Raw genomic sequence first — 144,179 nt, 5'->3', positions numbered from 1 at the left:
TTCTAACATATAGATAGTAACATATGCAATATTAACAATGTAAAATATCTTAAAGAATGAGATTAAGGGGAAAAACTTAAGAAAAATAAACAAAAATACCCTGACTTCTTGTCATTTCTTTGTATAAATTTAAACTAGAAAATAAAAATATGTAAGTTCTACCTTTAATCTAAAATGCTTTATTATTTTCTAGTATCCAGTACTTCTATCACATGCTGCCTCATATTAAATCATTCCAAACCAGACTCCACCCTTCTTATGACCTTGGGCAGAATTTCTAGCCCTGTGGGCATGGGAATAGTCTGTAAACCATGCTAACATTGAACTTGGCACACAATGTCAGGGATTCTCTTTGCATAAACAGTGTTTAACAGTTTCTTAAAGGTGTTAGACAATATATACAGCAAGCTAAACAAAAGGCATGCGGGGCCTCCTAGTTTGGCAATGTTTTTTGCAGAGCTTGAATTAACAGATAGGTGGTAGATAAGCCCAGTATAAGATTCTTGCTGGTAGTTCTCACTTGTGCAACACATGGTGTTGAAATTATTTCAAACTAACACACATACTAGTCACTAATGACTTCTATCACAACACATACAAGTAAATTTCCACCAGTTCCTGTTGTTAAGTTTGTTCTTAATAGCTCTTGTCTGACACAGAGTTTCAGCAGGACAGGAGCCTTGTGCACTGAAAATGGTGGGTTAATATTAAACACTCTGGTTTCCTCTGAACATGCACTGTACTTCCCCCCTGTGCAGAACAGTCAATGGTTTAAGGACATTCCTTGGCCTGCATATTCTTCTCTCCACAGTCTGCCCCTGAGAATCTCATTTATTTCCTCTTAAGACAACTACCATCACTCTTCTGTTATGGCATTAGGCTATAACAATAGGAATAAACCGTTTCAAAAGGACAGCACATAGCAGGACTGAAGGACATGACTACCTGAAAACCTGTGTTGAAAGCAGACTGTGTTCTGCAGAGCTTACAGATACACAGGGGAAAATTGTCTCAAAGTCATATTTCTGAAAGAGACCATTAAAAAGGATTTCTTAGCCCCCACAAAAGAAAATCACAAAAGGAACATGGAGGCTTTCTATTAAGAGTTACCAGTAATTTTGAACGCTCCGGGCCTTTGGTAAATTTTGTAACTGTGCATTTTGCCTCAGGGAAAACAAAAGTCAGGCAATGCAGAATAAAAAATGAAAATGTGCAGAGAACATTACAAGAAAGACCTACACAGAGAGACAGAAGCCTATCATTCACATGGAATAGAAAACCAGAAAAATAATGAAGCAACCTTCAATGTTGATGAATTTGATTTCATTTGGGTACCTATATGCCAAAAATACGGAAGTACCATTGAATTATTTAAGAATCCTATCCCATGTATGTTTTCATTCCTTATTATTAAAATATGGGTAACACTTATTCTGTAACATACTCCAGAAGGAAATGATTCTATAATTATCTTTTCATTTCTAGAGAAAAGCACAAGACAAATGAAAGAGAGTGCCTGCATTTTATGTATTGGATATACAAACATAGTTTTGTAGTTTTACATCCTTTTTTGTCATCTTTCTGGTTACACATTTCAACATGACCTCCAACCACAAACTTTGCACAGAGTACAATACTTGGCAGATGAGTTTACACTCTATGGAAAAGAAACAAAAGATAAAAAGAGATGACCATGTGTGCTTAGGTATTTAATAAAAATACTTCTGGATATCTTTTAATTAAAAGTGAAGAGTAAGTCTTATAACAGGTGCCCAGGAATTTCTGCAAAAGACATTGATATGAAAGATTGGCCAGCTTTCAATATGGAATCTGGTTCTGTTTTGTCAATGTTTTTAAGATGGCATTATGATTTATTTAGCAGCAGCTGGAGCTATCATTACTAACATGTGTGCCCCTCCCAGGGTAAGTGTCGGAAACGCTCAGCAGGCACCTCAGACACAATATTGATGTTTATGGATGTTGCTACAATAGACAGAGAAAGTCCATACGTGTACAGCCAAAGAAAAAACCATGCACCTGTATGGATAGAAAATATGACAAAGCAGCAGGACTCAAGTTTGTAATCAGATTTGTAGAATGATGCATAAGCATTTTTCATTCAAAAACTCAGGAATTTCAGACTATGTAGGATCAGGAGTTTTCCTTTGAAAGGCTGAGTTAGAAATATGCTTTATCTCATTTTAAAGGAGGAGTTGCAGCATCACAAAAGGAACACGAAAGTGTGAAATTTTTTTCTTCCCTTGTCTTGCAGCTGATGAACTTGAATCAGTGAACTTGCCTATGATTAAGGGACGATAAGAAAAGGATTTTTTTAACCCAACTAACACATTAGTGACCATCAAGAGTTTTTATCCTTTCTTGTTTGAATAACATACAAGACTTTCTATTATTTTTAAAAAAATTATCTTATGCAGTGTTCTTTAACTTGAAACACAAATGTGTGCACAAACACTAGAACAAAATATGGAGTCTATCTGTTTATGCTACATGAATTTACTAACTATTCAGAAATTACTTAGCAGTGATTTGTATTTTATTGAAAGAACAACATATGTGCAAAATCAAATTGCATACCTGTTAAACAAAGGGAACATGTACACAGCTGAGACAAAAACTGTTACAGCTGTATATCTGTAAGAAGTAATTTGGTGTTTGATTTTTTTTAAATTTCTGATTTTGACTACAAAAATCAATACAAAATTAATATGAGGTACTATTTTACTAGAGGTGCTACCAAAAACAAAAGTATATTCAATTTTTCCATGTTTTTGCCCATATCCCCATAATTGCTGGCAACTACACTAATTTTGAATCCACTCAAGTGAACTCAGCCCATTATGGAACAAGCTTATATAGGTGCACTTATTGTGTGATTGCTGAACATGATGTGTACGTAAGAGTTTATCTGAAGTTTTTTTCTGTGATTTCATTTCATATATCTATTACAGATGCAGTTGCTTCATGCTTTGAAAACACTTGCAGGAAAAAATACTTTGTAAGATTTGAAGAGATTAAGAGGACAGTGGCTCAGACTGAGCTTCTAGAAATCACTGAGAAACTATTTCCCTAACAAATTTTGATATTAAATGCTTGCATTGTAAAACATGCTAATGACTGGTTTTGGATGATTTATGTGTCACATTCAGCAACATGTAACGGGAAAAGACCAAGTTTCCTGTAACAAATGCCTAGGAAGAAAGCTAAGGCTTGGTCACTCTTCATATTGATTTTGTAGTTAATTCATTAGGAATTATAGAAAAAGATAACTATTCCTGCAGTACATGCAGGTATTAAAGATTAATAGTAAACAAGATACTGTTGTACAAATACTTATTTTCTCAAGCAAGGCAAATGTTTAACAGTGCTATTACAGCATTGACATCCTACATGATTTCTTCTCCCTCCTTTCTGGAGAGAACATGCAGACTGAACAAACCAGCCCAGAAGGCCTCGGCTGCTTTTTAAAAGATTTGCATTCAGATTGACTGTGTTATTAAATATACTGCCTCCTGGAGATAGTGGGGCTGGGTCAGGCAGATCTAAAACCTCACAATTGCTGTTTCATAGGCTTGGTCTCAAATGTCCCTGAGTTTCAGAAGCAGGACATTTAAAGAGAACCCACTCATTCACTCCATACTAAAGGCGTAAGACTAATATTTTGAAAACCTCTAATTCAATGACCTGTTATCTTTGCTTGACCTTATTTCCTGTCATTGGGAAGAAGTGAGCTGCTTCTATTCACTCTAATAGCCATATAGTATAACCCTTGCTGTGAACAACTGCTATTTATGCATCCCTTTGTAGAGAGCTCCAGCCTTGGGAAGTCACACCCTGCCTCAGCAGGGTCGTACACAAACAGCCTCTTGTTTGACTTCAGGGATACATCACATTGCCTCGCCCTGTATTTTCACCTTGTGTACTGTACTTCCTTCCTCTCCTCTTTAACTCTGCACAGGTGGTTCTGTGCTGCAAAACCAGGTGTCTGAGTCTGAAGTCATCTGCAAAAATGTTTACCTTCTTATAATTTTTAGCTGGGTTTCAGTAGTTATAAATATGCTGATGGGGGGTTTTGGTTCTTTGGGCTTTTTTGTGGTTTGATTTTAATTTTTTGGTTGGTTAATTTTTTGAGGAGGAGAAAAAGCCTATTTATCATAAGTTCTTTCCATCCAAGAAAAGATTTTGGTGCCTTGCTACATGTATTTGTCACCTGACCAAATATGATTCCAAATCACCTACTTATTCCTTTAAAAAAAAAATTAATAAAAAATTGATTAAAAAATATATGAGAACAAACAAGAACCCAGGACTTATATCTGATAATTATAAATCTTTTCCACTATTAAAAAAATGACTAATATAAAAATTACAGAACATATTTTACAAGAGATTCCAAGGATGAAAACTTCTTGAAGGTTCTCTATATTTAATTTCTATTTTTTAATAGTATATGAATAGCTTTATATGGGTAACTAAATCTACTTGAAGTTGTCCATACCACAAAAAGACAAAATCCCTCTTCTTCTTTGTCTATTCCATTGTGCTTCACAAAAATCTAGATCTCAACAGAATATAAAGTTATGAAATGGTATTGAATTGAAGGCATTAGTTTATACTTTAAGAAGTTAGTATGCACATCATCTTTGTGTAATTAGGAGAATATTAATATTTCTTGAATCATGTTTTTCTATTATGATGGATCAACTATGCCAGGTCTTTATTCTAAAGATTTAATCAATCAATAAATAAAGTTGATTTTTAGCACAACCATAGTCACAGAAATGTTGTTCATCCACTTTGAAAGAATTTAATAATTTTGCTTCTCAGTGGAGGAAAAAACAGACAAAAAAAAGCAAGTCAGACAAGCATTTAAAAAGTATTATCCTGCTTCTTCTGCATTCTATCCCCTCTGTTATGGGAGGAATTAGCTATTGAATATTGCACTCATGTATCACAAAGCTGCAGCTGTTAACAATACCATCTCCATATTTTAAATGCATACATTTTAAATTTTTCCTGACAAGTTAAGGATTGTTTCATAGGATGTTGTACAGAACTAACATATGAAGCTCAGTTCTACCAGTGAGAATTCATGGTAAATATATCAGATTGGATGAGGCATTTCATGGTGGTTTGTTTTGAAGAAATAACAGAATTTCTGTGTACAGAAAAAGCCTGCAGTGGAGCACTTGGTGTTTTGTAGGTGTCACTAGTTATGACAGAGAAGGTAGGAATTGAGAGCTGAGAGGAGGATAAGGATTTTGCTAGAGGAGAGGTTCTAAAAGAAGTAATATTTAGTCAGAGGTGGTTGGGTGAGAAATTACTACTGTAATTTCACAGTGATCAGTTTTGTGATCATCTCATTTCATAGATGGCAAAAAGTCAAGAGGGTGGTAGTGTCCAAAAGAGAATGGCACTAGAGAGTGTGGCATTTTTCTGAGTGTGCTAGTGGCATGAAAAGTAATGTATAAAGGGAATGTTTAGCTACTAATAGCAAGAATTAAAATTAGACTAAGATGAGACCAATAATTCTCATCAGCTGGAAAGCACTGAAGGAAAAATAAAAGGTCAGGAGGTATTACCTGATCATGGAAAGACTGAGTTGCCAACATGATATGGCTGTGAAAAGCCAAAAGTGATCCTGGAATATATGAGGTGAGGCACTTCCAGTGGAAATAGGCAAACATTCATAACACTGGAGAAGGTGTTGTTCAAGCCTCATCTGGAATACTGTTCACATTAGCCCATATTTTAAATTCATCTTTGTTCACAATTGAATGACTAAAGAGAAAACTTGCTGTACTGACAGGACCTTGGAGAAGAGAATGAAAAGGTTTGTGTGGTGCAATACAGTGAATTCTGCTAGAATGGTTCTCTATACTCAAAATGGAAAAACCTTTCTTAATTTTAAAACCAAATTAGTGCAAGAATAAATGGTTATAATCTAGCTCTGAGTAATTTTTTTCCAGATTTCAAAGAAGGTTTTAACTATTAGAAAGGGGACATTGAAGGAGAGTTTTCCTTTAAGAATAGTAGAAGCAAGTACCTGTTTTGACAGCCAAGTTTAATACATTTTGAGAATGAGTTTTGTGACTAGATAGCAGTTACCTGTGACAGCAGTGTCAAAGAAAGTCTTTTATGGAGCAGTGCCATGATAACATATATTGCTTTTGAAAAAAGTTACTAGCTCTGATATAAAAATTACCATGCTGTTGCCAAAGTAAAGCTATCTGTAAAATGATTCCTGCAAGATATTGACATATTAATATAGTTTCTCTCAAAATTAAAATTACAAACAAGCTCTTTCTCCCTCCACTTCCTCCCCCCACCTTGCTTCAGCAGACAGTAAAATTTGCAAGAGCCACTTCACCAAGCAATAGTAATGGTAGGAATATATTATACATTACTTCCAAAAGAAAACATACCTTAGGATGTGGTGAAGTGTAGAAAGATATTTTTATGGTCAGTGTGAATATTTTAGTTTCTAGTTTTTGTGGCACATGATGGTATTATGTTAAGAAGTTATTATTCTGCAGTGTATGACTTACTGCCTGGTCCTGCTGCTTTAACTCAGACCTTTCACAACTTGTTTTCAGACAAGGGGATTCTTTTACATTAATTGTGCATTTGAGCAAGGAATGCAAAACTGGATCCCCATTTACTACATTGAAATAAAATGAACAAACCAAATAGGGTATGAGAGAACAAGGAATTTGTATTTTGCATTGATTCAGTTCATAACACAGCTGTTTTCCAGATTTAACCCTCATATTGAGAATTCTCCTACTACTTGATAAATCACTCAGAAAGGTTCAGGTCTGTGACTATCTTGTATTCAATTCCTCTTTCCAGACAGAGATAATAAAGTGGACAATGTTCACATTCAGGCACAAAAAAGGTGATAGTCCATTAGGAAATATGAGCATTCTGCAGTAAGTCAGTGTTGCTGTTTCTTGCCTCGCTCTTGTCGGTTTTAACCACTATTCCCAGGCCTGCAATGGGCAAATAGACTCCTGAGTGCACTGGCCTGTACTGTCATCCCAAGAAACAATTGAACTAAATCACAGAGGGTTAAACCTGAGCCTTTGGCATTAGGGTTCCTAGGAGCTTAACTTTGATCTTTTAAAGTATTCTTCTCTCAAAAATCAAGCATAATCATCATTAGAAAGAATGGGTTATGCAGAGCTAAGGTTGCACTGTGAAAAGCAGAGTTGAACACACCAGCTCCATGCTCAAGCAGCCATCTCACCAACATGGTAACGAAACTGACACCAAACCCATCCTAATCAACTTTCTTGATGTACATCTTCATTAAAGGTGCAGCCAAGCCTCTCACTTTCAGAGAAGCACTCCAGCTCCTGTGGTAGCATCCTGCTTCCTGACTAGAGCAGTGAATATTTCTGATCATGGTCTGGCACAGTTCCAGGTAAGGTCAAACTTGTGCCCTGAGCCGAACCCTCCACGGTGCTGCTGATGGCTCTGTGGTTGGGAATACCTTCCCAGCAAGAGGCTGCAGCGTGTCACCCAGCCAAGGTGTGACTCGTGTTTCCTATGTCTTGGAGGGCAACTTGCATTAGTAGGCAATTAGATGAAAGGGAAACATCACTGCTATTTCCCCTCTTCTAAGCTTATCTAGTAAAAAATTAATGCATCTAGGGCCCTCAAGGTTTGTAGCTTGTTGAGAACAAATATGTGTTGAAAAATGCTCTTTTAGACTCCTAGTTCATGCTACAGGTTCCTAGATGCTATGACATTTTAAATAAAAATAAAATAAATAAGAGAGCCTCCTTATAGGACTCCTGCATAAAGATTGGGTTGCTAGAGAAGTCTGCAAGACGTTTTGGCTAGATACAGCCTGGTTGTTCAAATTCAAGTGGAATTTTTTTTATCAACTCAAATGATGTCTTCCGAATTATATCCTGCTTTTGTACATAACATTGCATGATCCCTGGGTTAGACAATGGTCTCTGGATATCATACCACTATCATTATTTTCATTTTGGTCTGAAAAAGCCTTCTGCATGGTGTGGACACTGTGCAAGGACAGGCTAACATGCAAAATCTGCTCAGAAGAAAGATCCAACACCCTTTGTGTTCCTCTGCAATGTGTTTGTGTGAAAGACCTTGGCTTCTTGTAGAAAGTGTCAGCTTGGGGAATAGAAGCTATACAATTCCAAAAATGTAGAAAATAACCACCCTCTCTGTGGGGGAAAGGGTCTGATGATCAAAATGCTTCCTAAGAATTTAACATTTTTAAGTTGTCAGGATTCTCAGTAGATACCACTGTCACATAAAACTAGAGGGAGTATTTGTACTTAATGTACACCTAATATATCCTAAATTAAAAGCTATCCTTAACCAGCCTTTCACATGCTTATAGGTGCAGATAGAACACACCATTTCTTTCATAAAAACACGCAATTCTTCTATTGAGTGCTCAGTCACTCATAATTCTGAACATATCAGCCTACATCATGATTGGCACGTACAAGACAGAAAGTCCATCTGGAAAAAATGTATGCCACAACTTACCCATAGCATGCTGACATTTTCCTAACTGTTCCATGCACTTTGAATTGAAAACAATTAGCCAGCTATACTACTAGTAATAATGTTGCCTAAATACTGGTTGTACAGGAGGTCTGAGAAACCATTCAGCCTTTTGTCTGAAAAAACTGACCCACTGACTTTTTCACTTTCTGCTACCATAAAATGCTTCTGTTCTGGAATTGCCAGCCAAAGTCAGACCCTCCATAGTTAGCAGGCAGAACAAAACCTCCCTCCAGGTGCATAAAGGGATATATGGGATATAAAATACTTCTTGCACAGCTCTGCTTACAACAGGCTGATTGTTTGTGCAAGCCTAGGCACCTCCCCTTCAATGAATTCCATGTATTACTCTTCTGACAATTTAATGGGCAGCTGATATTGCCACCATAATTTTACACCCAAATTAAAGTACAACATGTGTAAACACATATTTTTTTGTGATGACATGTGTAAAGGACTAACAGGAACAAAAGTTTCACCCTAGGCTTCACCATCCCCAAGACAATTCAATGGCTCCATTCCTTTGCCTGGTGAGAGGAAAAGCTATATGAATCCAAGATGGGTGCTAGTGTCATTGTTCAGTGCACTTTTGGAAGGTGTTTAAAGTAGTTAGCACAGCAAGGGAACCTACAACAACATAACAGATGATAACCTAGCACAGAAAATAAACAGAGCTCTGGACTCAAGCAGCTAATGTGCTGGTGCAAGTTTGCTGACAACAGTATTTTGGTCATTGGCTTGGCCTGTACACACCAATCCCTTCTTCCTCGTGTCAGAACAGTCTGATAGCAACATTGAAAAGAGAAGTGTCAATGGTCAGGGACATTTGAGCAGTGTTTAAGATCTTGTTTTAGTCATATTGCTGCATTTTACACCAATGATAATAATGCCCACCATCCTGTTACTTGTCTCCATAGTTCTCATGCTTTCCAAGGAGAAAAACATTTTCTGCCAGGGCACAGAGAGCTGAAGAGCCACACTCAAGGTGACAAAGAAGGAATCCACAATCCCAGGAAGGAAACTCAAACCCCAGCTGAGCAGTCTGGGACCTACTCAGAATATGTGGAAACCTCCTTTTTTCTGCAGTAAAGAATGGTGAAAAGGATACACACATTTGTCAATAGATAGTGCTGCACTCCATGTCATAATGGTGCTATAATTGGCATCCAGCAGCCTCTGCATAAGGCCACATGGTTAGAAGAAATTGCTAAATTATTTGACTTGTAAACCCAGTTTGAAATGCTAACTGCAGAGTTGTCTGAGTGATAAACTCTTTAAGGAGAAACCTTTGATCTCCAGTCAAGTAAAGACCTTTAAAAGTCCTGAAGTCTGGAGTAGCCAGCCCTAAAGACCTTTGTTTGCAGCCATCACTGGAAGAGGGGGAGGGAAAAAGCATTTTGCAGTGATTGCCCAGAAATTTAGCTTTGCTTGTAAAGCTGGAAGGTGAAAGGCCGTGCAGCTCCCTTCCCCCAAACAAACAAGAAAAAAAGGTTATCCAGCTTTATGGTATAAGGCAGTCCTTAAGTTTAAACTAATGAATTTGGCTTAACAAAGAAGATTGCAATAATCTGAAAAAAAAAGGTTTATAGACAGTGAATTTTCATGGTCTTGAAAAAACACTTTAAAGATCAAATTTGAAGTGGCCTGTGGCAGCCTTTAAGCACACCACGTTGCAGCGGTTTTGGTTTCTGGCACTGAAATGGGAAAGAGTTCAGTCTGCACACAATTTCAGCTGGAGGCACTTCCTCACTCCATCACCCAGCTGAGCTCAGGGCCGGGGCTGCACGTGTGCTGCCCTCCATCCCTCAGCATCACTCCTGCTAAAAGCAGCAGGGTGTCGGGCCGCCACCGAGGCAGGGACAGCTGCACCAGATGTGAACTCTCTCCTGCCACTACACAGGCAGCCTCTAGGATAGGCAGGAGGGGTTACTAACCTTTCCTTCCTCACCAGTTTATTCATGGGTAATATCCTTCTTTGCCAACATTTCTTCTGACAGAAGGAACTAGAGTTTAAAAAACCTGGCGATAAATTGGTAAGGCCCAAGTGTCACTCCTCCTACTTCCTCCTGTGTCCTTTCACCACCATCACCCCCTGGATGAAAGTTCACAGCTCACTAGCAGTGTCTGTAAATGGCAGATCTTTTACTGCTAGCTTTAGCCTGTGCTGAGCTCCGAAATGGGATGGTGTTGCTTGATGGGGTCATCTGTTTACTTAAAACAGGACTGGGATCAAAAGTTCATTTTCATGGACCATTAAAGGACAACGATAACTGCGCCAGCCACTGCTGAGTTGAGCTGGATGTGACTGGAAGGGGAATAACACCATATGCCAGCCACCCTGCTCCTAATAGAATTTATTTCCAGTGCCTTCCCTGCACCTATTGGGGAATATCAAAACAGCCATCTTCCATACCAGTCTACAAGACATATCTGTAGGCAATATCTGACACATTATCTTCCCCTCAGAGGTCACTAGTGATTCATTACAGCATATTTACAGACATTCCAAGAGCCACTTGGATCTGTTTCAATGAATCAGTAACAGTCAATTTCTGACCTGGAGAATCTTACTCATCTTTCAGTTCTTTTGGTCACAGGAAAACTCTGAGAGACTGACTGCTCATGTTGAGCATTAAAGTCAACACTTGTGATTCAGGGAGGGGGTGAGGCAGAAAGAGAAACAACATGGGAAAGGTGAACATTTAAATAACTTTCAAGTCTCCACACAGCAGAACTGAAAAACTGAGCCAATACTCGCATTGCCTCTAACGGGCAGGCCCATGAAAAGTAGTAGTACTATGAAATGAATGATTTTTGGTGTAAAAACCCAAGTTATTTAAGATGGTGGTTTTGCCTAATAACCATAAGAGCTCCAGTCCAATCATGACTTAAGCCTAATTTCTACAGGAACACAAAGGAAGACTTCCTTATTTAAATAAGGACACCCAGACCCTGCAGCTGACCTACATATCTGCTGAAGGCTGAGCATCTGCTGTAAAAAAAATATTTTCTCCAGGAAAATTGTGGGTTGTTTTTTTTTTTTCTAATGGCATGTTTAAATGCTCAGGAGAAAGTAATGGCTTGGGCCACAGAATGCCACCCTGTCTCCACAAAGCTGGCCAATGGCCAGGTGCTCCAGCAGAGCCGGAGGGAGCTTTGTGTGTGGACGGAGATTTGTGTGTGGATGGAGATTTGTGTGTGGATGGAGATTTGTGTGTGGATGGAGCCTTGTGTGTGGATGGAGCCTTGTGTGTGGATGGAGCCTTGTGTGTGGATGGAGATTTGTGTGTGGATGGAGCCTTGTGTGTGGATGGAGCTTTGTGTGTGGATGGAGCCTTGTGTGTGGATGGAGCCTTGTATGTGGATGGAGATTTGTGTGTGGATGGAGATTTGTGTGTGGATGGAGCTTTGTGTGCAGCTCCATCCCCAGTCCTTCCCATCCACGGAGGGACTGCCAGCTCTCCAAATCAAAGCCTCAGGCCTTTGATAGCAGCCATATCATAAGGCCTTTCCTCAACTCCAGGGTGTTTCTCCCTCTGTAGTGTGGTGTGTTTTGACTGCTCCATCAGACTCATTAGAAAATGCCAAGGAATGGTACCAGACCAGCAGGACAAAAATTTGCAAACTGAGGAGGGAGAAGTGGGAAACCCTGGTGGGCCTGGGCAGTACCAGCGCTGCTTAATGGACTTCTGCTACGGTCTGTAGATCGCACAAGTGTCTGGTGGCACCCATTAACTGCTCTCAGCATAACAATGGCCCTTTCTCATCCCTGCCCATCCTCCCTGTCCCAGTTAAATGAGCCATTTCCCAGACAAATAAAGACTGGAGAGTCTGCCTTCACTAGGGGTAGGAGACTGAGGAAGGCAATTCAGACGGGAATGGAGGGAGACAGGGCCACCGTGAGCGCTGCTGAGGGACACGGGGAGAAAGGGAAAGCTGGAACAGGGGAGAGAGGCGCAGGGAGCCCGAGGGGAGGAGAACTGCATTTACCCTCTTACAGGGCCTGCAGCAGGGAAGGGAAGTTTCGGATAGAAGGGATCAGAGACTGCAGGAGATGAAAGGAAGATGGGAAAGGAGGAGGCTGGCAGGGAGGTGACCCGGGTGCCTGCACCAGCTCAGCTTGCAGGAGCTGCAAGGTGCGCCAGTGTTGAGTAGAACCAGCAGCAAAGGGCTGCGTTTTGTGCTCCCCACTTGTTGTTTCCTCAGCACACTTATGTCCCTCCATCTGAGCAGGATGAGCAGGCACGAAGGCACCTACTCTGACCTTGCCACAAGCTGGTGCCTGACTGCACTCCTGCCCTTTTCTGCTGTGGCTGCAAGGACAGTGTGTCTGATCAAGAATCTGCTGCTGAAATTCTTGTCTTTCCTCCAGCTTTCAGCAAACAAGAAGTACAACAGAAGTAGAAGCCAGGTGGATCACACAGTGTACTTTAAAGGTGACAGGTTAAGCTTCAAGTCCACAGTGCATCTGTATTTCTTTGCCTAGTATAGGTAATATGAAATTTAAAACATTTTTTTCATATTTCTACCTGACTTTGTATAGCTAGATGTATAACTATATGCATTTGCCCACGTGTAGTGTGAATAAATATTTCTATGCCTAACCTGACTGCAGGTTTCATGCTGCCAGATAAAGCAATCATTTTTAAGGAATTCAGGAATACAAGATGGGTTTATCATATCTCAATTGTATTTTTGCCACTTGTGCTAAGAAGAACAACTGTTGCAAGACCACAGGCAGCCGTGCTAACAGAGCAGAGCCCAGAAGTTGAGCTTAGAGTGAATGAAGTTCAGTATATGAAGAAAAAAATAGCAAGACGTATAATTTGCTAAATGACATTAAGCCAAATCTTCCTCTACAGCAATGTTAATGATGAGAAGCCATTACAAAATAATTTTTTACAAAACATACAAAAAAAAAAAAAAAAAAACAACAACAAAAAAAAACCTAAACTAACTTCAAATCTGCAACACTCACAACGCAGAGAGAACACAGAGCCTTGCACAAAATTGGGGAAACCTATTTGGGAGCATTTTATGTTAGACCTTCTAAGCATAATTCTCTGCTGATTAGGATGAAGGATGAAGCTGATCAGCACTGCAATCAGGTCACTATTGGCAAGTGCTGACTTAGCCTTCCCTGGATATTTCCTTCCCAGCCCAGCCACTCCTTAACTCCCCGTTACACAGGTACTGGTGCTTCTGTACACACTTCCCCGCCTTTCTGCAGGCTGCAGGAGCAAGGAACTCAGCTGAGGGCACACTCAGAGGAAGAACACTCAGGAGGGTGTGTGGCACAGTTTCCCCCTCTTCCAAGTGCACTCTCTTCAAAATACCCGTTGCTAACATTGCTGTGACTTTCTTTTCCCCCATGCTGTAACACTGGTGCTGAATTTTGACGAGACAAACCAGGTGTAGCCCATGACATTTATTTATTTAGAGGCAAATCCAAAATTTTGGTAACTATTTTGGAGTTATAAGGAAGAACTATAGGCCAGCTGCTTCTCTCAATCCAGAATGGGCTCTTATATTTTAATCAGTCAATTAAAGGAAATACTTGCCTTGAATCCACAAACGTATTTTTCCTTTTAGATATTCCAGACACTTTTGGTCTTACATTAAAGTTAGTGTAGGCTCTTTATATAATTCATACAAGTAGCCACAGGCACTAAAAAAAAAAAGTTAATTTCTTAACTGTAGCTTTCCTCTCTTTATGGTTGCAATTTCAATTAACTGTTCTAAATAACTGACAACATGGAATATAAAACATTCCTGCAACAATGTAGGTCTAACAGCAATTACGTTGATTTACTCTGGACCATGTTAAGTTCAGGGAGTAGGATAAAGAGACAAGAGTTTAAAACTTCTTTCACACTGATGTAATAAATTCAGTACATTGCTTTAAAGTTAGGGCAAAATAGCTGGTAACTGAAAGTCAAAAAAAACCCCTTGTTTTGTTTTCCACTGTGATAGAAAACAATAGATTATGGGAAAGTTCTTCAGAAGGTGATCAGAGGAAAAGTTCACCAGCATCTATCATGGACTGTGTCTCTGCGGCCTGCTGGGATAGGAGGGAGGGACATAAAGGTGTCAGCAGTTGAACTGATACGGTAAATCACAGTAGGGCTAGTAAAGCGCGATGGCAGCCTCGTGTAAATGCCTTCAGACTTCTATTTCTTCTCCGAGGTTGTACTCGGGACACGTCCCCTCTTTGTGACCTTATCTCTGGGGCAGTGGGTTGTGCACTGGTCTCTTCTCTTTAGTTTACGAGGGCTAATCCATTTGCAGGTTAATAAAAGGTGAAAAGGACAATCACCAAGGAGCCACCAAAACAAACAAGTACCTTTGACTGCTTAAGGACTCTTGGTTTTCCACATCAGCATGCTCAGCCTGTCTCCTTTCTCTCCTCCTGAATACTTTGATAATAAGTACGTCTGCAAACTGTTGATTAAAAAAATTACTACCAGTATGCAAAGGAGGAGAAAAATCAGACAATTCCATAAAAAGTGGATGGTTCTACTCTGCAGGCAAGTAACCAATCCCTGTAAAATATACTCTGCTGTGCATGTCCGTGTGGTTGAAATTTGAGATTTTTTTCCTGGAAATACCGACTGACAATTAGTGAATTTCAGAGACCAACACGCTCTTCGTCCCAGTTAAAAGGAAAAGTTCCCTCAGAAATGTCACAGATCTGTGACATTTCATGTCATACAATGAGCAAAAAGATCACAACATGCTAACACTTCAAGCAAAACTAATTATTTTTCTCTTTACTGCTAGATTTGTAATGCACGTGCTAGCTTGCTGCAGTGCTGCAGGCAGCATCATTAACACCAATAATATATATTTAATATAACGCCACCGAGAGCCAGAGACAGTAGGACAAGGAGGATGACAAGTGTGACAAGGAGGATGACGCCAGGGTGAAAATCACCTGTGTGTCCGGCAGCCAGGGCAGCAGTGGTGCCGGAGCAGTGCCGCTCTTGGTCTCGCTGCTGTTCCCTTTGTCCCCACCCTATCTCCTTCCATTCTTGTCAAAGTTAAGGACAATTCACAACAGAGGAGGCTATTGCCGGGACAATTCACAGAAGAGGAGGCTGTTGCCAGGTCAGGGAGCAGTTTCCGATTACTCTGCTGTTTCCTGGGCTTCTAAGGGACGTTTGGAGAGAAGCAGCGTGCTCGGTGAGAAGGTGCACGATGTAGATTTTAGGGGGGAGAAAACCCCAACTCTATTCACATAGGCAGGCAGTGCTCTTGCTAGCAGAGCAATATGCAGTTCCTTCCATGCTTTCCCACAGGATACAAGCAGTGAGCTCATTCAGGAGGGCTCAGATATAAAATAAAGGCTCTTAGGTAAAGCCCACCACAGCCTCTTGCTTCTTTCCATCAAGTAAGTCAGCAAGCCAAGGAAACCAAGACCTGCTATAATTCCATGGAAAATTCAGGTTCAATATTGAAAACATGTTTGTTCTGGTGATATTTATAAAAGCAGTATATTTCTGAGATACAGATATAGCAAATTGACCCTATAGAGCTCAAGCAGAAAAAAATCCCAAACCTAAGTTGTTGCTTTTACCCTCAAAATAGCAATTCCTGGAGGAAACTATTTCACTTCAAGCAGCATTAACAAAGATGACCTAACAAGTCTTGGTAGGTGTGTGCCTATGTGAATCTCCTCCTTAAACTGTGCTTGGAGCACTGCTCAGGACCCACATCTCTGTAGTGACACCAATATTTTCAGCTTCTCACCACCCCAGGAAGTTATGGGCCTGCCTCCTCCTCAAGAGTGCAAACGGTACTGACTGCATTTTGGTCACTTTTATCTCTAGAGAGATCCTGTGAGAGGCCCTCAGCTCTGGAATTTATTCCCCCTTTTGCTCGAAAACAGCCTCCAACAATCTTTGACCTTCTGCGTAAGCTGTGAGGCCCAAATCCAAGGATTTGCTTTGGGAGAAGCCTAAGAAAGGTTGGCATTTGTGGATGTGGTAGGAGAACATGTTGTCTATGCCTGATTTAGTCCTGAGTTTGTCATTTTCTCATGTTGTGACTGTTATCCTGCACAGCAGCATAGCCTGAACCCATGAATTCTAAGGCTTTCCTAAATGGTCATAAATTGGGGAAAAGAAAAGCATTGAAATCTAGCAACATATGAATGATTGTGTATTTGTGAACAAAATGACCTGGCAAACAAGTACATCATAAGTCACTTTTGCTGAAATGATTCCTCCAGCCTTGCAAATCACACAAGCCCTGCACGTCTCCGGGGCACTAACGGCATACAAGGAAACTGCAATTCTGGGGCTGCTGATAAAGGCACAAATAACATTTCATTAACTGAGAACACCTAATATCTTGCCCTGCCTATGTTGCAACTGAGAGGCAAGCTGTAAACACCTATTAAAACAGCACTATTATGTCTTAATAGGAAAGTTCTGTCTGTCACCTTTTAAATATTTAAATCTCAGATTCTTTAAAAGCTGTTTCCGCTGCTTTTACTCTTTGGATATAAACAGATTTGTTAAATATTTTATTTCTAACCCACCCACGAAGCTACATTCATTTACATAACTTAATGAAGGCTGCATTATTCATTGAACTTCTCATATAACATTTTTTGTAAGACATTATTAAACAAGTGAAGCAAGCCAGTCTAGTAATGAGTCTTCTCTAAACTTGCTGCCAGTTACATTTCCTTTCTCCTAATCTATCACTCTAATGGTTGCAACTAATAAACTTTTTGAATTTTTGCTGCTAATCTGTATATGTTTTGCATTGCATGCTGGATGTATAACTTGACACAGAAATTACAATACACCACCTGGCAAACAAAACTATCTCAATTAAATGCTATCCAAACCCACCCCACTCTTTTTTTGTTACAATAGAGGACAACTACATGTAACATAGTACCTTTAAGCCATAAATAAATTCACTAATTTGGGTCTGGAACATACCAGCAGTATATCTCAAACTCAGGATTTGTGTCTGCATTTTAAAATTTCTAAATCTTTGCACAAGTCAGTAAATTAAAGTTTGGTTTATGTAAATGTCCTGCCTAGCCTTGTGAAAGATCCAGGAGCCTTGCATACAATCCTGTTAGACTGTTCTAGGAAAGATGATATGCAGTAATTTTCAGGTAAAGAAATTCAGCAATAGGTTACTTACACATGGGCTATTTCATCTATTTAATTGGTGTTTAAGATTATATCAAAAGTAATATTGGACTTTCAGGTAGTCAAGGCAGTGCAGCTCCCTTTGAGATTGCAAATTTTTAGAATTTATACCTCATGAAATCAATTCCAATGACAAAAAAATAGAACAAGGGTTCTAATTTTATGCACATTAATTTCTAAAAGACAGACATATTATTTTATCAGCATCCACCCTGAAAACCTCTGCAGATGCATAGAATTAACAAAAAACAGCAGTGTTCTGTTCTCAAAGATGCCTACATGCAGATTTGTAAAAACATTTTTTAAAACTTCCTGTAGCACGTAGGAAAATGCAACTTGAAAGTCAAAGATTAAGTATTTTACATATTATTAAGTATTTCTCTTAGTACCACTCCAAAGGTTAATTCTAAATCACTGAACAGAATAAAATAAGAAAACAAACAATAGATTGAAATGAGTAGAAAGAAGGAAAACCTTTTTGTCAGCCTCTCATCTTGCAAGGTCCAGGAAAAGACTCCTGTAAGGAAATAAAATAAAATAAAATAAAATAAAATTCAAACTTTAAACATACAAGACTTCAAACTATATTGTCCCTTAAATAGGTGCTTCTATGAACCATAACAAAGGAAAATATTTCCCAGCTCAACTGCTGAAAGCAACATGCAAGTAACATATCTTTGTTTCACAAGGACAAAATAAATAAACCTCATCAAGTTATTTTTAATAATTTCCAATAAGTCTTCAGCATTTTTTTTCTTAGTCATATAACCACTATCAAAATTCACTTTTACTTGTTTTGACCTTATCTGGAAATACTCTTACCTTTCAATCAAGTATTGATTCATCAAGTAGCATTCCTCAATGCCAATTTCCATCAGTGTAATTCATAAATGTCCTTTTGATTAAAGAGTAGATCCAACTGTGTGTTGTTAAGAACAACACATTCAGAACTTAACAGATAGTTTAGAAATTCTAAGCTTTAGAGATGCTGCTGGCTGGCAGGAGCTGTTACTCACATGATTTTGGGAGAAGTGTGGGTTCTATTAGCTCACCTTGCCCTCGGGGAAGAACCAGCATGCTACATATAAATCATGGCTTTTTACTCCAGGACCAAAGCACAGCACCTTCTAAATTGTGTGTGATTTTTTGAAGGGAGACCTGGTCAAATATTTTTCTTTTAAATAACAGGCTAACCAAGAGGAGGAATATGAAATCCCCTTCCTCCTGCCTCGGCGCAGCTCCCCAGCACAAACTATGCTCATGTGGGCAGCCGGAATGAGGACCTGGTCTGGCCAAAAAGCAATTCGTTTTTTGGTAGGCAATTTTTCAACAACATCAGCTCCTGGACCCGGCGTAACAAGAGGGGTGGGGGCTCGGGCTGCAGCGCCTAAACAGCAACCACAGCTCAGCATTGCCCGCGCCAGCCCCGCCGAGCTGCGCTCGCAGCAGAGCTCACCTGAAACCCGCCTGCAGCCGGCGTCCAAGCTGTCAAAATACAGCTGCACGCAGGAGATTAGCAGCGGCTGTAACACCCGCTCAAGAAGTTGGGCAAATATTTCAGCAATTAACCCACACTGAGCTCCGTTTTACTGTAGCTGCACTGCTACCATTTCTCAGGATAGCTGCGTTAAAGCTGGCTCCAGGACGCCTAAATTGCACAGCAGTGACAGAGCGCTTAGCTACAGACATAAATTATTACAGGGGCAGTACCTAACATAGGTTATGTTGTCATGATTTACAGCAGCTGAGGATGTGCCCCCAGATGTCCAGACAAAATCAAATTAAGTATAAGATTTTTTTTTTCTTCCTCAAACATAAAAGCCATGCAAACTTGACTCAAAACCAAAAATTAAAGACTTGCATGTATGACCTTAGACTTACACTGTAAAAGTGTTTGTATTCTTCAGACAGCACTTGGGTGCCCATTCTTTATAAAAATAAAATATAAACTAAAATAATATGAAGACCATGCAAAAAGTTCCCATATATAAAATATTTTAATTAAAACCAAGCAAAACATTTAGAGAATATCAGCATCTATTTGGATTTGGAGAACATTTTGATGTTACAGAATAAAATGTTAGTAAAGAATACCAGGACAAGGGTCCTGTTGTTTTCCAGACTCCAGATCACCTCCAAATCAGGATCAAGGCTTGCAATTTTCCATTACTATATTGGCAATAAAGGGGTTTAAACTAAGGTTATTCATCAAGTCCCTGAGAAACATAATGGTACAAGAAGTTTGCACAGGAGAAAATATTTAAGATTTTAAACACTGTCAGGATGACTCAGGTGCAATTTAAAAAGAATGCTTTCTGGGGCTACAAAAAATTGAGTACAAAAAATGATTGATAGTTACATGTAGGCTGTGTCTAAAGCCATGTGTTAGACGCCCCCGTGTTTAAAATGCTAGCTGGAAACATATCAAATGCATTACAGAAATGCCCCTTTAAAAAATTCCAAACCTCATAGATGCTATTTTGGGCAACTGGTACCTGCAGCTATTTTGGGCAACTTAGCTTTGTCCTTAATTTTGATCTTGGGAGAACATAATAAAAAAGTGACTGTTTTCCAGAAGTAAACAAAAAATTTAACTATTCTATATGGTGCTACAAGTGCTCATGACACTGAATTACATTGGTTTACTTTGTAGATGTTTATAGAGCCACCCTATGTTGTTTGACTTTTGAGGGAAGACTAATAGGTGTAGTAAGCTGGGGTGGCCACAAAACCCCTTTTGGTTAAGCCAAAATAGAGGTCATGCCTAGGGCATTTTATCTGCCCTGCTTACACACCCCCGGGGAATTGCATCTCAACAGTTGATTCTCTGTTAATCAATTCACATTAGTGCCTGCCTTTTAGTTTTCACTTTGCTGAATTCCAGGAAAGAAGTTCTTCAACCAAATGCATGCTCTATCTCTCACCTAGTCAGAGCTGTTGCATTTCAAGGAGAAATAAGCAGATTTTATTTGCTCTACCAGCTGATAAGAGAACCTTCGTAAGTAAAGATTCATAGCCAGCAAGCTCAACACAGAACAAGATTCAGTGGTGTGTTTACACAGGTCAGCACTAATATGGGAGGAGAGGACATTTGTGGATTTTTTTCCTCAACTAGCTCCAGAGAAAAACTTATGTGACATTATTCTGCTTTCCTTTTCTTTCCGATTTACTGTGGCTCAACATGATGTGCTTGATAAGGAGACCTGTAGCACTTGCTATCACTCCATGCAGTTTTCAGTGAGCATGCAGTTTTGTACTGCTCTTGCATTTACAGCTAAAATTTATAACAATTAACTACTCACAATAAGCAACTACATGTGAAGGAGGGAGGAGTTAGGAATAAAAAAATAGCAAATACCTCTTTCACAGAAGCAGATCTGGCTTTACATCCAAACCCTGGAGTCACATCCATTAAGTTACTCTCTAGCATACACACAGATCTTCATACAGAGGATCATCAAAAATAAACTTTATTGTCAAACTTAAAATTCACACATTAAACATACAATCTAGACACAAATAATACTGAAAACATTCTCAAACAATAACCATTTCAGGTATTTTGGATGAGTAGCTAGTTACCATTGTTTTGAATGCTTTTTGGATATTCCTTATACATACACCATCCTGAAATGTCTTCAAATGCTTAGCTGGCCAGCTCTCAGTGATAGTTTTAAATAGGGGAAAATTTATTTCTATAGAAATAACATTATCTAATTATGAATCAGAGACCCATAATTGTAGTGCTTGGGGGAAAAAATATCATAGCCTCTTGAAATACTTAGAAGACATAAATAACTATTGTACATTTAAAAGTTTTAAATATTTAAAGGCCTTTGTTACTATAAAAAGTTACTATGTACATATTAAATGCTGTATAGGAATCCATTTGGAGGGTTGAGCTCTCAGATTTGGCCACTGAAACCGATGAATTTGGTAGGCAGATTGTCCACAGGGTACACTATGGGGCCTGTTTTCATTGTAGGAGGTCCATTCAGCAGCTGCCAGTCACAGCTCCGAGCCAACTCCACTGTAAATATTTTTAGAAGGACTTTTGCAAACTCTTTGCCCACACAGCTCCTCAAGCCCCCACCAAAAGGAATGAAACTGAACCTAGAGGAATCCTCTGGAGATGGAGACATGAAGCGATCTGGGTTAAATTCTTCCTTGTTGGTAAAGAGGTCTGCCACATCATGTGTATCACAGATACTGTAAATAACATTCCAACCTTTAGGGATTTGGTAACCCTATAAAAAAAGAAGAGAAAGGAGATGTGGAGCACCTTGCTGTGTTAAATAATGTGAAGTGACAGAACAGGACACATCAGTGCACCCCACCTCCCCTCCTGGCTTCCTGCAGGTCACTCTGAGGCAGACAGGCTACATGAACACAAAATACTTTGCAGCTGCTCTGAGGAGTCCTGCCCAAACCTTGCTTACATTTAGCTCAAGGGTCTTGAGTGCAATCCGAAATCCTCCGGGAACAGGCGGGCTCAGCCTGAGGGTCTCTTTGATGACACAGCCTGTGTACTTCAGCTGCTCCAAGACCTCCATGTCCAGCTGCTTCTCTTGGTTGGAACTGCACAGTAACCCCTAGAAAGGAAAATGCTGCCATGACATTCATGAGCCACACAGCCAGGGCTCCTGGCACTGCAAAGCAGCTGCCCCTCAGCTACAAGCAGTATTTTCCTGCCACCCCCAAAACAGAGCACCACCTGGATCAAAGGGAGCCCTGTCTGGATATCTGTCCTGGAGGTACCTTCCTCCCACTGCCCCCTCCTGTGAAATGCCTCTGGGGAAGACACAAACCTTGACCTGCAGCTCTTTCCTCACTTTCTGCAGGACTTCATGGTGGAGCCCGAGGAAGGCGATCAGTGACGTGGCAGCACTAGCAGTGGTTTCATGGCCCCCGAACAGCAGCTCTGTGGCAGACTCCTTCAGCTCCTTACACAAAGGATAGAAGAGGCTTAAACCAAGCCTTGAACACAGTACCAGGCCCACTCAACCACTGCAATGCTGTACATCATTCCCAAACTGGAACAGACACCCAGGGGTCTGGATGGAGGTGGTTGGTGGTGCTCATGCTCCCTGTAGACATGTCTCCCCATCCAACAGCCTGACTGCAGCCTCTGCATCCTAGTGCTCAACACTAGCAGGTTTATTTCATGGAGAAAGAGAACATCTCCTGCTCTCCCTTTTGTCCCCACAAGGTAAGTGTGACATTCTTAGGGGGCATGAGGGAAAGAGATTAATCTGGGGGAACCTTACCTGCATGTTGAGCTGCTCGCCGTTACCCTGTGTGTGTTCCATCAGCAGCTGCAGCGCGTCCTTGTAGCCCCCCTCAGGCTCCTTGCGGGCCATCTTGGCACGGATGTTCTCCTCGATCTTGGCATGGATGATGTTGCGTGCCCGCAAGCCCTGACCGAGCAGGAGGGAGAGCAGGTTGGGCCTCAGACAGTACCGCCATCCCGGCCCCCGATTCCCGTGCCCTGGCCGCCTTTCCTGCTGGCCCGCCGTGAGCCTTACCCGGTAGAGCCCACTGAAGGGCACGTCAATGGGCAGGGAGAAGAGGTTGCGGATCATCTCCTCGAAGGCCTCGACCAGCTGCTGCTCGCCGTCGGGGCTGGCCTGGCGGGGCTGGAAGCCCAGCAGGATTCTCATGGCAATGCGAAACATGAGGCGTTTCACCTCGGGGTACACGAGCAGGCAGGGCCCGGCGGCGCCCAGCCACCGCGCCAGGCAGGCGCTCACCTCCTCCTGGATGACGGGCACGTAGTGCTGCAGGGCGTCCCGGGAGAAGGCCCGCATGATCACCTGCCCGAGGGGACGAGGAGCAACGGGACAGAGGCTCAGCCGCCGCCCCGAGGTGCCGCGCCCGCTCCCCGCCCGCCGTCGGCCCGTACCTTTTTGCGGTGCTTGTGCTGCCCGTTGTGGAGGTTGGAGAGGCAGCCCGAGCCCAGGATGGTCCGCACCGAGGCGGGCCACTGCACGGACACGAGCCGGTGCTCGCCCAGCAGGATGTGCCGCACGTTCTCGGCGCCCATCACCCGTACCGTGGGCCGCCCAAAGAGGTGAGTCTTGTAGATGAAGCCGTATTTCCTGCGTTTCATCTGCAGGAATTTCCGCCTCTAGACAGGAGATGAGAAGGGGGAAACGATAAAATAAATTTTAGAAAGCATGAGAGGAAGAGGCAGGGAGGGCAGCTCTTTCCCACCTGGGCACGGGAGCCTGTCAAAGTTGCCGCTCCTCTCCCTCCCCTGCAGCCCGAGGAGCTCTGGCTCCAGAGGGGCGCCTCTCCACTCCCCGCGCCATCGCCTGGCCTTACCTGCAGCACCAGCTGCAGCGTCTCCCCGAAGAAGGGGAGCCCCATTGTGCCGGGGGGCAGCGGGAGCGGGCAGCTGGGGTCGCGGCTGCTCACGCAGTACAGGTCCCAGAGCTTGACGGCAGCCAGAAAGAGTAGCAGGGGCAGCAGAAAGGTGCACAGGGCGCTGGCGACCAGGGCGGAGAAGCCCATGACTGGGGAGCGACTCCCGCCCAGCCCCCCGGGAGCTCCGAGTGCGCGGGCTGGGCTCGCCGCGGGCCGCCTTTTATACCCTTCCCAGGTTGCTGCCCACCCCTACCTTGGTCCGATAAATTAGTTCACCCAAAGTTCATCTTTAATTGCGGATTGCGGCCTGGCTCCTCCCCTCGAAATCTTTAACTATTTGCTTTGCGTAGCGCATCCTACCCGCCGCAGACCGCTGCCGGGGAAGGAAAGGTGCTGTCGGGGGCCGGGCTCGCTGACCCTGCACCGCGCTCGGTGAGTGGGCTGCGGGACGCCGCCGACAGCTGACAGCCGGTGGTCGGCCACCACCGCCTCCTCGTCTCGGATTTATCGCCGATGCTCGTTCGAGACCAGCGGCTGCACCCAGAAATTCCCGCGCCGGCACCCGGCGGCCCGGCTGTCCGGTCCTACCCCGCGGCGCTGCCGCCCGGCGCCGATGCGCTCTGCGGAGCTCCTTCGTCCGCCCGCCTCCGCTGTCGGCTGGGAACGGCGATGTAGCGGCCGGACCCGGGAGACACCGGGCCGGGACCGTGGGGCGGCCGGAGCGGACGGTGCCCCTTGCCGGGGCAGCCCGGAGACCCCCTGAGCAGAGCCGCCGGGGCATCGGCGGAGGAGCCTCCGCTGTCCCCTGGTTCACCTCGAAAGGCATGGCTTGTATTTCTGCCGGCCGTGGAGGAAGGAGCCGCCGGCAGCAGTCCGTCTCAGACTCCCGATGCAGGTTCAAGCGCGGGTCACCGAGGGAAAAGGAGGTGAGCGCGGAAAGGAAACACCAAACTCGCCGTTCCCAGCTCCTCTCCCCGGGATCCAGTGCCCACCCTCGCCTGAGGCTCTCCGGCATCCCGTCGGGGCTGCCGCGGCCGGGAAGAGGCGCTCGGCACGGCCGGGCACCCCGCCTGCAGCGCGGCGCGGAGGGGCGGGCGGGCACCGGCGCTGCTCTCCGGACGGCAGCGGCGGCTCCGGGCGGGAGGAGCGGGGCAGCGGGAGGGCAGCGCTGGCTGGGGCTGCTGCTGCTGCTGCTGCTGCCGGCGCAGGAGCCGCTGGGGAAGGGGCGCCCGGCGCGGACGGCGGCTGCGGAGCGCGGAGCTCTCCGCCGACCACGGCTGCGGCCAATACACTTTTTTTTCTTTACCGTTTTTATCTTTTCCCTCCCTGTTACTTTTGCTTTCTTGTTCCAGACAAGCTCAATAAACGCTGGAAGTTTTGTATGTCTGTCTGTGTAGGGGAGAGGGAGATGTCGCTTTTAATTATTATTTTTCTAACAATCAACGCATCACACGAGACCCGCCCTCCTCTTACGATGCCTTGTTGGAGCGGGGCTGCCCGCCTCCGCAGCCCCTTGCCCAGGAGGGAGCCCCCCGGAGGGTGCTGACTGCCGGTAGCCCCTCGGGGTTCGCCGCGGGCCCGGCCGGCGCTGGCCGGGAGCGGCGGCCGCGCCCTGACCCGGCGCTCTCCCCTTGCCGGGCGCTGACCTGCTTGTGACCTACAACACGGACCGTGACATCTGCGTGAACCCGGCCGGCAACCGCGCCAAGTTCACTGTCTATCAAAATAACGAGATACGGTGGCCTGAGCACCGATAATTGCCACAGGAAGGCTTTATTATCTTCCCAGCTGTGTATTCCCCAGCCATCGGTTTGAAAAGAATCAAATGGTAAAGAGTGAAAGGGATAATTAAAAACATCTTGGAAGGGGGTCAAGAAATTAACAGCCTAATATGAACAAACTTTGATTACAAGTAACAATTATTACACTTCATTTGTTAAATGCTCGTGTTTATCTGCAAACAAAATCAGTTTATCAGTTTCTTTTTGTTTCTTTTTTTTTTTTTTTTTTAACTAGATTCATGTTACATTTTTCAGCGGGCTTGCTGGCGCTCAGGGTAATTTTTAAGTGCGCTGCTGGAGGAGCCCTGACCTTCCTGCCCGGGGTGCCGGACGCTGCGGGCCCAGCCCTGCCCAAGTCCTGCCGGCACTGAGACCCTGAGTCGCCTGCGGTCTCAGCCAGCCAGTAGCTCCTGCTAATTAACGTTAGTCATTGCCACTTGCAGCCACCATCTACTGATTTCACCTCTGATAGGCAAAAAGATTCACCTTTCAGGACAAGGTCAGGAGGGCCAGAGGCTCTGGTTCACTACACGGTCGACTTGCCAATAGCACTTAACTCAGCCCTGCAGTTCAACCTCTTCCAGATTTGACCTGTCACGTTTGGGAGCCAGGTTTCTGTCCGAGGTAGCGTGGTGGTCGCTGCAGTGCTCCAGCATGGCCAGGCAAGGGGGATTGGCCAGGGCAAGGCCATCTCTAGCACCCAAGCAGAATGATGATAGAGTTTCAGGAGCCTGGAGAGCTCCCCAGAGCCTTTCCAAAGGGACACTGTCTTTGTGCCATGTTTTGGCCCTCACAGGTCAAGCTGGTTCTTCACACAGAGCACACGGACACCACCAGGCATGGGGTGCTCTGGAGGGACAAGGAGGATTATTTTCCCACTGCATTCACACAGAATGCATGACAGTGGGGAGTAGAAGTGAAGATGAAAGAAATTTATACATGTGTTGTTGTGGATCAAGGACCTGTGCCCAGCTCTGTTCTCAGTACACAAACAACAGGACTCAGTTCATTTTATTTTACATGGGAGAGAAATACCCTGTAGGGGTACTCAAAAGCCATCTACAAGGGTGCCCTCAGCACCCACGTTTAGCCTTGGGTATCACCTCTGGATAGATGCATGGAACTGCTGTCCTGACACTTTTCCTGGCAGAGCTGGGCTGACAGAGGTGACAGTCAGTCTGGCCAGTCAGCCAGCTACCACAGGGCCCTGTGGCACCTTGCAAATGTCCCCTCTGCAATGTGAACAGCATCATCAGGAACAAGGGACTTTGTACCACAAATCAGACACATTCAGAAATGTCTGTTTTCTAAACATTTGTTCCCCAAAGCCCCCTCCCCCTGCGTCAGTCCAATCCCATGGCAGGCTGTGGCTGGGGAGGATATCCTGGCGGGACCTCAGAGATAGTTTAATGGCAGACCCCAAGCAGCAGCTATGATGCAAAAGCACAACATACACAGCTGCTACCAGTGGGTGAATGAGACATATCCTCCTTGTGCCAGCTCTAATGGGAAGTGCATGAATGAGATTAAATATTTACAATAAAAACCACTTTACACCCTATTATTCTAGCTAGAGTTGATGCTGGGGATTGGGCAACTCTGGCTTGTGTTTTCCTGCAGAGCCCTCCACCTCCCTCTTTTTTCATCTAAAAAGCTACAGTGTGCAGGATGTTTCTCCTGCCTCTCCGATAACACACCTACAGGAGATAACCCTGGGAGTCTTAGCTGTGGGTCTGGGAGTTTTGCTCTCCATCCCTGGTAACTGGAGGCCTGTATGGGGCAGGGGCTGACTGAGCCCCCATGGCATAGGCACCCTGCCAGCATCCTCAGCAGGTTTTGCCCCAGTGCTCAGGAGTGCTCTGCAGGACACCCTGCTGCAGCACCTGCACACCCCACCAGCCTGTACACCGGGAGAGGAAAATAGAAAGACCTTTAAGGTTTTGTTCAGCAGTAACCCAGCAGCATTCCCAGCCTGGGGCAGCAGGGACCTGCTCCTGGCAGCTGTGGAGGGGCATCGGCCCCAGGGCTGAGGGGAGCAGTGCACCCCTCACCGGCTCAGGCCTCGTGGCCTTGGCTGGGCTGCAGGGGGTGGAAGTAGAGCTGCAGCCCATCATTGACAGGGTGCACGATGGGCACGGTCTGCATGCGGGGGTAGCCAGGGCTGGCCAGCTCCCAGCGGGCCGTGCTGACCAGCTCGATGGCCAGCAGCTTGAGGATGGCCTGGGCCAGCTCCTTCCCGATGCAGCTGCGGGCCCCTCCGCCGAAGGGGATGTAGTGGAAGCGGCCCGCAGCCTCCGGCCGGCCGGCGCTGAAGCGCTCGGGGTCAAAGCTGCCGGGGGGGCTCTGGTACACAACTGCTGTCTCATGGGTGTCACGGATGCTGTACATGACGCTCCAGCCCTTGGGGATCTGGTAGCCCTGGGGAAGGCAGAGAAGAGAGAGGAGAGGGCTGTTACATACCTGTGCTACTGGAGGGTTAGCAGAGGGTGCCTGCAGACAGCCCCACTGCACTGCCCACCTGCTCTACAGTTCCTTTTCTCCCCAGCCCAGCTGGGACTCACAGAGGCTGCTGGGTGACATTTCCCCTTGAGCTACACTGCCAAGCGCCACCACTGCGCGGGACACAGGGTGCTTGCTCACAAGGCAGGCAGCAGCTCTTTAGCAGCCTGCTGGAGTGCGGGACACTTACATCGAGCTCAAAAGTCTGCAGTGCCGTCCTGTAGCCTCCGGAGACTGGGGGCAGCACTCGCAGCACCTCCTTAATCACACAGTCCAGGTAGCGCAGGCGGCTCAGCTTCTCCAGGCTGATGTCTGCGGGGCAGTGACAGCTTTGCCCCGGCGGTGCCGGGAGCTGGGGGCCGGGGCTGCTCCGGGGCACAGTGGGCTCCAGCACGGCACTGGGCTGGAGGGAATCTTCCTCCACTGGGGCTGGGGGCTGGCTCTGCTCCTTCTGAATGTCGTTGGCCATGGGGCGGGAAAGTGGTTTCTCTCTGTCCCTGCTCTGGATGGTCAGGGTGTCCAGGCAGGGTCCTGCAGGGCAGCACTCACTCTGCTGGTACCACTCATGGGACATCAGCTCCTGCCTTATTTTTTCAATCACTGAGGGGTGCTTCAATAGCAGGAGGATCAGAGAGGTGCTAGCACTAGCCGTGGTGAAAAAAGCAGCAAATATGAGCTCAATTGCTGATTCCTGGGAGAGGAGTGAAAATTACAAGTTTGAATAACATTTCAAAGAGATTGTGTCTCAGACTGTTCTCACCTTTTGCAGGTTTCGCCCCTGTGCAGGGGGTCCTGGCCCCCACTCTGCTCTCCCCAAACCCACACTCATCCTGGGTTGGCAGGGACCAAAGCATTTCTGTATGAACTGGACATCCACTTGCTAAGGCACTGCTGCAGAACCACAGCTGGAATGAGTACACATTACCTCCAATCCAGCTCTTCTGAGCTTTCCTCAAAAGATTTACCAATTTTAAGGCAGCACTTTACCATGTACTATAGCACATTGAGTGAAATACATTTCAAGTATTATGCTTTTTATCATCATCTGCCAATTCCCCTCTGCACCCAACTTTTACTTTTCTGTCCAGGCAGTGGATATAGGCAGTGGTTTATGCACAGATTTTAGATGTGCTGGCAGCTAAATGGGTTGTATTTGATCCATCTCCAGTTGTGACTGATCTTACCTGGGAGGGGACTCAAGGCAAGAGTCAAAAGCATGAAGGCCTCTGCTAGAGCAGGTCAGCCTGGGAAGTGCTGTAGCCAGCAGGGAGCACACACCAGGCAAAGGACTTTCTTGCTTTTCAAGCTGTACAGCCTGAAGCACAGCAGAGTTCCCAAAAGCTCCACAGCAGAGGTATCCATAACAAGTTAGGAAGTTACTCAGCTCAGATACATGGACCATAGCACAGCCAAATCTGCAATGTGTGCCTTGTCCAAGGTCAGGAGTCCCCTCGCAGCCCCCCAGCCCAGCCTTTGTGGGGCTGTCTGCAGGGTCTGTATGGAGCAGCACATGCCAGGCTGCTGGGGGCTGTTTGCAGCACCCTCTGACCAACTTTTGCAAATGGTTTCCCAAAAGTTAAGGGTTGCCCATGGCATGATACATCTCTGACAGCAAACATAATGCTCAAACCTACAGCACCATCTGAAGGTGCCAGTGGCTCCACAGCACAGGGCTGGGAGTGCTGAGGCCAGAGACAAAAGCCAAGGAGAAGCCAAAGGGAGGAGTACCAGGAACTGTCCCCCTGGAAGGCCTGGGACCTGACTGGTATTACAGAGCACTAATGGCTCCAGCCCAGGGGCAAAATCCCACAGGGACACAGAGCAGTTCCCTTCCACATGACTGTGTCTGGACTTCAAATTGCTCTGACACAATCGGTTCTAAAGAGGTGAAGCCACAAACACAGAGAAGAACACTTGAAGGCTGAAGATACTTGGATTCAAATCTGATAAAGTTAAGGATAATGTAACAAAGATGACTCTCTGCTACCATCCCTAGTGCCATATATTGGCTGGTCTAGATGCTTTGCAAAAGTGCAGCTCTCAAGGGCATCTTTCAGCTGAAATAAAACCCCTGGAACAACAGATCCCTGTCAGCCCCTATCACACCTCCTGCGGACATTAGCAGGAATTTTTACATTTACAAGTAACAGACACAGATGAAAAGAAACCTCTCAGTTCCACCACATGCAATTAAACCCCAAGACATTTCAATAGCATGCAAGGAATTTAGGGCAAGCTCTTAGGTTTGAAACAACAGCCCTTATGCTCTTTGCATCAACCTCTGACAGTGCTGCTGAACATGTGTCAAAGCTGCTGTCACAGCTTTCCCTCCCTGCCTCTGCAAGCAAGGCCAGCAGAACCAGTGACTGGAAGGCAGGATATTCCCAAGCTGCTTCATCAGTACTGTGCCTGTCCTGAGAGGCAGAATGGGCAGCACTACACCCAGCCAGTGACAGCATTATTATACAGGATGGGTTTTTTAAATCTTCGCAAGGTTTAAAATATTTTAAAACAGTATTGTTGGCAAAGCAACATCTTTTTAATGACCTTTACATTTCAAGGGCCCTGGTGAGTTCATAGCAGCAGTACAAATCACAGTGTATTTAACAAAATTTCTGGGAAAACTCTCTTTCCAGATCATTTGAACAAAAAGCAGATTAGTGACTAGTTTGTGCCAGTGTCTGAAGTGTTTGTCAAAGACAGATATATCCACAACTCTGAGACAGCTTTGGACTTTTTATCCAATTACACTGTTTCATTAAATGAGACCTCTACTACTGTTTTATTAGGGTGGAGAATATTGCCATAATTGCAAGCATAGGCAGTTCAGTCTGAAATTAATTTTGTTAAATACAGAAATTTTCTAACCATGAAGGTACATTTCAACAAATGAATATGTTATAATTTGAATCAGCTGGCCCAAGGTTGCTGCCATGTCACTCAATCTATGTTACATTTAATATCTTCTTATTCCATTTGTGGTCAGAGTCAGGGATATGATGAGAGATTGTGGAATTATTCTTGCATAATATTAATGTGAATAACAGAGATTAATTCATCTTAATCAATCACATTTTGAATCTGTCAATTATTTTTTAAAATCACATTATAATAAAACATTGTTAGATTAAATAATGTAATAAATAATTGTAATAAAATTTATTTAGTAATGTATACTGGTTCTAATTATATCTAATAGTTGCTCAAAGTTTTTCAAATATTTTAGATTTAGCGATTGCATTTTTACAAAATATTTATAAAACATTAGTCTTTGGATAGTTATCCTGAAATACTTAAACAAATAGTAAAACTACCTTTAAACTATACTCAAATACTTTAAAATCATATCCAGCTGCTGTACCCATGCAAAACTGCTTCAAAACTTCTTATATAAATGCAATGCTATCTATCATTCACTGATACCATGTGATCTGGAACTATGAATGATGCAGTACTAAAGACAAATTTTTTTCCCAAGATCTTTGGCAAAACACTCACTTGGTGGTTTTGGCTCATTAAGGACTACTGGGCTCATCCCTATGTCACAGCCATACATCACATTCTTCACAGCAATCCACAAGCTACATGATCGGATGAATGAGGAGGTGATAGGGAATGACCTGGAATCCAGGCTGCATCCCTAGACCTATTCTGGTTAATCACCTCAGAAATTTCTGGGCTCACAGCCCTGAGGAGTCCAGTGATGTGATCTACACCCTGCCCTAGGCTGGGTGCTGGGCTGTGTTTGAGAAGCACACTAGTAGCTCTGAATACTTCCAAGAGAGTGTCCTGGAGGTTACTGAGTGCACAGACATGCAGAGCCTTAACACAGCCACATAATCCTACCAGCACCCCACATCAGGCTAAGGCTGGTGGCCCTGAAGAGGAAAGGTAGAAGGGCATTCATTCCCTTTTAAAAGGTCCCTTCTATGGCAGAGACATAAGACTACAAGGGCATAAGAGTGTGCTGAGTGCAGGAGCTGGTGTCCTCAGCAGCTGGGGGTGGTCCTCAGCTCCCCACAAGCCTCCTCCCGGCCCTCAGCCCACATCTCTCAAACAGCCACTGAGTCAGGAGTGGCACTGCAAGGCAGAGGCTCTCCTTACCTTTAGCTCCTGCATGGTGAATTCTTTGCCATGCTCCTTGGCACTGTTCATTATGAAATCCAGAGCATCGCTGTGGTCTTCTGGGTTGTTTCTCTGCAGTTTTTCCTGTATAGCCTTCTCCATAAACTTATGTAGTATGTCCCGTGCTTTGATTCCCTGTGAGAGGCACACACAGTTCAGAAGAACCTTAGGAACTGTCCCACTCTCTAGAGAGACCAGGGGAACCCAAGTGTAGCAATCCTTAATCCCAGGACCTGTAACAGCAAGAACTGTTTAATCTGCTGCCCAGCCCCAGAGCTTTGCAAGAGGCAGCAGTCTGGGGGAAATGCTGCACCTTCTGTTGCCTTGCTGTTGTGAATCAAATGCAACAAGTCCCAAGAAACTCTCTGGGAGGAAAAGACAACAGTAAACCCATGCTACAAAGTTCAGAGGCATCTGCACTGGGCAAATCTACAGTTGTGTCAGGTGCAAAGGAAGCTTATTCCAAGGGAAAAGAAAAGGTAACAAGAAAACTGAGTCCAGACAGCAAGGCACAAATGGTTTTACATGGGAATAGTGGATAGACACATTAATCACAGTCAGCTCAGTTATGTTGCACTCCAGTGCAGCAAAACATTCCTGTAAGATCTCAGCAAGTCAAGTGATCAGCAATGCCTTTGCAACGTGGGATGATGGAGTCACACTGTATAACTCTCTATAAAAACGTCTCCTGCAAAAGCCACAAGGACCAGAAATTTGAAGTTAAAAATGGCCATGGCCAGATATTGGGAAGAAGATACAAAAGCTTAGATTTGAGGTGGGAAGGATTGGACAAAGTAAACAGGGCAGGGAGCAAGGTGAATGACAAGGGGACCTAAAGGCAAGTTGAAGATGTTGGTCTGGGGCCAGACAGGCTTTGGCTGACCTGAGAGAGGGCAGGGGGATGAAAGCTCCTACTGGTGACAACCTGCAAAGGGAAACTGGACAGGGAAAACAAGAGCTTTGATGAAGAGTAGCAGGGAGGATGGGGGAGAACTGAGATTGTTTGGGTAAGGTGATCCAAAAGGACAGAGCTCACAGTGGAAATAAGAGATGAGGGAAGACCTGTCTAAAGCAGACAGGAGACTTCAGCTGTGGTAAGAATGGAAAACCCAAAGCTAGAGGAGGGAGGAATGTGAGAGGAAGAATGGTACACAGGACCTATACCTAGAGCAGGAGTGTGGAGAGGCAGGCAGAGGGACAGAGCAAAGACAGGCAAAGAGGGACAGAGCAGCAGGGAAGAAACTGCAGGTTGAAAGAGGTGGAGGAGACTGTCCGTCTCCCTGGGCTGCCTCTGGGCTGCTGGACTACAAGGGACCGAGGACTATAAGTGGGCCTTAAGTTCTCAGCCTGCCTGACTTTCAGAGGAAGTGCTAAGCTGAGGTGTGCTGTGCCCACCTGTCTTTGTGCTTATGCCCACAGACGCCTCTGCCGTGGGCTGACATGAGTTCAGATCGGATAGGGTCAGACATGATGGACTCACCAGAGGCAATATGTGGGATGAGGGAGAAGAGGAGCCCTATGCTGAATAATGAGCTGGAGCCAGTGCCCAGAGGTGTTGGAAGCCAGCCAAAAGCAGGTGAGAAGTGCAGAGAGAAGGGGATATGGCTGGGGTAGGTAAGACACCAAGCCCTCAGACCTAGAATGGGGTGTTGCAGATGTCCTGGCCCATCAGAAATGTCCCTTGGTGGACCTAAGGACAGGGGGTCTGTGCCGCCAGGGCCCAGGCGCTGCCCCGGGCAGAGGGAGCAGTGCAGGCGGCAGTACCTTGCGCAGCCCACTGAAGGGTATGTTCAGGGGCAGGGAGAAGAGGTTCTCCACCAGCTGCTCAAAAGTTTTGGCCAGATCCTTGAACTGCTTTTCTTCCAGGCGGAGCCCCAGAAGAATCCGAGCTGCAATGCGGAAAGTTAAGGTTTTAGCGGAGGAATAAACTGCGATAGAGCCTGGCTCCATGCACCAGCCCCGCAGCTCCCAGCTCACAACCTTCTGGATCCGCGGCAGGTAGCTCTCCAGGGCGGCACGGCTGAACACTCTGGCCAGGATCTAGGAGGAGAAGGGGGAAGAGAGGCAGGTAGTTAAAGCAGGGGGGGCACACACGCCACCGAGGCCAGGCGTGGGCGCTGCCTGGGCTGGGTGCCCTGTCAGGGTGGCTGTGAGGCTCACCTTGCGGCGCTGGCGGTGCAGGTCACCCGTGGAGCTGAGCAGAGTGTGGGAGCCCAGGATGATATGGGTGCTTTGGGGCCACTGTGCGCTGACCAACGTGTGCTCACCCAGCAGGATCTTGCGGATGTTCTCAGCGCCTGTCACCCGCACCACAGGCCGGCCCAGGAGGTGGGTCTTGAAGACATTTCCGTACCGCTCCCGCCGAGAGCTGTGGAAGCGGGAGCCCTGGGGACGAGCTGCGGGTCAGCCCGTGGCTCCCGCCAGCCCCTTCCACCCCGCCCCGTCCCCCGGCGCCTCACCTGGAGCAGCCAGTGCAGAGTCTCCCCGAAGAAAGGCCAGCCCATGGAGCCCTTGGGCAAGGGCAAGGCGCTGGCGCGGTCCCGGCTGAGGCTCCAGCGCAGCGCCCACAGGTGCCGGCACAGGGTGATCAGCAGAGCCAGGGCCAGCAGCACCAGCGCCGCCGCCTCGGGCCAGGAGGGCCCGGCCGGCATCCTGCTCCGGCGGCGGGGACGGGCCGGGTGCGGCTGTCAGGCACGGGGGGCCGGCGCCCCGCGACTCGGCTACGGGCGCTGCGCGACGGGCCCTGCCGGCTGCTGCCCGCCCGGCCCCGCTCGCCTCCTGCTGCCGGTTCGCCCCTCGGCCACATTTATATAGATATTGGCCACTTACGCCCGATCCACCTTCGGAGATGACGTATCCGCTGCATATTTAAGCAGCGCGGCCAAGTGCGGTGATTGGCGCGGGAGGGCCGGGGACAGCGGCCGAGGGGCTCGGGGCAGCCCCCGGGGCTGGGGGCCGGCGCCCCTCCCGCCCCCGCCCGGCCCCTCGGGGCGCCCCGAGCCGGAGGCGGGACGGCCGCTCCTGGTGCGGGGCACCCTCTCCGCCCCGCCGGCAGCTCCCGGCGCCCCCTCGGGCCGGCCTGCCCAGGTAGCGAGTCCCGTCCCGGGCTCCCCCGACCAGGGAGCGCCCCAGCCCTGCTCCGCAGCCCCACCGCCCCCGGCTCCCCGGCCTGCAGCGGCATCGGGGCGGCCCTGCAGCGCTCCCGGCCCGCACCCCGCCGTCAGGGCCGCGCGGATCCCCCCGGCCGCCTTCCCCGGGGGAAAATCACCAGTGAGTCGGGACCTGCACAGGTCCCGCGAAACCGGCTCCGAGGTGTGCTCCCGTGTGTGAAATTAAACAGGAATACGGGTGAGGTTTATATTACTGTATTTAGACCGTCAATAACTTAAAAATACAGCGAAATGTACATTATTTTTACACGTTCCATTTGGTTTGTATTTGTTAGACATTCTCTTAAGTGTCTAAAATAGCCAGGAGGGGACAGTGCAAAGAGACCGGTAGTGGGACAAAATGCCAATTGCTGGGATGGGGCTGGCAGGAGAAAGCGCAAACTAACAAACAGATGCGGCACGAAAACAACAGCGGCAAACCTATTCCTTACTGCAACCTGGGATAAAGAACCCGAGATCTTACAAAAGTACAGTTAGAAATAGTAACCCTGAGGAACAAAACCAAAACGAAACAACATGTCACATTATAAAGAAATCAAATGGTTATTTACATTCACAACCTCAAGATTAAACTCTTTTGGAGAACAAAGCCTGTAAGTCCTAATGCTAAATGGATATCAAGTCTAGTTCTCCGGTAGTTTTCAAAGGTACTAAAAATCAGAAGACCTTTTCATACCTCCAGACTACAAAACCTGGTATACAAAATTATGTCCAATCACTTTAGGGCTAATATACATTTAATGCAGGAAAACAGTAAGCGGCATCTGAAACACAAGTATCTCAAGCTTAAAAACTTTAAATTAGGATTCAACTAGAAAACGGCAACTAAGGGATCATTTCTCAAATAATTCCTACTCGGAGCAAAATTTTGGACACCATATCTGCAGATATTTAAATAACATATTTACAGCTGAGCACTTCCATGTACAATACGACTGTGCTGGTTTTTATTGTACAACCTCATTTTTCACCATTTGTTTACAATATACAAAATAGTATTCGACCCATTAAAAATACGTACAAAGAATTGTTTGTTGAAGACTACATGTACAATCTATCTACTGCATTCTTCCTTTTCTCGGTCAAACAAAAGTCCTAACTGGTATCACCATTTGCTTAGTAGAAATAGTGGATAAGAAACACCTCTTGGTGTGATGAGATACTGTCGACTTAAGAGGCCTATGTGTGCTGGGACATACCATTCACTAAACTCCTAAGCTGTTTTACTACAGTCTCTATTAGCTTCTGCTTGTCACGGTCATTCTTCCTGAACTGAGCAAAAATGTTGTTCTTTTTGCTGGAGTCCTTCATTCTAGAGAAATAAAAAAGCAAATGACAAACACATCAGAAACATAAATTGAAAAGGAAAAATCTGAGTATTTAGACTGGTTTACTAATGTTCTTCTTTTGATCTTTCTGCTAATAAGAACTGAAAGATTACAAAACCTGTTCACTATGTGTTCTTAAATTAAACTTCTGCAATGCAGAAGCACAGAATGTGTTTGTTTCAACAAATACTACTTCACAAATAACCTGTAAGTATTAAGCAAATACCCCTTCAGCAGGACCCTGATTCTACCAATTGCCTTAGGAGAGAAGCAAGTCAAAAAGCCCGTTAGTATCATCTGCTTCCATGGTAAATTCAGACTCAGCGAATGGGTGAATTTTGTTCACCGTCAATAACGGGCATCTATATTGCTGATTTCCCGTACCAACGAATACAAAAACGAAATTCGGGAAATTAGGCAAGTTACAGAAACAGTATTTTGTAACAATATAGGCAATACATACCCTCTGTGAACTCTGCAAAAGACATTTTCATCGCAGGCAGGAGAGAAGAGAAAACAATGTTAGAAAGCGTATTTAAACCACAACATGTTTTGTTTGATGCGGTTTTTACAGCAGGTTGGTACCGCGCTGCCGGTAACGCGCCCTGCCCTCCCTGCCCGCCCGCCAGACCGGCCGAGACGCCCGCACCGGCTTCACCACGGCCAAAGCTCAGCGTCTCCCCTGCCCCGAGAGGCAATCCGGGAGCCGCCGGCTGCTCCCGCGGCCCGGCCCGGCCCCGCCGCTCCCGGCAGGGCGGCTCCGGCCCCGGCCCCGCTCCGCAACCCCGCGCCGGCAGCTCCGGCCCCCGCACTTACTTCTCCAGGAGCGTGAGGGCCGTGCTGGGGTTGACCCGCAGGTACTTGGAGGTGGCCTGCCCGTAGTCCGCCAGGTAGGTGGACCAGTCCCACACCATGAAGAGGTCCAGGAGCTGCGGGGGGAGAGGCGGGTGACGGAGTGCGGGAGGCTCTGCGGAGAGAGGCCGGGTGCAGCCCCCGCCGAGCCCAGCCACCACCCCCCTTCACCTGCCCATTTTTTCTTTAACGTCTCTCACCTCCTTCAATGTGCAGGGAGGCGGCCGTGCAGGTTTGGCCCTAGGAGGGGATGCTGATGGCTTCACGATTTAGTATTTAGGAACTTGCTTTACCGTGGGGAGCAAGACAGGGATGCTAGTATCTGCTGCTTCTCACACTAATTTAAACGAGGTTCAGGTAGTCCAATTAAAGTGAATTAAACACCTCCTGGCTGCAGTCTCCATTATAACTGATCCCTGAAACTCAGAGCCAAGCCCTGGGCACACTTCTGGCCCAAACAAACCCAAACACTTCAGTGGAGGAACAAAAAGTCTCCAACCACAATACTACGCTTGGCTGCAGTTTCAAATCATGTCTTGGACTCATGATCTGAGAGCTGCTGTTCAACAATAAACCAGCCTGCTTTTACAATCAGACGCGATACTGAACCTCCAGCACCCTCACGGCCCTCAAAGCCTGATTGCCCCTCCACCATCACAGGGTGCAGGCCAGGCACCGCTGGGCACCCTGCCCAGGCTGCCAGGGGCCAGGGCACAGGCAGCCCTGCTCGGGGATGCCTTTCCCACGGCTACCTGCGCACCAGTGGGCCCCACTGCCATTGACGTCAATGGCGGGGCACCCCAGCTTCCCCCTGCGTCTGGGGCCTGGCCTTGTCCTGCTGCTGAGGGCTAACAAGGGCTTGTTCTCAGGCTGTCCCGTGTTAGCCAAACCTACTGTTAAAAAAAGCCTTGGGAACCATTAACAACACTTCGCCCCAGCGCGCAGGGCCCGAGGCTGCTCTGCTGAGCTGGGTCCTCAGTGTAACCTAGAGCCCTGCTTGCCCTCAATCAGTAATGCTGGAAAGGTGGGCTGGAACAGGATTTTGTGTAACAAAACTACTTGAAAAAAATGTAACAGACTACTGCAAGTCACATCATTTTGCTATTTCAAGGAAGAACTGTTCATTTCAAACATTTGTTTCTGCTACACCTGATCAGAGCTGTTAGAGCTGGGACACAACAGTGGCAGTCCCTGCTCCCACAGGCAGAGGTGCAGCAGGTGCTCACCCCTCTGACTTCTCAGGCTACACTAAGAGGAGGGCTGCACCCCAGAGAACCTTACCTTGCCTTAAACTTCTCAGCGTGACAAACCGTCAGAAGAGTCCAGCAATGCTCATGCCCAAAATCATAAAACCAATTCATTTACAGAAAAGTATACATACAGTCTTCCCAGATTCAAATTTCAATGCCTCTCTTTTGCAAAGTTTTCCACTTCCAAACCACTTTCTTATGTTACTTTCAAATATAGCGTCTAATTTAAATACATATTTTTCTAATTAATTACTTCTTCCTTATTTGTAGTATAATTTTTTGGGACTAGGTAGCAACATTTCCTGGCATTATAACGGGCCTCTGACACACCTACTCACATTTTACATTTAACTATTTCATAGAGGTGAAAGGATCTAAAACCCAAGGAGGCAATTTCACCTCTCTGCTGACTAGATATCCATAATAAGCACCAAGATCAAATTCAAACAGTTCTTTCCCATAATGCCCTTTCTCAAGATGGTGTCCACAACTCAATTTTATTGAGTTGCTGAGAACATGCCTTCACTCACCATGCAAACAGACTTGGGAAGGCTTGATAACTCAGTTGTGAAACTCACAGCCTCAGCTGCATGTTACTCATCACTTGTGTTACACAGTTCAGGTGCCAGTCCTCACAGAGGTAATTTAAAACACAACCAAAAGAGTGGAAAGATAGGACAGGCAGATGCACAAGGCAAGGTGAGGATAAAGCTGACAGGAACCCAAACGATATAATCTGGTGATTAATAACTTATTGCTACTTACAGTGCTACTTGTCATGGGCTTCACATGGGACATGGTCCTTAAGGATGGACCCATGTTCCTGCAGTTGTATTCAATGAGTAAGAAGTGAAAGATTTCATTTCTTATCCCTATTGTACCACTGAAATAGAGGATTCTGGGTAAATCTTAAACAACCCTGAAGCTCATATGGGTGAAAGGTACCTAAAGTATCCTGCTAGCAATGTGCAGCCAAAGCCATTGATGACTGACACAATTACAGTGCTGACAAGTTCAAAGAAACTTCCCTGACAATATTGCATGAGTGAGTTACATACAATGCTTTCAAGGGTTGACTCAACTGATTGTGCCATGGCTCTGGGAAATCTCAGTGATAGCGATGACTGGAAGATTACACCTCATTTGTCACCTGGCCAAACACAAGTAAGCATGTAGGGCTCTAAACAAACCATGAAGCCTGTTGTTTTTTAACACGAGGTAAAAAAATGTCACACAGAACATGAAGCATATTCTGTGCACTCCAACACAGTCCTGGACCTCAAGAATGAACACCTAAAGAGACACTATTGGCAAGGGTGATGTACCCAGAGCTCCTTCCCTGCTCCATGCATGGTCAAAGAGCTGCACACAACCAACCTCACGCTAATAAATCTCTTAAGTTCAAGCAGCTGTCATGACACGTGGCAGGTAGCTCAAAGGCCCAGACATGCAATCAAATGACACATGCCAGTCAGTCACAGCCCCCTTCCCTCCTTCTGTGCATCTCTTCAGGGGCTGTAGTGTGACAATCATGTCCTGGATCAGGATTAAATGTGGCAGGGAGCTGCAGACACTGCTGGAGCCCAGACTGCTGCTGTGCACAATTATGCACTGTGCATTTTGTCCCACCACAGCTGCAGTTCTGCACTGTGGCACACTGCTGTACGCAGTGGGCTTGGACAGCAAATACTGCATGCTGTGGGGTGGGAAGAGCTGTCTGGTGTGCAGCTCTTGGGATCTGTGTCCTGGCCATTCCTATCACTTACATCTGCCCTGGCAGCCAGGCTCAGTGGTTGCACAGCCCAATGCTGGTTGTGTGACAGTAGTTTTTACTGCGGCATCTAGGATCAAATCAAGGCCAAGTTAAAGCCAACATTTCCCTACTACTGTTTTATTTATTAAAGCTTTCACTATTACTGAGACAATAACTGAAAATGAAATGTATTGTCTAACAAGGAATGCCCCACACTGGCATACACGGTCAAATATGGGCAAACAGTAGGTCCTGGCAATAAGCATTTCCCAGCCTCAAAAATCAGCCAAAGGCAAGAGAGTTTTATCACATCATACTCGTGCTACTGGCTGCAACTTCTTTAAGGTTACACTGTGCACAACTTGCCTTGAAATTACAATACGAAAAATGTTTATTTTGCACATCCATCTTTCCTAAGTTAACATGTGTGGAAAAAACCTGACAGAAAGGCAGTCTCAGCCCCACATAAGGAGCCACCCAAGGGTGTTTAGTCAGAACCAGCTTATCATGCAGCAAAAACACTGTGAAGCACCAAATAAACTAAATATATGTACTCTGCTACCCAAGAACAATGGCACTGCTGTGCTCTTCATCCCATAATAACCATGAAAAATAAGAATAAGCTCAGACAGGCAATACTATACCCAAGTATTTTATAATGAAGAAGAATATGCTTTTCTAGTAGCAATTATTCCCTTCTGACTAGGAACAATTTGCAGAGATGTGTGTCTGAGTCATTGTGGAAAAAAAAAGGAACAAGGGAAAAAAAAAAGAACAAGCTTCAGCCTTTCCTGTACACCGCCAAGAACATCCTATGTATTGTCCACTTACTTACATTTACAAGATACAGTTCACACTTCCACCTTATTTAGAAGATTTTGCTTTTTCTAAAGGTGATATAAGGGGAACCTTCATCCAACATCTTGGAACCATCAGGGCTGATGATCAGAGAGCAGCACTTTTCTTCTACTGTACGTGCAACAGTGTTGCTTTCCCAAACCATTACATTATTAGTCACATATATACTTCTAACATTATAGGTAACTTAAGCCTCTGGTTGCTGTACTGCACTTTTATTTTGAATTATACTCTACATTGCTTTGATTCTGTAATTTTCCCTTCATGTGTAGGTATTTTCTAGATGCCTTTTATGTATAAACATTAGGTGTCTTTGTAGAAATAAACATCACTAGGAAAAGAAAAGGTGTTTATGTGTATTTACGTAAAAGTTTATAGTAATTTCTGACATTACACAGGTAACACTGCTATTTTTAATTGGAAGACTTATTTCAAAAGATACTAAACTATGTTTTGGTTAAAAGGTTTGGTTACTCCTACTGTAAGACCTTGTTAGCTAACAGGATCAGTTAAGACAAAACATTATAATACTGATGCTATGAGAGAAAGATCTTAAACTTTTAGGGACAGAATTCTGATTTCAAATAGGGCACTTGCACCTATTCCTCAAAGTTAGTTCTCTAGCGTTTTCCCAGTATCTAGGTGATATGGCCGTGTTTGAATAGAAATTACTCTTTATCATTGCTCACTAAAGCTTTGCATTGTATTACCTAAAGTTCAGAGCAGCTCAGCCATAGTCCTGTATTTAGGCCATCTTGTAATTACGTGAGAATTTTGTGCACTGGGAACTGCTGGAATCGACCATCCGGCCCTTTCAATGACATCTGAGCCTCTTGTCACATCCTCAGATATCATACAGATGCCCTTTCCTTTTTACTTTTGGGCAACTGTCAGGAATAATCTTGGAAGAGAATGCAACTTTGGGAAATAGCTATGCACAGAGTGAGCACAGCAACAGACAGAAGGAGGAGACATGAGCTTTGCAGATGGAAATGGGGGCAGTGTCCATTACACCCTGTGCTGGTTATACTACAAAAATCCTAATTGTAAATTATAAAGGTAGCTTAATGCAAGATGGAATGGTGCAAGTTGCAATCTCTTCTGAAGCAGCATGAGCATCAGCAAATAGCTTTGGTTGTACAAATGGCACCAGTGATTCAGGAGCTGGAGATAAAACTGAGTTGTACACTTAATTTCCTACTTACCTTTCAGTAAAGTCAAATATTCCATCCAATGAAAAGTAATTCTTTTAATATATCACTGTCAGTTATGTCAGTTCTGGCCCACTCTCCTTGCTCACAGTATTTCTTATGCTAAACAGTTTATTAACCCCTAATCACCCAGTTACTTCTGGACTTGATTGCATGTGTAATTACCTTTTGTCAGGTACAATTTGCCTGATAAACATGTCAGAACACTTGCTGCTTAGTCTGTTGAAACAGATAAATGCTGTCTTTCCACAGCCTTGGGGCATAATTAACAGGGAAAAAAAAGGCAGTTATAAAAACACACAGAAGCTGATTCAGAGAGGCAGGAGCTCACAGCGTGCAGCCCGCCAAGGCCCATTGCCCGGCCCGCTACGCTTGCCTGAGCTCTTATTGAGTTCCAGCCTGCTGTGACAGGGCAAAGGGGGCAGCTCTCAAAAACTGAGATTTAAAGTAGGTTTCCACGTGAACTTCAAAAAAGAGCGGGATGATGCCTGTTTGGGGAAAAAAAAAAAAAAAAGAAGAAGAAGAAGAAAAAACCACACAGTGAAGCAGATAATGAAATTGGTAGAGTCCCTGTTATCATTGTGTGTTATACACTCAGATTCTCGGGGATGGGACCAAGAACGGAAAAACTAAAAGAAAGCAGAAGAAAAAAAAATCAGGAAAAGCAAACAGGTCAGGATTAACTAAAAATGCTTTGTGGCATCCTTAGGCTCGATTGCTTCTGATTTCTGCCCTGTAGTGTTTGCAGGTTATGTACCCGTGCGCTACGGGGAGTGCGAAAAAAGAAATCCTTACCTGACCTCTGGATAACCCAAACAGGAGATTAGCCCATTTCCAAGCAAAGCAGGTTGTCACACTGTTAGGCCAATTGCTTCTATTGACACTTTGCATAAACATCTTACACAGGGTGATCAGAAAGGACTGTTACGCCATTAATGCTCTTTTTATTTTTTTATACCTAAGTCTTACAGAATAAAGGCCTTTCTGAGTAAGGGATAACAAAAGGGTCAAAAGGTCACAAACATTCTTTTAAGTAGGCAAAAATAAGGGAAGTTTAGATTCATTCAAAAGTGCAAATTGGAATTTTTTTGCATCCTAAACATTCCAGCACGCTCAGCTTTGTCTAATTTCACTTCTAGTAAATTCATTATCTACTTAATTGTGCGTTTTTACTTTTACTTTTAAATAAGGAAAATGCTAAAGTCTTCATTTTAGGAAATAGCAAGCTGTCTAACCTTCTCAGCTAATCAGTAATCTAAACAGACTTAGACATTACCACTGAAATCCTCGCAAGGATCAGTGTGAAAATATACAGAACCTTTTCTTGAAGTGGGATGACTGAACAGTCTCTCATGTACAGTTTTCACATAATTTACACAGCATGTGGTTTGCACTGCGTACAGCAAAATATTCTATATTTTCTTTTGTTTTGCTTTCGCTTTGATCAGAGATGGAAACAATCTCCCTTTAATAGTATAAAAGCCACCTGCTGGGCATCACAGACTACAGCTAATTGGCAAATTCTTTGAAATTTTGATATAATGGATTTTGACCTCTTTAATTAAAAAAAACCAAAGCCTAGAATACAGTGAACTCTTCTGGGAAACGAATAGTGCCAGGCATATACAACTGCAAGCTACACCCAATCTTTTCTTACGAAAAAACACAGAAGTAACGTTACAATTTTTTCCTTGAGGATGCATGGCTTTTGGCCTAGGGAAAAAAAAGACTATTGCTAGCTATGTATCATTTCGGCCCATAAGACAGAGCAAACACATTAATATTTCAATTATTTATACTTTTATTGGGCTTTGGAGCAAGCAAAGCACCAAACATGAAGGCGACTTTTAAATTTTAAACATAGTAAACTCTCAAAAGCCACTCACAAATGTTCCAGTCCAAAACATTTCCTACTCCAAGGAGCTCACACTGTACCAACCCACCCTGCCTTGTTTTAAGGACAAATGGGTTTCAGGACCCAAAAGGAAGCCTGTCAACCAGAACTGTTGCTGTTTCATAATCTCTGACATAACGTTAACCTTTCAGTGGAGCTATAATCTCATTGCTTTGGGAACTCTGAGGCAGCACTGTCTTTCTTTTGTTAAAACACTTATTTATATTCTGCCCTGCATAATGGGGCCATGGTCCATGACTGGGACTCATAGGCACTGCAGTAACACAGCTACACAACAACAACAACACTGTTTTAATCTTTGCTTAGGTTTTGTGCACAAGTATACATGAACATATGTTACACAGGTATACACTTATTTCCAACAAAAACCATCTGCAAGACCATGAAGATAACACCTTCATTTTTCACCAAGTTATGTTCCTGTTAATTAAAGCTCCATGAGAACACTTACTAAATTGGAAAACAAAACATAAAGGACCAGGATCAGAATCAAAACTGGACAAAGACAAGTCTTGTTTACTCTGAACATTTCTTGTTGCAAAGGAACAACAGAACTACTTAAAATGTAGATACCTAAGTCCAGCTTGAAAGAAAAAAAGAGTTTGCTAACTGTAGAATAACACCATACCAACCAAACACAATTATCACTTAATCAGTAGGTGTTCATTACTGCTGACAAACATCTTGTTAGCCTGGTTAGCAAGTCTGCCTGCCACTTGCCAAAATATTTTGTTTTATTTAGACCTGGTGACTTATTTTGTGAACGTGGTGAATTTCAGAATCCCTTCTACTGATCACATAACTGGAATAACACAAATTGGTCTTGTATTTCAAAGTGTACATTGCTCTCTTGATCTGTGAATGTCTCCCCGTAGTTTATGTCATTTTTCTGAATTGGTACAACAAATGGATTTTCAAAGTGATGTTATGGGGACTTAGCTATGCAATTCCCATTAGTGTCAATGGGGGTCGCACGCTAAATTCCTAGACAATGCTTTGAAAACTGAGCCCTGGATTTTCAAAGGAAGGATAGTCTGTGTTAGAAAGGCAGTGTCTTTCAGTTTTTAAGCCACTGCATTAAAACCTGCCTTTTTCTTTTAAGCACCATACATTTAAAAATTGTGTCCAAATTTGGGACGTTGAAATGTTCACAAGAATGAAATAATTTTGTATTTAAATGCTACCATCTGTTTCAAATTTATAGGTGAAATTGTATCTGTCACTATCTTGAATGTTGGGATACAATCTTCAACACATTCATAAATGTACAATGTATAATGTTATGACAGATGAACCATTGGGATTTGTTGCTATGCTAGGAGAAAACAGAAGTTATTTGTGTTCATATACTTTTATAAGAAAAAATCCTTGCAAGGGACAGAATTCTTTCCTAAAATCTGGATCGTGAGTTATGTTTTAAGAAATGCCTGGTCTTGTTACATTCATGATTTTTTTTTTATTCTTTGGCACTTCAAATGAACTTAGGCCTGCCTATAAAATAGAATACTTGCTGCTGAAGCCACGTGAACAAGCTTGTTGCTGTTACCACAACCAGAAAAACACTCACAACATATAATTTTTACAAATCCCATTAAAACTTCAAGCAGCCCAAGATATAACATCAGAAGACACAGAAAAATAGTTTCTGAGACAAATATAAACAGCTAGGCCCTATGAAACACGCAGTACAGCAACAAGTAATACCTCTTCAAAGAAGATTTGTTTAATTACAGTGAAAATGTTTATTATGTAGTGTGGTGTTCTTCATCATTAAAGAATAAGCTGGACTAGTAGCAAAAGAACCATTTTTTGAGTCTAGAAGCAGAGAAGAGTTTGAAAAGCAGGAGCCTGGCAGACAGTCAGGCTCCAGAGGGCACAGGCTCCGGCCAAATTGCTCCTGTCAAGCGTGTTAGTCCGTACACAAAGTCCCTTCAGACAAAGCATAAAACTATGTCAATGGCAAAATCTGTGTGGATTAAAAATTGTGTATTATGCAATGGTCAGGTCATTCACCATTTTTTCTGGTTTTGAGCTCCTGATGCAGAGGTGTACACATTCAAACAGCACACAGGGGTGACAAGTGCAGCCCCCCCAAACAGGCCATCTGCCTCTCACCTGGACAAGACTTTGAAAAGACAATTTCAACTGTTCAAATTATGAAGGATTTAATACAGCAGAGGTAAATCTCAGCTGGCATTTCCGCTTGGCGTCTGGTTGTTTTTCCAAACACAGGTTTGCCAGTAGTACTTAAATATTGACATCTACTAAAAAGAAATTTTATAGTTTAGTTTATTTGATCTTTAATTTTCTATAGGCACTAGACTCACAACAGGTTTGCTTTAAACTATTCACTTGTCTATGAAATAATGCCATAAATAGCATATGATGAGGAACACTGTCCTAAAGTAAACTTCTCAGAGATTAAAACTGTACCATTTGTCTCAATCCTTCCCATAAAAATCCATCTGAGATGATTCACTATAAAAATGTTGTCAAAAAGTTAAAAATCTAAAGTTAAAATTTAACTACCTTCTCTGGTTTAGAGGTGGATCTAATTAAAATTAATTTAATTTGGTGTAACTAGAATAAAATTCAAATACAAAACACACTCACTTCCACTTCCATACTGTGTTCCGGAATTGAACACTCTTGTCCCATCTGCCACATTTAACATTTAGCACTATCCATAAGAGTAACTCCAGATGCCTACAGTCTTACAAGTGTGCATATACACCATACCACAGGAAGTCATTATCTGACAAATGCTGGTTCTAATGACTCCAAAACTGTCCTTGTATACCCACTAACCTAGACAGGCTGCTGTACCCTAGAACTAATCATCTGCAGAGGTCTGCCCAAGTATGCATCTCCAAGTTTAAACTTCAGTCCAGTTACTTCTAGAATTAAAGGAAGGAGCTTTAGATACACAGCCCTGGCATGCAAATGCAAACTGATGCCTATGGGAAGGCAAGTGAGCATGGCACAGCTCCATGGCATCAGCTTTGTGCTTACAGAGGAAGAGAAGACTTCAGCTCTTTGTGTGAAGCTGCAGCTCAAGAACAGACCCAGGACACCACCAGTGCAGGCACTGCTGGGAACTAGGGATTCAGTGAACAGGGCATTTCCCTCTCCCAACTTTCCAGCCATTTCTTGTCATATTCTGACTTGGAAAAAACACGAGAGAAAACTACATCCATGAAATATGCTGAAATTACACTGCTACAGAGATTGATTCAACTTAACAGGAGGATATACAACAGGTCTACAAGGTTTATGAGCCCTCTTGAATCTGCAGCACTTAAATCTCCACAGAAGTCCATGATCTACAGTGTGTACTATGAATCACATCACTTCCACTGAGATAACCTGAGGTTCTACAGCAGGTAAGGGGAAATAGTTTGGTTCAACACAACAGAGTAATTATTTTTTAATTAACAACTTTCTTTTGGTTTAGTTTCTTTTAGCATCTGTGCATTTCTCAAAAGCTGCACATCTAAAGTAAAAAATTACAGCCACAGTGTGCTAGATTCCTGTCTTAGGCAGCCATTAAAACACTTATAATTTTATATACAAAGTGTCTGTTTGAAATGCTTCTTCAGAAAGCAGATACAAATACAGCAACTGCTCAATAAAGCATCTCAGCTGATCTTGGGTGCTGAGCTAGAATACGTGAAAAGCCACTGAAATTCAAGACATAACAGGCCACAAACCAGCATAATTTTGTTTGCATCCAGAAACAAAAATCTAGTGCAATCCATAAGGCACAGATACTTAGAGATGTGGCCATCGTAAGTTTACTGTAAACAGATAGTTATTTCTTCCAAAGAAGTTCACTCAGGGTATGGCTGCATAACCACCCCTTATAGCAGATGAAGTTACATCCCTTAGGGAAAGCTATGCTAGACCTGAGAACCTCTGGACAAGGAATTCAGCAGTCAGTAGCTCAGGAATGTAAATACAGACGAGTTAAAAGGAAAGCCAAAATCACTAGGAAAAAATTCTCGTATTCTTTCATGGACAATCTTCACTTTCCTCTTCAGCTACAAGAAAACATTTACTTCCCTATTTATATCTATCAAATGACTCTCAAAACACTTTAGCAAATACTATAGCCCATATAAAATCCTGGTTTTGTCTTGCTAACTTGTCTAGATAACTTGGTTTAACAAAGGCTTCCAAGTCCAGCAAGCTGCAACCTGGATACCTCGAAATTTCCTTTTCTAAATTGGGTTTTTGCAAAAAATCTTCTCCTCGGGCTGTGGTTTGCAAACACATTAGGGAAAAACCCCATTTTGCTTAAAGGCAATAATCCAATACAATTTCTTTTCTAAGAAATACACCTTCAAGAAATTATTCTCTTTAGAAAATGCTTTTTTTCCCCTTTAGGTTATGCATTTTCTCCTCAATCCTATGGACAGTATTTTCTTTAAATGTTTTATCTAAAAAATGATTTCTTATGATTTCCCTGGAAGACCAAATAATTATAAATTATTTTATATGTAATTTGCAATAATTACTCTTAATATTTTAGCTCCAACAGATCCCAGTACACATGGAACTTCTGCTGAGTAATGATGGCAAAATTCAGCCTCTAATGCCTCCTGCAATTTGAAAACATCTTCCCCTGATTTTACTTGCCACTTTGAAATGTTATCCCTTTCTAGGGAGTAATCCTGTGCTAGATTCTTTTGCTTCTTAAACGAACATTATTCTCACCCTTTATTGACTGACCAGATCTATTATCACATGTAAGCAGTGTTAATCCTCTAGTAATTAACACCCTTATTAAAGTAATTTTAACTCAAAGAAGTTTAAATCGCATTATTGGTTTTATTTAATTAAGCTATGAGGGCCGTTTTACAGTGTCACTTGAGTTTTCAGCTTGTGCCTTTCTATATCAGTTACACAGGTCCCCCCGGCAGCCACCTCATCCTGACACACACAAACCACCCCCACCATCCCACCCAGTTACCAGGGCATTTCTGTCTAAGAGTTATTCAACATTATTCCATTTCACTGTGAACTCTCTCAACTACTCTGCATGTTAATGGATGCAAGATGTAGACACTATACTGAGCATTTTACCACTCCCAGAACTATCATTTGGATGTGCACTGGAATGACAGTATCACATTCACCCTTCCAGGAGACTCAGTATCTTGTTGCTGCCTAAAGTGAAAGAGCCACTTCTCTCCTTTTCATACATCCTAAGCAAGGGCAAACATATTTCTTTAAACTTCAGACTGGCGAAAAGAAACAGAATCTCAATGCATTGGGTTGTGCCACTTACAATGGCCACTTTTTCTGTTACTTTGAAAATAAGTAAGTTTTAAACGTTTAATAAATAAGTTTTAAAATTGTGAGTTTGTGTGTGTCCTACTGCATGTTCCTTTCTATGGGAAAATATCTGATGGCCTATGTTGTCTTACAGATCTCAGGTAAGCTACTCAACTGACACATTTGACACAGGATCAAAAGATAAAAACTGTCTTCTGGTTTAACTGCATCAAGTTACACTTTGCACTCTGGAAAGTGTGGGCTAATTATGTGTCCTTCTGAATGATTTCCTGGAGGCACACTACTAAAACTGGGAAAGCTTGAGTGCTCCTGGGAATAAGGCAAGCCCATGGTTTTAGGGGCTTTAAATATCATTAACTGTGTACTGAAAGTCCTTTCTTTTTTTGGGTAAAAACATCTCTTCAAATTTCTACTGTTTAAAAACAGACGTTCTTACTGGGTCTCAGCATAAACCATGAAAAATTATAAACATAGAAAGAGAAAGGTAAGAATAACAAAGTACATTTACAGACACAAATTGACTTTTAATCTTTTTATCACCTCATCCCATATTTTTAAGTTTTTTCCCCATCATTTAGTGCTTCCATCTACTCATATTTTGATTTATTTCTGCATTTCTGTTATTATTCACTCTTTATTCACACTTTCTGTAACTGCAGGGTCTTTAAGTTGCACTGTTCCTTTGCTACTAATGCTCTAGATAAAGTCCTCTGCAAGGAGGACACAATCTATATGTGAACCTTCCATGTGAACTTTGTTATTCCACTCTTCTTTAAAATAGCACAATTTGTGAAAGTATAAATTTCTCCAAACCTGACACACCCATAAGAGCCATAAATGGTAACATATATGACAAGCTGTGCCTGAGAACATGCTGGTTCAGTCATACTGCTTACAGTACAACTAGTGCACTTCATTCAGAAACCAGTTATAACAAACCAGGATGAAATTCAATGATTCTTTTGCCAGCTATTGGTATCTTTGTAATAACTTCATCTCCCAAATTTCACTGACTGACTGAAGGCAGTTTAGCTAGACAGAGTAATACTTTTTAATTTGTATTTCTGCAGTTCTAAGACAGCCAATTGCAAATCAGTGTCTCATTATGGTACACCCTATATAAACACTTTTGAACATACGATCTTTTTTCTTAAGATACTATGATCCAAATGAATAAACATTCATTAACTACATTTCACCAATTCAAGTCACTGCCTTACTATGTCCATGCAATTCCTTCATTGTGTTGTTATTGTTCTGAAGCTGAGAAAAAGTCTTGTTTTCCTGATGTAAAACACTCCTTTGACTTTACTGGATTTTATATTTTCACCACAGTGACTCACAAAGATGAGATGGACTTTCTTTTTCACAGAAGAAACTAGCAAAAGGAAAAAAATGGGGTATTCTGTCTGCTGCATGTGATTGACAGATAATTTAGAAAAGGAATGAAACCTAAGTATGTTGATTGATGCAACTGAAAAAAATACTGAAGGCAAATCTGTAGGGTTAAAGGGTTAGTAGGGCTGCTCAGTACATACTACATACCAGTGGTACCTCCAGTTTATATAAGGCTGGAGAATGTAAGATTTTGGGGCAGAAATTACCTAATACACTAACACAGCTGCCAGTTCTGTGGCTCCCCAATGGGAGAGCAGGACTTAGAAACATTAAGAGAATTCAAATAACATGTAACTTGAAGGAAACCAATAATTTTCTTCTCTTGTCTTGCTCAATTAACAATGTTTCTTCATTACTCATAGGAACCACATATTGCTCACAGAATTCAGAGGAAGTACTGGGGAGATGGGGCTCCAAAACTGAACTCCATCCATAATTCAGGGCTACAGAAGGGCCCAGACACAAAAGTGGAGATCTTGCAGCAACTGGCTGTCAGCAGGAAGACAACAGCTTGATATAATGTATTCACAAACTTTGGAAAGTTGTGCACCCAAATCTTTCTTCCTTGCACGTACATAATTTATTACATGACAAAGGCAAGGACCGGATGAGAGCAAAACTGCTAAAGAATAACTAAAGAGAATCTTCATTTCATTTAATAACTTCCACTGAATAGAATGCATGTCAGTGATTCAAAGTGTAAGCAGGATTTTGCAAACATAACAGGCACACAGATCAGCTTCTAATTGAAGGAAGATATTTGTTAATTGAGAAATTATCTGGAAGTGAACCTTCTGAAACTTTCCAACCAACAGGTCCTTCAGCAAAAGAATAAAACCTTCTCCAGACAAAGTTTATTTAGTGCCTTCTCTCATAATGTCATTGGAAATGGCTACCTCACAAAGTGTTCCACAGCATGCCAGTTATTAAAGAAATTAAGTGTCATGCCCAAGGAAACAGAAGCCTTTGCGTTCTAACATTACATGCAGAGTATTCTAGGGATCACTTCAACTACCAAGGATAAAATTTAGGTCCCAGTCTTATATGAATTTCCTCTGTAACTATGGGATGAGCTTTCTTGAATGGAAAGGTTTTCCAGATATATGAAGTTTTCATCATAACAACAGCTCTGTAGGTTTTGAATTAATTGATTAACTATTTCTAAACTGTGACTTGCAAAAGTGATGATGACCAAGAAGAGCCTAAAGCTGATTAAATGTGACAGTTGGTAGTATTCAGAGATTCAGATATGTCCATCTACATAGTCTTGACAGCAGCTTTTGCCAAATTTTTCTTTTCTTCTTTTTTTTTTTTTCCTTCATATCTGCTTTGATCAACCTTTCCAGTGAAACTTTTAGTGATTTCCATGATGGTACCATTTAGAAGATGAAACTGCTCTGCACAGTTCTAAGTTAAATGTTTCACCCACACAAACCAGATCAATAAATGTGATTTCCTGTCTCAGTTCCAAAATTATAAAATCACCAAACAACAAAATAAAATGCCTTAAGTGAGGCTTATTCAAAGGGCATTCATCTTATTCAAAGACTGGTATCTGCAGGTCTCCAAGTCAAGCTGAGTCAATGCTTCCCAAGTTCTGTGTAGTTTCTAAATATATAGTACAGATTTCTTGTTGGCTCATTTAGTTCTTGTGTGTATCTCATTAAGTAAGAGGAGAACTCAAAAAATTGTATCCCTTAAATTAACTAAAAGAAACAATAAGGAACTGTCTTATTTTTTATAATTTCCATGATTTAGGTACCTATGCCATTCCTTACTGTTGATGAAGAGATGGCATTCTGCTTACACATTAATACCTCACAGCCTTTTGTGCAATATCCTATACTTTCCTTTGGAGAAACTACTAAGTAGGTTTTTGTCATAGATGGAATGGGGTATCTTGTAGTTAAACACCCATATGTGTATCATTTTTGTTAAGTGAGGTATTGATAGAGCTAGTGAAGTAACAGCATTTGTACATCGAGGTTTTCAAACCTGTTTTCAAGTATGGCCCCTCATTGTTAGTACACCATGATCTAGAGCAAAAACCTGGTACATGATCAGCATGTTATTGACACTTCTCTGCTGAAAAAAGGAGTATTTACATGAACTGGATACAATCTGTTTCACACTGAATTTGATGAATGATTTAATGTCCCAAAGAATACACAGGCACCTAATACCCAGCATGTGTGCTTTTAGTTTCTGGCACTTACAGGGTAGGAATACTTACTACCAGGAAATTACTAACTTGCCATTCTGCTTTGATTCTGCAAATCCTTATCAAGATAGTGAATCCAAAGCCATGCTTGTTTTTGACCCCCTGCTGCTAATTTCTGTGCATTTGTTTCCCAAGCTTCCTAATTCTTACCAGCTGGCAGGTATAAATCCCATCCCAGTGATGAGCCAGCTTGTTTCTGTGTACAGAGCACTGATTGAGATCATCCTCACAAATATCTATACACACAGCTTGTGATCTGAGCCTACTGTGATTAACTACAGGCTTTGCAGAACACAGCTGAGAAGGAGAAATCAAAAGAGATTCCACCGGAGAATATAAGTACTTACAAACAAGTTGTCACATTTGTGTGAAGAATTCCTGTTTACTTGGAAGAATATAGTACTCTGAAGAAATATTGTGTCTTCCCTGCAAGGCAGGTAATGCACATTTTGCCTGCAGTCATACTCAAATAACTTTTGTCATTTTAAACCCAGAGATGCATATGCATGCTACCACTGTATGATGCAAATACATGAGATATTGAACGTCAACTTGTGCCTGTTCTGCTCAGTGTGCCTCAAGCCCTCCTGCCTTAGTAACAAGTCAATTTATGGAGAAAGGAAAGTCCAGGAAGAATTGCCTTCCTCTTCCAGCAAAGTGAGGGTCCATACTCTGAAATCCAGGGAGATGCAACTCCTGCTTTGTTGCTGTCTGAAACCTGAGCTCCTTCATTTAGCTAAATAAGCAGCATTGCACTGAAAACTAGAGAAGCACAAATCCCATTACATAGCAGCCTGAGGCTGGGCTTCACATTACAGATGTAACATGCTCCTCTGCTTCTTCAGAGATGCTGGGGAGTGCATAACAGGGGGAAAGGGATCAGTAAGCATTGTGAAAGAGCCTCTGCGAAGATGAAAGTCTCAGCAACCATTTCCCTCGGGAAGCAAAAGATGAAATGCTCTATACTACTTTCTAATTAAAAATTCAAACTGTTGCCTTATGAAAAATGTCTTACTTTTATCTTCAAACTCTGAAGTTTTTAAGACTTACTCCTAAACATACTGTTGGGGATTTCTCCCTCTTGAAAACTCCTAATGTTTTTTCAGTTCAAGACTCAGAACAGAGGTCAGGGTGGGTGTACCCCACTAATTTCAAAGCCTAGGCACTCTGTGGGCTGGCAGCGTGTAAAGGAAGCCAGAGCACACCTTGTGAGCCCTCAGCCTCCAAGACTTATGGCCAACAGGTTTGGGAACAGGCTGCAACTTATTCTCTGAAGGGCTCAAGAGCACTCTCCACAGGGAATACAGATGGCAAGAGCTTTGGCAGGCTGCACATTTGGGAATCGGAGACAAGCCAGAGCTCAAATGTAGTTACTGCCGCAGGAAATTAATTCAACTTAAACACTGCAAGCATAACAGTGGGGAAGACTGATCTGTCACCCTGCCTTCAGTGTCAGAAAATCCTGTACTGAGGATTGAAGCCCAGTGGTCTGTTACATACTACCTACCTACCTACCTCAGAGTTACCTCTGAGTTACTTCAGAATGACAATGCTATGTCTCAGTAATGAATGGGAAGAAAGAGGAGGACTATATTAAGTAGTAATAACAACTTCTTCTTTCAAATAAATTTACATTACATTTTTTGCATGGAACAGTACAGTTCACAAGGTTAGCAGTATTTCTCACCAGAAAATACATTCCAGTATAAATGGACAAGCAACCAAATAAACTATCAATGATTCAGAATTAGAAGAAAATGTATTATACTTCTAAATATCAGGATTTGCTGATGGATACATGTTGCATACTACCAATAACTTCAGTTCCTAGAAGTGACACATACTTATGTACACACACCATGAACAAAAATCTGACAAAAATGTATCTTCTAATGTTTCTATGATAAATTACTCTCTATATTAATCATATTGATTGTGTCATGACTTTGCATCCAATTTATCTCTAACATTGAGAAAATACAAAACTGCTGAAAATCTTCTAAAATTTTCCCCCACACTTAAGCAGAGCTTATGGACATTGTGGATCACAGCCCTTGGTCTTCCATCTGAAGGACACCACCATCAGACTGTAAACTCTGTTTGCCATGTGGGTGGAGATACTGCTACTGTGGTTGCTTAACTCTGCAGTTACTAACAGCCTATGATTATTTTCACTTGAGACTGCTGCCTGATGCAGGACCAACACTGACAGCAGCTGGAAGGTGTTAACAACATGTACTTAAGTGCCAAAAGAACATAGATAAGACACAGTTCTCCTCAACCCAGCAACACAAGGAAATTCCACAAATCATCAAGCTAGATGAGTACTTGTCTGAGATGAGACAGAGGAAGAAGCCCCTAAGAAGCAGTGCTGATGGTGGGCAGAAACATGAAGAACAACTTGTCAAGTCAAAAGTGAAACAAAGTCAAGCTGTGTTGGCAGCCTAGTTATATCTCTGCAGGAAATAATTTGATTTGAAGAATAGGTATCTGTTAGCACTCACTCAGTTAAGAATCAGGACATTTGGCCTAGGACAGCAACTGCTGAACTCTCAGCCTACCACAAGGTTATTGTTCTTGTCCACTACATACTACACTGGCTCTCCAAAGAATAACACACAAATTATAATATTCATGTCTTATCCTCACAGTACTTAAGTGTACAGGACATACAAGAAACTGCCTCACGTTCCAGAACTGTAACCCTAGTCTTTAGGCGGTAAAGAACAGATCATAACCAGGAAGAAACTCATTCATGTCAGAGCCTGTGCTTCCTCCTCAGAGACGATTCGAGTAAGACAAACGAAGACTTGTTTATTTTGGAAGGTTAATTCCAATTGACCTAGGATCTGAATTGGTAGCAAAATCGCCAAAGTTTATTCTTCCCTACTTTGGGGAATAAACTGCACTATTTACCCAGGTTCCCTGTACAGACAGTAGCAAGAAATGATTGTCAGAGAGCAAGTTGCAGGAGAGCTGGGTCATCTCCACAAGATGCCAGAGACAGTCTCTGTAAAGCAGCACATGCCACTTTGATAATTGCCTTACTGAGATGGCCCCTCAATGGCTTTAAGTGGGGTCAAAGGGTGCACCTAGGTGTGACCTCAGGTCATATGCTAAGACAAGTGGCATAAGGCATGACACAATTACTGCAGCTGCACAGATCCATGAATCTGCCCCAATTTTCTGCCTGCTAAACTAGCTGGAACTGCAAGCTTCTTTCTAGATGATCAAGTGGGATCAGCTAACCCCACCAAGTCACTTGCGTAAGATGCTGAGATACTGTGGTGATAAAAATAGCACAAAAATCTTTATTGACTTGGGTTTCTTCAGATTACAGAGATCTTTAAAGAGCATGTTAAGTATGACAAAAGTCCTGAGTGGAGAATAGCATAAAGAGACCAAGGTGGCTCAAACGGGACATTGGTTAGGGCTTGCTCCTTTGTGATTTCTGTCCTCTTAGAGCTTCCTGCTACTAACTACTGCTGTCTTCTTAGACACAACTCTTTCTTGTGCCAGCTGTTTCTGTTTGCTCTTCTATGTCTGTGGAAGGAAGAAGGAAAGTGGGCTTGCTGGGGGCAACATGCTGCCTACACACTGTCTCCAGGGAAAGACAGAGGATCAAGAATTGGTTAGGTTGAAAATACCTATGGCAATTCTTCTCAAAGCTGGTCCTCCCTACATGGTAATCATTCAGGTGTAGCTCCTCTCTCTGTCTTCCAAGCTGGCTCCCTGTAAGTGACTGTACTTTGTTAGTAAAACGTGCTAGAATATGCTACTGCCCAATCCTCATTAATCTAACCCACTGCACTGGTACAGCACAGAGGGAGTAGCTGTTGTTGAGATAACTGGCTTCCATTAGCAACCATGTGATTGGCAGGACGATAAAGTCTTTTCCCTTGCAGGTCAGCTGCTTTTTAAGAAGAGGGCAATCCTGCTGATCCATCTTTTAGCTACAGTCTCTCACTGAGTCCCAAATCTCCTGCCTTTTAGCTTTGATATGGTTCAAGCTTTCCCCCTTGTATCAGCCCCTACCTGTCATCAGCTCCTCTGTACCAAACAGCCAATATCAGGAGTTTGACCTCAGGGCACAGTCCGGGTGGGCAGGTAAAACCTGACCACTGGACCTACTTCCTTATCTTTCATATCCTGCAATTCATGAAGAAGTATCAAATTCAAACTAAAAAACAGAAGCATGACCTTTTATAAGAACCTTCTGAAAAAGGCTCTGTTGCCTTTCTAAGTATTCTTGAAAAGAACTGTCATCTACCCTATTAAGACAGAAATGCATCACAAATAAGGAAAAGAGGGAAAGCACTGAAAATCCTTACTAAATGGTAGAAGTTTTTGATGTGTGCTTGAAATACCTTTTGGTGATGCACACAAAAATATAGTAAAAACCAAACCAAATCAAATATGCTAGAGCTGTTCTACATCTGCAAGCTCCAGCTGCAAGCCAATAGAGAGTTGCTCACACTTTTCCTGTTTATAAAATATATTAAGTCAATCAAATTCACATGACCTACAGAGCATCCTCTGCAAAGTGCTTGAGAGAATTCTAAATATAATTGCTAACATAAATGAAGAGCTATCATAAACAACATAATACTTACTTAAGTAACATACTCCTCAGTTAGTGCTTAAAACATATGAAAATCTTTACTTCCTGTAGCCAGGATGTACACACCCCTCTGCATATATGGAAATCATGTTTTCCCTTGAAACAAACATAGGCTCTGCAAGGACTCCACTTAGGCAAATGACAGAAATGGTGCCAAAATCTAAACATCCTTTCCCTTCAAATGAAATTATCTAAGTACAAATTGGAAGCTGTTTAGCTCTTTTAACACTGACAATAAAAACAGAGTTAAAAGAGAATCCAAAAGAGGAAGGCTGCCAGTCAAGACAAGACTTGTGGCATGAACAAGTCTTGTAGCCATAATCCTGTACCCTTCTCACATTGTACACACCTACCCACTGTAGATATTGTTCATTATTATATTACTGTGAGAATGTAACAGACAACTCTAGCTTTTAGTTTTTTTTATTTAAAAAGACACAATATTTTACTAAGTCCTTTCTAACTACCATGAGAAATCTAAATACTTTTGCCTCAAGAAGCTTCCCTTCTGAAATGCCCTTTAATAATCTTGTTGTGAAAAAACTACTAAACTATTAAAAGCAAAAATATTCTCATTTGGTATTTGGTATAGAATTCTTTCTACTTTCTCTTATTTTTTAATGACTTTGATAGGCTCATAATGGCACTGAAAAATATCACCAACACCTGCAGAAGGGTAAAGATCTCCCATGTGCAGTAAATTATTCATTTCACTATTTATATGATACTTACAATTCTGTGAAATAATAAATCCTTTGTAAAAGCTAACTTCAAGCATGAAAATGTTTTGAAGATTCTTTATAATGGTGGTTGTAAGTCCAAATTGACAAGATTTTAGTAGATTTTAGTCTGGGAAAGCTTTCCTTTTGGCAAGGTCTGTGGAAAAGTGCCTCCAATATTACAGCATTTAAAATATAATTAAATTAAATTTCATGTAGAATAAAGATCATCCAGTTGGAATAAAGCTGTTTCCAACAGTTTAATAGAATTCTACGCAACAAATTCAGGAAAGGAAATGTTAAATAATACGATGCCTGATTCTGCTATCCAGAGAGTAGTTTTGTAGACAGAAGCAAATGCTCACAATGGAATCAGACCAGCACACACCAGGATGACACGTACACTCTTGCAAAAAGACATCACAGGATCTTCACAAAATTGTCAGGACCAAAATTCAATCCAGTATTCCCATAACAGTACTACCAGTAGCACAGTGCCCCCTAACCACACATTGGAGAAACAGTTTTATACTAAATTACAGGGAATAGTGCCACTAACAACACTTCAAATAACTGCTTTTCACAACTAATTACATGGGAATGCAAAACCATGAAAGGTTCTTGAATTTAGTAACTTCAGCATTGGTCAGAAGGGGAAATTAGAAGGATAAAAAACACCAACTAGTGTCTTACTTGTCTGAGGTCGATGAAAGCTAACTGCAGGGTGTCTCCCTGGAATCCTGGCACAGGCTCAGAACTAGCAAACACTGCAAAGAAAAGGTTAAAATATTACGGATGTAGATTTTTTTAGTCTAACAGAAAAATCAAGCTCTATGCAATATAAATGCTAAGTAGCATAGTTTCATAGGAATAGTTTAACAATTCACAGTGATTTAAACCAAACAAATCAACAAACAACCTTTTGACAGTTTTTCCCATAATCCAAAATAATAATATTTGTAGGAGTATTATTAGAAATTTTGCTTCAAGTTCTAACCCAGTAGTAATGCTACAACCACAGAAACCAAGATGTTTTTTAGCCTGAGGTGCATGATTACTGAAGAATTTCAAAATAATACCAATTCCATGGCTGTCAATGTATTTTCAGACATCTGCCTTTGTTACAGCAAACCTTCACCTCCAGCCAAACATCATTAAAAGACAAACACTAAGGTGAGAGTTGGTTTCATGTGTAGACAACAGGTAGAAAGCCCTACATGCCATGGTCAGTGCAGAGCTGAAATGCCTGCTCATGCCTTTTAGCCTGCTTATCCATAATGAACTTCTGCTCATTCTGAACCCAAAATTGGCTGTCAAAATTGCCAAGCAAAAATATATTTATAATACAAAAATGGCAACACTGAAAGTGAAAGAAAGTCAACTACTTGTATAAACCAGGAAAAGATCAATAGTTGTTAAACTTAAGAATAAATGCACTTTTTGTTGTTATTATCCCAGTCACAAGTTAGCAACAAAGACAAACAACATATGCCTCAGATCCTCACTCAGTTTAGATATCTTATTTCAAAAGAACTTGAGAGTATTTTTCTTACGCCCTTCAGGTAGAACTCTGAACAAAACAAAGTAGATACTACTGCAACAGCTTTAGAGAAGAGCATCCAAGGCAGTGAAAGGTAATATTTTTTTCCAAGTTTGAGAAACAGGTCATTCAATTGTAGAGGAAACAAAACAAATGTATCCAATTTCCAGATCCAGCGCTGAACTCTAGTGCTCTTAATACTAACATTTAGAAGTTATATGAAATCATTAATATATTTTCTTAAATGGCTAGTTAGAAAACATGGATTATGTTGGAGGTAAAATTCAGAAAACCACTGCTGTCTGAGCTAAGATGATGGTAAAATAATGGCCTCAAACATTTACTTCTGAATGTATGGTTTCAACCTAAAGCAGACTAATGAATTCAGACGGACTATTTCACAAGTCTAAAAATGACTACATGGAACACAATTTTAGATACTTACTTAAATGGTACAAGAAACTACTAGGACCATCTCAGAATACTTAAAAATAGCTTAGGTAATAGATGGATATGGTATTAGAGAAGCAGCTTTACCAGTAGAAACAGAATTTATTACATGTATTACACTAGTGCAAAAGTTATTTTATGAGAGTCATGTAATAGGAGAATGAATTCAACTGCAATAGAACTTTATTCTTTATCAACTAAAGAAAAAAATAACAATCAAATGCCTTAGGGAGACCATTGTAATGTCACAGACAAGTTCTGGTAACATTGGCAAATGCTCACTGATTACTGTATTCAAGTGTGAATTTTAAATTGTCTGGTCTTCCTACTTTATAAGTAACACCAACTTTCTAGAGGCGTTTCAATGGAATTTTAATTGACCACAAACATGCCCTTAAAAAAAAAAAAAAGAAAGAAAACAGTAGAAAAACATACCTTACATTCAGTATTTTATAGGGAGAGTTTTCTCATAATAAACTCTTTAAATCAGGAAAGACAAAACAGCTTGTACAATCACCAGCCTTCAGAATTACAAAGATGCCTAAGCCTAGGAACCTTAGGCACCCTACTGCACAGCCTAGGCTGAAGCCTGTGTGTCTGTCTACATGGCTGTCCTCTGCAGGTATCTCATGGCCACTAGCAACACCCTTTCTAAGGACAGCAAAGCTGAGCTCTGAGGCCAGCCAAACCCAGAGTTTAAAACACAACACCACACTCCAGCACGGAATCCTAAGCAAAGCTCCACAGCAAAGAGATGAGAAGAGATACATGAGTTGTGAGCTATGGTAGCACATTAATAAGGAGGATATGCAAGGTGGTAAAAAGGAGTCTTTTCTACACCCCTTAAAGCAGAAAGGTAAGGCCCACCAGATCATCTGATCTGATCCTAACTTTCTGTTCTTACACAGTACACTGTCATCAGCTTCCCCCACCAGAACCTCAGCTCTTCCAGCTGCTCCACAATTATAGCTAGCACTGGGAGAAAGAAGATCAATGGCAAAAAAAGGGTTACAGAACTGAAAAATAAATATAACTGAAAACTGTGACCTTTGGCAAGTCTTTTCAGTTAGCTTTTGGCACTTTACACTCCGGGAGATATTTTCCTACAGCAGAATACTCTTACATGCCACAGGGCAAATATTTGCATCTTTTATGTGCTCATCAAGCTAAGAGAGTTTGGAATTTATCCCAATGCATTAAATAATACAGAATAATTACATTTCTCTACTTAATACCTAGCAGCATGGCAGCTGTAGAACAAGAAGTACATAATGTACCAAACCTAATTGTTGTACAAGCTTTGTTCTCTTAAACTACAATTTTATACTACGAATGCATTTACAACATTAGGGACACTCATTATAGCACAAACATTTATTCTCACATTTGGAACATTCTGACAGGCGACTACAATAGAATTTGCCTCATTATTATAATTTCATGAGTTCAGAGGGCAAAAAGATAATCTACTTATGGTAACAGTCAGACAGTTCCCCCTCCACCCTCAGCACAGGGCTTTTAAGTTTTGCTAACAATTTTACAAAGCTAATTAAATATTTTCTACTGCACAGCATATTAGGAAGATATAAGAACAGGATTAACATTCTTAATGTCTTTGTCCTAAGGGCCCTTTTCTAGATAGTAATGAAACACTGTCATATATACATCTTTTAAAATATTCACCCCCTACAATCATTCTAGGCTTAAAGAGGATTTGCAGAGGTAGGGGGCTGGTTGTTGTTTGGCTTAATATGCATAAAAGCATTCTGGAATTTTATAATATAGGAGAATGAAATGCAAAGATCACTATTAAACTGTCACTCTTAGGGGCAAACAAATGGCTGTTTGGCAGTTTGAATCAAAAACTCAAATATTTGGGAAAATCGGTTGAAAATATACATTATATGAATCTGGTATTCACAAGGTTTTTGCTAACATCTTCTCTTCCTCTGCTTTGCTGATACTGTGTATTTAGAACAAGAACAATGTGGGTCCTCAGTATGTTAAATCTCAACATACTTCCTTGTAACGGAGAGTTTAGAAATATAAAGAAGATAGGATCAAATGAAACAAATATACAAAAACAGGATGGGAGGTAACACATAAATTATAATGATTAATATAAATGTTGCAAAGATTACTTCAGTCCATTTTCTTTTTAATATTGTGCTTTGATCTTAAAATTACATTTTGTATACAGGATATATGAGAATAGACATATATACATATATGTATTAATGGAGATTTAAGATAAAGGCTGTATCTACTAAATGGAATTTAAGATATCTTTAACTGTAAATTGCACTGAATTTCTACACAATTCTAGATTTATTAACAGGTCTTCTAATTTTATTGGTTAAAAATCCCATCTTTTAGGCATCATCTGGTTGTGCCTCTCTGTTGGTCTGGGAATTCAGAACCTAATTCTTGACAAATAGTTTTGCTGTTCAGTGGAAGAAATGAAAAACCAAAGTCCAGAGTTTGAATCAAAAGCTAAATGAGGACAGTTTAACTCCAGCCTCATAGCATTGGTTCACAGGCGGGACAGCAAAGCTACAGAAGTATTTTTAAAGGAAGAGCAGAGAATCAGGCGACTATCTCAGCCACTTTGCAGCCCTGTTGGATGCTCCAGCTGTTCAAACAGGCCTGGAGGGAGCCTTGCTGAGGGAGCTGCCAGCTGGCCAGGCAGCAGCCCCCGGTGCCAGCAAGGTCTCTGTGCTTCCTGTGCCCCCGCGCTGCCACATGCGGGCGGCAGATGAAGGATGGCCTCCAGCCAGAGAGGTTAACCTGACTGCCCAGAGGGGACAGGAGGCACGTAAAGCAAGGGGCCTCCAGAGAAGAGTATGTGCCTTTTCAAGGAAATGCAGTATCTGAGCTCCCCAGCTTCTGGTATGCCCACCTGGAGACCACTTTTGGTGCTCAGCAGAGAGACAACACTTTGGTCAGGATGTCACTTGCTCTTGGACACTGCCACTCTCCACGCAGTGGGGGAAAGGAGGGACTGCCAGGAAGCCACACAGAGGGCTGATCAGGAAAATACAGAGTACTTTGTACTAACTCTCCACTAACCCTTGCTTGCTTATAGGCAAGACCCAAAACCTTTTCACCCATTCATATCTGGGTGAAGAAGGATGCTCACTCACCCATATTTCGTTCTGTTAACTAATCCTGCCTCACAATTCATGTTAAAATACATAAATAAGAAAAAACAAAAACATTTAGCTCTTCCAACATTTACAACTTTAGATAAGTTTGAATTCCTTAATAAGAACCTGATGTAAGCTAAGCAGATCTGGATGGTGCCTCTGAAAAGCTAATGTTTTATTATGCACACCTTTCTTCCTGTAAAGTGAAATACAGTAACCCACATTTGAATTTCATCTTCAAGAAACAGAAACACCCCCTTCCCAACCCATTTCCTTCCTTGGGGAACCAAAATGTAATATTCAAGAAAAAGACTGCTGTTTGGATTTTATTCAATGGGACTTAGTACGTTCTATTTTCTAAACAGTGCTTCACTAATCTCAATCATCCTAGTGAAAATAACCACTAAGAAAGAATGGTACAAAATACAGGGGTAAAACACTGCTCTAGGTTATAAAATTTGCAGAGGAAGTAGAGAAATACTTTCATTAGAACAGGAAAAATTAAAATAAAACTCAAATCTTTTTGGAATGTTTGGAAGGAAACAAAAAACATGCCAGAAGAAGCGTGAGATGATGATGACTTTTTTTTTTTAAGAAGAGAACTTACTGACTTTAACAGATTGCTGGATTGTTGTTTGGACTGTTCATTGTTTTTAAACAGAAAAGAAAAAAACCTAACAAATTATCATATTTTTCTGATTTTATTTAGATCTCTCCAGTTCATATTAGAAAGAGTAAAATTATGTTTAAGATCAGAAAAAAAATTCTACAATATTGGCAAGAACTTTTAAAACTTTGTCTTCAGATATTAATAATTTTCTATATGTCATCTAAATTCTTAGTTCAAAATTCATCTGAGTATACTCCATTGTAATTACAATGTCAAACCCATTAATACAATACAGTAGAAAACTCCCAACAGTTGTGAATTATTCGCCCACTCTAAGCACTAATTGAAATGTCACTGTCGTATCCATTAATCCCACAGCATCAAAGAATAAAGCTGGGGGAGGGTGATGAGCAAGAACATAAATCACAGGCATCACAGTGAGGCCCGGAATGTGCCTGTGATGGACCTTATGAATGAAACCACATCAGCAAAGCAGTCTGAGTAAAACCTTGTGTCACTCCTTTATTCCACAGACTGCAAAATGTGGTTTGTTGCAACAAACCATTCTGACAAGCTTCCGTAATTGTATTTAAGGTGCTCAAAGGGTTTCTGTGCAAAATAATTTTTCCTAACATGCTTTAAAGGCTTTTCACATAGGAAGAAATTAAGTTCCTTCTATTAGCCTTGTACATCCCATGCTAGAAATTACACAGTGGTGGAAGAATGTATTTTCCAGTTTTTAAGTTACTAGCTTTATGAAACTTTCTTATTTTGGCCAAAGCTTTGGTATGTCCTGTCCATGCCATATACTCAGAATAACAGCTACATATGAAAAACCATGTCGTCTTACAGTTATATTGCCTTTTTATTTTAAAATAATGAAATGTTATCATGTTAGACTAAATAAAACTCTACTAAGATTTCTTCACTGATGAAGTTTCTGCTGTGCATCAACCAAAGATGGTAGACAGAATGGCAACAGAAATTAGGATGACACAAATCAGGGCACATATCAGCCTTTGCCTGAGAAGGAAACAGTCTGAAAACAAGCCAAAGACCAGATGACAGCTGGAAACAGTGGAGTTTCTCCCTTCTTTGCTGTGAATATATTGCTCATACTGTGAAAGTCAACTGCAAGACATGCATTTTATCCCTGTACTGCTAGAAATCCCAGGGTGAAACACAGCATTAGTCATCTACAGAGACTAGTGAAGTACTGTGCTGATATTTTAAATATTAGAAACAGAATAATACTGTAATGGACAAGTTTTCTTCACTGTTACACCATGTGTTCAGAAGGTACTTGATGGTTTAGTGCTTCCATTAATTCAGCTTGTTAAGATGAATGATTATGATGTCAGTGCTATGAATACTGTGTAATTTCTCTTTTAACAACTGGTATCTTTTTTACATATAGGAAGCTACACAAATGCACAAACACACTCCCATGTACCTACCTGAAAAGTACACTGATAAATTTGCAATATCAAGCATACTAAAAGTAAGAAAAAGTCAAACCGTGATCTGCTTGGTTGACGTGTACAATCACAGAATTTTAATGTCACAATTACAAATATTCTATCAATTTGACCCTGATAGTCCTGTCAGTTTGTTCCATGCCCTGAAAGGCCTTAAGGCTGGACAGTGAGGGACTGTCAGAAAGATGCCTGCTCTGCCTGTTACTGAGTTCAGCTGGAATGCAACAAATAAAGCAGGAGAAGGAAAGACAAGTATATGGTTAAAATGTCAAAAACACCCCTAAGTCTGTCCCACAAGAACCTTTTGTGATACTAACCAAATTGCTTGAAATTATATTTTCAGTTTCCCATAGGTGGCTGCTAATGGAATAGTCACCAAATTTTTTCATGTATCCAAACTAAAAGCCTCAGGATATGACTTGAATAACTGCCCCATTTCACAGTTGTCACCAAAATGATTGAGTTCTGTGCTTCAAATACATAACAGCAAAGATACTTTGGGGAAAAAAAAAACACCAACAAAAAACAACAGAGCAGAAGAATCTGAAAACACACATTGAAAAAATCTCTAGTGAGCCTTTCCACTGTATCTCAGCCACCAACTATACAACCAGTCCTAACACCGATTCTTGGAACTTCCTTCCTACAGATAAACAGCTCACCCTGAGCCACAAGCTCCATGCAAAACACAAGGTAATTAATCCTGCCTTCAGTGCTGTATTGAACCAGTTTGTAAAATAATTCTAATACCATATTTTGAACAGTGACAGCAAAAAAACATCTAAACATCTAAAAAAAACTGTTTACTAAATGAGTACTATTATTCTGCATAGTAAGGCAGTAGCAGTTCTAGGAGTGAGGAAACCCTACATAACAGCACATTTAAATATCTGTATCATAATAGATGAACTCAAGAGAAAACATTGGAATTTTATAGACATTTGACTTTTTTTCCTAACCATTAAAACTTAATATTTATGTAGTAGTTTTGGGCAATTTTGTACTAAACTAAATCTTTACTGGATACAGTGGTTATGATCCCATTAGGAGTAACAACAACATATGTTTCAATTTAGATACTGAAAAAGAAAAAGAAATGTTGCATTAAAAAAATTTCCCAGGAATGCCAACATACTTACTTATAAATACTTTCACAAGAAGATGTACTGTTAAATTACTTTCAATAAAAGACAAAGTTTTAGTAGATTATGGAAAAGGATCACGATATAGCTTACACTAAATAACTTTTTTCAATATTAAGACAAATATAGATGGGAATCTATACTTACATTCACACTGTATCACATCTAAATTAAACTGCTGAATTGCTCCCATGCTTATTTGTTTTAATTCACTGTCCAGTAGCATCTGCATTAGGGACATTGAAAGATGCTGGCAGGCTGACATGCAAGCTGTCTGGGCCACTTTTCCCTAGTAGAAAAAGCAACAAGTTTTACAATAGAAACAAATGATACGTCACTAAAGAACTGCTCATCTGATTGGATTTTAATATACATTCTAAGTCTTAATGATACAAAACTTAGATTAGAAGGAGAGAGATCACACTTCCTGTTATTTCTTTGACCTATTAGATTTGTTTCTATTAGATCAAACAGAGAATTAGATTAAATAGATGTTAAAGCAATTATGGATATTTCTTCCAGCAATCCAACAGTCTTCACGAATACAAGGACATTTCCAAAACAATGGCAATTAAAGTTGCTGAAGCATATGAACAGCTTTGTGGATTTATTTAAGTATTTTTAACCCAAACAGAATGAAAGCAAGAATGTAATGAAAATCAACATGCAGCATATTTTTAACAATAGCAAATTAAATAACCCCCCAACTTCACATAAACCAAAATGACTGCAATTGGTTGAGGCATTTCTTGTAAGAGCTTGTGCTAATTGTTGGTAGTTTAACTACTCAGATTCCATCTCAAAGTTTGTTGCTGAATTACTTTAAAAATTCATGCTTATCCATCATCTCAGGTGCTTAATAAATCAGTGCTGTCAGTGATCAACTGCTTACAAAATGAAATGCAGCCCTCTGCTGTACAAAATAGAAATAATTTCCCAATCACAGTCTGGCTGGCAATATTGCTCTCCCCATCATCTACATGTAACTGAGACAATTTTCCCAACATGAGGTCAAAAAACAAAACACAAAGTCAGACATTAACCTGAATAAATTATTTAAAATTTAAAGATAACAAAATTCTACCTTAAAGTTAAGAAAACCACTTGAGACCAGATACCAAACCAGATGGCACTATTCCATTCACAGCACTGCCATCTCTTAAAACAGAGTGATCTTGGGTGTCAAACGCAACTACAAGAATCTCTGTAGATTAATGTACTGAAACCACTGCTTTCAACTGATGTGTGTGTTACAATGATATTGAAACAAAGGTAACAACACATTTATACAAAAGAAATCCTAATAACATAACAGAGCTACTGGAGCACATGGCACTATTGTTTTACTTCTATCCATCAGTACAGTGATGTCACCTGCTTCTCTAAAGTAATGGTTCCCCAGCTGTTTTCTGCAAAGTCAGGTTGATCAATTCACTGTTGACTCCCAGAAACACATATAAGTAATGAACAACTATAACAGACAGTTCACAGTCTCAAAAAGTTTGGAAAATTCTGCTCCAGCATCTGAAGAGCCAGATCTTGTCCTTAATATGTCAACTTGCTAAGATGACTGAATTTTCATGTGCAGAAAATTTTCATAAGAGAAAGCAAATTTGGCCCCAAATCATGCTTTAAAAATCCATTAGTTGTTAAAAGGTAATTAAAATATAATGAATACAATAGAAAGCCTTCAACTCTCCTCACATTCACACTGAAACATTAAATGGCTGCTGCTGATTTTTTTCTAGCATTAGGACACCTTGAACTGTAAGGAGCTTTTTGTCTAAAATGACATGTCAGTTTCTTAATTGAAAATCTCAGAAAAGCAAATAACATATTTGAGCAAAATAGATGAACTGACAACAAAGAATGTAGGAAACAATACAAGAACAGCATGCTTAAAAGTCTCCCAAACCCAACAGCAATTATACTGGGAGACATGCAGCTCTATTCCCCAAGCAGAACAATATCAATATGAATGGGGGGGGGGGAGTAGAAAAAAAGAATAGGCAAAAAAGGGAGGTGAGAAGGGGACTAAATGGGCCACAGTTCATGTAATTACAGTGTAGTGCATTTGAAATACTTAATGGAAATGTCATTTTGATTTAATGGAACAACTAGTGCATCTCTGTTTAATGTACTGCTCCATCAAATCAGCTCCATGTCCTATTTATGCTGCCACTGTAATGTAATAAAAGTTCAACCAGATTAATAGGTTGTCATGAAAAATTTTAACATTCAGTTTATTTCATATGGAAACAATGTGTACTCATCTGTTATCTTAAATAAATGACAGAATTTTATATTTCTAACAAGCATGTGTAGTTAATTGTTACATTCTGGCAAATATCAATAGTACTGGAGCACAAGATAATGGTTACAATACAGAAATGACACAGCTAAAGCCACTAAGACTTTAAATAAGTATCAATACATGTACATGTAATGTTGGTTTTGAAGTTTCATAAAATGGAAACATCCTAACATATAAACTATTTCCAACTATGTAACTTGAACTACAGGCTTATTGTTCAAATGACACATCAACAAATACTACAAGTTTACTATACACAGTAGATACTTACTAAAAAACACTTAATTGTCTCAAATTTAGAGAAAAAATAAAGCTATGCATATTTATCAAAATGCTGAATTTTAACTAAGAGAAATGTGAACTATACTATGTTATCCTCTTCAAAATTCAGCACTTCCCAGTTCAAATTACATTGGATGTATGATACCCAGAAAAGAATAAAATTAACATTCGCGTTTGAAAAATAGAATCTAGTTAAAAATTCATCTCCAAATTTCCAACATCTACCACATCATCAAATCCTTGCCAAATTTTCATAAAGCATTTTGAAGAGGAAATATAATGATTTGTGAACATAGCAATAACATTTATTTTTCAGGATTGAACAAATATCAGCTAATTTTAAAACAGTCTTGATGTTTGGGTTTTTTGCCTTTTAAAATTACTATTATTATTTAAGGGGGTGGGGGTGGCCATGGTTATCTAGCAATTAAATACCTATATTCAACAGCATGCAGAGATTCAGCAGGCTTCTCAAATTTGCCCCAGTTGCCACCCATTTGGAGACACTACTATTGTCTCTGCTGTGCCTATGCTAATTGCTCCTATCTACAAAACCTATTCTTCCACTCAATCAGTGTAAAGTTTAGGAAACAAGGACCCTATTCTATACTCAAAAACACCTGCTAACAGTGTTAAAGGCAACTGTTTTTTCACCCAGCCTCCACATTTTGCTGAAATACAAGTTTGTAAAAAGAGAAAACCCTTAGACAAACTTCTTATATTTCAAAGGAGCTTGTAAAGAGAATCTGCTGACATATTAAATCCTTTTTTATAGGACCCAAAAGCTTTTCTCCTAAGAACAATTGTAGTAAAGAGACATTTGGCTCCTAGGAAATTCCCAAAGGGTCAGCCATATGCATCCTTCCCCGGCACCTTCGCGGTGCTGCTTTCTAAAGCCCATGCTAGCTGTCTCAAAAGCAGCTTTCATCATTCACTATGGTGTCAGTCAATATGATTTATGGACTACATTCAACAAAGTCAAAGCATATAGAATGAGAAATATGACTACAATCTGCTAATTTGTTTTGTATTGAGCCACTTAGGAGTCAAAGACCTGATGTCAGGCTGAGACCAGCAACACAATTAACCAGCCAGTGACAGATTCATCCATCCTCCCTGCCAGGCTGTGCCAATCAAAGACAGCATGAAGCAGCAGTTGGAGAAGTCAGTAAGAAAACCCATTCTCTAAGTAGCCTGTGGAGGATGTTGATTGACAGTTTTTGAATATAGCTGCAGAAAACCACCACCCCTTCACCCTCACTGCAAGCTGTGAAATTAGGCTTTTGCTGCCAATCACAGAAACAATAAAATAACACAAACTGCCATCCTCAGCATAAAAAGAAAATAAAATCTTACCCGTTAACTCTAAGATGCTAAGGTGGAGAATTATTATAGCAATATGAAATAACATAATGTTATTCTTTCTGAAAATGCAAATAAATTAAACATACAAATTTTATCACTCAAGGTCAAAACCTCAAACTTTTGAACTACTGATAGAATACAAGTATGATAAAAACATGAATGGAACTTTTAAGAATCAATTTTACTTCCAGTCTCTGCCCCAAATGCTACCAAAACAATTAAAAATACCTAACTGAAAGTAATTTGCAACAGTCTTTTTTCAATGGCCACTCTTTTCCAATTTTGTATTGACAAGGCACATATCTAGAATAAAATTTCAGCTAATTCTAAACTCAGATTAAACCACTTACATATAGGTCCACATAATTTCGAGTTAACTGATCTGGAAATACAAAGAAACATTTTCCCCTAACTCTTCAAAACAAAACTAAAAAAGGTAGTTTCTTAATAACAAATTCGATCATCCATTTTATTTCATGAGATTAATGGCTGTATAATGAAGCTTTAATTTGCTTTTTGATTCAAAGCATCTAATGGCACTATCAACTGCAAGATTAACTTAAAATGGGACATAAACATAATCCCAAAAGACTAAATTCTTCTGAATTCAGAAAACAGAATAATTAAAAACTGCATGACTTTCCAATTATAACCTCCCCAAAGCCACACAGCTTCTGTGTTCTATATTGCTGAATTCCGCTAGCCCTCAATCATGAAATAACCATCAGCCTGAGACCTACACAATACTAACAGGAAACATTTCTACACAAAACACAGAGCTCATGACACCTATTAGCTTGACAGTTCACCAGCACACTGAGTATTCAGATGATGGAAGTGTTGATTGGAATGAACCAACATTGTCATCTAGTCCAACCTTCTACTTGGAGCACTGCTGCCAACACTACTTCAGGTCCATAGATCTTTTTTCTTAGACCCTTCAAAGTAGCAGAGGATGGGAATTCAGCAGCCTCTTTGTGCAATCTCCTTCAACACTGCACTACTCTCTTTAAGAACACCTTCCCTCTAATATCAAAGCTCCACCTCCCAAGCTTCAACCTGTGACCACAGCTACATCTGAATTTGTCAGTCCAACCAAAAAGTTTGGCTCCACCAGTTCTGTATTTGTTCTTCAAGAAGTTGTAGGCTGCCACTGGATTTCTCCTCAGCCTTCTCTTTAACAGACTATGTACTCCATCTCCCTACAGTTCCACTAATAACTTGTGCTCTAGGCTCTGAACAACTTGGGAGCCCACTGCTAGATTCATTCTCCAGGTTTTAATTATTTAGTAAATTAACCTCATCACTTTCATTATCATGACAATGTTTATGCCGTATGAAAAAAAATTACAATGCGAAAATAACCAGGGGATAGGAGAATTCTTAAATTCATCAGCTTCTATAAAAAAATTGGAAAAGCAAATAAAGAACACCAGTACACACATTCCCCTGACCCCAGACAAACGTAGCAGAGGAACGATAAAACTTCCACTGATTACTTTATTCAGTTATATCAGTCTATCCTAATTCTGTATGCATGTCTCATAGCTGTATTTTGATACCTGACCTCTCTTTCACAAGGTCTCAGCCTCTAAATTACCTCATTTGGGATGCAAGGCACACCCCATCAACCTTCTGCAAGGTTTTTAGGACTCCTGCTGTCTGTCCCAGTGTATGAAAGCCCAATGTTAGTCATTAACCTGATCCCTGCATGCATCCACACAAGGTACACAGCAAGTTATCAGCAAAACAGAAAGGGTCTTTTTATTAAATGATTAAAAATTGAAGCAATAAGCCTGCAGGCAGTTCATAGTTTTTCTGTTCACATGCTTTTTCTTCACCTTGCATCTACTTACCGACATAGCTGCATGGTCATTGTTGTTATGCTGAGAAGGAAACCAGTAAGGCAGTCAAAACAAAAAAATTAAGATGTACTGTCAACTTCAAAAAAAAAAAGAATAAAAAAATTGGTAGCAATAAAAGATAAGAAAAAGCGTACAAAAAGAACAATTATAGCTACATAATAGTGTTTTCTAAACCTCTGAATTTATATAGTATTTTGTTGAAATGTAACAAAGAGATTATAACTTAAATAATACTAATTTGGTGATAACATGTTTTTCTGTAATAAGGAACTGTATGCCAAAATATCAAACTTCAAAGTGTCTGTTGAAATGCCTTTCAAGAGCTTTTCATTACAAGAAAGAATATACTTCAAAAGTCTTAGGTTGAAAAATAAATGCTATGTTTACCATTATGGCTTAAAGAGGCTATCTCTGTGTTATTAACATACTTTGTTCAAGCAATATTTAAAATGGCTCAGGATAGTAAGAATCTAAATATAACATGACCCATCAATAAATTTTAACATTAAAGTTATGGCTTTATAACTGTAGGGTTGAAGAAAGCTGTTTTTTTTTCCAAAATGGTTTCTTAAGTACAGTAAACAAGCACAGAGGAGAAAACTAACACGCAAAACTTGAGAGGGGAAAAAAGCTTTGGAGACACAAGACATTTCCAGGGATTCAACAGAGATATCAGACCCCAACTAACTTCTATCACTTTGTGTGCAGATTCAGTACAGTTCATGATCTACCTGATTTAGAGTTCTAATATTCCAATGAAAAGAATAAAAATTGCAAAATCCAGATATACAATGTAAGATTCATTTTTGAAAAGTTATGTCTACATTGGTACAGCAACACTTCAGTACAGCCCCACATAAAAGCACAAAGGGAGACACATCCCTGTGCATTTACACAGCTTATACATACAACAAAAATAAAACAAGATTCTAATGAGAGGAACCCACTAACTGCAACAAAAAAAATGTTAAAGAACATATTATAACGCTTCTACAGGCAGACTAGCATTTGAAACAATACCAAAGAGAGAGTCACTGACCCTGGAGTGTGACAACAAAGAACTACTGTGGCCAACTAGGGTCCTTAGTCCTAGCCCAATGCCCTCTAACACAATTGGGTGTGTAAAGGCAGAAGAGAAGAGACCTCTCTAGTTGTTCCACTCTTTTCCTTATTAGAATTATGGCCAGTGTGCTAGGGATTTGGTCTTTGACTGCTAATTACACAAAAAGTTCTGATAAACTATTTTGAGCAGTGGAATGTTTCTGCCATACAAAAATTACTATAGAAATGACACTGTGACATGATTGGAATAATTCATTAACGAAAATTAATTCTAAAAGTATTCCAAACCTTAATTACAACATGTGAAAAATCTAGCTCAGTTTATCATTCCAAAAGCACTTACTATTTTAACGAGTTATAGAACCTGGTTCTGGGCTAATCTTGGAAAATACTTTTACTTTTTTTTTTTTTTTTAACAGAACTAACTTACTAGTACAAATCTAACTAGAATCACCATAGTGTGCACACATTTTCATATAAACTCCACAGGTCACACACAACATTCACAGGACTGTATATTTCTACAATTGGTCAAGATAAGACAGGGAATGAGATGCAGGATAAGTAAAACATTACAAGATACCTCTTGCCACATCAGACTACTTGTCCATACAGTTCTTCATCCTGCCTATTACCTGACCAGAGTCTGAAATTACAGAATAACCTCTCTACAGAAACTAGCTTTCTCCAAAGGCTGACTTGTACCCCCAGGCACATAATTCTATACCTTCCACACTTCTTAAGTCTGAATGCCACAGCTGCTTCTTTGCATTCCCTTAACACATTACCTAATTTTGTCTGTGGCTCATTTCTGAACAGCCATTTAGCAGCATACATTCATGACAGACTTCTATACATCTTGCTCTACAAATTTCACATCCCTTAACTGCCATATGCATATGGCCACTGAGGAGCAGTGCCATTTGTTCACACTGCTTTGTATACTAAGTTACAATGAATTACGCTATCTAACAAACTTGCTATTCTTTATCAAAAAACGCTCCACTGATTTGGCACAGAAGCACATGCCTCACATGACACATTCACATCAGTATCACATGATACAGTTGGAGTGGCCTTTGTCTTTGAGTCAGTTAAAAGAACGGGAGACAGAAGAATCACAGCCTCTGTGTGATATCTGGAAGACAAGATCAGCCTGCTATGCCAGCAACTTCAACATCTTGCTGTGCACATAAAGAAATTGTTTCTTTCAGTCTGAAGCCTCAAAACATTCTATGCATTGAGGACTTATTCTTTCTAAGCATTGCAGGTGGGCAAAGCACTCAGACATCAGTGTGACTGTAACAACCAAAGACAAGCTGATAAAAGCAGATGCAGCTTGAATTACTTACTGAAGTTACTCCAGAACTATAAACCTATAAACCATTACGATGGTAAGCCAAATTACAAATAGTCTTTTTTATCTAAAAGCAAGGGGAAATCAGACAACACAATGTAACAATTCATACATAAGACAGGTTAACAGAACCCTTTTTCCTGACAAAAAATAACACAGGATATTTGAATATGAGCAAGAATTCATTCAATGAAGGTCGGCTAATCAGAATCAAGTAACTTTTTATGATCAAAAATATTTAGCTAAAAACCTTGGAGAACACAACACAATCTTATGCACAAATGTAGGATTTACACCAATTCTGCATTTTTTGAACCAATGCATGTGCACACAAAACGAACATGGTACACCAAAAAGGCTCTAGAAAACTGCATGAATTCTTACACTATGTAAATTAGTTGCTGGTAACAATATTTAGACTAAAGTACTCGAAAGTATTTTTTAAGTATTCTGATGGGTGAGCTCCAACATACTGATATACATTTGACAATATTTCTCTGCTGAGAAAAGCTTAAAAATACATGTCAGCATGTGCACAAATAAAAAACCAGAACCTTTTGTTCAATCCTTACTGTTTTAAAACAAAATTATGATCAAATAGTTTGAAATTAAACTTAATTTTGAACACTTACAGGTAAATGAGTAAAAACTTGAAACGTGCTTCTTAAGAAGTTAATTAGGTCCATTAAGTATCCACTGGCTCTTCCATCTGACTCAGACATTGTCCAATCATAATCAGCAATCTGAATAAATTCATCTATTTTTTGGTTAAGTTTTGTATATATTTCTCCTTCTGCAGCATGCCTTGCATCCTGAAAAAAAAAGTGTGCAATGCTTGTCAGAATTCTAAAATATTATTGAATGCAGATAAAATTATATCCATCAATGAAACTGAAGTCTTGTGTTTTTCTTAGATTAAAAAATATTTTATTGGATTTGGTACTTTAATGTACTTCAAAAAACACCTTTAATTCTGCCTTACAATTTATCAATCCTGACACAAAGTTGATTTTTCTTTTATGAAGAAAATAATAAAAGAATCTAATCATTTTGTCTTTTATGGACTGAGCTCAAGCAATCACGTTTTTTATGCAATTATTGTCTTAAAGCTGCACACCTGGAGAATACTCATTATTTTTCATCCTCCTTTAGATATCCTGATCATCACATACCGTGATGCAGAGCACTCCCCTACTCGCTCCTACTTTGCCACACCCTGGATTCTACTTTTTGGAACAGCAAATTCTGCATTTAGTGAGAGCTGAGTTTACAATGCTGTCTCTGCCTCTTTTGTACAGGGGACTTCCTCAGAGATCCAACAGGACCTATGAGCACGTGCTTGTGTGTGTGCTGCTGGAAAGTTGTACTTTTGCCAGCCTGGAGTTTAAAGATATTGAGATCTTTCTAATTTGGTCTCAACATAAAATTTTCTTAACTGATATGGAGAAATAATTCAAGTAAGACTTCTGATTTAAACCAAATGGATTGGCTGCTTAAGGTTTTTAGAGGGTAAAAACAGTCTGGATACACTGAAGTAACCAAAAAGCAGATGAAACTCCCATTGCTACTTTCCTCTAGAAGAAAGCAATCCAAAAAACATGGCATTTGAGAAAAGCATAAATAAGAAATGCAAAAAGAAAAATAAAAATTTATGAGCTTAAAGGTGTCCTCACATTGAGGACAAATTTAGTCTTCAATCAGGCCCTGGGCTGAGACGCACTTCAGGAGTAAACAAGAAAGTACGCAGCCCTGCCATAAATAAGTATCAAAGTATGATTCCCTAAAAATAGCATTTTTACTGTCAAATCAACTTGAGAAAGGCTCCACTGAACAGCTCTCCAAATCCAACATGCAAGAATCTGGCAACCCGTCATCATGTCAAAGGAGTATGTGGATACCCACAATTTTGTAGACGGTAATGACTAAGAAAGTTTCAATTAAAGTCAAGTCTACATTTAAAGTTTCTGATTAACAACAAAACCTCAGTTGCAACAATTTATAATGATGGGACTTGCAAATGTATCTGCCTAGGCTTAGAGCAAAATTTCTTAATTTTTTTTGTTTGGGTTTGGAATTTTTTTTTTATTTTAAATCAAAGTCATGGAGTGGTCGTATCACCTTTAACAATTAAAATTATTTTCTGGCAATGGCAAGACTAGTCCTTCTGCTTTTGTCTTCCATTAAAAAAATACAGTGTAGATGTAAAAGCTCATCTCATGGAATGTGAACCTGACCAATGCTGCTAACAAAAGGAGATTTTTGACCACTCTGAAAGAATGGAGGTGACACAATTTGCCACTAGGAGATGAATTTAATAACAGCAGAACATACCAAACTCTGTGAGGGCCCAGTTGGGGAACTGTGAGCAGTTTTTCATTACAATAGAAAAGGGAAGAAAGAGGGATTAAAAGAAAAGAATTTTCCACTATAATTGGAGAACATTGTGCTAACAAGATCTCCAGGCAAGTAGACAGGAGGGAAACCACACACACAAAAAAGCCCTTCTGTTTGTCAGCATTTGTCCCATATTTTTCCAAAGTGCAAACTCACTAAGAACGGACACAGTATTGGATCCCTCCAACAGAACTTAGTTTGTAGGAGTGTTAAACCTAACTGCTAAACAGCATAAGCAACCTACAAAGAATGTAGCTCAACTTGCAAATGCACTTCTTAAATGAAATTCAAAGATAAAGAATATCTCACCTCTTACTGAAATCAGAGACTATGGCTGTATTAAGTGGTTTTGAATGCATGTTTGATTGGTAAAAAGATAATGAATTACCCTTAGAGGAAAATAGCTATAGATACACAAATTCTAAGACACAACAAGCAAACTAGACACCCTAGACCAAAATTAGGGAAACTGCTGGGAAGGCAATAGTAACCAAGTATGGTTGCTAGGCCACATCCCTTCTGTTTTGCCTTATGCACTAATCATTAGCAAAACAAGCAACAGCCAATGGGAGAATCGTTAGCTATCAATTGGAAATATGAAGTGTCTTGCAATTATTCCACCTCACCCACCTTTTAACATTTATGCCAGAGGGTATATTACAGTAGGAGAGACCACATAGTGCATCAAGAGATAAAATGAATTGCAGAAAACAGAACTCTCTCAATAGGATTAATTCTCTTTATCCCATAAATACAAGAAATCACTCTCCTTTGTTTCAGTGTGCATGGAAAAAATACCAAATACCTCAAGTTCAAGTTGCAGCTGCTGTAGAATCCCTGATGACTTTGGTTTTGTGGCTTAAATTACAAAAATATCCTAGAATCATTTTAGTTCAAGCACTAGTTGCTAATACTTCTTTTATACCAATACTTACACCCTTTGAAAATACATCACAAAATAATTCTATTGTAGAATAAAAAATAGACACAAACATTTTAGATCAAGGTAGCTGTTTTGCTTGATTCCATTCAGAAAACAGGAGAAGTTCCACAAACTGGAGCTTAATTTAGTAAAAGCTTCTGGTGAAGTTAAGCTTTAACTGTCACTTCACAACTTAATAAAAAATGCACTTGAAAGATAATATTGAGGTTTCTCATGTACTAACATATTCTAGCTCATACTAATAACATAAAAATCCACTGTTTAACTACTCAGTGTTCAACTGAATGCTTAAGAGTTCAGAATTATTTTAGATTCAAAGATGAGAAGACAAGCAGCTTTGCTCTTACCCTTCTTGTTTTAAAATGCTTCATTTACATAAATTTTCAGACATAGTCATATAATGGATGAGATATACCATACCTTAAATGTAGAAAGTCCATAAAGTCTTGCAGTGTGAACAGTCAATTGTGAAATATTTGTAATGTTAGATATAAAATCCTCAAGGTATTTACAGGCTTGCTCCAAGTGTGTTGTGTTTATGATTATTTGAACAAGCTACAAGAAACAAAAATTCTTGTAAAAATCTTTTTATATCACCTATTGTCATTTAATTTTGTAAATGGTTACTTCTTTCAGGAAGAATGCTACTAGAAATTCATTTCAGTATTTCAGGTTACCACCTATTTCCTGTTAGTTTTCAAGTTTGCTTTTAAATACCGCTAAGGAGTAATAATGTAGCTTAAATACAAATTATGCCATTTCAAAAACAGTTTCAGTGAAATCTACCTACCCAGTGAAATAAATCCAATTGATAGTTTAGAATTAAAAAAGGGAAAATAAAGGAAAATATATTGCTGAAATAAAATCACTAATTTGTACCATTTGATTTTTTAAATTTACTGCTCTTAAATAGTCATAACACTGTCTGCAGAATTACACATTCAAGTATATCTTATATTCCATTCCACTCTATTTTTTATAGAAAGAAGCTCAACATTAATGGTATTAACTGATAGACAGAACACACAAATCATGCTCTGCATGTAAACAAAAGTGTAAATGTCTTTGGCTTATTTCCTGCAACTCTCAGTTTATCATAAAAAACACAAAATTCTTTCATTGTCATGTCTCTCTCAAAAGGCATCCCTGGGCCCAACTAGACCCAACACTGTATTGTTCTTATGTATGTAACAGAAACTGATGCTTTTTATACTTATTCTCATTTTTAATTGTTAAACAAACAGTACTTGATTTTCTCATACTGCAGTGTCAATGCCTGTGTATCTACATTTACCAAATTAGTTTTAGCATGGATTGTTTTAAAACCCATAGTTTTGAATATGTGTTTCAAAACTTACCTCTGTTAAACCTATATGAGGTTTTTTAATTAGGTTCTGTAAACAACTACTTAGAGTTCTTGTAAGCAGCAAATTTGTAGATTTTCTGAGCATATCATCTATTTCTGTTGAACTGAAAAAAAATATTATTTTTATAATTATGCTGCATGTAGCAATACTTTGACAGCAATACTTAAATTTCTTCCCTGTCAAGGGTACTTTCAATCCTAAGAATTCTCTATGTGCATTTAAATTTTGACTGCTCCAAGTTTTCTGTGGTCTAGCAGACAGAACACCTCTTTCACCTACCAAATTATCCAGTAACTGCAATTCAACACTGAAGCAAAATCTGTTATTTTTAGATTTTGGACATGTTTATTGACACAGATGTTAGTAAAGAGTAATTTGTGGGTTTTAATGAGTTACTAAGGGGGTCAACATGTGCTCATTAGTACGTGTAAATTATAAACAGTATCAATTAAGAATGTGTGAAAGAGAGTAATTTACATCTTTAACAGTGCAGAAATGGGTGACAAGGCCACAAATCCCTTCCAGATTTCAGATCTCTGAATTCTATTTTATCCAATTAAAACTAAGCTTTTGAAGGCCAGAAGAGGAAAGGAAATGGGTGAATTGTGAATTGTGTTTTCCCTCAGAACAAGGGGGGATAGGAAAGGGAATGAACATGGAGACAGCACATTTTTTTTGCAGGAGAAATCATTGCTAAGGAAACTTAAAGGATTGAATAATGAAACACAAGGAAGTAGTCAGGGATACTAAACAATTACTTCTGAAATGGTCAGTATCAAAGTATTCTTTTCAATCTTTACATGCTTTGTTAAATAAATAAATTCTCTAGATTATTCTAACTGGTCAATTCTGTTTAAGGAACCTCAGCAGTGTTTTAAACTGTTTACCCCATCAAGCTACACTCACCAATGCACATGTTGTATAGTATCTACATACCCACATATGGATAAATACATGCTACAGCATTGGGAATCATAGACTAAATATATATGAAGAATTATATATGTAAATTATTAAACAAGCACAGCGAGAAAGTACACAACAATATGAAAAAAATTTTCATTTTAGTATATGTATTTTTAGGTCACCTGAAAAGTACAAGGTACTTTGCAGCCACACTCCTGACAGTTCAAGCTTACCTGCGGTGAAGTGACTCTGAAAACTTAAGGCTTGCATAAATAAATTCCTTCACCTGCATATAAATCTGAGGCACTGACTGAGACATTGGAAGCTTCTTTGGAAAGGATTGCTGAGGAAATAAGAGATCATACTGATTCCAACAAGAACTTGGTACTATACCAAACAACTAGAAAGCCATTTAACATTATCAACATTTTAATCTAACTAAACTTTTTCTGATCTCCATCAAATACAAAGCTGCACGTGTTGAGCTGACTTCTACATCTGTTTAAATAGCTTATAAGCAGAAGAGAATTTTATCACTTTAAATTACAATAAAGTTTGGAGATTTTATGTAGTTCAAGATGCCCCCGGAAAAAGCAATTTACAAATATACATTAAAAAGCAGGTCTCAAACTGCTTTTAATCTGAGTGAATAATATAGATGTAAACAGGATAAGAGGTTCAAAAATACAAACTTTTCTTTCACAAACAAAACAGTGCAAAAAAAAAAGTTTGAGAAGTTCAACACTTCTGGGATTCTCAAAGTAGCTTGAGAATGCTTAGACTATTTTTTAAAGTTCACAAAACCAAGGCAGTTTGGATTAACATGTAGGAAATAGTAATATGTTTATAATAATAAAATCATGCTTCTTACTTGAATTTTAAAGCTGATACTGTATTTGGGAGAACAAAAGTGAATAAATTCACTTAAACCTACACAGACTAAATAGGTATTTCTGCACTGAACACATAATTTTTGCCATTTACAAAAAAACTATTTTTCTGTTTATGACTAATGCATGAGAAAAATAATTAACACCTGGTATCATCCATGAATAATTCAATTTATCTTTAGGAAAAACGAATCCATCAATAGCAGCCAAAGCTTTGTAGTAATCATACATATATGTACAGCAGATAAAACTATTCAGTAGAAATTAAAAATTTCTGCAGATTATTAGCAAAATATGCCCTGCTAAATAGTATCCAGGGTATAGTATATTTCCAATACTGTAAGGGATTTCCATTCTATTTAATTTATTTTAGTACTATAATGGGTAAGTAATTTAATTTGATGGAGGAATGCACCCAGAAAGCACTCTGGAATCTCATTCAAAAATCAGCATAAAAACCTCCTTTAATTTTTCATTTTCATTGCAGCACTGTATTAATGACATGCAGCTGTTACAATTGCTGGCAAATCCCTGCTGAACCACAGAATTAAAACAACTTTTCACTTTTGCAGGTATTTGTAGCAATGGATCTTGTATAAAACAGCTTCCCCCTACAGCAGCTACTCCCACTGTCATGTGGTTCTTAGACCTAGTGCTCCTCTATAGATCCATCACGAGCCTCTTACTTCTCCATTGGTGTTTCTAAAATCATACTTGAATAGCAGAACAGGTTAATCGTCTTTCTGTGAACACAATCTGTAGTGAAAGAATGGCTGAGGCTACAAAAGGACATCCTACTGCAGTGCTATTACAGTAGAATTATTCACAGTCCCTTCATGTTTATTTTGCCCCACATGCTCAAACATAAATATTTAAAGTGAAATACAGAAATCATTGTCTCCAACCAATCTCTATTTTACATGTATTTTTGCAATACAACAGTTATACTGAGTAATTAAACATGAGTTGCAACAAAATTTAGCTACAAACAGATTGCATTATAATTACATAAGGACTTCATCAATTAAACTCTATTATTAATTTGTTTACAAAACAATGGGTTTCATTATTCACTCAAACATCTGAGCAAATGAACTCAACCTTTCATTTTTATACTTACTTATGACAAGATAATTACACACAGAGAAGGTGATTAAGCCTCTTAATAGACCTAGCTTTTCAAATTTTAATTGTTTTTTAATTATAGAAATCATTACTGTCCCTAGTGTCTTCAACTGGATTTCCACAAACTTTAATAACATAAAAGTTTCCCTTACCTTATCAAGTTCTGGATCTTGAAAAGGAAATTTGCTAATAACAATTCTGTATTCCTCTTCATTTGCTACAGGGATAGGGCTGTAGTTGTCTGCTTCAAAAATATCCCTGGTGAGTAAGTGAAGTGAAAAAAATTTGGACATGTAACTTATAGTATTTTCTGGTGTTAAAATGTGTAAATAAGTATCAATTTTCTCACCACACTTAGGTCTGCAACTTCAAAAATTTTTAAGAACTTTACACATCCCAAGTATTTTTGATTACTTTGGAAATACATCATATATCTTAACTCTTTACAGCATGTCTAATCATAGAGGAAAAAAATACCCAGAAGTGTTTTCATATGTGCTTAATACAGCAAAGGAACCTTACAGCAACTAATCCACTCCAGAATAAACCATAATATACCTACTGATTAGGGAAACCTGCACTTTTCCTACACTAAAGCTGATATTCAGAGTGTCTCACTCTGGCACCAGAGCTACATATGGTCAATGGAGATGACTGAGACAGCTTCAAACAGGAGATGGTCACCTTGTTTGGGCACCCTCTGCACTTCTGTACTAGTCAAATGTCTGTAACAGAATCACAGAGAACTGGAGAACATTAAGTGGTCAATTTAATAGTAAGGTTTTGTGTAATAAAATATTTTATAGCAAACAATTTCTGCACATTGAGACATCACACCCTATCTGCAAGGAGACTTTGGAGGCCAGTCTCAGGCTGATCTATTCCTGAGTTTAGGTTTTTTTCAATCAAATGATCCCAAGGAAGTGATGGAAAACATCCTTCATTAAAAAAACATGAAGACATAGTGGCAATGTCAGTAGCTTGTCAGGCAGATGTGCATATCAGCCAACAGCAGATATTAAGACAACCTAAATCAGGAAACTAAAGCCCTACTGCAATAACCTGGAATTATCAGATTCCTAAAGAAGAGAAACAGATGTCTCTCTCCTGCTTGTCTCTCTGATAATGTCCCTTTGGAGACCTTCCCTCTTTCCATTAACTAGAGAAGCAGTACTTGATGTCTCTCCTTCTAATTAGTAGTCACATGTGATGAGTATCTTAGTCCTAACCAACCTGAGATTCATGCACAATAACACCTGAGTTCACAAATTCTTTCTGAATTACATCATAAAAACTTGAGCTCTGACAAAAACAATAAATGCAATACAAAAGGCACAACTACTTTGATTTACTAACCTGAACAATCCAGACCACTTTTTAAGAAGCGTTTCATTGTATTGGTCTCTAATTTCAAATAAAAGATCAAATAGTCGGTTCACAGGAAAACCATAGCCCTAAAGGATGAAAATGAAGAGGAGATAGTTCAAGAACCAATACACTCAATTCCTCTCACAACACCTCACAAGTCTGAGGTAAGACTTATATTCAATCTTATCATCTCTATAACACAAATTACAGTACTTTTAGCACACTACTACATGTTGATTTATTAAAATTTTACCAAAGTATTTATCCTATGCATTGGAAAATTTGCCCCATTTCTCCTTGTTTGTTAAAAACTGCAAGAATACTTTCTAATGATGCTCACTTAGTCTTTCAGGTAAAGAGTTAATGACTACTGGAATGCTGTTATTTTTTATGATGAGAAGTAAAGCATTTTTTAAAGACAAGAGCATACACAAATTACAAAACTAACACTGATTTTGCACAGAGATGAATAACTGATGCTTGCTGGATGGCCCAGAACACATATGTTCAGTTCATAATAATGAAAATAAGGACCTAAGGCAAGAAATAATTTTTTTTTAATATTACTGTGCAATTTTGGGTTCGATTTGTATATATGATTTACGAAAACACAAACATTGCAGTCACCTAAAGGTAAAATCTGTCTACAAGAATTTCAGGTAAATTAGTAATACAGTGTGTACCTGCAAAGTATCAGCAAATACTACAATGAGATTCTTCAGTTCCAGAACAAGGTCAGGATCACTGCAATATGACTGAAAGTGAGAAATTCTGATTTTATTAAAAGAATTTAAAATATGGGACATACATTTTCAAAGAATAGTATCATAGGTTAAACTCTCCAGCCTTAGTGAAAAACAATTTAGACTCATTTGTCTTTACTTAGTCCAGCTACATAAAAGTATTTGTTAAATTTTTATATAACTATCAGTGGTGTAATAGTTCAGAAAAAGTCAACTAAAATATGTGATTCAGTAAGTACTAGCAAGGTGTACTGAGATTGAAAATCAACAAACTACATTTATTTTAGTGGAACACTAAAATAAGCACATAAGCACATTTGGTGGAATCAGTGTCAAAGAGGTTCCACAGGACATTCTTTTGACCACCAAGCTTAGGTCTAACTAATGCTGCACCACCTCAGACAGTTTTTTCCAGTTGTATGGGCGAAACTTAATACAATATTTTCTAAATAATTTCAAATTTAAATTGGATTAATTGGATGATAAAAGGTCAAGACATGAAGTTATTTACTAGGTGACTGAAACTGAAATTTGATTTTTAGAGGAGTAGAGTCATACAACTAAGGCTTTCACCTCAGCTTCACTATTTGAGATACTGGATAAAGTTAAAAAATTCTATTAAAATAATTTAAAGCTGCATGAGAATAAGTATTGGTTGAAGACAATATACACCTGTTTCACCTCTCTTGAAGTTTTGCTCTTGGCATACTTTATTAAAAGGAAGAGTATGGTTTATTTATCTAAACATTAGTCTTCAGCAGGATGATGTTAGAGAGATTCGGATTGAATTGAGTTTGATGGGAGTTATGTATATAGAGAAGAAATAGTGACCAAGAACATGACAAGACTGAAGAGTTCTTTAGAGGCTACATTATTTTCAACCTTTAAATTATCATATTCTTATATAAGTTTATAAATCCACATGGAGATAATTAACTAGCAAAGTATTTAGCTTTAAAAAATGCTGGATGAATATATCTCAATAATCCTCTCAAAAGAAGTAAAAAACTATGAGAACATCTCACGTACCACTAATGCTAATAAATTGTAACTATGGTTGCAATCTCAACTTTTTCCCCATTTTTCCCCAGGATATATGAAATATAAAATGCTTCTGGAATTAAAAATCATTTTTAATAAAAATAAAAAACAACACTGCATAAAGAAAATGCTGCTGGCAAACCTTCAAAGGGGAAAGATAAAGTTCTTGTATTTTTTCTGACAGTAAAAGTTACACCAATAGTAAACATGGAAGCAATTTATTATCAGCCAGTCTGAGTGAACAATGTGTATTCCAGTGGTTTTTCACAGAGGAATGAGAAAGAGCATCCAGCATCACTGCAGCTAAGGTAGGAATATAACTTTAGGAGACACACTTGAATGCACTGAAATACCCAAGTGATACAGAATTTCTCTAATACCTTTACTTCAACATAAACATAACACGACCAGAGCATTGAAGAGAGAGCTGCAAGGGTTTTGCTGCTGGAGTTTATTTTGGAAACACAGCATTTGGAATGATAATTAGGAACTATTTCCTGGTGGTGCTTTCAGTGCTGAACTATTCAATCTGATCTAATGAAGAGGTCAGTTGAGACTAATGAGGAAGGATTGCAATAATAACAGCAGATTAACTCTGCATATTCTAAACTGCTGGACTAAGAGAAGGTTTGGAAGACCCAGTGAGTTGTAAATCAGTGGAGGATTATGCAAATAGCCCATGGCTGTGGATCACAGCCTGATACTGTTGGGAAAAACAAAAGCTTGGCAGGCTCCCTCCCAAATCTGAGCAATTTTTCATCACAAGAAAAAGAAAACATGAGGTGTAATTTTTCACTCTGTTGCTATCCCAGCTTTAAATACACAGAGCTCTGAAGTAAGAGGATTTAAACTGCAGTACTGATAAGGCTTCTCACTTACTGAATGTGTTCTAAGAACAGCAATGATCTTGGAAAGCGCCATGTTCCAGAGTTCATCAGTGTATGTCCTGGTTACCAATCCTTGGGTTACATGTAAAATGTGGTCTTCTACTACAAAGAAACTAGAACAAAATAATACTGAAATTATTAAGCTGTTTCTAACATTAGAACAAGTACTACCTTTCACACTCAAGCATAGCCAAAACCCTCCCCACTGGAGCAGCGACACTTTGGTAGGTTTGGTGTTGTGCTTCATCCAGAATGAAGGAAAAATGTGAAAAGTTTGTTTCATGCCATCTGGAGCCCAGGCTGCTGGAGGGCCCTTGTAGGGCCTCCTGCTGGCAGGATCTGGATGCTCTTTCCTGCTCAGATCCTGCAATAACCACCCACACATGATTTGTGCAGAAACTGAATCCTGCTGCAGAAGAAAGTTCTTGGACAACAGGAGAACACAGGTTGAATTAAGAATCAACACAGTAAAAGTGAAATAAATTTTCATTTAGAAAACTTACCCTACAATTTGACTGAAGTATCTTCTATAGCCTTCTACTGTTTCATGCTTTCAATGAAAAAGAAAACAAGTTCAGGAACTAGGCATTAGCTTCAACTCAAATCAATGCAAAACTGAAAGTATTGATTACCATGCTTGACTGTGGTTGCAGAACTAATCTTGCTTGTTTCCTCCTTTGTTTTCTGTAGTAATTTTCAAATATTTCTCCATCACCCTAAAAAAAGACATAAGTAGTTCAAAAAAAGAATATTGACTCAGTGTGAAAAAGGCCCTTCTTAATTTAAAGGTAGAATTCTCTTAAACTAAGCACATTTTTTGCATTTATTCCACATGTAAGCCTCCAGCTGACACCAGCAAAGTTTTGCAAGCATGAAATACTCAGAAATTACCTTTTTCTATAGAGAAGCCTACAGGCTGTACTGTAAATAGAAGTTTTGCTCACATGCCTACATTTTGCCAAGCAACACCATGCATTTTAAACAGTATGTCCATTTTTAAACTACAACTTTCAGAGTATATTAATACTCATAGACATGGCATATTCCCTATTACTGTAATAACTGAAACTCATTGTCTCCTAAAACATTTCTCTAGGTTATTCAAGAAAGTAACTGCATTATAAAGTTGTTACAAAAATGCTTCTCTGAATGTATGACACACCTGAATACTCAGCTGCATCAGCTTTGCCTGAAGAAAGACACATATGAGATTTATTGAATATTTGTTTATTCTTTCTGGATTTATAAAGAGTGTGGAATTAGATTTTTTTCCTATCATGATCCTCAAAACTACAATACCTTCTGTGCCTAATGATTATGAGGAATTCAAGTGACATCCTATTCATCTCATTAAGATGACCATTCTGTAGAAACCATCTGTCCATTTGAAATCAGTGCTACATTGACTCATCTATCTACTAAACCACATGCAATTTGTATGCAAGCAAAATAAAGCAGCTTAGCATTTTTAAGGTTTGTTTTGGCTTTATGAGCCTATTATTAGGCCACTGCTATTTAGAATTCCATTACTTGGTCTTCCAAAAAGTCTCCAAATTATTACAGACATTTTATCCTACTGATCCAGCATCACCTACCTAAGCTTTACAAAATATAAATTTAGTTAATAATGAATATTTAGTTAACAACGAATATTTAGGTATATTTAGAAATACTGCTAACCTAAGAAAGCCTAAAAGAAAGACTTTGCTTAAAAACAAAAAAATCCACTCAAAACCAAGATGCAAATTTACTAGCACTGTCTACTGCAGCAGAACTTTACACAGTATGCTCCAATTCATACAAACATAAAGATCACAGATACAACCATTCACCTCCAGCCCAAACATTCAGTGCAGTTTTCAGATTGTTGACTTCTACCTCCAGTATCAAATCTCCAGCCAGTCCTGACAAAAGCTTCTTGAGTGAAAAGGACTAGCTGTTCTTCTCAAATCCACACCACAAGTGGAGATGTAAAATATCTCATGATTATTTATAGACCACACTATACTATGCAGGCACAATTAACAATTCAGTTTGAACTACATGTGCTGCAGCAATCAGCAGAATACACCAACAGCCCTGATGGTTCACTTACTGAATCAGCAAAGCCTAGGCAAGATAAAATGTAAAAAAGCAATGCATTTGTTTTGCCCAGCTTCCAAAGCTACATGTTTACATTAATTACTGATTACAGTTTCCATCAACAGAAACAATAAATCAGTTCATGTTTTGTTATAAATTTTAGGAATATTGCTAATATATCAAATCCTATTTCACACCACTTGTTTTACATTGATACAGTGTTTTATGAAAAGGTAACAGTACAAGCAAAAGGGGCAGGGGTATCTTCACCAGAATTTATATATACAGCATCTCACAAAATACACGGGTTAAAGAAAAACTTTACGTACATTTCTCATAAGTTTCTAGTCTAAAGAAAGGTTACTGGCCCATAAATACACTCTGTGTTTGGTATGTATGTATCTTGCTATCACTAGGTTGGAATCACAAGCTGTGTAATATTCTGAGGTATATAAAAAAACCATGCTTTCTCTTTCAACATGAAGCAGCAGAGTAGAAAATTTCTGTACTGTATTAAATTAGAATATTTTCCACAATTTTGTAGCAGAGACAGAATTCATTAAGAACATAACACTTGCTGCAGGATTCTAATTATAGAAATGAAAAGCCATCTGGTATCAACTCCCCTTCTTTGCCATCATCAAGTTCTCTAAACTCAACACAAGGTAAATGACAAGGACTCCCAAAAGTTGCTAATGCACAACTCTAGATGATGCTATGACGGCTGATTAAGGAAATTATGCTGGCAGGAAATACAGGAATCTACATCAACAACCCTTTTTGATATCAGGGATCACTCCAAGTTGTTTTCTGTCTCCAGTAAATTTGAATCTGGAAAACTTTCAGTGTAAACCCAAAAAGCATATCTTTGGATCAAGGGTGATTGGAACTTCAGGATCCTTGTCAAAGTGAAAAATATAATTATGTATTACTTTTAAATGTCATCCGTCAAATTTACTTCCTCTTCCTTTATTATACTAAAGGAAGAAGTAGCAGCTGTTGTCAACTGGTATGCTTAGTTTTACACATTCCTTTTAATGTGTTATTTCACACTGCTCTCTGTTAAAATAAACAGTTCACTCTTTCAATAGTTCTGGCAGCCTGACTTTCTCTGTTCCTCCCAACTTTTCAGTGAGACGAACAATTAATGATGGTTTTGTTTGCATTTTTTTCTTAATAATAAAAAAAAAAGTTCCAGTGAAATTACATTTTAAACAGTATTTCAATATGCAAGCTTTCATGTACCACAGCTGCAAGTATTCCATAAAAAGAAGACAACCTAGCCTGAATGCTTGAAGGCAGGTGCAGCTGAGACTGTAGGATTAGCAATACTTACAAGTACATCACCTATGTGTCACTGGTACTTGAATTCTATAAGTAATCTGACTTCAAAAGTAAATGAGACACAGGAAAGAAAAAAACAACAAATAATTCAGTACCATGTTTCCAAAAAAATGTTTTCTTCCTTTTAAGCTTGTGCACTGAATCTCTTTAACAGAAGCTAAAATAGGCAATTGTGTCTCTGCCATTGAATCCAATCTAATCTGCCTGGGCACACCCTGCCAGAATCTACAGATTTTGCTTCTTATTTTTGCTACTACTCTAATTTCCATAAGATTCAGACTGAATATTCCTATGTTTTGTAACATTCATCCAAATATTTGGCTAACATGGAACACTTGTGGGAACTGTGAAAGTGTAGATACCAGTATTAAGGCAAACATGCATATTTTACATATATACTTTGCATATTTTACAAATATACTTAGGTAATAAATGAGTTCTGGAGTGTCCTTTATTATGCATACAAAAGAACACATGAACTCATGTCCTGAGTACCCACACCCATCTCAGCTGGTTCATCCAGAACTACTAACACTAGAAGCAATACATTTGCCTGTTTGGGAACTATTAAGAGTATGAAGAATGTGAAAATGAATATGTAACTTCAAATATTTAATTCTCTTTTTAAGGTCACTTTAACACATACCAGAACAGAGTAGATGTGCAAACACCTATAGACTGGAGAAAAGTCTACAAGATCTTGGGCAGTTAAAACCTGAAGAAGGAAAGGAAAAACAAGAGTATATAAAACATATATGCATATAATCTGCAAAATGGGACATATTACCTACAGAACTTGTCTATATAATAAGGACTCAAAAATAGCTTCTATTGGAAAACAATAAACAATTGCTCCAATCTCTCTTCCTTTTGCATTACAGTCATAAACTTTACTTGTGTTATAATACCACACTCCTTTCTCTGTGTTTCCAGAGCTTTAAAAGTCTAAATACTCACTGTTTTATTTAATTTAGGAATATTGAGTACTTGACAGATGAAAGAGTACTTAGCTAAGCTGAGGTCATCAACACCAAAATGCAGGATTTAGCAACACCAGAATATTCCAGTGGACCACATAACACTAACAGTGGGCAGACAATATATGATGTAAGTTGCAACTGAATTCCAGAATAACTGGAAGTCCTGTGTAACTGAATGTCCTCAAACATAATGCTAAAGCTAGCATTAATACAAATAATATTTTAGCAGTAATTTTTCACCCTCAACTGCTGATCTGAACTGGTACACCTTGAAGGTCTTCTGTGTATTTTTCTAACTAACCATCTAAACAAAGTGTAAAGACAGTGAATTTTGTTCACTTTGTATAAGATTAACTGATTTAGTACAAAATTACCTCCTCATCATGCTCATCCTCATCTTCAAATGTTCGCTTCAATGTGATTTCATTCTTGGATTCCAAAATCCTGTTTCTACCTAAATGCATATTCCGACCATAGTTTACGTTATTCTGCTTCTGAAGAGCAGAGCTAAAGGTTTTCTGCTGCTGTGCCTGTTTTAAGAGTAGAATCAAGTAAGAGGCATGCAAATCAAATTTCAATACTGATGAGTATATGCTAGGACATGAAAAACAGATGTTGCAATTGAATACACATCAGTATAACTACAAGATGCAAGCACACCCTCAGCCTACACCAGTGATTTTGCCTTTAATTAGTTTGGGATGATAAATGAATTCAAAAGTGAATCCTGCATAACTTTTCCCTAACCCTCAGAATGACATTTTAATGGCAGAAAAAAAATTTAAAATCAATATGCAATTTATCTGATCATAAACTGCAGAGAATCAATATTTAAATGAAAAACAGGTATCTGAGTTCCCAGATACTTTTTTTGCTGTCTTCAGTTAAGTCTAAGTGAGCAGTCAGCTATAGAAATCAAAGGCACCATATTGCCCTTACTATTGAAGGCAGCACAGCATAACCTTGCAATTAAATCTTATTTATAATAATCAATGCTGCATTTTACAAGAACCTTAGATGACAAAATGGCAACCCAACCTCAATTCTGTCAACAAGAAGTCAAATTAAAACCTTATTTGCTCTCTGAACAAATTTTAAAAGCATTAACTGCTCTAAAGCTTGCCTAGTAGTAGTGCTCTCAAGTGCAGATTATTTTGTGATGGAGCAAGGCCTCCAGCTGTCTCAGTCTCCTTCTGGCTCTTACCTCAGTCTTCTGTATGAGTAGCACTTTAGAGAGAACTAGGCTGTTATCTCAACACTTCTTTTGTCTAATTCATCCAGGCCAGCTGGCCAGATAGGCTGCTCTTTGTTTTGGTGCAGTAGCTGCTGAGATACAGACTGTCCAGGAGTTGACTACTCAAAGTACTTCATAATTTCTTGAAACCTGAGATATACAGCATCTCTCCTTCCTTTCTCAGGGAGGAAACTACTTCTTGTCTAGGACACTGATGGAAACTACACAACAAGTTTGTATTTCACAGCTCTCCACCTTTACTCAGAGGTCTATGGGATGACTGTAACCTCTGAGGGGTAATTTCAGACTAATGAAACTGAAATGTTCAGTAAACAACAGGACTGAAGTCATTCTGTTTGGCTGGCTTACCTGTTTCATGGCAGTTTCCCCAATTCTGTCAGAATGCTTTCGAATACTCTCTAAGAAATCCTTGAGATCTGACATGGATATTTCTTTTATTTCTTCACGCAGTTTTGGAAGATTTTCCATCATTATCTGGCAAAAGCGGTATTGGCTAACTCTAGGAAGATACAGATTTTCCAGCTGCTCCATTGTTTTCAAAGCAGAATAGTATCTATAAAGAGATTAAAATAAAATTATGTAGCTTCTTATAAAAAGTTGGTAAAATAAATTTTCAAATACATATATCAATATCACACATGGAATCAATATTAATTTACTGTATTCTAATAAATAAATCTAATTAATTTACTCTATTCTCAGAAAAATTAACAATCAAAAGGTCATCCATATAATACTTTTGTTTGGAAAAAAACCCAGTGAAGAGCCACTCAGCCAAGTCAAACTTTAAGTAGACTCCTATAATATCAACAGTTTTGATCAATAGTCCAACTATGCTGGACTATCAGTCTGCATCCTGCAGAATGGAGACACTGAAGCCATAAACATCACCTGCCCTTCTAGAATGAACTGATTAGGGGTTTTTTATGATTTGGAGTTTTTTTCTGAAACACAAACTGCCAATCACCCAACACTGCACCAAACAATGGAAAAAATCTTGAAAAAGCATGCCTACAGATATCTGCTGTCTTCAGGCATATGTGAACACAGGCACACATCTACACCCACCCTCTTTCCACCATCCTTAGTCAGAAAATACATGTATACACCTATCCTGACCAATGTTTTTTTCCAGCAGTGTATTATATTTTGCTGTAAACCACAAACCTATTAGCTCTTCTGACAAAACACAGTCTATCCCATCCAGAAAACAACTACATTGAATCAACAAAGTTACATTATAAACAAATCTGTGATCTCAACCACAGTTTAAAGAGAGGCACAGGAACCAGGCTAAACATGAGCAGGACAGCAGCCAATTGCAGATGTGACAATAAGTTCCCTTTATGTAGTATTCTTACCAGCTACTCAGCCCTGGAGGGAGTTGGGAAAATGAATTTAGTTTGTCCAATTAGAACAGAATAAGGTAAACCAATGTCTTCTACCTTGTCTTAAACGGGAAAAGCAGAAACACTCAGATCAGATGGAGTTAATTTGCTGCTAGTTCCAACCCTTTCTTTTCACAAATGTGGAGTAATATCCTTCACCTTTTATTTCATAATTTTAATTCCTTTTCCTTCCTTAAAGTCCAACATCATCTGTTTTTAAAAATTACCAAATGATTTTGAGGGAAAAAGCTGAATAAGAGGAAAATCCCTTCAAATGAGAAAACCTAGACATGTCCTTTATGGTTCTTTAGTTTCTAGATATTACTTTTTAAATATAGTAAGTAAACACTTTAAAAAAATGTAATTCAAGCTTCTGGTTTCCTTGAGTAGACAAGCAATAACAAATGACTAACACTAGAACCATGATTTCTTGTTCAATTCTGAAATTAAGACAGTGTTTTGAACCTTCTTAATCAAGACATTTCTAAGTTAACAACTCAGCATAGCTGGAGGATGGGAAAAATCCTCTCTTTTATTCCAGAACAGAGCTGCTTTCAGAAGACTGCAAATAAAGAGGTTTCAAGTGTAAATTAGGAGCTTTTGTTTGTTATATGCTTGGTTTATATAAAACATACATAAGGTGACGGGAATGTTGCACACAAGAAAAGGTCTGGGGGGTTTATGTGTGCGGGTTTTGTTTTCCTAAATAGAAAATGGCCACGAGTGCCACATGGTGAGACTTCTGGGGAATAAAACCATAATACCGTCAAAATCTTATAAAAGCTTTTTATTTAAATTATACAGATCAGCTTATCAGAACACTGTTAGTTCATCTGGAAGGGTTTTTGACTGCTGGCTCTAAGATCAGAATTAACATAATCCATTCTAAATCCATTCTAGAGTCCCTTACTAATTACATATATATGGAGCTCAGGACCTTGCCCTTTTAACATCTGCTCTGATAAAGCACTGAAGTCTTATTAATTTGAAGGTCATCTGCAGGTCAGGATTTAAACCAAAAAGTTTTGGATATCATTTCACAGAGTGATATATTTACATATTTAGATTTTAAAACTTTCCATAGATTTAACTCAATAATGAAGGCATTGACAATATTATTAGTTCTTATCATGTATCATCAATCACATAAGGTGAAGATTGCCCATCTGACTACAAATTAATTAAAGAAGTATCTTCAAAGTTTTTTTTCATATAAATACAGCATTCTTCTATCTACTCTTCTGAGCTGATCTTGGGACAATATGCTCCTCAATGCAAAATTTGTAATTTTTTTCAAACTGAAGACACAAGTTTGAAACACCAATATGGGTCACATGATAAGACTGTGCAGAACTGATCCGTTTCAACATCAGAACAAGAAAATTGTACAATGTATCTTACTAAAACTATAAAAATGGAACCTTTAATACCAGCAAGAATCAGGAAAGAAAAAACCAACTCACAACACAAAAGTAAATTTAGAAAAACCTCAAAACAAAGAAACAACCACTACCTCTCAACCCTCCAAAAATTAATATTAGTGTTTTGCATCATCTTATTCTTTGTATCAACACACAAAAATCCCAAAATTAAAAGAAAATTACCATTATCTTAGTATATATTAAGTATTTCTTTATGCTCTAAATTATAAAGAGAACTTTTAAGATTTTTATCACCAGAGTGTTGTTTGGAGGGAGTAAACAGAAGTACCATAACTTACTTTAAAAGCCCCATCAAGTTAAACAGAAATTACACAAATCAGGAGCAAGATGAACTCAAAGACTGAATTTTACTCAGAGTACTTTATTTGCACACAAGCTTATTAAGTAAAAAAACATGTAGTTATATCTCAAAATTTCCTGCTGAAAAAACACAAGAGATAAAGCCCTCATTTTATTTTAATTAAGGAAACAAACCTAGTTTACAAAGAAAAAATAGTAGCATTCTCCAATTTTAGGACTTCCCTTAGAGGAAACACTGTATAGTCCTGCTTACTACATTTCCACTGAGTAAATACCTAAAACTTTGCTACCAAACACATTTAAGGGAGTTCCTTGGGATTTTTCAATACTGCTACTGAAAATTCAAGCTCGAATTGTGTAAGTGCATAGCCCCCACTAGGCTGTTGGGAGAGCAGCAAAGAAGCAACTCTTCTCCTTTGTGCTTCCTCAGCTAAGACTTTAAACCCTCTGCAGCTCTTTCCAGCCAACTGTGTCTGTTTAGAGTAGATTCTGCAGTTACTTCCTCTCACTACTACAGTTCTTGTCAACTTGTGTTATCCATGGCTCAGGACACAGATAAATAGGATACAGAGCCTTTCACCTCTAGGTCATCAGTTCAAACGTTACCCATGTTGGTAAAGAACCAAAAGTTGCTATCAATAGATGGTTTTTGGACCCCTCTGTAAACCTCTATTTCACCTGCACAAACCAGCATGTATTCCAGATCCAAAATCCTGCATTATCTTAAAGGAGATCTGCCATGGAAAAAGGAAATGAAATTCCAATCTTTTTTCAGTAACAACTATCCCACAAGCATATATAATACCCACACTTTTGTTTTCTCTTCTTTTAAACATTAGAATTGAGATTTTTATTCATGGTGCAAGACTGTAAGACAATGGAATAATAAAAATATGTTCTAAAAAGCCACAAGCAGAGAAAGTCAAGATGTCTTTTTATAAAAAAAGAGCAGTGAAAGCTTTGCTGCATTAACAAATCTCAATCAAGATTTATGAGAAATTATCCTTGCCTAAAATAAACAGTCCTTATTGCCTTGTTATGTCTTGGGTTGTGACTGCTACTGACTCTTCCATGAAAAACCTTCACAGCAAAACTTAGGAAGATCAATTTTGAATTCCCTTTTATGTGCACACATCAGCTGTCAGGTCTTTGCACTGACACTATGATGTTCTTGCAGTTGCTCTATCTTTTAGTAGTGATAAAAGCCAGAATACATGAACTCTGCTGAGCCACAAGGAAATTACCAGTTGAATTACCGGCAAGTTCCACGGAATAGCCACCTGTAGGCTGTATCATAGGGAATTGGAAAGTCACAGGCAAAATAATAACTGTAGCATAGCTAATGAAAGAGTTATCTGAGCTGCAGCAGTAGCCTGCAGCAGAGCCTAAGCCTTCTTCACTCCATGTGTTTTCAAGGCACGGTACATCAAAGCTATGGCATCTCCCCTCTCCTTTAGATCTCTTTATGGTATGACAATAACATGTCCAAACCCCTCAATTCAGGAGTCCTTTGACTTTTAAGACTTCCTGTCTGGCAACAACTTCCAGGGGAAAATTGTCAGATAGAAGTCTTTAAGATTTGAAGAGTACTGATGGCTTCTCAGAAAGCACATCCACCATCAGTGGACTTTACAAAAGCACTAGCAAATACAGAATCAAAATGCTAAAAACCATCAGCAATTTTATCTCACCTAAATGATCTTTACATGATGACATTAGGAACTACTACTTTCCCTACAACTCTAAAACCAGGAATGCTGCTTGCCTTGCCTGACAGAGCAAGGGTAGGCAGCATGCAGGCACTGAACCCAGTGTTTTCAATATTTTCAGAACACTAAATGTAGCATTGTCCACAATAGACCTTGCACAGGGAAGTGGCGTCATTCAGACAGCACACTCTTCAGTCTGATCTCTGACTGGAGTAGCAAGGGGTCTGTTTACATCTTTCTGCAGAGCTGCTCCAGGAACACTGCAACAACATGCTGCTGCTACTACTGCTATGTGCCAGCTACTCCAAGCAGATGCTGGAGCAGTGTCCTGTTCAGAGGTAACACTGTATAGCAGTCAAGCTGATGAGATCTACCACACTGGTTCACACATAGCAAGTTTTAATTTTAATAAAAGACACCATAGTGCCATAGCTGTAAGGTCATTCTTAAAGCTTCTGTATTTCTGCAGGAGACCTCCTGGAAAGCAAACATGCATAGGTATCATATAACACATATATGACTGTCAAAGATGCATCAGATCTGCTGCAATGTCCATAGATCTGATGTGTACAGTAAATCTGAAGCATTTTGGACATGTCTGCACACAGGCTTTAGAGCTGATTGCTCACACAGTGGCTGCTGTTGAGGGTTTTCAGACGTCCAACAGTATGGTAGGAGGTGTAGGTTACCCAGAAACCAAAATCCAGACAAACAGTCCAAAAGTAAATCTATATTACATAGCAGCCCTGCAGCCAACTGACTGTGCACAGCTAGTTCCAAATGGAACAGCCCTGTCCAGACAGACTTGTCAGCAGGAGCTCCCTGCAGTGGTGCCAAGTGCACAAAGAGGCACCACCAGCAACCAGGAGCCCAGAAAGGCACAGAGCACTGGTGTGACTGAGGCGCTGTGAAAAGCAGGCAGGGATCACGGTGGCAGTGATGATGGGGAAATCATGAAGAAGAAAACATCAGCACTGGCATTGCTGGGGTGGTGTGTATGGTGCAGGCAGCAGCCCCAGTGGGACAGGATGCAGATAAAGCAGGGGCAGGGGCAGCCAAGCTGCCATGGAGGGAGGGAGAGCTGGGGATTCTGGGACTAGAGCAGCAGTGAGCGGCTCCCTGAGAAAATGAAAAGTGGTGATACGATAGGAAGGAGCAGCTGGTCATGCATCAGTTATAAACTATTATCCTAGAAGTTAATTTATAATTATAGTTTTAATTCTTATTAACAAGTCAATTTGTCAAAGAGGGAAAACCCCCAAACAACACATTATCTTCATTCCCATAGTCCCATTTAGACAAAAAGCATAGAGAAACCAGATAGGTCTAAAGAAAGGTATAAGGAGTAAAATGTCCTTTCTTCTGGTATTATGCATTTAATTTAAATATATCACGATATATTAATCAGATAGTAATGTACTCTAAAAGACCTTCAGTCTCTAAGGGTCTTATTTTTCTTGCTTCTTAAAGTGCTTTAAGTAATAAAAACCAGTAAATTTAATTTCATATTTTATAATAATAATTTCACTACATGTCATACCCATTTAAGTAAGCACTATTTCTCATGGCAATCAGTAAGGTCCTAGAAGTTCTTTAATGCATTTTCAAATGTTCTTAAAACACAGATCAGTGTTAGAAACAAAGACTACACATATACCAAGCTACAAACTAAGAACACTTACTTGTCTACATAAGTGTTTGCTATTCTGTCAATTTACACACAAATGTTATTTTTTTTCTCATAGAAATAAGTTTACTCACCTTTTTACACTCATCTGTTCTTTTAGTTTGCTGTACATTTCCAGCACTGCATAAAAGCAAGCAGATTAACTTGTGAGTCATATTGTGGCTTTAGTTAATAAAAGAGGAAAATATGTACTGTAAAGGGCAAAATTAGAAATAGAAAAGGATGTGCTATATTTACCTTATTTAATTCCTACTGTAGCATAAACATGATAAACCTAGCAAAAAATTTTCTAGAATGCAGCTGAAAGTATGAAAACAATAACTGAACCCTTAACAACTTTTAAATTAAAAAGAATTAAGGTTAACCAAAACCAGACAAAACTATACATATCAAGCATATTCATTCACTTACTACATGCCACAACCTGATCTGCATTACCAGTCCATGGCCTGTCTCCATAAAAAGGCAACAGTACCACCTACTGTACTCAGAACAACAAGACTTTATAAAGAAAAATTTTCAAATGCACTTTACACCAATATGACAAACAAGATAAAACCCTCATGGAGCTGTGTGCAATCCTAGAATATTACTTCCCTGAAACAACATTTAGAGCCTTTTTGCTTATTTCAAAACACCTGCAGTGACACAGAGCTAAAAGAACAATGTTGAAAGAACATCATTAGTATTTTCCCCACTCTTCAAGCACTAAAACCCACCCTCTCAAGCAAGAAATTATTTTTTTACCATATTAAAAACATTACTCATTCACAGCTGTACGTGGCTACATGGTTTGCACCATTTAAATGTCTCACTGCTTATGACATTGTTGCAATTGCTCTGTGTCAAATACTGCAAAAGATATGGAACCTTCATGTTGGCATCTTTTAAAAAACCTATTCATTTTTTCATTAAGCTGGATGTTACAGGACCAGAACTTAGAAAAAATAGAAGACTTTTCCTTTTGGCTATTGAGACTTTATTTAATTTGCCATCATATTTCACTGTAGGTCACTCACCTGGAAGACACAACTGTAGTTTTTCCACAACTGTTGTAATATTCCGCTGTTGAACTCTGCATCGGATGATTTCCTCTGTTTGGGCTATCACCTTAAAGGTTTTTTATTTAAAAAAAGGAAAGAAAATCACACTTAAATTATGCAAATAAACTTATTTTGCTACGAATATTCAAAATGTCCATATAGGAAGCATAATTTTCTCACCTCTTTCCCAGCATCCTGAAGCCTTCGGTTGGTATCAGTAACTTGGACCTTAAAAATAATTTCACCTTTGTTAGACAAATATGCATATATTGCCCTGATGTGACTGCTCACCCTTGTAATCAGATCATGCTTCCTGAGAAACTTAGAACAAAGAAATGCAAATTCAAATTAACTCTACAGCTTGAACTTGAACTTTTGATCGCAAAGGGCTTTTGTTAAATTCAATTACTTATGACAGTTCTTTCTAACAGATTCTGTGGCAAACTTCTCAAATTTACTTGGGATTTTTGAACTTTCCTTGTTTCTGCAGGTCTGTCAAACAATTCAAATCATTGACCCAATTGACCACTGGTCCCTTTTTGATAACCTCAATGAGCTCTATGGGCCATTCATTGTCTGTAAGAAATGGTGATTGCATTTTATGGTAATTAAACATTCATACTTTGCTGAATGCAAACACTGGGTGGTTGATTAACATCAAACGTGGAAATCTCCAAACCACAGCAACATTTTAATGCTGCAGGTGCAGGCAAAGCTCAACCTCAGATTTTCCCACATAGTAAGTGACTCATTAGGTCATCATAATAAGGAAGCACATTCTAGTTTATTAAAAATCTCATTAATTTCTGAACAAAGATGCTCAATGACCTCATTGATGCTGTATTTGGTCTCTTGTTATCTGAATATCCTTTATATAATGGTCTTCTAATCATAACCTCTGATGAACTATGCTCATTCTGTCTGGTGGGCATATTTTGCTCTCAAAAGTGTAAGGAGAGCTAAAAGGGACGTATCTCATAATTCACTATTCTGCATTCTGATCTGTGAGGAAATCTTGGTTCTCATATCTCATGAAAACTACTAACATCACCTACTCTGCTGCTCATTATAAAGTAAAGAACAGTGTTTTTTTCCACGCATAATTGTGGCATTTTTAGTTTTCTAATAAGGACTTTTGATTCTTCTAAGGTCTGACATATAAAAACATGATTAAGAAAAGACCTTTTTAAGAAATACTGTGTTTATCATTTGCTGTCCTTTACCTTCTGAGAAAGGCTTTATAAAAAGGCAAAATAATTTGGTAGCATTTTCTGACAACATACATTTAAAAAATCAAAATGAGATCTAATAAAATATTCAGCTTTGTAAATATAAATTACTGTATCAGGCAACATGGTTCTAATCACAAATCCTGATGAATTCACTTGTAAAAATTTACTGTGCACATCAGAGTGCATGTGATAAACACTCAATTAATCTTCAGCAGAAGAGTCCAGTTCCTTCTTTTAGATTCAACGACAGTGATATATGAAACTCTGAAAAACTTGTTCCTTACCTTTAGCTTTTCTGCATCAGCCCTAACTTTAAGAAGTTCTGTAATAGCATCCACAAAGCCCTGATGGTGAAAATTGCACATCTTCTCTATCTCCCTGTCATGGTTACGTATGCAGGCATCAAGCTTTTCCATAAACTTCTGATGTGCATTTGGTTGGTCATCATATACAGACCTATTAAATACAAATAAGAAAATAAAAGTTTACTTTTTTCACCAGTTGAAAATAGCATGTATGGAACCATCTTTATTGAAACCTGTCTTAACAAGAAAATAATAGCAAGCAAACTTGATGTTGGTGGCATCCTTTGGTGCATCCACTCCATCAAAATCAGCATTGAAGAAAAGATGGCACAAAACTGAGAACTGATGGCACAAAACCCAGCCCTTATGGCATTAATCCAGGTGCTTAACCAGTTACATCATGGTTGACCTGAGCCTCACTGGTCTGTTATTTATGCCCTAATGCTCAAATATGGGTACAAAAGAATCAGTTTCTCCAACCACCTCAAATAGCATGGATCGCTTTTCCATCAAATTCCACTCTTTGCTAAATATAAAGAAGTGCAAACATACAAATTTGCTTTCCTGGTATTCCTAACAGCAGAGTTATCCAACTCAATCAGGCTCGGGGGCCTGCAGCCGGAATGACCGGAGCAGCGCGCGGGAAAAGGGAACCCCCAAGGCTCCATCCCTGCCCAACAGCTCCCAGGGCAAAACCATGACGTGCACACACCTAAGGCTGCCTCCTCCACAGCACCTAACTGCTGCAAGGGCTACAATCAGGTCTTCTGGCTTACTTTACTAATTCTCAAATAATTCACTTAGAACTCCAGCAGGAAACATGACTTGGGAGAAATTACTGGTGCAGTTTGTTAAGCAGCATCAGAAACAGAAATCTGCATGGAAAAATGCACGAGCATGAGAAGGGGCAAAGGAGGCAGAGGGAAATTTAAGGCTTTAGACTTTGGCAGAGTAAGCAAGAAAAGAGGCTTTATATAGAACTGTACCAAAATCAAAGGTATGGAGTCTCCCAACAAAGGCTAGGTATAGACAGTTCCAAAAATTGATTAATACTTTGACACAGCAACAACAGCAAAGACTGGTAGTTCTGAAGTAGCTTTTCACATAGAATGAGAACAGAAATATGAGAATGATTTAATCATACATATACAAACACATTTGTATGGCAAACTACAAGCGTTAAAAAAAGTTACTAAAAATCTTTAAATTGTTTTTTTAGCCTCTTATTTCCTTTCACAATTATAAAGTTTTCTCTAGATATTTACAAGGAGAAGCTGATTAAGAAAAAATAAAAGTTCAAAAACATTCACGAAAAGGAAAGGAAAGGAAAGGAAAGGGAAAGGAAAGGAAAGGAAAGGAAAGGAAAGGAAAGGAAAGGAAAGGAAAGGAAAGGAAAGGAAAGGAAAGGAAAGGAAAGGAAAGGAAAGGAAAGGAAAGGAAAGGAAAGGAAAGGAAAGGAAAGGAAAGGAAAGGAAAGGAAAGGAAAGGAAAGGAAAGGAAAGGAAAGGAAAGGAAAGGAAAGGAAAGAAAAGAAAAGAAAAGAAAAGAAAAGAAAAGAAAAGAAAAGAAAAGAAAAGAAAAGAAAAGAAAAGAAAAGAAAAGAAAAGAAAAGAAAAGAAAAGAAAAGAAAAGAAAAGAAAAGAAAAGAAAAGAAAGCTGAAATTCCAAGCGTTTCAATGTTACTTACAGAAGGAGAAGACCCAGGCAACCATGAGTCACAGCCTCTAAAACCCTTAAGTAGTAAGAAACTACTTCCCTCCTAATCTTCTTGGAGAAGTGTGGTTTCCCATATTCTTCAAGATTCTCTTTTCTAACCAGACATCTGGACTTTGCTGAGATCTGAGTTCATCATCAGCACAACAAACCTACAGCTGAATGTCTGACAGGAACATGACCTTTCAAAGAAGAAAAGTTGCAGAAGAGAGTGAAAAGACTCTTGTTATAAAATTCTTTATACTTCCTGAGTTCCTTTTGACCTTGTACAATATATTCAGAGAAGCAACTGAACCCAAGTGACAGAAGAAAGGCAATATGCTGTCCTACATGGCTAGGGAAGAAAGTCAATTCCTTACACTCTGCTTGTTATAGATACTTATTCAGGGGAAAAATCTACCAAATAAAAGTTTCCAGTAATACCCCCTTATGATGGGAAAATAAGGCTATGGTACTGAAAGCAGGCTCTTTCCTCCAAAGTGCACCAGAGGAAAAATAAGATTGTTCACCCATCAAGTTTATCCTTCACTGTTTCTACCACCACAGTTTGAAATGACACCTGGAAGGAGCAAATGTGTGCCCAGAAGTGTCTCCTCCTGAGGCTCCTGCCAGACTGCCTGAAAGGGCTCCCTCAAGGCTGCCCAGGATGAGCTTTAAAGGGCTCTGGTGCATGGTCAGAAGTGACCTGCATCACCAGGGGAAACACCCACATGCAGAACTCAGTGCTGGCTGGAGGGAGAAGCAGCATCCTGGCCTGGGAGGAAAGAAAGGTACAAGACACAGTGGGCACTGAGTGAGGCTTCCTTAGGCAGCCTGATGTTCTGCATGAGAATGCACAGGGACAAGAATGTGGGCCATAGCACTGTCACCTGGACAGAAATGGGGAAGGGATTAGAAAAAGGTTCAATGACTGATGTGCCAGCACTCCAAAATACCCATTACAGCCATGTGAGTGCTGTTCCATTAAGAAAAGGGTCAGAGATGCTGGAAGCTGCAGGGTGGACACAGAGGGGCATCCAACTGTCTTCAGAGCTCTTGGAGAAAAAAAAATATTAGGAGGACCAGATAATCAAAGTGTCTTCACAGATATCTGGCAAGCATTAGCTTCCTCAAATTGGGCTGGACTCACTACCTACACTGCACTGTATGCTAAAGAAAAAAACAAAACAAACCAAAACAAAAAAAACCCTCAAAGAAAAAAAGTTCAAATTATTACTGCTTCTTTAGCCTTTTGTTTAAGGGTGGAAGAAGCTTCCAAATTTAGGTCTCCTTCCAGTGTTCTCAAAGAAAAGTGAGAAAGGAGCATCATTATCACAAAGACAGGGGACTTCTATCTATCACTATGTGCCCAAACTGTAAATTGTGTCATGTAAGCATAAATGAAAGCAGCAGTAAAACTCAGTAAAGAAAATATAATTAAAATGAGAATGAGACTACAAAAAGATGGTACAAGAGGAACCACCAAACTTTCTTTGACGGTAGCAACGCACTGTGTGTGGTTTTGGACTTAACTATTGCCTGATGATTTGGGGGTATCCAATTGCTGCCTTGATAACTATCTATTTCACATCTGTGCCAAGACTTTCAGACATATTCTTACAATACTGACAAAAGGAAATCCTTTGCAATCAGAAGATTTCTCTTTAAAATGTTATCAAAAAATTCCAGAAAACACAGCCGGAAGTTCTGAACTACATACAATGTAGCACAGGCAACAGAGTTTCCACTGTTATAAATATATGTGCTGATTATGTTTTCCTCGATATTAAGGCTGCTTATACTTAAATTTAATTATAGTAAAGTACTGGTTTTTAATCTCAGGGGTAGTAACACAATATTTAATTGAAAATAATACAGGGAATAAATGTTCAAAATAAGGGGGAAGAAAGTAATACTGTGTATCTCCCAACACCTTAATCACAAGATTACCCTACCTTCTTAAAACAATCGTTACTATTTTGTCTTGTACATTGTACCCTTTTCTGTAAGGATACTAATAAAATTGTGACCTGTGATTTAAACCAGTACTTTGTCAGACCTCCCTAAAATGCACTAGTAGTATAAATTCCATGTTAATTACGTACGTAAACAGCTCCATCTTGTGGGAACAACAAATCAACGCTCGTCAGCACATGAGACAGAGCTGCTTGCCTTTACAGAAATAAATCGTCAGTGTATTTTTAAAAAAACTCACACTTCGTATCACAACATTCTCATCTAGGTGAGAAGAAGATGAATAAACAGGTTTATTGACTCCCTGAGGACACTGTCCTCTGAGGACACCTCACACATGCAGTTTCAGAGGCTTCAGAATAATGTCTGGCCTAAAACACCAGCCTTCTTGAAAATTAAAGTGTACACTGGAGAGCCAGGTCATCTTTGGCCACAGACAGAAATTAGGCTTTTTCTCAAACCTGAAAACACAACTGAGACAATACACACCTGACTTACCTTTTAGGGAACACCACACGCCATAGTTCATTTCTGATACGGAAACTCATTTTCCATACATACACTTATTTCAAAGATTACCTACAGCTATCTAAATGAAGTTATTTCTACCTCTTAATAATTATCTGAAAGTGTACATTTCAACAGATTATGACACTGCTAGAGATGCTGATAAAAATTCTCCACTTTTGAGAGCTAAATAATCAAGCAGACAAATCACCAATACTGCAATATCTTGGAGAGACGTGAAATTCTAAAAGCATCCTAGAGATAATTCTTTAAAATTACAAGACAAAATTAACTGAATTTACAACACACACAGACTTCTGCTGGAAAGCAAGTGAGGAAGCAGTAACCCTTCCAGCTCCATTTCTTCAGGAGATGACAATTACATGCAATTATGTCTACCCTAAAAATCACTCTCTCACTGTAAATTGTTTCACATCCAGCAGTAGCAAGTGTCATTCCTAGGATACCAAAGGAATTTTTACATGTGTAATACACAGTTCTTTCAGGTTTTGTTTACATTTATACGCCTCTGAATGAAGAGCCCCAAGGATCCCCTTCAGCTTTATGGGCCCCTGAAGTGGACGCTGATGGTCTGAAATACAGCACAAATTTGAACCATGTCAAGCTGAAAGACATTATTAGTTTTTATTAAAACTGCTTCCAACCTCTGATCTGCACAACTATAGACTACTAGTGGTTGATTCATATCATGAAACTCTGACAGGAAAGTTTTTTTCTTGGTATGAGTCTTCAGACTGGATTAAAAAAAAGGAGAAAATCACTAATGCTGGAGACAGAAGTTTCTATTTGATTTTGGCACCCAAAAAAACCAAACCAACATAACATCATCAATTTTCAATCTGGAATGAGAGAGCTTTAACTTGAGTGACTACTCAACCACCACTACAGCAAATCATTTTGGTATTGGTTTCTCTCCTCAGCAACATGGCAAGCAGGGAATCCACGAAGAACAGAAGCAGAGCTGAGCAACTTTCCTGGTAATGTGCAGATATCTGTTTATATTCCCAGAAATCTGTATATAAACTGAGACTTTTTTGGGGGGTTTTTTTTAACTCATTCCAACAATTGGATGAGTCATATTAATGCCAGTCTAGGTAAAAAGAAGATAGTGTAGAAAGTACGTGAAAAAGGCAAAAAAATAAACTAGGAGCAGAGAGTGACCTAAAGGAGAAAAATGTCTGAGTTCACTGGATACATTTTATTGCAATGGGGATATTTTTACCTTGATCTTTCTTACCAAGCAGACTGAAGGGAGAGTAACAAGCATAAACAGATTTGAATTCAGGTCTCAAGAAATTATGAAGGAGGATTTGCAGATATGCAACCATTTTCCAATTGAAAACAATAAAATAAGTTTACTTTATACTGTAATAAACTTTCCTAAAACTTTTACTTTCAAAACTGAAACACAATATGAAAAACATGTATTTAATAGGTCTTATTGATGACTTTTGTGTTTACATGCAAAAATATACTGAAGCACCAGAGGGCACCATCCTATGCATAAAAATACCAACAGTTAAGTAATCAAAAATCTCCAGAGAACTAAAACTTAACACGCCAAGAATTCCACACAACCTTTAAAAAAAAATATTCAAAATAAATTATCCTGAAATCATCTATTCCATAATGACAACTCCATACATACATATTATCACTCTAAGTGAGCATCATAAACCATCTTCACAAATGGTTACAGGCTCCCTTCAAAATCATATTTCTGCTATAATTTCACACAAATATTTGTGCATGCAATCAGGATAGATGTCCTTAAATGTCTGAGTGTAGGCAGGAGTAAAAGAGGATGAGAATTTCAGCAATGAGGAGGGAAATAAAAAGTTAGAAGCAAAAAAAAAATTGTATAAGCCCAAGAATTAATTTAATACATTGAGTGGACTACTGGAAGGGCAGACAATGGAAGTGCATATAGACTATTAACTGTAAAAGAAGAGGAGCCCAAAATAATTTTTGGAAGTTCAGCAAATACCCCAAATTTGCTTTTTCCCCTCCTCATCTCCTGTCTAGCTCCACATCTATGGCCTCAAGACCAGAAAATTACAATAACCAGACCTAAGTAAAACTTCTACTGTAGTCTTCTTGTTTTAGCATAAAAAATAGATTTCAAGAATAATCAGAATGGGAACTAAATTAACTTTTTCTCATATCTATAGCGATAGCTGTAACTTTTCAAAGGAGAGAAGAACTACTCCGGAACCCAGGCTTTAGGCCAAAAAAAAATGAACTTGAAGAGTTTATTTTATTAAAAATAAAATCCCCATACTTTCATAAGAAAATAGTAATTCAGAAGATAATATGAATTCCTGGTTGGTGATAACTCTTTCACTTAAAAATCATTACTAGAACAGTCTACTAGATAATGATAAAGTAATATTTAATAAATCCCACTGGAGTTTTTTAAAAATTACTATTTCTTAAAGGTTCTGGGATTATTTTGTGTGTTCTTTTAAATGGGCAATGATTCAACTTTTAATTGCAATCCATATTCAGGAAAGACAAATGTGAGCTTATGGAGCATTACTGTAAACTTTTTGAGAGAACAATTCTTCTAGTAATCATTTATAATAAGTTCTAGCAGCAGCACAGACTTTTAAATCAGATCATGTATTTTAAAATAGTCAAAAAAAAAGTTAGAAAAAAAAGAAAAAATCCAGCAATCTTTTTACAGGACAAAGAAACTTTTTATTAATGACTTGCCACCTTTCACCATTTTCACACCTCCCCCAAACCATCCTGTTCTGTCCCATTTCTAGGATGAATTGCAGGTTTCCCCACCCCTGCCTATATTGCCACAAAGTCTTTCATTTCCTGATTGCACAAGACATATGAAGCAATTAAAAACTGTATGTACACATTCCTTTCAGGATACTGATAACCACTCAGTAAGTGCCAATCAGTTACAGCTCCATGAATGCCGTGACAATGACAGGAATTACACATATATGTTGTACATATCTGTACAACAGCTGTATGAGTTTGACATGGAATGTAAGTCTGACCATGCAACTTCTGACCTTCAACAGAAGCAAGAGAAAAAGATTCATTTGTAGAGCTTCAAAAGAAGCACCATGAGGGGAAAAAATTATAATTACTTTGATCAATTAAATGAGGCACAAAAAAAAAAGAAATCTGCCCAAACATGCACTTTTTATTCAATTTTTCAAAGTAATACTTTCAACAAAACGCACACACAAATGTACCAACTCTCAAATGAAGAAACTGTACTTATGGATAATCATGATTTTAGAATTCATATCTTGCTACCAAAGCCAATTTTGTCCTGATGCTAGAGATGCTCCCAACTAGTTCCCATAGACACTGCAAGAAGTAATCCCCTAGATGTTCTCCCTATTTTTCTTTTCATTGAAATAAAATCCCAAAATTTAACAACACTAAGCTATACTAAATAAAATTCAAAAACAAAGTAATATTTACAATTTAAATATGCATTATGAGTTCAGTGGGATCAGTGCAAGCAGAAAACAGTGACATTGCAAATTAAGATTCTGCCCTTAAAACAGCCCTGTCACACTGTGACTATAACCATGGCATCCCTAACCATGATACTGTATCACACACTCCATTTGAGCTGCAATTTCACAGGAAACACTGCAGAAACTTCCTTTGTCCTACAATATACAAAGATATTTTCTGTTTACACAAGCTGCAAACTTTGTAGGGATTTTTCCATGGAGTAATTTCATATAGGTGGCTGCATACACCCTAAAAAGCTTTATAAAATAATGTCCAGGTGTTTCCTGTAATTCAATTGCAGTTATGGTAATAAGCACATTTCTTAAAACCTAAGCAGCCTTTCAGTGCCAGATGCTACCTATGCTCCAGTTCTGCCATTCTTACTCATAATTACATCTCTCCACTCTATTTAAAAGCTCACATTACATGCCAGAACAACACAGAACTCAGCTATGGCCTATTCAGAGAAAAGATTTTATTAATCTTAGTTCAGCTGTTATGCTTTGCTTGCCTGGTTTTCCTGGATGTGCAATTTCTGTCAATTGTTCTCACTAATAGTATCCTGTTTCTATGAGCAGGAAAGGGCCAGTACAGTTTGTTAGTTAACATTACTTCCTATAAGCAGGGTCCTTATTCTGTAGTAGCAGCACTCGAGCATTCATTGTTCGTGCTGGATAAGCAATGGATCACGCTGATGGCTGTTAATGGACATCCTCTGCAGCCAAACACCAACTGATAATCAGCACACCCACATTTGCAATAGACTTCCTCCTTCCTGTTTTTACACTGCTGACCAAGGAGATGCCTCTTCCTGCTGAGCCTTTGTGTGACTTACTGATGTATGAAGTAAGAAACTGAAAAACAAGTGCTGTGCTACCACTTTTTTTCCTAATTTTGTGGTGTAATAGTAGATAAAAAGGCAGCAAAGGAAACAGCAGCTTTGCTCGCTTTGGTGCTGGTATCGCCACGCGATGAAGTGCCAAGTTTGGCCATCTGCTTCACATGCCTACATGGATACAAGGGGATGTAGCTGGAACCCTGGAACCTATGCTATTTCATAGAATATAAAGTAGGAAAGTGAAGTCTGTATAGCAATATTTTTATCTTCCTTTAATACTTCCAGAGACTTTTGTTACATAAATTATCTTTCAGGAGCAATGGATTAATCTGTAAACCAAATTGTGAGCTTCCAAGTTCTTTTAAAAAATTTAATGAGATTTCTATTACACATGTACAAGAAATAATTAGGCCTCTATTACAACTTCTAGGTAATCTGTCAACTTTATCTAGAGCATTTGAGACATAATCTTCAAGATAAATACACATCCATTTTTTAAAAGAAAATTAATTTCATATTTCAACAATCTCATATGTCTGTTCCCAAGACATATGAAATAGAACAGAATATTTAATGTCAGAAATGTGTAGGTTACTTATTTCAATAGGCTTTGAATATCGACATATACAGATGTAAATACATTATTTCAGAAATTTAAGATGTTCCAGATAAAATAAAACACCCAGTAATTAAAAAGCTACAAAACCAATTGGATTAAGAATGTATTCTATTATATACAGATCAAACCAGACAATCCTATCCTGCATCACACTCCTCTGCAAAACATATAACCAAAACATGTATTTTACAAATATTTTATATTATTCACTTTTTTAAACTTTATGAGCTCACATAGCCTACATATAAAAAAATCATCATGTATTTAATTCATGTAAAACAACAGCCTGTGCTGTATATTTTTTGCATATCTCCAAGGATCACTGAAGAAAGTAAAACATGACTTCTAAAAAAAGTCTGTTTTCAATTCAGAAGCTGAACTGAAACTCAGTGTTTCTCTCAGTTAGGAAGCCATTAAGAGTGTTGATGCAACTGACTAACTCCAATTCTTTACCTGCTTGATGAACAAAGAAAATCTGTTCATTTCTTTGCAGCTTCCTAAGTTTATGAAACATACCAGAACAAATATAAAGTATAAAACAGTAAGCCCTATGTTTTATATTGAAATTAACTGAAAACAAAACTTGTAAGAAAACATTGCTTCTATGAACAAAATGGGGTAAAAATCCTTCAAAGACACTCTGTGCCTAAGGAAGTGTGCAAACTGTGAAAGTCCCAAAACTCGATAGGTTAAACATTTCCTTTTGAAGCTGAAATGTCTCAAAAGCATCCCCCAGGTACATATATGACAGTATATGCTTTATTAATTTTGTATTACTCTGATTCCCAGGAGAATTGCAAGTTACACTCACTGCAATTTTGCAAGCAAATTACTTTCCCTGAGACACAGTGAAAATCCCATTCACAGTATTAGAACTGAACACTTTTCTCATGCTATATAAATAAATTTTAAAAAATCCCCAGTGTCTTTTAGGTCCTCTCTGTCCAATGCCACATCTTTCCATCAAGGCTGATGCACTCTAAAATCTGTTTCCTTCCTTCTTAATACCTCTGTCAGTGATAAATTCCCTACTAGTTTGCTATTACTGGCAAAGGTTGAGATACGGGAAGGGCCTCAGCCGGGCTCGAGGAGAGATCATTAACTCCTTCCTGCACAGGAAGGACCCAGTTTTTCAGGAGTACAGATAGTTCTGTACTAGACATGTACAAGATGAGGAAAAGCTGCATTGTTGAAAGTACTTCATCAAGCTGAGCCTCAAATTGAACTGTGATTGTTATACCAAGCTCTGTGGTGACAGGGATTGGGTCTGGGCATTTCAAACATCACCAGAAAATAGCCAGAAAGACCAGCCACAGCTGGATTTCACAACTAGCCACAGCAAGCCCTTCAGAAAGATAAAATCTCATGTGACTACCTGATGCTGATGCAAAGCTAGGACTGTATTTCTGAATGAGTTAGTACTTAATAGTTTACTACAACCCATAAAAATAGTTTCCTATTTGCAAATCCTTTTCTGGCACTATCTTAAAAGCATTATTCAAGACATATTAATCCTCTTCAATTTGAATGAGCTTATTTTAGTAGTATAATACATAAATGCAACATGACAAAACCTGCAAATACACCAGCACTTAACAGTCAAAACCAGACTTATATTTAACTGAATTATGTTACAGTTCCTCAGGTAGATATCAATGGTTCAGACACACACAAAGAAAGCTGGAGCACAGGCTATGCTGTTGGCTTTCCAAAAAGATTCACAAGGAAGTAAGCACACACGTGACTGGCATTTGTGAAGGATGTAAAATTATGTACTTCCTATGCACATGGCAGGTCCAAAATATGGGTCACCAGACATTGAATAAAATCAGCTTGACAAACAAGTCAATGAAGAGATGACAGGAATAAGAACTGGATTTTCTGAATTTAACTGAGGTAAGAGTGCACAAGCATAAGCCGTTCATATGAAGAGAAGGCTGAATTTTAATGAAACAATGACACAAACTACATAAAACATCTATTAAGTACACTATTCTGATGATGATGTATCAGATGATTCCTCTTTTATAAAAGCTTTCATGTATTTTGAAATTTGTTTCCTAAACACTGGGACAAGCTCTTTGGTAATGCCTGTGAAATTGGAGAGAGCTGTTTCAGAACAATTCACACAGGTTACTGCCTTGGTTAAAGCTTCACTTGGCAGTTGCCCATTTGGAAAACAGTGCAAGAACTGAGTCAGAAGCTGATGTGTGAACAGCAAAAAAGATCAAGATAACCTGATTTGCAGACACATATTTCATGACAAACTTAATCAGCATTGAACCTAAAGATTTTTTCAAAACAAAAAAAATTGCAGCGCAGACATGACTGCGAACAGTTTCAGGCTTTATAAAAACCTGAAAAGTAATATGTTGAAACTTGCAGCAATGCAAGTGATTCCTTATAAAACACTTTTGCTACCAATGGCAAATTTGACCAGGCTACAGAAAAATCAGAACTGCAGTTCTGCTGCTGTATGACAGATTAATCAGTCTACAGCACAGACTCTTCAAATGCCCTTTTGACTCTATATAATGGACTAGGCAATAAAAAAAATTGCTCTTTCATAGCAATATACATCGCATAGACAGTTGCTTTATGGGACTGTTGTCTTTCTATTTAAGTACTTGGAATACCATCAAATCCTACACCAAGTGACAAAATCTGCAACTGACACTACAAGCAATCCTCTATTCTTTTAGGATACACTGGTTCACAGCAAGCAGGTCATTCTCCTTACTCCATAACAATCCACTTACAAAGTAGAAATTAGCTATTATAATAAAAGATAAACTGATAGATAAATATATGTGCTAGTTTGGGCTGGGGTAGAGTTAATTTTTTTCACAGTGGCTGGTATGGGGTTGTGTTTTGGATTTGTGCTGCACACAGGGCTGATAACACAGACATGTTGTTGTGATTGCTGAGCAGGGCTCAGACAGAGCCAAGGCCTTTTTGTGCTGCCACGCTGGCCAGGAGGCCGAGGGGAGACACAGCCAGGACAGGTGACCCCAACTGACCAAAGGGCTGCTCCAGAGCAGATGGCATCATGCTCAGAACATAAAGTGGGGGAACAAGGAGGAAGGGAGGAGACATTTGGAGTGATGACATTTTGCCACAATAACCCCTGCAGTGCTACAGGCAGGGACAGAGCAGCTGGACAGTGCTCAGGCAGAAAGGGACCTGGGGGTCAACAGCCAAGTGAACATGAGCCAGAGTGTGCTCTGGCAGCCAAGAAGACCAAAGGCATCCTGGCCAGTATCAGGAGCAGTGTGGCCAGCAGGAGCAGGGAGATCACCCTTACCCTGTGCTCGGCACTGCTGAGGCCACACCCTGAGTGCTGTGTCCAGCTCTGTCCCCTCAGTTTGAGAAGGACATTGAGACGCTCGAGTGCATCCAGAGGAGGGAACGAGGCTGGAGAGGGGCTGGGAACACAAACCCTGAGAGGAACCACTGAGGGAGCTGGGGGTGTTCAGCCTGGAGAAAAGGAGACTCAGGGGAGACTTTATCACTCTCTACAACTCCCTGAAAAGTGGTTGTAATTAGGTGGGGTTGGTCTCTTTCTCCAGGCAGCAACTGACAGAACCAGAGGACACAGCCTTAAGCTGCACCAGGGGAAGTTTAGGTTAGAGATCAGGAAAGAATTCATCACTGAAAGAGTGACTGGGCACTGGAATCGTCTGTCCAGAGAGGTGGAGGAGTCATTGTCCCTGGATGTGTTTAAAAAAGAGACTGGATGTGGCACTTAGTGCCATGGTTTAGTTAATGAGGAGGTGTTAGGTCATAGGTTGGACTCAATGATCTCAAAGGTCTTTTCCAACCTAGTTCATTCTGTGATTCTGTGTTCCAGAATAACCACTACTTGTGATGGGGCCCTGCTGTCATGGACATGACTGAACACCTGCCTCTCCATGGGATGCAGTGAGTTCAGTCCTTGCTTTGCTTGTGTGTGCAGCCTTTGCTTCTCCTAGTAAACTGCTTTTGCCCCAGCCCACAGGTTTTCCAGCTTCTATCCTTCTGATTCTCTCCCCCATACTGCAGGTGGGGGAGTGAATGAGCAGCTAGATGAGCTTGGCTGCTGGCTGGGGTTAAACCACAACAATATACATGAAAGTACAGTCCTGATCCAAAAGAGACCACAGCTATCACACAAGGATTTTCCAGTTCTTTGGGGCTACGTTGTAACTTCTGTCTGAAAGGGAACCCAGGAATAAAAGGCATTAACTTGAAAATTAAGAAGGGCTTGAAGACAGACCATTAATAAAGATAGGGTCTATTGATTTTCAAACCAATAGCTTACAATTCTGTAAAAGCTTACCACACCATTTGAAATCAAAATATATGATCAAACCATTAAAATTCTCATCTAAAGCACTGGCTGATGATCACAGAGTATTCTTATGTCTGCTCTATATTTAAAACAAGACTAAGCTATAGACAAAAACGCTATTTGCTGGCTCATGCTCCAAAACCAAAATACTGAAAACACTGAAAAATAACTTTAGACAATCCTACCAGACAAGTAAGACCACAGGAGAAAAATGAAGGCAACCACATTTTGTTATTGGATAACCACATCATAAATCCCAACAGACCATAGGCAGAAAAAGTACTTCCCTGACTGCAATTGTGTAGTGCTGTAAAATCTTCCCACATTTTCAGATTTCATTCATACTGCCTATGCTACACTTACTAACTGTGGTGCTGAAGACCCAGAATCACATACCTAAATCATGCCTGCTGGTAACTGCAATGTGCACTTTCAGTAAAACAGAAGTTACATAACATTTAGGCACTTCATTCATTTTGCTTTGGACAGGCCCCCTCAATGAATACAAGAATATCTCCAAAATACAAACTACAGACCCCAGTCTGGGCAAAGCACCTGCAGTTTCAAAGTGTACCACAACCCAGTAAAAGCAGCAGAATTACTCCATATCTCTAACTCTGAATTTTCTCAGGACCTTGATCAGTAAAGGACAAAATTGCTTATTTTTCTAATGATGCCTTACTAAAGTGTAGCTTTCACTTTTGGCTTTTCTGCAACACAAGGACAGAAGCCCAGAATGAACAGCTATCAATTTAACACTTCAGCCAAACTCATTTATGATATCCAACCTCCAAACTCTGCTTAATCTGAACAAGAAAAATGCAGCACTATACAGAAATGATTCTGCTTTGCAGTCTCAGCTCAGTGCTGCTTTTACCAGTGCAATGCAGTCCTAGACCAGGGGAAGGTGACTGCAGCATACTGCAGCATCAGGCAGAAATGCATCAACTGAACGGTGCTTGCGGCTGTGATTTGTTCAGCCAGAGACAACAGGACAGAGAAATGTCTTCACAGGAGGCTCTCTACGAACTCTTCAAAGATGTTTCATGGGCAGCACAACTTAGAGCAGCCTACAAGAAGCTCTAACATCTACCAGGCAACGGCTTTGTGATGACATATTTCAGGAAGAGAGAATTGAATTAAAAGCAATTTTACACTGACTTTTGAGGAGCACTTTCCAAGCTGTGATTGTCAGTTAAAGCTACAGAGTACATTCTGCTTATAGACAGATACATCAACAGACACAGCACCTCCTTATCAACTTCACCTTAGCAACAGAATTTCCATTATCAAATTCCCCACAGCTTTTTATATTTAATTTTACTTTTGTATTTTTGTTCAGTCAACGTATTGTGGGCATGGAGGTACTCCCCTGACAGGCTGTGTACAGGAACCACAGAACACCGCAGACTCAGTGACGCAAAGCTCACAAGATGAAGTGTTTAGAGAAAGTCTACCATATGCTTATGAAATATTTTGCCAAGCTAGAGTTTAAGAGTTAATTCATCTATTTAAAAAAAAAAAGCTTTAAAATACTACACACTACTACAGACTCAAAGAAACTCATATCTATAGCACACAGGGCCCTGGCAGAACAACTTCTACTCTGTCGAGTTCCACTTTGACCTTTTTCAACCAACCATAAACTAACCATCAAATAAGGTCAATTATTTTCTTCTGAAGAGAATCTGTCTTACTAGCTACCACAGCCTGTCCAGCTGACTATTCATGAAGTGTTAAAACCCAGAGTTCAGTGAGAGCCTTAAGTTTTTTGTTATTAAGTTTCTGACTTTTCTGTTGTTGTTGAGAGGATTATGGGAACTGCTTTTCTTTCTCTTTGTCTTTTTCCACTTCCTTTCTAAAGATTAGAAATGAGATAGTTGTCCCTGAGAGAAACTCAAAAGTATGTATGCAACATGAATTACATGATATTAACATGTTCTATAAAAAGGTGAGAGTGATGAGCCTTTAACAAGTTTTGTCATTAATCTCATTTTGTTAGCCATTAAAGCCAAAAAGATGCTGATAAAAGCTTCACAGAGTCTGATGAAAAAAAAATAATCCTGGCTTGCTATAGACACAGTCTGCCTATTTAATGAAAGGCATGTTGGCTTAGGTCTCATTTATAATGATTCAGCATGTGTCACTGAATTTAGAGATGCAAGTAAAATAGCAGCAAATTTAAATCAATAAATCCATCCAGTTAAAATGTAAAAAGAAAATTAATTTAATCCAATACAATCTCTTCCTCTCTTGAGATGCAGAGCAGTCTTTAGTAGCTAACTCTCCTAAACAGTAAATAATCCCAACTGCACTAGCTGTATGCTGATTCCTCCTATAAAGGACCTGCATTTCACATTCCTCTTTATGGGTAGATCTCAGCAGTAGAAAATCACCTGCAGAATCAGTCTGTATGTTATTCCTTACCAGTAAATTATACACAAAAACATTATATATCTATAAATGTTATTATTTTTTGTATCACAAAAACAAGTGCTGCCACTCTTATAGCAGGGCAGGAAACAGCACCCTGGCAGGAGCAGCTATACCCAAACAGCAAGCAAAACATTGAAGAAAAATAGGAGCAAAAATGTGTTTCCATGGAACCTACATACAGCCCACAAGAAAAATGTACACTTCCTTTGTGAAGCATGGATGCATTATGAAGACATTAATATATTGATATTAACAATTAAGAATAAGTCAGATCTTGCATATTCTCCATTCTTCACCATTTAATATTACCTCATGCTGCTTATCCAAACCACTCACCTCAAGCCCCCGCTTTTGTTCTGCTATTTAAGTAGGTATGTTGGTATTTTATTTGATGTGGCAATGCTATAAACATTCTCCCAGCATTATAACCCAGAGATAACAAAAATATTCCATTTCACATAACGAAATTAATGCAATCTCAGTCATTACATGAGACAACTGGCTTCAATAGCTTCTGTGACTGGAAATCAATGGATCACTTCATGTTGTAGCCTTATGCAACTGCACGTAGAATTACTCAACTCCTTTCTTTGATTCACATTGTTTAGCGAGTAAAAACCTAGATCTCATGCAGAAAATAATGCTCCATTTTACATTCATGCTTCTTTCATTGAAATAGATCTTGTAATTTGATGTGGGATTTCAGACTTTTCAGTTTCACACAGCAATTCACAAATTGTAACATACAGCTGAGCAGACAGCTCAAGATCTGATCTTAAATACTGCTGCTCTTAGGGAGAAGCATACTTCTGTGGTGTTTGCTGGACTTCTTTCAAAACACTCAGACAGGTGTAACCACTCTTTCACCTAAATTTTTTTATTTGTAATTGAACACTACGGTTAAATCAGACCAACATCCACTTTTTCCCTAAAAATCCTGAAAGTCAGCAATGTAAAATTCCCTTACTGGAAAATCGGTGATAGGATAGAAACATGTAAAAAATAAGAAATTAAGTTTTAGAATTTATAAAGACATCAGCACATTTTAAATGCTTAATATGGATAAGAGATTCATATGGTCCCTTCCCCATCCACACCTGTGGATGCCTTCGTCTGCTGTGTAGCCCAACACTCTTTTCTTTCTACAGGTTACTCTGATATAAGCTCTATACTGAAGACAGTGATGAAAGTGCAATTATATTTAATATTTTGTTGTGGTTTTTTGCAGGCATCAGCTTTAACCTGCCTGGGCTTGTTAAGTGATTAACATGGTGAAACTGCCTCCAGGGACAACTTAAGCCTGAAAGCATCCCAGCTACTTTCCATCAGCCTAAGCCCACAGACTCCTACAGGTGAGGCTCCTTGCGACGCTCAGCTTCAGCATCTCCACAATGAATTCCCAACAGCAGCTGTGCTTAAGGAACATGAGAGAAGGTCAGAGTGCAGTTTGCTCCAAGCTGACCTCCAAGACCAGACTGAGCCAGCAAGCAGTCCCCGTGCGATGTCTAGAGGAGCCCACCACATTCCCCATGGGCGCTCTCAGAGGATTGATCAGCCCCAGCCTCACACAAATGCCCAGACTGCCACCTCCCAGCTGTGGAGGATCCACTGTAGACACACGTAGCTAACCTCAAAATCAGCTGCTATGATGGGCAAAATGACCCACCTGGCATCATGTAACAGGAACTTCTCTTCCACCATTTCTCAGGACTGCATTCCCACCCATGTAGCCCACGTTCATCCTTTCCCAGCCCTGTCCACACTCTCCAGCAGGCACCATTCCCACTGCAGGAAAAGCCAGCAGCACCATGCTCACTGCTTTGCAGCACGCTGCCACACAAACTGCCTTTTCCAGTTTTCTGCACACAGGCTCACTGTATCTTTTCAAGGAGATATCATTCACAGTTCTCTCTCCCCCGTCTGGCTAGTGCTTATGTTTTTTTTTTTTATTTCAGACATCTTTAATTGGGAAGCACCAGAAAAGCTCCACGATGAAGATCCTCTTTCCCCTGTTTCCTCTACAACCCAATTCATTCTCCACAGGCCCTGCCCTTATCTCCCCAGCTCTAACTGAAAGGTACCTCCACATTCACCTCTAACAGGAAAGGTTATGCAAAACCTTTTTTTCAAAATGCAGGCTAAGCCATTTAGCAGCATGTAGAATTGGAGGAAAAAGACAGAAAACCAAACCATTGCAGTCATGGCACACCAGACATTCTCTAAACACTGTCACATTTCCAGGTAAACAGACCAGGGTAGTGGGTTTCAGACCGCATCATGAGAGGTTGATATCGGAGCACTGCAACACCCACCCACGATACGGTTCCGGCCCCGTTCTCAGCACAGACCCGGCGGTACCGGCACACCCAGGGAGCTGCCCGTGCCCGAGTGCGGGCGGCAGAGCCCGGCACTGGCTTACGGCGGGCGCCCCAAGCCCGGCCACCCGCGCCGGGCCCAGGGCCGCCCCGTCCCGAGGCCGCACTCCAGCCCCGCCGGGGCCCGGCAGACAATGCCAGGGAGCGGCCAGCCCAGAGCCGGGCCACGGCCGCCGTCTCCGCTCGGTCGCCTTTCCCTGTCAGAGCGGTGGCACGGCTTGACAGCCCCGCTCCCTGCCCGCGCCGCACCGGCCCCTTCCCTCCGCCCCGCAGCGCCCGGACGGGGGGCGGCGGCCGGGCCCCCACGGAGCGGCAGCGGGGGCCGCGCGTCCCCTCCGCACCCACCGTGGCCGCTCCCGCCTGCGGCGCTGCGGGCGGCCCCGGGCCGTCCCTGGGGAGCAGCTGTCAGAAAGCGCGGCCGGGCCGCGCCGCGGCTCCCAGGCCGGCGGGCGGGCAGGGCGTGGGAGCTTCACCCGCCGGCGGCGCCCCGGCCCCCGCGCCCCGCACCTCAGGGTGGGTCCCACGCAGGCCGTGTCGGTGCTCTCGATCTCCTGCAGGATCCGATCATGCTCGGGGAGACTCTCCGCCATCTTGGATGGGAGGGACGCGGCGGCCGCGCCGCTGCGGGAGGCGCCGAGGGAGGAGCGGCCGCGGAGCCGGGCGGGGGCCGGCGCGAGCCGCCGGGGAGGGTTCGCCGGTGCGCGCCGGGCGCGGGGCGGCGGGGAGGAGGGAGGGGCTGCGGCAGGTGAGGGGGCGCAGGTTGCGCCAGGCCGCGCCCTTCGGGCTCGCACCAGTTCGGCAGGGCTGCGCTGCCCTTGTTAGGGGCAGGGCTAAGTCGGGGAGCCCGGCAAAGCCCCTCCGTTCCCATGGCATCTCCGGGCTCTGGTGTCCGGCAGAGACCGCGGGCAGCTGCATCTGCCCGGCGCCTGCCCGTGCGACCCGCTCGGGGCACTGTGACAAACGAGGGACGCGCAAAGTGCGGCCCCTCTCCCGGACCGACCGGCTGCCCGCCGCGCTGCACAGACGCCTTAAAGGCTTACAGGGTTCAACAGGACCTTTTCCACTGAGCTAGTTCTGGTTTGGTCTTGTGGCTAGTTCATGGTGTGGTCTTGTTTTATTTTTATTATTATTATTTTGTTTGTTTTGATTCGACTGCTCCCGCACACGCTGACCGTGCCCGTCCCGGCAGGGAGGGAAGCGCCGACCCCTGAGGCGGAGGCTCTGCCGGGTTTCTGCATTCAGGTTATGTCAGTCGTCATTCCTTCCATTCTTTACACGATAGAAACTTGGGGGTCGGGGTAAAATAGAACAAAACCAAGACAAACCAAAAAAGTGCACCTCTATGTGCAGTGGCTTGCTGTATTTCACTAGAAACTAGCATAATGTTTCCTAGTGCTTTGTACAGCAAAGCTTCATGTGTCAACGAAGGAGGAATAACCTATTTTCTATGTAAATTTTACACTTTGTGGCCTGTGGCCGGGGATTAACTAATCCTTGGGTTTTGCATGCTCAGGAGACAGGATGCACCTGCTTTCTGGGCAAAGTTATCTGCACACAAGTGGGAAGTTTGTGTAAAGCAATAGGCCAGATATGTAAAACTTCAGGGTGATGTGTAGCTACTTTTTCCAGTAAGGAACTGACAGCATTTGACAAATGTGAATGCATCAAGGTCTGCAATTGCATTTGGCATCCTTCCAGTTACTATTATCAAGCTCATCATCTGTCCTGCCCTGGTGCAACTACACCTGTACACGAGTTAATAAATGGCACCAAAGACGATGCACGTCTTGTCTGTGCCTGTGCCTTTATCATATTCAGTGTTGATTCAGATTGTTCATTCACCTACTAAATCAACAAGGACTATTCTGAATGTAGACAAGTGCTTACAAATTGCATAATAAAAAAAAAAGGAAAAATCCTACCACTTGTAGTATTTCCTTCAAGAAATCACTCAAATGCAATAACAATTTTCCCACATTCTTTTTTTTTTCCCATCACCAAAATACTGAAGTTATAGATTGACACATTTTTCGGGGTAAATTTAATTTTCTTTTTTTAGCCTGATGGTTACTGCAACCTGACGCCTACAGTGCCAGGCAGGCTATTTTTAAAACTCTTCTACAAATACTGACAATATACCTAGACAAATTACATTACAATCTTATATATAATTACTTTTTTTAAGGACAAATATGCAGGGGAATTTTTTCAGTTGCACTTTTACTAATTAACAGTTTCCATAAGCTACAAACAAAACAAAAATAATTAAATCTTCAGACGTTTCGAAATATCAACAGTAAAACCTTAAGTAGTTCTGTCTTTGGTGATTAAAACAAAAGTTGCATTTACTAAAAATTTAAGAAGCAGTAAATTATTTTTTAAAATGTAGCTGTTGACTTTAAAAAGTTGCTACACAAAAGAGAACATTACCCCTTGTTTTCTTTTTCTTTTCTCAAAAGAGCACTTTCTTTTTCACAAATCTGCAGCCAGCCATCAGAAACAGATCACTTTGTCCAGGTGAAAAGAAAGAGCATAGTAGGTGACCTTGGCTTGTACTTTTTCACTGAGGGCCAATCACATTGAAATTAAACTCAGCTTTCTTGTAGGCTTCAGGGTCAGGAAAACAAAGTTTCTAATATATTTTGCTGACTGAAAGAACAGCTTTAGAAGGAACAATCCATCATTAAGAGTATAATACTATTAAAAAGAAGCATACCTTATGGTGGTTCCAAGAGGCAGCTCAAAGGACTGGATCTCAGCAAGGGCATTTTCATATATCTGATCTTTGTTTTCTTCTAGATACAATTCTGAGAGATTTGACTTGCTTTTCCTTGCCATAGAGTAGCATAAAACTAATCTAACTTTAGGAGAGGACTTTTATTCTGATTATTAGAGTTGACTAAGTGGCTCTCTAGTCAGCAAAACCAAGCATAAAAAAGAGATCCTGTGCTAACCTCGTGACTCCTGAGGACTTTGTGTCCAAGAATGGTGCACAGCTGCTCTTTTCCTGTCTGCTGGTATCATTTGCCTCGTATGCACTACCCAGGCCTGCACAGTCTTTTGTGTGTGTGTGTCCAATATATATTAGTCTTAACAACAAATTTCCTGCCAAAATAATATTTTTACATCTTTGAAATAAATATTAAACCTGAAATTTAATAATTTTGAAAACATAACTTTAAAGGAATTTCAGGCACTAGACATCAATGCTTCATTTCTCTGTTAAGTTTTATGAGATTAAAATTATTATTTTTTAAATTATATTTTCCTTTTGCTATATAAAAAGCTTGCACACAAGGACTTAGCTGGATTTATGAAAAAGGTTTATGGATCTCATAAAGCAGATTAGAAAAACAGAGAAACACTTTTGTTCTCATAATTTTCCTCTTCAGCATTAGTAGTTGCTACTTCTAATAACAAATTGCAGAAAAAGCTCTGAGATAACTGTGGGGTTTATGAGTATGAGCAAAAAAAAAGCTGTTACTAATTTATTACCTGCATGGAAAAAATTGGATGACATGTTGGGACCAGTGCTGCTGTCATATCATTTTCATGATGATGGCAAAGAAAACACCTTGCACAACTGCCATGAATTACTTTAATTTCAGGCAGTCATTTCAAACATGAGACTGAAGTTCTAGATCTTTAAGTTTAAAGAACTGTTTAGAAGCCTAATTCAATATCATTTGGATAATCAGTACATTTTGGGGTTTTAAAATATTGCTAGGGGTTTAATCAAAATTTGGCTCCTAAGCTCAGTACTGCTCCTGACAAAATTGACTAATTCAGACACTCGTGATGCAGTCAACAGTTAAGTGCAGGAAAACAGAGATTACTCCTTTAGGAGCAGGGTGATAAACAGTTTATTCACTTCTCTGTGCCCAGTGGGAACACTGAGGAGATGAGTTCACATCAGTAGCAGTGGGAAAGAACACTAAAGGCTGCAGTGAGTTAAGGTTACAAATTTGCAGTGTGTTTCCTTGAACAAGCTGCTTTAATTACCAGTTTATTTTTGAATCAAAATTAAGCAAATGCTCTGTTAGCATTATTATGCAATACATTTCCTGCTTTCATGTTCTACATGGAGTTGAGAGTAATTTTTACACTTTTCACCAGAAATGGGAGCCTGTGATTGACCCATTCAGCCACTGGATGTCACACAAACGCAGATGAAAGGATGGATGTGGAAACTACTAATTTCTAATCTTAACAGTCATTGGATTTAGAATTAATTTAACAACTATAAAGTGACAGTGTGAAAGTAAACTGCAAATATTATAACAAGATTAAGCTTATTCGTGTGATAGAAGAAAGTACATCTACTGCCACTGTGGAAGAGCAGAGGCAGGGCAGGTAAATCAGAGATGCCTCAGACATCTACACCCAGCCATCACACACTGTGGCTGGCAATAAAAATAGAATGCAGTGATGGAAGCATGATGATTTATACAAAATGCTTTTATGAATATATTTATGTGATTTTAAATTAGTTCAATTCTTACAGAGGCTTTGGATAAAATTTCTTCTTCCTCCTCTCCCAAACATTTAAACAGTAGCTTACTTTAGGATATCAGCTAACCAAAATAAACAGGACTCTGAATCTGTTGTGCCAATGTTCTTGCTGGTATCACAGCTGCCTGGAAATAAATATGTTTAATAACAAAGCAAAACAATGTAAGAAGAAGCAAACAAATACAAAGGGGAATGACCAAGGAATAGGCAGATGTTACAGTCTCCAGTTGTGGCAGTGGCTGTTGAAGTACCTTGGTTCTCTGGACAGGATTGCCCCAAGCCTGGCTGCTCAGCTCTCCAGAGTGTTTTACACCCCCACTGAACCTAAGACCATGACATCCAGATGATGATCCAAGGTACAGTGGTGGATTTGTATCTGACCCCAGATCTGTGGGCAGGAGTACATTAAACCTGCCAGAAGCCCTTCCTGCTGCAGCTGACCCTGCTTCTACCCCGTGCTGTCTGTCCAGCCTGTGCTCCCCTTCCCCACGTCTGCCAGCTGCTCCTCCCCACTGCAATTCCAGTGCTGGTCAGATGTGCCCAACATCTACAGCTTTCAGTCACACAGGAGCTTCTCCTGTTTCCAGCTGAGCTCAGGGCCACTCTCAAAAGGCTTTAGGGAACTGCCTCGTTCAAGGAAATAAAGTATCTTTAGACAAAGGGACAAATTCAGTATAGGCACTTGACATCCGCTTCTGGCAGAACGGTGTAGCTTTGCTTCACAACTATACATAACATACTTGGAGGCTGCAACTAAATAGTTTGTCACCAAAGACTATACTAAGTAATTTTTTTTTTTTAATTTATGGTACTCTCCATGCAGAAAAGGACAAGAGATGTTATCATTTCTGAGGCATCATACTTGTACTAAGTACTTGTACTAGTTCAGATTTAACCAGGTCAAGAAGCCTGAGGAGACTTCTTCTAGAAGTCCCCAGCAGAAAATGAGAAGGTATTTTCTGTGCTGGCTAAATTCATACTATTTCTGTGAAGGAAGTATTTCATTATCTGGACAGGCAGAAACCTCAGGCTCTGTAAGATATAGAGCTGTTGCCATTGTTCCAATCATCCTGAGATTTTCCTTTGAAAAAATGATCCAAAGCACCTATTTCTTGCTGAAGGTGTAAAAATGGTTCACAGCTCAGAAGAGAGCAAGAGGGGAAATTGAGGCAAATTATCAACAATATTGTGAAACAGGATGCAGAGGCTTATCTAAAGCAAAACCACTTTCACCACGTACTTTCTCCCCTTCCTCCCCTAATTCCTACTCTTCCCCAACCCTACTGGGATACCAGAGGGCCAAGAACTGCTGGTTTAAATCTTTCCTGCCTGTGTTGATACTTTAAAAATACATTTTACCCACATGACCATTACAAAAAGTGTAATGAGCTGTAGAGTAGGGTCCTTACTGGGTATGCAATTCCAGTGCAGATTACTTCCTTTTTTTGCAATTGCCAGTGCACAATTAGCAGCTTTGAGTCTGTTTAATTTTCTTTCCCAGTTGGATTGGAATCCATTTTGAATGAATCATGGAAAAGAGAGAAGGGGAAAATATTCACCCTCAAATGGAATTACTATAGATAATTTTCACATGCAATGCCATCCATAACAAATTACTTCATTGGTCATTGCCTAGATATCTCCTCTTTACATCCCTCCACAAGGACAACAATGCCATTAGTCATTTCTCTGGCATCTCCTGCTCTGCCACTGCCTTCTTTCCTGGGCTCATCCCCAAACTGGACCCTTGCAAACCAGCTCATTCTCCCTAGAAACTGAACTGACTGCTTCTATTCCCCTTGTGCCTGTTTTTCTGATGGCCAGACCCATTTCTGCCTCTCAGATGAAGCATGGTAGCAACAACCCTATCAAATGATTCTTAAGGAAAACAGGCAGATGAGGAGATGATGGAATTACCACTGCAATTTTTTGCCTTTTCTTTTTGCCTAATATACAGCCAGTACATTTGATATCAGCAGGGAGATTACCTTTTTTAATTTCAGAGCATTTAAGTGAATGATGTTTTCTGAATAGTAGTCAAAATCATAAATACATTGTTTTTTTGCTTTAATTACACTAGATTTAAGAATTGGACAGAGTATATAACAATCTTCACCAAAATACTGAATGAACAGTGTTCACATTTGGGGGTTCACATGGGGCTTTTTTTATGGTAAATTGTCAGAACAGCACACATCTCTCCTGTTAGGAGGGCAGTGCATCACTAACTGCTTTTGGCATTTCACTGACATCTTGCAAGTGCCTAAAAATATCTGGAGAGATCCTTAGCTGGTGCTGATGTTATCTTTGTAAGAGTCAATAAAGTAATCAAAACTACTGGTTGAACAGAGGCGCTTCAGTCTGACTACAGTGGGAAGGAGAGGAGAGTCTGTCATTACATATTTTTAATATATATATATATTTTTATATATATATATATATAAAATATGTTTATATCATGCTAGTTGCCATTGAAGAACAAATACTATTTCATTTTCATTTAAATGCTATGCTAAAAAACGTATTTTTTTAGCATAGCATTTGAATGATACTACAAAGTAGCATCTTTATCATTCCACAGAACAAAACACTGATGCACAAAAAATTTTCTCTCTGCTTACCAGTGCTTTTAAGGAACAGGCATTGACTAAAACTCTGAGTCAAGGGCATGCCCTGGGAGCCTGAGGGCTTTGCTTCTTTATAGGAAGTGGGGAGCTCTATTACAGATTGTTTTCTGGAGGACATTACTGTCCTTGAACAGGAGGGCTTTTATTTCTCCACACTTTTAAGAACATCCAATCTTAGATGGCCACAATGTTTATATTCCTTATGTAACCCAGGAGAACTTTCCTGAGAAAAACAGCCCCTGTTCTAGTCCGGGATATGAACAAGTCAGAAATTAAAACTACTTTTGATGTTAGGATGAGTACATGATGGACATCTGACTGGTGATGGCCAAGTGGTCCCAGCTTGATGAGTTGCTCTGTCAGCTGAGCCACGGTGAGTGAGAGACACGGTGCCCACTCTGAGTCTGTTCTCACTGCAAACTGAATTGCTTTAATTGAAACTACTATGAACAACCCACTAACAAGTTTGATCATTTTTATCATGGCCTTTATTCTTTTAATACTTCAGGAAGAAAAAAACCAACCTTATCTGAATATAGGCTTGAATCACTTTAGCTAATAATTAATTAAACTAAATATCTCCATAGGCATTTTCAGTCTCTCAGGTTCTTATTTCAGTTTAGTTAGAACTCCACCTAATTGATTTAAGTAATAACTCTGCCTTAGAAAGGAATATTATCAGCTAGTTTTTTGCTCCAGTTCTGTGCAGGTCAGGCTTATGCTTCTGCTACATTCTCCACTCACTCGTGCTCCCTGAAGTTTGCAAGAGGGAACAGTTAGCATTAAGTTATCACTGCATGATGGTTGGTATTTAATTGTTCTTCTAGTCAGATCTGGCCAGAGGAAATCTTCAGTATTCATTTTGCTGAAGAGCCCATGCCTATTCAGTAGTGTTAGCAGCAATCAGGAAATTTAAAGGAAGTACCTTGACTATCTGCTGCTTAGATAGCTGGGTCTTATTACTATGAAAAAAAAAAAAAAAAAAAAAAAGAAAAACCAACCAAGGAAACAACATTGCCAAATAATACTATACTTCAAGAAAAAAATCTCTTTTCCAGTAAATGAGTACAAGAATCATTGTTTAAAGTGTCATACCACACTAGCTGCTTTTCTGTAATATTTCCCAGCTATATTCAATTAACATGGCACGTTAGACCTTGTAAATCAACACTATTAGCTTTGAAAGGAGCCGCTTGTTTTTTGAGAACATTCCAGGCCACAAACACTTTTTCCAGTGAAAACTGAACAATTACAATAAAACTCTGTTTTGGTATGAAAATAGGAAATGATGCTAAACAAAAGGGAATGTTTGTTTAGAAATTCCAAGGCCATTAATTTATATTAAGAAACTGTTTGTGCTCAGAGACTGTAATCAAAAGGTGATGTGAATCATTGATCACAAAAGGACTTTATAGATAAGGACCAAGTGCAGTTCTGGGTGATTGTATTATATATTAACAACTTTCATGAGCAGCTTTTGCTGATTCATTTGGCAGGAAGTGAGCTGCCAAGAGAGATTTCTAGAGGAGGAACAATCAACAATATTTTCATATAAAATAACCTCCAGTTACTGTATTGTTCTCACAACATTTGATAATGAATGCTTTCCTGTTCAAGAAAAAAAATGCATAAATCACAAAAACAAAGGCAAATCTGGTTTAGTGTTACACTGCTATAAATACACATATAGACAAAGTAAGGGCACTGATCAATTAAAAAATTGGAAAACTGCTGAGTACTCCTTGTGAAATTGCTGCACTGTTTGGAATTAAAGATTTGGTAAATGCTATTCTTTTTTAGAGGAAAAAAAAGTCACACCTTTGTCTTTCTTCTTGGTTTGGAAGCTCACTGGCCATGACACACCTGGGATTTTATGCAAAAAGCAATACTTGGTTTCCATTCAGGAGAGCAGGACCTCCACAGACACCAGGTCTGAGCCAGCAGGCCAGCCCCAGGAGCAGTTCCAGAGCGCCCCATGGCACAGGGACAGCTTGGCCCTCCAAGCAAGCTGCCCTGAGCAGCACAGCCAGCCAAGGAGGGTCCCCACTGCTGCACCACGGTGAGGAGAGCTGGGGGCCTGTGTTACACGAGGTGCACCAGGGACAGTCCACAGCAAGGGGACACAGTGAGTCTGGGAGTCCTCTGCCATCCAGCCTGTGCCGAGGATGCTTTGCCCACACTGCCAGCAGGCATCATTCAGCTTTCTTAAACCCTGTCATTGCTACCACTGGTACAAATAGAGAAAAAAGAATACAGATGCCTTCAACTAATCTTAGTTATAACTTGATGTGTGATGGCAATGCCCAAATGCAGTGAATTTGGGAACTCATGGTAAAGGAAAGAGAACAGGAGAGAAAGCATGGACCAAGGAGCTTCTGAGAGTAAAAGATGCTGCAGTATATCTTATAGACACTTGTAGTTCTGCTCTAGCTGGGTCCTGGTTAGATGTTATTCACAACCAGTTGCACAGTTCTTTAACTCAAACTTTCCTATTGTAAGATTTTGATGTACTACAGTACTTGTCCTTAAATGCATGGTAACAAATCAGGGGCAGATTTAGGAAGCAATCTATTAGAAGGACTAAGAAAAGTTTTAAAAAATTAAGAAGGAAAAAAACAGAAGCCAAATATGTTGGCAGTTGTGGATTTTCATTCAGCACAGACCTGGCAGAGCTCTGGTACTTTATCTTCCTTTTTTTTCCTTATGAAACATTTCATGTTTCATAATGTTTCAGCTATTTGTTTCAGCTAATGTTTCATAATGTTTCAGCCATTCTCTGATTCAGGAAATACTAATTAGGCCACCATGGAAAGGAAAGGCAACTCTTGCTAAGGAAAAGTGCTGTATAATAGGCTGTCATGAAATTCCACTAATTCTACCACAAATGATCACCAGAGGAAGTACTGATTATCAAAAACCTGTCAGCCAAACATAAAAAATAAAAAATATTCTAAAGTAAGGATTTAGAGAGTTTTTAAAATTAGAATATCATGAAATATTTTGTTCAGTAAGGAAAATCTATTAGCATAACTGGAGTCTGAAATCAATATAGAGTTTGTATACAGTTAATGTAAATTCAGACTTTAGAAAATGGTTTAAAATATCTCACATTGATGCCAAATAAATACTCACACTCTCACTTCTGCTGGTTGATCTCATCCTGAGAACACAGATAACAATCCATTGTAAGATTAAGGCTGTCCTGATAATGTAGCTCATCTGAGTGACAACAACAAGAAGCTATAGTCTGCTCATCAAGCACTGCAGGAAAGACAAGATTAAATAATTAATCATGGCAAAACCCAGCCAGTGGGAATATCAGAAATTCCTGACTTAAGAACCATTGTTAATAACATAAAATATTTGAAGCCATTTGCACACTGAAATTTACCAAGGCAATGAGGATACTATAAAACAAAATTGCACAATTGCAGACAACAAATTGCATTCTACAATGGAAGCAGATTTTGGTAATTAAAAAATGTGAAGTCCAAATTACAATTTAAATTATATTTCCCCCTTTGCATACAGCAGTCTACCTGAGATACTAAGATTTCAGGAAATATTAGCTATTCAGTGGAATTAATTAATTAGAAATTCAGATATTTAACACATCCTATCTCCAATTAGCCAGGAAAGATATTAAAGATATCTGAGTCACATTAAGAATAAAACAAAAACATTTTTCACATTAGATTTTACATTGGGAAGCAAAAGGGATGCACTGAAAAGGTTAGAACAGATTAATTCCTCTTTTCATAGTCCAGAGAGGTACGTTTATAAGGCAAACTAACAAAAGGCACAGAGAAGATGCATTTCATGGAAAACGGGGTAATAATGAACTTTTAGCAGTACTGGAAGGATTCAGATTTGCGCTGCAAATCGGGAGTCTGATAATGTTAGAAAGCAAACAATCATCTCAGAAGAATTGCTAGTGATAATTTAAAAGATATTTCTATTTTCTCTTCCCTTACTTTATTACTACTGGATGAAACTGTCCTGCAGTTGAATGGTCCTCTTATTTATTTCAAAAATTGACAATATGTAATATATTTACATATACATACACCACTTATATGTCAGCCATTACCTGCCACCATCCTCCCCCATCTCTCAGTGTAACATAAGCTTTACATTTACAATTTCCTTTTCCTCTTAAAGGCAATGTATCATTTTCAGAGGTTATGAGCCCAACAGTGTAAATTTTGCAACTTGAAATGTAGCATGTAACATTGTCTCCCATGTCTGCTTCAAAACCTTAGGGGAAATTTTGCCTGACTGAGACAAAAAGCAATTAAGCCTTCAGTTTGAAAGGGTTTTTTTCCAATGCTTTGACTGCAAACTTTCAAAAGTCACAGAGGTATTTTCCTTGCCCAAGACAAGCAACCGACAGACTTGGAGCCCACCACAGACCACTGCCCAGGCACAATGGGGAAGGAAAATCAGTCTTACCTCTGAATTTTCCTGTGTGTTTAAATCAGACACTTAATGATTTTTGTTTAATGTAGGGTTTGAGTTTGAATAGTACTTTAAGCACTGAACTGTCTCCTTAATGTTTGGAGGGGATTAAGTTCAGAGTTCATTGTGTTGTCTGTCATTTTAAAAAGATTAGATAGTTTAGTTCGGCTCCTAGTGGCCATGTAAAAGTCTCTGTATTTATTGACTGTCTGGAGTCATTATCAAAGCCTCTAAAACCAATCGACACCTTGTAAACAGAGGTGCCATTATTTTAGTGATCCTGATAAGATTTACATGATATCCACATTTTTGTTATGATTGATTTAACTGTTAGAGATATTCATACTGTAAGAGCTTATGTGTGACACATGATTACCAATTCCATTAGCAAATTAGGCTTTATATTGGTTTGGAAAATACAAATTAATGTAGCCCATCCTAGTCTGTGTCAGAAGTAACTTGTAGTTTGGATCAGGAAAATTCTGAAAGGTTTCAAATATTCTTCCAGCAGAAAAAGATCCTTTCGAAGGGAGGAAATGATAATTTAAACTTGGGGATCATTCTGGTGACTATTAGTAGACTGAGAAACAGTATCATGTGGAAGAGTCTGATGTCATGAAAGAATAGATTTTCTTTTACGTAGGAAGAAAGGTGTGCACCATTAGACTACTACTATACAATTGTTAAATTGCATGAATTATTTATTTTTTTCCAGTAGTTATACAAAAATCAAGTTAAATTAGAGACTTCAGAGTCATTCTCAAGAAATGACTGAAGGGTTTTTGTTGGTTCATAAAGGGACAAAGCTAAATTACAGGGCTGTCAATTGAACAATCCCATTGTAAATATCACTGACACCCAGTCCCACTTCTGATGCCCCAGGACTTCCATTTGTAAGTCAGATGCTCCAAATACAGCAGTGGATTGCAGTCTTTCTGAAAGAGAATGATGCATTTCACTGTATTTATGTAGAAGATGGGTTATAAAATCATAAAGCATAACTGACAGAACAACAAAGTTCCATTGGATTTGAAAAATTTGGCATAGTTTTTACAATCGTGCTGTCATGGAAATGCTTTTTTCACCATTCATGTGAGGAGGCAAGTAAAGGTACTCCAGGGGAGGTAAGAGCATTTTTTAGACCTGATTATACAGTTGGTTAAAAAAACCCCAGTTTTTCAATGCCCAACTTATGCTGTGTGTATCATGGTAGGGCTCTCACATAAACTGATTTTACAGAAAGCCTTTTCCTATTGAACTTCAGCTTACATTGTGCAACAAGTCATTTTTTCGTGGTGACCTGTCTGCTGAACATTTGTTTGCTGACATTTGATAAATACTTGCTACTTCAGATGTTAATCAAAGGTGTTAATAAATCAAATCAGTTTGTTAAAACCTGGTGTGTTGACAGTGCCAAGGTATCCTGTAATCTGTGTCAAAAGGATCAATAGAAGCACATGAAAACATTACCACTGTGGGACAATATTGATTTTTGTCTTAGAAATACTTACTTAGCTCCTGAACTAAATCATTAAAATCAATGAAAAATCTTCCATTGACTTCAGTGGGCGTTGAGTCAGGTATTTAGACTGACAATTTTTGTTTCAGGCACTGGTTTTAAGTTTGCAGGAGCAGAGCAGAATGGGGGCCTGATCCTTGATGGCAAGTTCCAGGCGTGTGTGTGATGCAAATTACAAGAAGCAGCTCTGGGAACAGCTCCATTGCGCAGTTTCTCAGGAAATACAAATTTAGAAGGTTTGCATGATAGGCAAAAGTTTAATTCCCCTCCATTATTACTACTTCAGTTTGTGTGACTTGGTTTTTCAAATTTAAATCATGGTTTTCATCATTTTGAAACACAATGTTTAAGTAATGCACCTTCCCATTAGAATTATTTCTCAAAGAATTTATGGCCTTCAAGGTAAAGGTCTGTGTAATGGGATAACAACCATAACAACTACACAATACCATCATTAAGGGTACTTCAGTTGCATTTACTTTCCCAGTGCTTGAATTTATTGCTATACTGTAAAGTCTCTATTCAGAAAAAAAAATATGTTTAGTTCCATTTACAGAGCTGACTTTGCCTAAGAGAGATTAGAAGTAAAATTATTTGAGATAGAATCAAAGAATTCCATCTTTTTAATTAGTCTGTTAAAGGCAGGAGCACCTAAAACAAATATTTAACTCTGTTGTTGAACACTACTGCCAAAGTCATGAAGAGGAAATTTATAGGGAGCTCTAAAGTCACTTGACAATTATTTCCTTGGGTTATGACTTCTCAAATTGCTGTTTATTGCCAATAGCACTACATTTTAACATAAATAGGATTCATGGGATTAGTGCACTGTCCTGGTAAAGATGTTTAATCTTCACTTTAAATGAAATATGGTAATTGAACCCCTTTCTTCTTGTGTAAGAAGTGCCTTTAAACAAGGCTGGCTGGTTTTGTACACACTAATGAATCTCTAGCTAAAATACCTTTTTGGTCAGAAGCCAGGCTTGCCTTGTTACCTGATGTTCTCTGTAGATATAAAGCATGAGGTGAAGAGGGAAAAGAGGAAGGGAAATGTTCTAATAAGAAGAATTAACCAGTACTACTTAAAATACTTCATCATCAACAGGATTAAAAATGAGAGAGAAATAATAAACTTTGGTCAATAAATACCTAGTTCAAATCCAGACAGTTATGTGTTTTAAAAAAAGTAATTTGAACATTCTTGTTTTGTTTTAATTAGTTTAATAAACTCCTCTTTTTTTTTTTTTTTTCTTCCCTTTTTTCCTTTTTGGCAGCTGGACTGAAGCCCAGCTTAGCTTAGCAGAGAGACAGAGACAGGATTACCTCTCAGTTTCAGGATGACCCCTTGCAAGCAGGCTTAAAGAAAACTAATCATTCACAAAAGGATTTGCTTTTTCAGAGCTGAAACAGTTTCAAAACATCCAGAAAAATAAGGGACCCCATCTCCCTGCCTGCTACTTCAACATTTCTACTGGTTGCAAGATAGTAAGCGTTTTAAGATCACTTTAAATGGTTGAGTGCTTCACTGAGATCCTTATTGCTGGGGCCTCTTGGAGTCCCATGCCAGTGGCAGTCAACATCTTTGAGAGTCTCAGAACACTTTTTCCTGAGCCCTTCAATTCTTCCTTAGCTACAGGGGTCATTGCAGGACCCTTCCAGGACCAGCATCCCTCACCTGGGCATCCCCAGCACAACCTTCTCACCCGGACAGGTGCTCATGTGGGGAGGCTCTGGGGGCACAGCGCAGCTCACTGCACACATCCAGTCTCCTGCTGCGCTGTGTGCCTCATTCCTCCTGATCACTGGCACCCAGATGGCTTCTGCCATGCCCTGAGCCATGCCCAGGGTTTGCAGTGAGGAAAACTGCTTGTTGCAGGTGACAGCTGCCCGTACAACAGAACAGAAGTGTCTGGGCAATGCTCTCAGGCACATGGTGTGACTCGGGGATGCTCCCGTGCAGGACCAAGAGTTGGACTTGGTGATCTTTGAGGGTCCTTTCCCATTCAGAATATTTTATGAATCTGTGATGATTCTGGCTGGTGTACTTGTATTTACCTTTTGATAATGGTACAGTACAGCAGACCTGGTGAGATACTCCTCATTGCACTTGCTCGTTAATTTAAGAGTAAATCACTCGTTGACTAGTGCCAAAAATTCAGAGTTAAGGATGGAGATGGCATTTATGCAGTTAACCAAATCTATATGCACACTCAGCCATCAGTTGTTAAGTGCTGGACACTCCCAATTTCTAGAGGTCTAGACAGGCTGTAAAAAAGGGAGTGTTTTGCAGAGTCCTGGTTTTTATAGGTTTAGAAGCACCATACTCACAAACTGAAAGCAGAGAGATATACACAAACCCTCAAAAACCAAACCAACCCCCAAACTCCATTCCTCAAAACAGCTTTACAAGAGGATTTTGAAACAATGATTGGTGTGAAAAATGTTTGTCACCCACAAAAACTCTTGTCTAGCATAAACCACCACATTTTCATAAATCAGACTGTTGATAACCATACAGGCATAGGTCTTCTATACACAGTTCACCACATGTGAACTTACTGCAACAAGGACTACTGACAAACTCTTAAAAATTGTGGAACTAACTTTGAAGTTCTTATTGTTGGTTTATATTCAATATCAAATCCAATCTTAGGACCTCACCCACTGCTGTAATGCAATGCAACTCTTCAGAGACATATGTGGCCTATGCATCATATCCAGTCATAACCCAAACACGTTTGCTTAGGTTTTCAAAGGTCTTGTGTCAATTGTACGTCACAACACCTCAGTAACCAATTTGTTTTTTTTTGGCAAACGTTCATCTAAGAATGATAAGTGTACCAAGTACTGAAAACTACATCATCTTACTCTGGTTTACTCAACTTCTGGTTTTCTTAGTGCTTCTGAAGCAGGTAGAAACAATTCCAGGTTCCAGGTTTTGCATCTACAACAAAAATACTTAGGTTGGATGTCCAAGTGGCTTCAAGTTCAAAGCAATCTTTCATTTGTCACTAGAACTTACTGCAATGAAAGTGCCTTTGACCTCAACTTCAGTCTTTTTGACTAAACTCACATGTGGATACAGATGTTCTTTCTTGTAGACAGCTTTTCAAAACCACATAATATAAAATTGGACAACACTATGAAAATTTAAAAATAGAATAATACAGTAATTGTATGATGGTAATTTATTTATACAGGTACATAGCTAAGATTCAAAAGATAGCTTAGTCATTGTCTAATGATGAAGGCAAATGACTCAGTGAGTACAATAGCACTTTATAAAGAGCTTAGTCATTTGCTTGAGAATAATTTTTAAATTATTCTTTTTAAGTGCAATGGACAAATATGTAAACCATTACACAGCAATGTTATAATAAACTTTGATACTTGTCTTTTTTAACTGCTGAGGCAGCTGCGATTAAATTTTTTCTGGGAATCTAATTACTTGTGAGGATTTTTTTTGCAATGTGCTTTGCTGAGTAGTTTGCTGCAATTAGTTTTGTTTGTGTTGTTTGAATTTCTAACTAATAGAATATTCACTATTAAATGTTTTAATTTTTGTATTTATTTAGCCCTTTCAAAAATTTGAGTCATGAAATCTAGCAGGATACATTCGATGTGCTTACTCATGAAAATAAGTAATGTGTTAATAATTTATTATTCATACCTGTAATAAGTTACACCCTTGCCTCCTAGTATCTTTTGGCTAAAGAAAGACCATGGAATTTGATGTGGTCATAATGTAATAGCTGAGGATTCTTGTAGTGCTAAAAAATCCTTGTCAACACCTGGCTCTGTGCTACACTTATTCTATTCATTTTTGCAAATACAAGTCCCAAAGAGCAAAACTTTCACTAAAACTGGCGGGTGAATTGATTCACCATTCCCCAAGATAACAAGCACATTCTTCAGATCATTAACTGGAGTCAAGGTTGATGAGAAGCTGTGGCTACCCTTCAGACATTCATTTATACCTTTCAAATTCACCATTCTCCTGTGCATCTGGGAACACAGCTCTCCATGTGCAGAACACCCAGACTGGGTCACCAGAAAGTGGCTATGTGAGATGGCAAGTTCATCTCCAGAGCCAGGATCTCTAACCTTAGGGTCAGATCATCCCTTCTGTGCTTGAATTCAGAGCCAGACATGTAACTTATAGATGCACTGCCCAGCAAGTCACACTGCTGAATACAAACATGAATATGCTCATTGCTCAAGACTTGCTAACTTTTAGATCTTAAAGAAAAAAAATAAATTCAAATGTCTTACTGGAGACAGTACATCTTCAGGGAGTCCCTGCAAAGCCCCACTGAAGATGGGCTGTGTAGCACATCCCACTCCAGGTCACCTGGCCAGCAGTGGCACTGTCACAACACACCCTCACAGAGCTGCTTAGGACAGGGACAATGTGTCTCCAGAAACAAACACTGCTTGTTCTCCAGCAGGTTGAAACAAGATAAAAATAATTATTTGGGAAACAAACCCCAATCCTATGTTTGTCTAAATGTGACAGCATTTTGTTGTTCTTAAAGAGCCTCTCTGTGCTCACAAACAGCTCCGATCACCACAGCAGTGTGGAACCACAGATTAACTATTGGAAATAGAGAATAGAGAAAAGCTACAGAATATTCTAAGTTGGAAGGGGCCTACAAGGATCATTGAGTCCAACCCTTTAGTGAATGGCCTGTGCATGGATTGGACCCATGATCTCCCTGCTCCAGCCAACTCCCAGGTGGGTGCCTGAAGCAGAGACTCATTGTACCAAACTCCTTATCCAGTATCAAACTCCAAATGAGTGGCAAGGCAGAAAATTGAACCCAGATTTCCCAAGTCCTAGCTCAGGATTCTCAGCAAAAGAAGACCTATGCTTTGCAAAATTGGGTGTCTCTAATTTATTTCTGGTACTTTTGGGTTCTGATGAGGCTGGAAATATTCCAGCAAAAGAAGGAAATGGAGATGAGTATGAAAAATGAAACAGGTATACATGTAACCAAACTTCTTTGGCAACCTTAAGCTTGGTTTAAACTTAGAAAGTTTTTTTTCTGGACAAATTAATCTCAAAATAAAAGTCTATGACTTCTGATATGAATTTCCTTTTTAAAGTAGGTTAATAGCTGTACCTAAAAATATGAAAGAGAAGAAAGCAATTTAGGAAGTCAGACATTTGAGGTTTTATCTTAACTTACTGCTGAGCATAATCTTATAGAGCATTGTTGCCCAAAATGCTGGATCTGTTGCCCAGGGCAAAAATTTCCTGACCTCTCCATAAACTGGATCAAGGAATGAGAACAGCAGAAAATATATTGGATACAACTGCTTTTTTTTTTTTCTTGTCCCTTTCCAGGCTGGCTGGCTGCTGGGTCAGACAGCTATTGCTCCTGGTGCACAAAAGGCAGCAGAAAATTATGGCACAAAGATTGAAAGGGGACTGTGCTTTTTCATACCATGTAGCTGCCACAAGTAGCTAGTCTAACACCAAACTCCATTAAGTGAGAAAAATTTGGTCCCAGATTAAGGTAGCCATTTGTCTTGGACTGAGATGAGAAGGGTCTCTCTCCTTTGCTCTTATTTTCCTGAAGTAATTTTCCAGGCTGGTACCACCATGAGTGTGCAAATATTGTGGTCTTCTGAGCAGCTTCTGTGGGATAGGAAAATCCATCTCTGACAGAGTCATTGAGTAAAAACACACAAACTGAGGTCGTGGATCCCCCATTATGCTGTGTTGTGGGATAAGTTCAGACCTGATCAGGCGTGATGGTTTACCATGATCACATACATCTTGGTAAATCTGTTACATTTAATTTCAAAAAGAATTAAATAAAAAGAACTTTAACATTTCCAGAAAGACTGTGTGCTGTGCTTTATGTTATGGAGCCTACATTTCTAATCAGGTACAAGGTTCCAGGAACTCAAATTTATCTACTAGAACCACAGACAGAAATTTACACACATTGTATAGAAGCTTGTCTGCATACTCCACTGTAATTGCTTCAGCTTCCAGAAGGCAGCAAATTGCTAAGATAGGTGTTTTTCAGTTTAGCACCATGCTCCCAACAAGATGAAAACAGCTTGTGGTAAATATAATAGCTAGCAGCCAGAACAATGGCAATTAGGACAACAGCCTAAATCTCGTGGCGGCTGTGGAAAACGTGTGAACGGTCTTGCTAGTGCAGTGATAAGAAGTTTAAATTAACATTCGTTAGCATCTCCAGGAGTCCTACAGCAGCCCAAGCCAAGAAATCATTAAGCTGGTGCTTCTTCCTTCTGGCTAACCTTGCTTGGATTTAAGCAGAGCTGACATGACCTTACATCCTGCTCCACGTGGGGATATGGGGCTCTGAATGAGGACTGAAAAACCCCAAACTGGGTGACACTAACGCCACCCCCCCACCCCCGCAAAAAAATACAACCCCTCTAAAAATAGAAATAAACAACTTTTAAAAGAACCACCAAAGGATTTCTATTTAAAGGCATTGGCTTAATTAGAAAGATTAATTAGTAATTCAGTTGTTCAGACCTTTTATGCACACTCGAGTCCATGAGTCCACAAGCCACAGACTCCCCAGAGATGTGGACCTGCTGTACATCCTCACTGACACAGGGCACCATCATCTATTTAAATATTTAAGACTTTATTAATAAAAAAAACAAAAATTCAAAAAAGGGGCAGTTGAGTTGTAGAGTGCAGTTGTAGGGTAGTGTGAGGTTCCACAAAACAGAACTACACAAAACTTCCAGTTTTCACTGTGCAAATGTGTATGTGAAAAACTATATGGCTGATTAGTAGCTGTAAAGTCTTTTTCACAGAACTGATTATCCATATTGACTAATAAAAGCAAGGTTTCCCTCACAGCAGTGAAAAGAGACATATTCTTCATGAGGCAACAGTGCACATTTACTTCCTGCAAAGTGCTGCTATTTTCGAAGTAAAACTATTTTGAAGAGCAGGACAAGTTGTTTTGAGGTATGTTCTTGACTTTCACTTTTGCTATATAATCTAACTGAAAGAAAAAGGGAGAAAAGTTCAACTTCTTTAAAAAAGTCCTTGGCTTTATGCACTTTCCTGTTTTCTGGCCAGAAGTGAGAGTTCACTCCTCACAAGGACTGACAAGGCTCAAAGTTACAGCACACAGCAGCATGTCCTGCATTTTTCAACAATTTCTTTAGCTCTACTGAGTGCTAAGGCCCACACCACCCCTTCTGTGCAAAACGTGGTAGGAGGCAGCAACCAAAGGCAGGAAGACAAAAGGAGGAGCCCCCCAGGGTTCCTTGGCATAGGAGGCAGAGTGGACACCAGCAGAATTGGCAAACTCGATTATTTCCCAGCTTGCACCCAAGGACTGACAGGATTCTGCCAGCACCTGCCAGGAGATCTCAGCAGCTTTGGGGGCCCTGTGCTCAGATGGGATGGCTCTGCTCAGGTCACACTGCTGACTGGCTCCCCCAGCAGCTGCTTGATGGGATTTGGAGCAATCTCCTGATCATGTTCATCAACTAATATACAGTTAAAATAATTGGAAAAGGGAGAAGGAAAAAGCCCTCAATCTGTTTCTGTGCCCACCTTCTAAGAATAACAACTTTTTTTTTCTTTCTCCGGTGAAAAAAAGAGATGTGAAGAGAAGAGACACTTTTACTTTGTCTTTTACTGCTGAGTCATTTAAACCTCTTTTTCCTCCCTTGAACAGTACTAGGAGATTTTACTAATCAGAAGGCAAGTCACATCATGGACGTTGGAGTGGATACTATCCTAATTTCATATTCTCAGTTTTGCATCTATCACATGGTTAAAACACCCACCAGAAGTGTGTGGGAAGGAGCAGAAGCAGAGCTGAAGCTGCAGCTTCCCAGCCGGGGCTGTGCAGTGCCTGGACTCTTATCAGCCAGCACGGAGGCAGCTTGTGAGGAGCAGGAGGGCCAACAGAGCTGGGTGAGGTCCTGCAGGGGCGTGGGGCAGGGTGCTGGCAAAAACCAGAGTCAGCGCAGAGGAGCTGTGCTGGGAGCAGAAGTGTTGCTCCACAGTTTGAATAGACTTCCTGTGACAACATCTGGCACTGCAGCCTGCCCTGCTGCAAAGGGAGCTCTGGCAAGCCTGGGGAAAATAGAAACAGAGCCACCAAGGTGGGAGAGCAGGTTCCTAACCTGCACCCAACCTCCTGCAGTAACTCTTGGGATTTGTTACAGCCTCAGTGAGCTCATTTGACACACAGTTGTCTAGATAACCATCTACCATTTCAGATTTGTGGGAGCAATAGCCAGCTGAAAAGACAAGGATTCAAAACTTTAGAATTCTTTTTTTTTTTTTTTTTTTTTTTTTTTTGTCACATAAGCAGACAACCCAACAGTGTACACCAAGTAAATCCCATCTGAGTCTGGGGTTTTTGAGTTTTTTTGATTGTTGAAGCAATATTTTTGTTTTCGTTGTAGTTTACATAGTAAAAACAGGCAAACCGTGTCACTGTTTAAAAAGTGATAAATTTAAAAACAAGAAGTGAAACAGTGCAGATACCTGAAACTACACCAATTCTGCTAGCTTTGCTACACTACCAACAGAAATAGTCCTGTCCTGTTTAGATAGACTTTGTTTTGCTACATGACTGCATATGCAGTGGAGTGATATCAAGTCCTGAGGGTCCACTCCTTTGATGAGTTAAGCACACAAAGGCCCACATTTTGATGCAATCTGATATCATATATTTAAGTCCTAGACAAACTGCAACTGTGAGGAAGTGATAAACAGAACTTCCTGCACAAAGCTGCCTGAGATAACACTTTCCATGGACTGGAAAAAAAGAGACATGATTGCTACAGAACTAAAAGGGAACTGTTCTGCTCTTAATAAATAACCCTTTCTTTTTCACGTGGCTGTTGCAAAAGCCAAAGCACAAGTGACTAAGATTCAGTAAACTGCGAAGCAGTTCTCCTCACACATTGCTGAAATGATTCTTTGAGGAACTACACTTAATTCTGAGCTCCAGATCCATGTTCTCCCAAAGGCTTCTGTGCTGCAGCTGCTGCCCTGCAATTCAGAAACCTCCTAGCTAATTTTTTTTTACTCACATTTTAAAGAATGTTTTAAAGAAAACTAAACTAAAAACTTTAGTCAAATGGAGGAATAAGGAGGGGTTGTTTAAAGAATAAGGCTAGATTTGTTTTCTATGAGGGAAAAATCCTGTAGGAAATAGGATTAATTCCTTCTCATGGAATTTCCTCCCAATTTTGCACCAATGTCACCTCAAATGCCAAGAAATTTATTATATTTATAATCACTTTGAATTAATTTTGTGATTCTTTGAGCAGCCAAGTTTTCCTCACACTGAAAGTCACAGGGGAAATGAGCTTCAAATGGGAGTATTTAACATGCACCAGAAGTTGTTTGGGTTTTTTATTAGAATTTGGAAAATGTTTAAAATATGGAGGTATTTCTTCATATGCAAACTGACTAGAGCACAAAATAAAAACCCATGGAAGTTAAAGGTTCAAAGCATGTGCAATTTCTAATACAAAGCATCAAGAATTCATAGTCAACTGTTAAAGGGTGAACCAACACTTGAAAACTACTTACACATTATCAAAAGCACAGAGAAATCCCTGAAGCCTGGAAGATATTCCACAGGTGCTTCTGCAACAGCTCACCTGCTATGCAGGCATCTTCTCTCACCTCACAGGGGAATGTCCTGGAACCAGCCTGGACATCAGAGGCACCAGAAGGCTCCACTCTGGCCATTACAACCTGTTCTGTACAAAGTATTTCTGCTAACATTCATCAGTTCTGTGCATTTCTTTTGAACCTCCTTTTTTGAGGAGCTCAGACTGTGTTACCAGTGAGAGAACAACTGCAGTATATTAAAAATCAATCCAATGCTACCTATTTTTGAAACATTTAAAAAACTTCTCTGGCTACTGCAAGTTTGAGAAGCAATAAGATCAGCACAATCATCAGTTAAATTAATGTGACATTTTACTTGTGATATTCTCAAGGACTTGCCTGTACAGTGTTTCTTGACACATAAAGAGCCATAATATCATCATTTCTTCTGGTCCTTCCTGTACCCCACACGCTGCTGGTTGGGTCTACACCTTCCCGTGTCCCTGCAGGCAGCCGTGGTCAGAGCAGGGCTGAGGATGCCCACAGCACAACCCTGCTGAGCCAAGGCACAGCTATACAGGGCTTCCAGTCTGTGAAACACCAAGTTATAGAAAACAAACCATCTTTTCAGCAGCCTTCTCCTTTGTCCTGTTTCAGAGGGCTGGGTTTGAGAGGGCCACAGCGATGGGGCACAGCCCCTGCAGGAATCTGTGCGGCAGGCAGGGAGGAGAAGAGGAGAATCAGATTTACTCTGGAGAAATGGTAAATGAAAGCACAGTCCAGTGATTGCTGATAACTGTGCTGTCAGGGTGTGAGGCTGCAGAAAATAGCAGGCCTATTTCTGATTCTTTTTCTGATAGCCTCTTAACACTTGAGCAAAGAACCAAATGCTGTGGATGTCTACAGGCTTATGTGATTTATGAGATAGTAACTATCATAGTGGCAGCAATAAGTAAAAATGTTTAAAATAAATAATAAAATACACTAGTACTTGTCAATTTAGGCCTTTTTCCATTGTCTCTACATTATATTAGAAATGTGG

At 39.9% G+C, this 144,179-nt stretch overlaps 3 protein-coding genes across 4 annotated transcripts; all 3 read right to left on the bottom strand.

The window, feature by feature from the left end:
* Nucleotides 1-21,221: 21,221 nt before the first annotated feature.
* Nucleotides 21,222-24,254, bottom strand: LOC132076231 (cytochrome P450 26A1). Its single transcript, XM_059477203.1, has 7 exons — nucleotides 24,066-24,254; nucleotides 23,644-23,868; nucleotides 23,267-23,554; nucleotides 23,009-23,158; nucleotides 22,550-22,684; nucleotides 22,181-22,333; nucleotides 21,222-21,988 (listed from the first exon to the last, which is right to left on the bottom strand). The coding sequence occupies exons 1-7, from the start codon at nucleotides 24,252-24,254 to the stop codon at nucleotides 21,647-21,649; spliced, it is 1,482 nt and encodes a 493-aa protein (XP_059333186.1). The 3' UTR covers nucleotides 21,222-21,646.
* A 3,689-nt stretch (nucleotides 24,255-27,943) lies between these two features.
* On the bottom strand, nucleotides 27,944-35,163 carry LOC132076291 (cytochrome P450 26C1). The gene is made up of 6 exons (XM_059477297.1): nucleotides 34,972-35,163; nucleotides 34,673-34,897; nucleotides 34,277-34,552; nucleotides 32,492-32,647; nucleotides 28,578-29,078; nucleotides 27,944-28,306 (listed from the first exon to the last, which is right to left on the bottom strand). The coding sequence occupies exons 1-6, from the start codon at nucleotides 35,161-35,163 to the stop codon at nucleotides 27,944-27,946; spliced, it is 1,713 nt and encodes a 570-aa protein (XP_059333280.1).
* Nucleotides 35,164-35,861: 698 nt separating this feature from the next.
* EXOC6 (exocyst complex component 6) lies at nucleotides 35,862-123,352 on the bottom strand. 2 transcript variants are annotated; one of them, XM_059477284.1, is made up of 24 exons: nucleotides 123,149-123,352; nucleotides 102,128-102,299; nucleotides 100,792-100,839; nucleotides 100,588-100,678; nucleotides 99,643-99,688; nucleotides 93,391-93,595; nucleotides 92,162-92,317; nucleotides 91,454-91,522; nucleotides 88,014-88,097; nucleotides 87,885-87,931; nucleotides 87,374-87,494; nucleotides 85,394-85,465; nucleotides 84,699-84,796; nucleotides 83,495-83,600; nucleotides 81,561-81,670; nucleotides 80,413-80,524; nucleotides 79,475-79,609; nucleotides 76,350-76,529; nucleotides 73,290-73,319; nucleotides 67,620-67,761; nucleotides 59,800-59,873; nucleotides 37,827-37,939; nucleotides 37,474-37,485; nucleotides 35,862-36,994 (listed from the first exon to the last, which is right to left on the bottom strand). In XM_059477284.1, the coding sequence occupies exons 1-24, from the start codon at nucleotides 123,268-123,270 to the stop codon at nucleotides 36,862-36,864; spliced, it is 2,478 nt and encodes an 825-aa protein (XP_059333267.1). In that variant the 5' UTR covers nucleotides 123,271-123,352; the 3' UTR covers nucleotides 35,862-36,861. The 2 variants fall into 2 exon arrangements, with proteins under 2 accessions (XP_059333267.1, XP_059333268.1); XM_059477285.1 differs by lacking the exon at nucleotides 123,149-123,352 and adding an exon at nucleotides 120,940-121,108.
* Nucleotides 123,353-144,179: the final 20,827 nt, after the last annotated feature.

This window comes from Ammospiza nelsoni, chromosome 8 (assembly GCF_027579445.1).
Source record: "Ammospiza nelsoni isolate bAmmNel1 chromosome 8, bAmmNel1.pri, whole genome shotgun sequence".
Lineage (NCBI taxonomy): Eukaryota > Metazoa > Chordata > Aves > Passeriformes > Passerellidae > Ammospiza > Ammospiza nelsoni.
This window is presented reverse-complemented; position numbering and strand designations above follow the sequence as displayed.

What these genes read in the sequence shown, in the direction of transcription:
- LOC132076231 (XM_059477203.1), bottom strand. Translation starts at nt 24,254, where the DNA reads ATGGGCTTCTCCGCCCTGGTCGCCAGCGCCCTGTGCACCTTTCTGCTG. An exon ending in AGCACAAGCACCGCAAAAAG is followed by an intron (nt 23,555 to 23,643) that starts GTACGGGCCGAC and finishes CCCCTCGGGCAG; the next exon opens with GTGATCATGCGGGCCTTCTC. An exon ending in GGAAAGAGCTGCAGGTCAAG is followed by an intron (nt 22,334 to 22,549) that starts GTTTGTGTCTTC and finishes TTTCCTTTCTAG; the next exon opens with GGGTTACTGTGCAGTTCCAA.
- EXOC6 (XM_059477284.1), bottom strand. Translation starts at nt 123,270, where the DNA reads ATGGCAAGGAAAAGCAAGTCAAATCTCTCAGAATTGTATCTAGAAGAA. An exon ending in ACTACAGTTGTGTCTTCCAG is followed by an intron (nt 99,689 to 100,587) that starts GTGAGTGACCTA and finishes GCTTTTATGCAG; the next exon opens with TGCTGGAAATGTACAGCAAA. An exon ending in TGCACATCTACTCTGTTCTG is followed by an intron (nt 88,098 to 91,453) that starts GTATGTGTTAAA and finishes GTCTTTTTTTAG; the next exon opens with GGTGATGGAGAAATATTTGA.
- LOC132076291 (XM_059477297.1), bottom strand. Translation starts at nt 35,163, where the DNA reads ATGCCGGCCGGGCCCTCCTGGCCCGAGGCGGCGGCGCTGGTGCTGCTG. An exon ending in TGCACCGCCAGCGCCGCAAG is followed by an intron (nt 34,553 to 34,672) that starts GTGAGCCTCACA and finishes TTCTCCTCCTAG; the next exon opens with ATCCTGGCCAGAGTGTTCAG. An exon ending in TCACCATGCAGGAGCTAAAG is followed by an intron (nt 29,079 to 32,491) that starts GTAAGGAGAGCC and finishes CTCCTCTCCCAG; the next exon opens with GAATCAGCAATTGAGCTCAT.